The sequence below is a fragment of the Sminthopsis crassicaudata genome, chromosome 2 (genome assembly GCF_048593235.1).
Source record: "Sminthopsis crassicaudata isolate SCR6 chromosome 2, ASM4859323v1, whole genome shotgun sequence".
Classification (NCBI taxonomy): domain Eukaryota; kingdom Metazoa; phylum Chordata; class Mammalia; order Dasyuromorphia; family Dasyuridae; genus Sminthopsis; species Sminthopsis crassicaudata.
Window position 1 is genome coordinate 70471378 of NC_133618.1, and position 144179 is coordinate 70615556.

The window sequence follows — 144179 nt, forward strand, 5'->3', positions numbered from 1 at the left end:
TTAATAGGCTAATTCAAAAGTCAACCAATTGCCAGGTCCAGGAAGTAGAGGTAAATGATAATTTTTATGAAAGAAATTTAATCCTCTATGAGATCACCTGGAGATAATTTGATGGAAAAAGTTCTACAATGGAAAAACTTAGGTTTTTAATCAAGAGATTCCAACACTCTCTGTTCCTCAGTTTTCTAATTATAAAATGGGGATAATAATGAAATATCTACCTCATAGGGTTGGTGGTCAGGTAAGGTTTATAATGCTCTCGAATTTTCTGTTAATTACAAATATTTACTAAAATTATTGCTATAATGATTTTACTTTACTCTTACAAGCAAAGCCTCCTCCTCTTTCTATCCCCAGTTGTTTTCACTAATGTTATTTGTGCTTTGTGTAGGGGTCTCCCTCTCATGATCTAAGTTTTTTGCAAAAAAAGAACAAAGTCTGCCTGTTGTGGAGAGGGAGAAGAAATGCTCAGAAATTTCAAAGAGTGAAAGGTGGGATAAGCTAGTGCATAATAAGTAAGTAAATAAATCTGGAAATGATTTTCAAATCTTAACTCAGATTAATACTAAGTGGGTGACCGTAGGAAAACTCAATCAGTTACCATATCAACTTTCAAATATTTCTTGAATCCAATTGCATGGAATAAACTGAGTGAAGAACTCTTATAAGAATGTGGCCTTGACCTATGTCCTATTTGTGACTTGAGACTCTCCCTACTGCCTCTCCACCTTTTCATTAGCATTTAATTATCTAACAGGTAATATGTGTTTTGGGGTCAATATTTAGTTTCTGAGTAAATTAGGACTAACTAACCAAGGAAAGAAAAGATCAGAAGGGGACAGTGGGACATCTGGTTAGGGTCAAGATGATTTTGTGTTTTGCACTTTGCACTCTTCTGCTGACACTTTGCATGTTGGAAGTTACCCTTTCTCCTGAGATCATAATAAATCCCCTTTGGTTTTTTACCTTGAGAGTCCCTGACTTTATTTTTCCCACAGAGCATTTTGTCCCACATTATTTGTCCCACAGAGCATTTTGGGGTCTTATCCAGGATATTACCTGTTTGTGAGGTGTCTCTCCCATATCTAATTCTTGGACAGACGCACTCCTGGGAATTCTCTGATAGTCCTTGGACTTGTCTCAGGAACTCCCATTCCACTAGGATAAATACCTGAAGAGAAACATTCAGGGAAAGCAAAATCAGAAGTAGGCTAGCAAAGATATAGGGTTTATTCAGCTCAGGAGATAAGCCAGCTGAGAAAAGTTTGAAATCAGCCAGGTAAGTTGTGTACCACCCAGGTAGGGAAAGAAACTAGAGGATCAGTGATGAGAACTAGATAAGGGGTGCCTAAATGAAATTAGGGTTAATTGAGGTCTAGTGCCAGGTTCGGGGTACAGGGAGTCAAACAGAGCTCCCTTGCAACCCCTTTGGATTCAGCACAAGGATACAGAATTAAATCAGGTCTAGTAGTGGTGCAAGAGTCCTCTGTAAAGGAATTTATAGGCCTGAAAACCTAGATTGATAAAAGAGGTTTATTATGGGTTTGGAAGTAAGGTTAAAAGGTGTTAGGTAAAGAGAAGAATACACCAGAGCCAGGGTGGTTCTGGTGGGCAGGAATCCTTGACATGGCCAGCGTAAGGATGCCATATTTGGGACCTCTGCAAAGAATGGACTCCAGTTTGGCTCTTTTTATAATAGGGGCTTTGGACAATCTGAAGGGGCTCATGGATGGAGTCCCAGGTTGGCTTCCTGCTTGAGTTTCAGCCAGGGTTAGAATTTGAATAGAATTCAATGGGTTTTTAGATAAAGATGAAACTGTTTGTGCTTGGAGTGGGGTCCCTTCCTTGAGGCAGAGTCCAAGGAGGTTTTAAGAGTTTTGGGGTTTCCTCATCAAGGGGATAGACTCTAACTGTTCCAGTCTGTAAGAGAACTTTTCCTTTGCCAAGTACTAGTGAGCTTCTTGTGTGACTGGACTTGGGATTAGCAGAATTTAAAGGGTTAGATACTATAAAAGGGTCCTATTTCCCTTTGATAGTGAGAAATTCTAAGTGATTTGAGTCTAAATGGATTCTCCCATTTTCCTTTAGTAAAATCTGGTGAGTCTTTCATCAAAGAAGACAAGATACTGTGAACCTTGGGAAAAGAACAATCTAAGGTAGCTGGGTCTAAAAACCGATCCCAGAAAGTTCCCTTTAGGAAGAATTGGGATGAAGTAACAAAATTTATAGGGATTGAGCACTTTTGGGGCTTTTGTTTGGGCAGGTGTCCTGGGCTCACTCAGAGGAACTTTGGATCCTTATCTTCCCCAGCCCAACACTGGTCCCTCCAACACTGTGAGTAAATTAAAAGGACCCTAATGGCTCCTAAGACTAGCTCCAGAACTCCTCCTGTCTTCTACCCCCAAGGTGTTTTCTGTGTTTCAGTCAGCTGAATTACAATGGAAAAGATCTGGCTACTTAGGATTTAAAAGTGCTTGTTTTGTATATAATTAGGCTTTTGTAAGCAGCTTTTAGGTAGATAGAGGAAGGACTAGTTCTGATATAGGAGAAGTTTTGTCTCATCAAAAAGAAAAAACAAAAACAAAACCTGACATTTCTATGGACCTCAAACTGGCCAGTTTTGGTCTGTAGAAATAGTTAAAGATATAGAATTGCTAAAACATTTTAGCAGATTCTTTTTTTTTTTTTTCTTTAAACTAACAATTAAGTTTCTTTACACTGTATCAGCTAAATTGAGTCAATCTATTGTATTTTAAGTAGGTCTAATTCACATGACTAAAAACCTTCAGAAGGCTTGTACCTGAGGCTTACAACTGAAGCTTACAGAAGAACTGCAGAAATAAAAAACAAACAAAAAACAACATGTCCTCTTTGGGATTTTCCAAGCTTCTCTTCCTTGGAGAGGCTCGTGGAATCTATCCCGACTAGGCTGGGATCTCTAGCTGGTCTGTATTCTTTTGGGATTTGTGCTGGTGCTCCAACATCTTCAACATGCTTCTGCCCACTGGCCTTCTTCCCCTCTTCCCATTCCCCCCTCCCAGAAATATGTGTGCACCAATATTGAAATATTGCTGCTAGAAGTTTAAATGTGTATTTGATTGGATTTTAAGTTAAAAAAAAATTGAACTGTTTTAATATTTTGTCATATCTGCTGGATATGTGGTATAAATTTTGTGAAATTTGGTCCAAAATTATATTACCTATATTCTGAATCTTAAGGTTTGTCTTGCTTTCTCCCTTTAACAAGAATAAATAAATAAATAAAGACAAGAAAATTTTATGTAGAAGGATATGTGTAATTGCAAAATAAATTACATTTAAAAGATGTGTAATATATTTAAAAATAAGAATATATCGAAGAAGTGTACCTCCAGAAGAAAGAAGCCTGGCTTCAGAATATAACACCAGGCAGAAAACTGACATATTTACTGATTATAGTGGACTATTTGATAGGATGGGTGAAAGCTTTTACCTGAGCTCTGCTGCCTTAAGAGGAGTTAGTGGAATAACATAGGAAAAAATTGTACCTAAATATGGATTGGTAGAGATTTTTGATTCTGATAAAAGAACATACTTTAGAAGCAATGGGGAGGGACTGCAAATTTGAGTGGCAATTCCACACACCTGGGAATCTGCTCTCAACAGGGAAAGTAGAAAGAATAAATCAGATTCTTAAGAAACAGATTACTAACTTGATGTTAGAGACTACATTGTCTTGGAACAAATGTTTGCCTATTGCTTTATTAAAGAACTAGAACTATCCCCAAAAGTGATCTGGGTCTTTCTCCATATGAGATTGGTTTATTTTATTTGGGAGGAAAAAGGGAAAGACCCTCTATTGAAACAAAGGATGAGTTTTTAAGGAATTATATATTAATGTTAATTCTGATAGTGTTCTTTAATGTGAAATTAAGAAAGTATATTCTATGTTCTTTGTGCATTTTAATTGGTTGTATTGAGTCATTTTTAAGCTGTTCCCATTGTTTACAGAGATTATGAGAACAGTGGTCTATGTCTTTGTCTCTTTAAACATGGTTAATATCTGAACATGTTTTGATATAGATTGGTTATTGAACATCTTAAAAAGTAAAATGATTTCTGTAATGTTGAATTTAAAACCCATTTATTTAAATATGAAGATAAGCTGTGAACTTTCTAGGATGAATCTTTTACTATTTTCAATGTAAGATTGTAGCCAATAAATATTTAGGATATTTGATCCAAGAGCTAAATTCACCTAAAACTTTGATTAATGAAACTTATTATTTGAGATAAGATATTTTGGGAATGTAGCTGATTTTATTATTTGAAAATTTGAATTCAGGTATGATTGTCTGATGGAACATCAAGCTAGTAACCCATCATCTGAAAGAAATGTGCCATAAGTTATTCAGGGAAATATGATCCCAAATTGTTACAGGTAGACATTAGTGTCTGGGCAAAAATTGGGAGGAAACTCTTGGCCTCTGCTTAAGGTTGTTTCTTTCTGACTCAGTTCCCCAGTGGTGGTATTTATTTGAATAAGAACCCATCTGTTTCTTATTTCTGATTTTGACTATAAGGGGGAATTGTTACTACATTATAATCATGTCCCTGCTTTTTACTCTTCTTACAAATTTTTATAATCAGGGCAAATCATTCAGTAGAAACTATGATCACATTCAAGTATGTAAGATTTTGCAGTTTCCTGTCTGAAAATATGTGGTCATTATAGTCTAAATAAGCAGATAAAGGAGTATTTGGTCTAGTCATCTATTTGCTGCTAGATGCATATGTCTGTTTGTTTCTTTTTTGCATTTCTGTTTTTTCTAACTTTCCTGTTAATCATCTTTATTTGTGAAGAGTTATATACTCTAATTACTGGGGATACCAGTGGTTGGAGTGATAGATGGCTTCAGAAGGGAGTTGGAGGTACAGAACCCCAATTTGTATGTAGAATAGGCACATTAGACTCCAGGCCATTCTAACCAGATGACAAAGGCACTGGGGTTTGTTAGCAGACCAGGACACTCAGACTAGAGAAGCAGAACTCCAACATATATACTAGACTATAGTCTAGTATTAGACTATTTGTTCACTAAAGAAGGTAGAGTTTATGTGAAATTAAATTTTTGCTGTGTGAAAATTGATAATGATGGACCAATAATGAAGGAAATTACCAAAGGCATGAAAAAATTGGTCCATGTCCCATTCCAGACCTGGTCCTCACCATTGAATACTCCTTTGTAGTTTTGGTCTGGAGACAGCTGGTAGAAATGGATTCATTCCTGCTGATAGCTTTAAGTGGAGTTCTAATACTCCCTATCTTTCCTCCCCTAAGTGATACAGCTTATCACAAGGGTAGTAGAGACATCTCTGGTCAAGATAGTAAAGATTAACTAACCTAGAGGAGATGACCCAGTTAGACTTGGAGTATTAAAAGGATGAAAATGGACCCCAACAGAGTGGGGGAAAAGATAAATCAGATCTAGAGGGATTGGAGAATGAGAACAAGATGGTTGAGGAAATGTATAAAGAATGGTGTGCCAGGTCTTTCAAGGTTAATAATAAAGAGAAGGGATTGAATGGAAGAAATTGAGTGAAGACCTCTCATAAGAATGTGGCTTTGACTTATGCCCTAATTGTGACTTGAAATTTTGCAATAACTAGTTGAGCTACTAAAAGCTGCAGGTGTTCTATTATCTTAGAAAAGCAAATAGTACTCTTCTATCCCCCCCCAACACACACACATTTTCATTATCACTTAGGTACCTAATAAATAAAGTGTTTCTGGGGTAAATATTTAGTTTCTGAGTAAGTTAAAACTCACCAGCCAAGGGGAGAACAGGTCAGAAGCAGGTGTCTTCTAGTTATGGTCTACATAATCTTGTGCTTTGCACTTTGCACTTCTCTAAGACAATTTGTCTGTTGAAAGTTGCCCTTTCTTATGAGATCATACCAAATTCCTTTTTGCTTTTTGCCTTGAAAGTCTCTGATTTTAATTTTGGGTAAGGGTCACTGTCCCCCACATACTTTACCCAGCTATCAACCTAGTTAAGCCTCTCATTATCCCCCACTTATATTATTATTATGACTCCTAATGGATCATCTAAAGATTTTTGTTGTTGTTTTTCCAAATCAATCAATCCATCCTGCACATTGTAATAAAATGTTAATTCATAGTCAATCAATTCCACTGATTTCCAACTGGCTCTTCTATAAAACATAAGTTCTTATTTTTAGCTTTTTAATGCTTTACATAACTTGATTCTAAGGTATCTTTTTAAGGGACCACTGAAAATTACTTTCTTTCAATCTCTATATTTTCCTACAGTCTGAGATCCAATCAAAATGACCTTATTTCTTTCCCTCACACATAACACACCATCTCCCATCTCCTATATTTTCCTAGAGTTCTGCTTTTAAAATGCCGTTCAAGTACTATATTCTGCATAAAGTCTTTCCTGATCCCCTTCCAAGTATAAGTTTCCTCAATCTGAATCACTTATATTTAAATATATTATATGTATTTATTCTTTTTCTATTTATGCTGCAGATATTTATGTAAATACTTGCCTAACCTATTAGAATGTAAATTTCCTTCTAGCAGAGATTGTACTTGTATCCCTAGTACCTAGCACAGTGCCTTGACAATAGTAGGTGGTTGGTTGTTGTCCTTCATGGTTGAAGAGAACCAAAATGACATTACCATGTCTGGGGCAAGGAACAGAATATCTGACTACTGCTGATCAGATAAAAATAAGCTTTAGCATAGGTTGGGCACAAATAGTCTATAGGAACATTTGGAGTGGATAGGTCCCTAGATTTTTGCATATCATGTTACATTTGAGCTCTTACAATTCTACTTTGCTCATAGAGCATAGTGCCTTCTTTAATGCAGGCACAGTACTTGTATCTCATAATTGATTCCAAAATTCTTCAAAGTAACCTTGTTTGTCCATATGTTACTCCCTCTGACCATTATGTAAAAACCTACCTTGTAAGTTCAGTATAGAATAGTGTTTTACACAAATATAAATTTGGCATTAGAACAGCATGGCAAGATCATTGGAGCTATGTATGTTCTCTCCAGTAGAGTTTAAGTGCTTGACAGTTTAGCTTAATAATGGACTTCATTGTCTGATATTATATCTTGCCTGGTGATCATCAGAATCTTTCTAAGACAATTCAAATTAAAACAAGCATGATGTTACATATGCTTTCTAGATTTTGCAAGCATAACACTATGAAGTCAGCATAATAGCTCTGTAGACCATTTGGTAAGCACCCTAATACTTCATTCTTCTGAGACTCCCAAACACTTGACTATCTCTGGCAATACGTGTCAACTTAACCAACTATTTGTGTCTCAATGGAAAGTATACAGCCAAGATAAGTGAAATTGTCTACAGAATTCAAAATTTCTCCTTTTGTTGTAATTGTTGGTTCCATGTATGTTTGATATGGTGCTGGCTGATGGAGAATGTTTTCTTAGTAACAATTGTTGGGCTAAAATTACCACAAGCACCAGACAACTGAGTCATACTTTACTGCATTTCAGATTCAAAGACTGCATTTCATCTGTTTAGAAAAGTTCATGTATCAATTATCTCACCAACTTAGTCTTGACTAGAAGCCTTTTCAAATTAAATAATTTATTGTCAGTGCAATAGCTGAATTTGATGCTATTTTGATCTTTGTTGAAGATGTCTGACATCACTGAAAGCATTATGCTGAAAAGCACAGCACATATTCCTGCTTTATTCCATTGGTGACTAGGAAAATTTGGAAACAGTGTTCATTATCCAGAATCCTTATAAGGTCATGAAAGCCCTCACAACTGTATCAGAAGCCTTGGGCAGATTTATGAACATTGTGCATAGACCTCTGTTATCTCCTGATATTTTTCCTGAAGTTGTCAGGTAGCAAACACTATACCAACTATTCCTTGGCCCTTTTTGAAACTAGCCTTGTTGTCTTGCAGGTGGATCATATTCCAGATGAAGGACCTACCTATTAAGGAGGACTATGGCAAGAATCTTGCCAGTTATGATTAAAACATAGAGCCACCTGTTATGGTCACAAGGCAAACTATTTCTTTATCATTTAAGAAGATAGTAAATGGAAGCAATTTGAACTCCTGAGGGATAACAGCCTCTTGACATATAACACAGAAAACTGAAGTTTCCTTTTGTAGAGCAGTAAAAATCCTGTCTTGTAAATTCCAACTGAAAAAGAATCTGCACCAGCCATTTAGCCAGATGAGAAGAATCTACTGACAATCAAAACCTCTCTCAATTTGAAAGTTTGGCTATAGAAGGGAGGGATTAAAATCAATCTGAGACATGTACTCAATATCTCCAGCATTAATTAATAATGGTCTGTTGAGGACACTATGGAATTATTGAGCTTATCTAGCCAGTATCATGCCTTTATCACTAATCATGTAGCTCCATCCATTGAGACAGGACATAGATCTTTTCTTCAAAAATAGACTTCAGATCATCATAAAAGCACTTAAACTTGCTATTATAAAACCAAAACTAAATCTCATTTGCCTTTTTACTGAGTCAAGAATCCTCCCTCTCTCTAAACTTCATTTGGGCTTATGTTTGAAACAGTTAAATGAGCATGACCAATGCTCCTAGTAAATTCTGTGAAGTTCTCATTATTCTTTTAGCAGCTTCTGAATTTCTTTATAGTTTTCCTCAAACTAATTTTGATATTTGTGAGTGTTCTGGCCCAAATAAGTAAAGATGATATTATACATGAAATTTCTGAATATTTCTTATTCCTCTAATCCAGTGTTGCCAATTTCCTGTTGGCTCATCTTTTCTTCCATGTGAGCAACAACTGTTCACACCCATAAAAGTGCTCTAATCTATTAACATTAAGTCTTCTGATAGTTATCTTTGCTTTTGTTTGAATGCAAATATTTAGCTTGGAGAATATAATTCTGTGATAATCTAGGAATCTGTAACTGCATCTCACCACTCAATCCTGTCTGATTTCTCCATAAAATGACAGTCCATTAAATGCCAATATTTGCCACAAAAGTGCATCCACAGTTATATTATATTTAGGTAAATGGAAGATAATGTTCGTTTTAAGATTGAGATGCACAGGTCTTCAAAAGTAAGTTACCATTGTTGCTATTTCCAACTTCATTCCTGCCAAAGACTACCTGCCACATCTGCCTACTCTGGCATTAGTCACTCAGAATTACAAGCTTTTCTTCTTTTGACACATTATTGTTGGGGTCTTTGTAAAAGTTTTCTTTGATCTAACCAGTGTTCCTCATGTTGTGAGCTTACACATTGATAATAGTAGTATCACACTTGCTTACAAGTGTCAATCTCATTGTCATGAGCCTATCATTCATTCTTTTTGGTAAGCATACAAGCTTCTTGACTGGATTAGTTTTGATTGCAGATTTTATTTTGGCTTCACCATAGTCCCCTTCACTGTAGCCACTCAAGAAAAATGAGTATCAGCTCTGATTTTGTAAGCTAGCTTTCATTTGCTGGTTTTATTTAACTCAGGATTTCTATATAAATGTAATATATATATATATATATATATATATATATATATATATATATATATATATATATATATATATATATATATATATATATATATATATATATATATATATATATATATATATATATATATATATATATTCTGACTTCTCTTCAACATTAGCAATCTTTAAAGTTTACTGGATTGTACCAATAGTGAGCAGAAACATCTTTACAAAAGTTTATATATTTTGGGTATGTGTTTCAAACACAGAATAGGAGCCCCCTCCCTGCCTACCACAAACACAGTAAATAGGCCAGGGTAAGGTTAGATAAAGCAGAAAAAAAAAAAAAATAGGATATTCTTTCTAGTCTCTTTCTCATGCTAAGAGGTAAGCAGCACAGCCTGGCAAAAAATGACACTCAGACAGAGAGGTCTACCAAATCTCACCACTACTTCAGTCCAGTGAAAAGACGACCTTATCTATGCCAGCTGTGTGCAGGGGGGGAGTAGCTCGTAGCTCCCTGTATATCTGTTCCTGTTGTTTAGTCACTCATCAGTAACCACAGGAATTTGAGGTGGATAAAAATGATAAAATGATATGGATAATGTGTAACTCTACCTCCTAATGTTCTTTTCTTTTAAGATGCAACTTAAGTATCACATTCTACATAAAGCCTTTTCTGATTCCCTTTCAATTGCAAGTTTCCTTCCTCTTTGTATTTAAAAATGTTGTTTATATTTTCATTTATTCTCTTTCTATTTATGCTGCATATATTTATGTATATAGTAATGGGCTTGCTAGCACATTAGAACATAAATTTCCTGCTAGCAGGGATTGTTTCTATCCTTGTAGCTTTATCTCTAGTGCCTAGTATAGTGATTTGAATACCATAGATATTTAATAAATACTCATAGACTATATCTCAAGTCAAAAACAAAACAAAACAAAACAAATCAAAACAAAAACAAGCAAACAAACATCAACAACAGTAGTCCCTCTCATCAAGGAGTTTATAAGCTTATATTCTAATGAATCTTATTCTTCCTCTGATCTACTTTCACAGGAATTTTTCCAATCTATACAGGTCATTTTGATGTTATGTACAAGAAAGGCAACATATTAGCAGTGTAACCTTTGAAAAGTTGATATCTATTTAAATCTATAGACATTGTTTAAATTAATAGAATATATGTTCTTTGAGGACAGGGGTTATCATGGATATTTTATTTGTCTGTCTATCTATCTGTTTTTTTGTTTTTGTTTTACTTTGTTGTATGTCTAGAAATTAGCACAATTCCAAGCATGTGACTTCTAGATATCACAATGAATAAAACATGAGTTCTATGATCAGGAAGACCTGGGTTTAAATCACATCCCACTGTCTGACCCTGGTAAAGCATTTGACATCAGAAAGCTTCAGCCTCCTCATTTTAAAATGGAATTAATAATAACAGCTACTTTTCAGGTTTGTTGTAAAGCATATTACAAACTTCAAATTGTTATTTAAATGTTAGCCATTATAACTATAATAAATGCCAGTTGATTGATTATCTCATTTGGACTATCAATAGAGGGATGCTGGAGACAGTTTAAGGTACTTATGAAAGCTGATTGTTAAATTTTCAGTGTGGAAATTTGTAACTATGATATTAACAAATGCTATAAATCAGGGCTTTATCTATGATTTTATTATCTAGACTTAAAAAGATGGAAAATATCAATAATTCAGAATAAACTTAAACATGTGTTTATGAATATATACATAAAATACACACATGCACATACACACATACACGTGCAGTTTTTTTTTTTTTTTGTTGTTTTGTTTTTTATTAGAGTTGGATTTTTTGTTTAGAGCTGGTTACATTCCTAGAATAACTTTGCTGTTATCCTCATTTTACAAATCAGGAAACAGACCGAGTTTGAATAAGTTGTCCAAGGTCATTCAGTTAATAAGTTTCTATCTAGGGTGAGAATCAAATCTAAGGTCTTCCATTTTCCACATCCAGAATTCTATTCACAATACCAAATTATTCCTTTAATGCAAGCTCCAGCAATATAGAAAGGAAAGGATATGATGAAATCATGAATTTTCTGAAATATTTAAGTAATGTATTAGATGTAGTCACTAAAAAAGAAAAAAACAAAACAAAAAAAATATATCTTTGCACATTTCTGAAACTTGATTACCTTGTGATGGCCTTGGTAATAAAGTATACAGGCAAGCTTTAACCCACACTAGATGAAGGCTTTGTGGCATTTAATAAACAAAGCAAGCCAATCAAACTCGACATGTTTCAAGATGTTTTTGTAGGTTTGTGTTGGATTATTCATTACAACAAAGACGCTGGGAATGAAGTTTTAATTATCTTCAGAAGCAAAATTTAATCAAGATAAAAGCTGCATAGAATGTACTAATTTGACAGCTGATGACATAACCAATTAACTATTCCAAACAGCACAGAGTTGTTTTCTTTTTCTTTCTTTCTTTTTTTTTTTTTTTTTTTTTTTTTTGTTAGGTGAAATCACTTTATGATCAAACAAAAGGTGAAGTTGTGGCATATTCTGTCTTACTTTGCTGTGTATTTTCAGCACATTATATGAGAAAAAGACTAAACTAAAAAGAATAAATACTAGCCCTAATTTTATATCTGTCAAGTTTTATAATACTTAAAGATTTTTTAAAATGAGACATTGAAGAAGTTGGTCAAAAATTTAAATACTATGTATAAATCAATTAGATTAAAAATCTAAAGAAGAAAAAAATCTCATGTCATTTTAAAATTGACATAATAGAGTTGGTATCAATCGAGGCAGAACAACTCAACATTGTCACACTAGAACTCAAGTGATCTTTGTTGTAAATGGGTAAGAATACTGATACTATAAGGTTTTGTGTCTGTTTGTTCATTTGTAATTAATTATGAATGTTTCAAAATTTATTTTTATTCATATAACAGGGTGCTCTATAGGATTTAGACTATTCCTCAAAAATCAATCAGATATAAAAAAATAACATTTTAAATGTAGAAGTTAAAATTCTGATTAAATTTTATTTTTTCCAAGTATATGCCTTTTTTAAATGACCCATTTTCATCTGATGTTTATTTGTTCCTCTCTTCTTATAGAGAGGACATTGATTTCAACTGAAATATGGCTTCACAGAACCCAACAGAGTAAATGACCAGTTGAATGTCACTTCATCCTCTCAACCATGCAAGATAGCCTAATTCTGTTGCAACTACAAAAAACCCAAATGACAAGAATCTTTGCCAGGGAAGTCCATAGTGGGTCAGAGTGTGCCCAGACCAGAGAATTCACAGGAATCTGTCTGATTTAGAAGTGACCTTGATGTTGACTACCACAAAAGGGCAGATCTAAAGTATCCTAGGCAATGGGTAACATAATATAGAAATTAAGTTTCACATTTCCTCCAGAAAAAGAGAATACATTAGAACTTCAAAAGTTTGATGAGTTCATCAGAGTGTTTTGCAAAATGATGGTTTAATTTTTATAGCCAAAAGATGATTTAGGCAGCATCTAGTGCAATTCAATTTTAATTCCAAGAAACACAATTCTATGTTCTGTAATTCAAAACACACTTAGCAATTATTTGTTATGTACAGAACACTAGTTTAATCATTTCCTTTGGTACATGAGGAAAGTGTACCTCTGAGAAGTTAAAGCATTTTTCCAGGGTCAAGACTATTACTTGCTGCCACAGCCAGGATTCACAAAGGTAACTTTCTACCCAGGACTCCCTCTCTGAAGCAAATTGTTTTTTGTCTCTATTTTGTTTGGTTTTGTTTTTTTTTTTTTTTTGCTTGTTTTAATGAGGAAAATGAATTTATTGATTTCTGAGGTTCTTTCTAGTTCTAAATCCTGTGACTATATCTTCTCCTTGATATAGTAGATGATGACATTGTTAGCTAAATCAATGGCAATAATTTTCTCAATGTGTATTTAGTCTAGCATACAGAAGACTTGAATATAGATCAGAATTTTTCTGGTTTGAGAAACTCAGTTTGTCAATTAGCCTATAGTTGGAATCTTTGAACTTACAGAAACATGCCAGAGCCGGTCCTCCTCACCACACATCCTTTATAGTCTTTGGAATACATGTCACATATGCCATTATAAAGAAAAATAGAGTGTATATAATGGAGTATAGAATTTATTATGATCATTAGTAATTTTTGAGGCAGAATTTTCTCAAGCAAAGAATGCTGACCTTAAAGACCGAAGAGACCTTATTTCAAATTTCAGTTCTGGTATTTACTATCTGTGTGACTTTGATTAAATCATTGAACCTCTGGGCTACATGATGAGTGGACTCATCCACAAATGAGGCATTGGATGAAGTGATTGTCTACTAGCAATGGACTCCAAACACTTATTTTTCATAGTCAACACAAAAATTCAATCTCTTATCACCTTTGGCCTAAACTATTATAAAAACTTTCTAATTGGTCTCCGAAATTCATCTCATCCCTCTCCAATCTATATTCCTGACAGCAACAAAAATTCCCTGGCTTCACATTGTCTCTAGAATCAAATGTAATATGTTCTATTTAACAGTTAAAACCCTCTATGTCCTAGTCCCAAGCTACACTACCAAACATACTTTTTTTTGTCAAATCTTTTTTTAATTTTAAAAAGATATAAGTAATTTTTCAATATTAACCTTGTGAAATCTTATGTTCCAATTCTTGCCCGCTCCTTGCCAGCCCCTCCTCTAGATAGCAAGTAATCCAATATATGTTAAACATACTAAAAATATATGTTAAGTCTAATATATGCATAAATATATATATATATATAAATTATCTTGCTGTGCAATAAAAATCAAATCAAAACAGAAAAAAAAATGAGAAAAAATAAAATGCAAGAAAACAACAATGACAAAAAATTAAAATGCTATATTGTGATCCACTCAGTTCTCACATTCCTCTCTCCAGGTGCAGATGTCTCTCTCCATCACAAGATCATTGGAACTGGTATGAATCATCTCATTGTTTAAAAGAGGCACATCCATCGAAATGATCGTTGTATAAGTTTGTTGTTCTGCACATTTCACTTAGCATCAGATCATGTAAGTTACTCCAGGATTCTCTGAAATCATCCTGCTAATCATTTCTTATGCAACAATATTCCATAATATTAATATAATTTATTCAGCCATTCTCCAACTGATGGGCATCTACTCAGTTTCAAGTTTCTTGCCACTACAAAAAGGGCTGCCACAAATATTTTTGTACATGTGGGTCCCTTTCCCTCCTTGAAGATATCTTTGGGATATAAGCCCAGTAGAAACACTGCTAAATCAAAGGATATCCACAGTTTGATAGCCCTTTGGGCATAGTTCCAAATTGCTTGCCAAAATGGTTGGATTACTTCACAACTCCAGCAACAATGTACTAATGGCTCAGTTTTATCACATCCCCTTCAACATTTATCATGGTCTTTTCCTGTCATTTTAGCTAATCTAACACTTGTAATGGTACCTCAGGGTTATTTTAATTTGCATTTCTTTGATCAATAGTGATTTAGAGTCCCTTTTTTCATAGAAAAGGGAGTCTAAATCACTATTGATCATATGACTAGAAAGAAGAAATGACTAATTTCTTCATCTGAAAATTGTCTGTTCATATCCTTTAGCTATTTATCAATTGGAGAATGGCTTGGATTTTTATAAATTTAAGGCAATTCTTTACATATTTTAGAAATGAAGCCTTTATCTGAACTTCTGAATGTAAAAATGTTTTCTGAGCTTAATACTTCCCTTCTAATTTTGTCTGCATTAGTTTTGCTTGTACAACAACTTTTAAACAATATAATCAAAATGATCTATTTTGTGTTCAGTAATAATTTGAAGTTCTTTGCTCACAAATTCCTTCCTTATCCACATATCTGAGATGCAAACTATAATTTGTTCTTCTAATTTGCTTATAATATCACTCTTTATGTCTAAATCATGAACCCATTTCAAACTTATCTTGATTTAGGGTATTAGGTATGGGTCAATGCCTAGTTTCTGCCATACTATTTTCCAATTTTCCCAGTAGTTTTTTTTTTTTTTTTTTTTTTTTTTTTCTCAAATAGTGTTTTTATCCCCAAATCTGGCATTCGGGAGTTTGTCAAACACTAGATTAGAGTCATTGACTAATACTAGAGTCCTGTGAACCCAACCTATTCCACTAATCCTAGAATTCTATTTTTTAGCCAGTACTAAATGGTGTTCATGATCAATGCTTTGTAATATAATTTTAGATCTGACACAACTAGGCCACATTCATTTGCATTTTCTTTCATTTATTCCCTTGAAATTCTTGACCTTTTGTCTTCTAGATGAACTTTATTATTATTTTTTATAGATTTGTAAAACAATGCCTTGGGAGTTTGACTGGTACAGTACTGAATAAGTAGGTTAATTTAAATAGTATTGTCTTTTTTTTATTGTACTAGCTCAGCCTACTCATGAGCATTTGATATTTTCCCAATGGATTAGATCTGACTTTATTTGTGTGGAAAATGTTTTGTAGTTGTGGTCATATAGTTCCTAACTTTGCCTTGGCAGGTAGACTTTAAAATATTTTATAAATATTATTGACAGTTATTTTAAATGGAATTTCTCTTTGTATCTCTTGCTCCTGGACTTGGTTGGAAATATATAAAAATACTGATGATTTATGTGAATTTATTTTGTATCCTGCAACTTTGCTAAAGTTGTGAGTTATTTCTAGTAGTTTTTTAGTTAATTCTCTAGGGTTCTATAAGTGTATCATCATATCATCTGCAAAGAGAAATAATTTGGTTTCCTCATTATCTCCTCTATTTCCTTTCATCTCTTTTTCTTCTCTTATTGCCAAAGCTAACATTTCTAATACAATATTGAATAGTAATGGTCATAGTGGGCAATCTTGTTTTTACCCCTGATCTTATTGGGAATGGTTCTACTTTGTCTCCATTACATATGTTGCTTGCTGATGGTTTTAGACAGATGTTACTGATCATTTTAAGGAAAAATCCATTTATTCCTATATTCACTACATGTTTTTAATACAAATGGGATTTGGATTTTATCAAATGCTTTTTTCTTATCTATTAAGATAATCATATGATTTTTATTAGTTTGATTATTGATATTGTTAATTATGCTAATAGTTTTCCTAATATTGAACCAGCCTTGCATTCTTGGTATAAATTCTACTTGATCATGGTGTATTATTCTGGAGATGACTTTCTGTAATTTCTTTGCTGATATTTTATTTACAATTTTAGCATCAATATTCATTAGGGAAATTGTTCTATAATTTTCTTTCTCTGTTTTCGCCGTACTTAGTTTAGGTATCAGCATCATATCTGTAATAAAATATTTTTTAGTATTCTTTCTTTCCCTATTTTATCAAATACATTGCATAGAATTTTTATTCATCATTCTTTAAATATTTAGTATAATGGTAGAATCCTCATCTGGCCCTGGCGATTTTTTTCTTAGGGAGTTGTTTAATAGATTGTTCTATTTATTTTTCTAAAATGGGCCTATTTAAGTAATTTTTCTTCTTCTGTTAATCAGGGCAATCCATATTTTTATACATATTCCTTCATTTCACTTAGATTATCAAATGTGTTTACATGTAGTTGGGCAAAATAATACCTAATTTTTGCTCTAATTTCCTCTTCATTGATGGAACATTCTCCCTTTTCATTTTTGAGAGTAACAATTGATTTTCTTCTTTCCTTTTTCTAATAAAATTAACTAAACATTTATCTATTTTGTAAAGCCAACTCTAAAGTTTTATTCATTAATTCAATGGTTTTCTTATTTTCAATTTTTATTAATATCCCCTTTTATTTTCAGAATTTCAAATTTGGTATTTATTTAAGGGTTTTAAATTTGTTCTTTTTCTAGCTTTTTTGGTTTCAAGTACAATTCATTCATCTTCTCTTTCTCTATTTTATGCAAATAAGCATATAGAAATATAAAATTTCCTCTAATAACTGCCTTGGCTTCACCCCATACATTTTGGTATATGTGCTCTCATTGTTGTGATTCTCTTGCATGAAATTATTGACTGTATCTATGATTTGTTGTTTCACTCACTCATTCTTTAGGATTAGATCATTTACTTTCCAATTAGTTTTTAGTGTATTTTCCTCTGATCTTTTATTGCATGTAATTTTTATTGCATCATAATCTGAGAAAATGCATTTATTATTTCTGCCTTTCTGCATTTAATTTTGAGGGTTTTGTGCACTAATATATGATCAATTTTTGCATAGAGTCTATGTACTGCCAAGAAAAAAGGTATATTCTGTTCTTTCTCCATTCAATTTTCTCCAAAGATCTATCTTCTTTAACTTTTCTATTTACCTCCTTAATTTCTTTCTTATTTTTGGTTTGCTTTATCTAGTTCTGAGAGGGCAAAATTGAGATTCCCCCCTAGTATAGTTTTGCTATTTAATTCTTTTTGCACCTCTCTTATGAATTTGAATTTGAATCTTCTCTAAGTATTTGGATGCTACATCACTTGGTGCATATATGTATAGTTTTGATATTACTTCATTATCTATGGTACTCTATAGCAAGATATAGTTTCCTTCCTTATTTCTTTTAATTAGATATATTTTTATTTTGATTGATCTGACATCAGAATTGCTACCACTCCTTTTTTTAACCTTACATGAGATAGAATAGATTCTGCTTCTGCCTTTTATTTTTACTCAGAATGTGTCATTTTGCTTTAAATGGTTTTTGGTAAACAACAAATTGTAGGATTCTGACTTTAAATTCAGTCTGTTATCTGCTTCTGTTTTATGGGAGAGTTCATCCCATTCACATTCACAGATAAAATTACTAAATCTGTATTTCCTACCATTTTGTTTACCCCCAGTTATATTTTTCTCTTCCCTTTCCCTCTTTCCTTCCTCTCTATTATTTTATCACTGATCATCCCCTTTCTCAAACAGCTCTCTTCTTTTCAGCCTTTCCCTTTTTTATACCTTCCCTTCTACTTTAGCCTCTCCCCTTTGCTTACCCCCTTCCCCTCCTGCTTTCCTAATGGTAAAACAAGCATCTTTGTGATGCTCAATATGTCTAATATTCTCTCTTTGAGCCAAATCTGATGAGGAAGATTCACACAATACTCATCCTCCTCCCCTTTTTTCCTTCAATTGCAATAACTCCCATCTTCATGAGATGTAATTTACCCCATCTGAACTCCATTTTCCTCTTTTATTTTTCCCAATAGAATCACCATTCCTCTAATTTCTTATTTAAATCAACAAAATAAAATTAAATTATATGTGTACCCTCTAAGTATATCCATAACAGAGATATAATTCTCAAGAGTTAAACATATCATCTTTCCATATAGGGATATATGCTTTTTTACTTTTAAAAGCAAGTTATTTTTTTCTTTCCTTTTTACATGTTTATGCTTTTCTTGAGTTCTGTATTAGAAAATCAATTTTTTTATTCATCTCTGGTCTTTTCATCAGACATAAATAAAATTCACCTGTTTCATTTAATGTCTATTTTTTCCCCGAAATATGATGCTAAATTTTGCTGGATAATTGATTCTTGGCTGCAATACAAGTTTCTTTGCCTTTCAGAATATCAGATTTGATGACCTTCACTCCTTTAAAGAGGAAGTTTTTAGGTCCTGAGTCCTAATTGTGGCACCTCAATATTTGATCCATTTCCTTCTGGCTGCTTGCAATATTTTCTCCTTGATTTCATTATTCTGAAATTTAACCATGAGGTTCCTTGGAGTTTTCATTTTGTGGTCTCTTTCCAGAAGTGATTGTTGAATTTTTTTGCTGGCTACATTACCCTCTAATTCTAGGATATGCAGGGAGTTTTATTTTGATGATTTCCTGAAAGATGATGTCTAGGCTCTTTTTAAAATCATGGCTTTCAGGAAGTTCAATAATACTTAGACTGTCTCTCCTAGATCTGTTTTCAAGGTCAGTTGTTTTTCCAATGAGGTATTTTACTTTTTCTTCTATTTGTTCTTTTATTGTTTGTTTATTTTGTTTGACTGATTTTTAAAAGTCTCATTGATTTATTAACTTCCATTTGTTCTATTCTAATTTTTAGTAAATTATTTTCTTCAGTTAGCTTTTTTATCTCCTTTTGCATTTGGCCAATTGAACTTTTCTATGAAGTGTTTTGTTTGTTGCATTTTTTTCCATTTCACAGATTTTGCTTTTCAGTGGATTGGTTTCTTTGTCATATCTATTTTGTATGGAGTTATATGCTTTTTCCATTTCATCAAATCTATCTTCAGATAGTTCCTGGTTTTCCTTTTCCATACCCTCTTGAAAAAGATCTCATTTCCTTTCTCCATTTTTCTTTCAACTCTCTTTTAAGTTCTTTTTTAAAATTCTTTCAAGAGAACCTTGTGAAATAGGGATTTTGGGGGCTTCATCTAGTGTTGATTTGCCTTTAGGATCTTCAGGATTTGACATCTCTGCTTCTCTTTCTCCATAAAAGTTTCCTTTTTTCCTCACTTTTTTTAAAGGTTGAGGTCTGCTCTTAAGGTAAAGAAGCAATAGCCACTTTAGTTTGCTCTGAGGCAGTTCTGCTGACTGACTTCTGGTGCTGGGTAGGTGTGGCCAAGTCTACATTCTTTCTGGGTTTAGTGGCTCACAATTTGCCTTTTGTGTTTGCTTTTGGATGTTTTACATCAAATCTGGTTAACAACCAGCTTGCAACCAGTACTGAATAGCCTAAGAGCCTTGCAGTAGATTCCCTAGTACAGGGATGTAGCAGTGTCATGGCTCCTCACCCCAGCTCCCTGTGCTGACATCTGGGCTGTCTGCCTCTCCCCCTGCCTGATTGAAATAGACTTTTCTTCCAAAGTATCATCTTCTGGAAATTTGTTGTACTGCAAATATTGTGGGTTCTATCACTCCAACATCAGTTTGGAGGCTTAATCTGACATTAATTTGAGGGAAGCTCCTAAGAGATCACATAGGCATTTGTCTGCTTTCTATCATCTTGTCTCTGCCCCTCCAAACATACTTCTACATTCTCACTTTACCTGTCATACATTTCAGACAAAATGTTCTTTTTTTTTTTTTTTTTTTTGTTTCTTACACACTACATTTTTCATACTTTAATACAGACCATTTACCTGTCCTGAAAGGAATTCTTTCCTCAAATCTTCTTATAGAATCACTTGTTAATTTTTTTTTTTTTTTTTTTTGGCAAGGCAATTGGGGTTAAGTGACATGCTCACGGTAACACAACAAGTTAAGTATTAAGTGTCTAAAGCTAAATTTCATCTCAAGTTCTCCTGACTTCAAGGTTAGTACTGTATCCACTGTGCCATCTAGCTGCCCCTTCACTTGTTCATTTAAATGTCAACTCAAATGTTTCTTCCAAATGAACAATTTACTAATCCCTTTTTCTAATAATGCCAATAAATTCTGCTTTACATTTATTTGATATGCATTTTGCATATATTTAGTTCTATCTGGGTTTTCTCCCCTGGCAGTGCATAAGCACCTTGAAAGCAGGGCTATTTCTATTTGATCTTGATATTCACAGTACTTAGTTAAGTCCCTGGTCTATAGTTGTTGCTTGATCAATTTTGTTTATTATTGATAAATCAATTCTTCTGAATGTTTGATTGATTGAGCCCAATATGGGGGAATATAAAATTAAATACATAATTTACCCAAGGTCATTATGTCAAGCATTAAAAGTAAGATTCCTTCTAATAAAAACCTCCTGAGTCTAAATCAAGAATATTGTACATCAGATATCCTCTATCTCAAGAACTTATAGGTGAGCAAAGTTACTCTTTCTTCCATACTGAACTCATGTCTTGCACAGGAGCTTTCCCCTTCAGATTTTCTCATATTGCTTTTCTTTGAACTTCTTTTTCTCATTTATCATTTTTTCAAGATGTTTATTAGATTAGCCCTTTCATCAGATTAAATAACTTTAAAAAAAAAATGTTTTGCCTTGTTTCATAGTGCCCCAGCACTGATCTTTAACTTTTTTAACTATTTAACTATGTTTGTTGGATTGGATGCAATTTTTATTTTCCCCCTCTACATTTAGCATAATGCTGCATTCTCAGCAAATATTGCTGACCTTGGCCATCCAATTAGGATTTATATTAATTGTGAAAGTATAGCTTTACTCAATGATAAGATAACCATTAAAAATCCAAAAACCAGAAAAGTGAGCCATAAATGTATACAAGAAAAACAGATGGCAAAACATTGACATGACTTAATTAGGAAAAAAAAAGACTCATTTATAAATGTAAATTTCAATATAGACAGCTTGATATCTGTGGGGAATTAGGAAAGAATTAAGTAAGAAATTGAGACTTGAATGGGTCTAGGGCCAGTGACCCTACAAATACTTAATTGAGCTTTTGTACATAAGCTTTTTCCAGTCCAAGGACTGCATTAACTGAAGGAAATAGATTTTAAAAACTAGAATTATATTAGTTATTTTGGGGGAGATCTTCCCCAAAAAGATTCAGTAAGTATGAATTGTATGCCACCATTCCCCCACCCTTGTTAAGAGATTTCAGGATGCTTCAGATGATGACCAAGCATTTATTAAATGTCAAGTATGTTACAGGATCTTGTTAAAACAGACAAAAGATTACCAGCTTTGGATTCAAAGGATCAATGGTAAAATCCTAACCTTGTCACCTTGAGACAGCCACTCACTTTGCTCATTGGGAAATAAAGGTTTTGGATTAGATAAATCTCTGAAATCCTTTCCAGATCTAGATTTATGATTTAAACTCAAAACACACACACACACACACACACACACACACACACACACACACACACACACACACACTTTTGCATTCTTGTAGTCATAGGAAGACTAGCATTTGTAAGGATCAGGAAATGTTCCATACAGAATTTAGTGTTTGAGCTATGCTTTGAAGACAAATAGGGATTTTTGAATAAGATAGATGGTTTTCCCTTAAAATCCCTTAAAATTCGTCTGTTAGAGGTCATCTACTCTAACCCTTTATTCCACAAAGCAGGCAATTTGGCCTAGGAAGGTTACAGGGCTTAGCTCAGATCACACAGCAAGTAATCAGCAGAGTTGTCATTAGAACCCAGGATTACCAATTCCTAGGTCATCCTTCTTTCTAAGAAACAAAAATACATACACAGTGGGATTGCCACCAACCCAAAGAAGAAATTGTCACTAAACATATTTACAATCTATCATCCAAAGCTTTCTTGGAATATTCTCCATTCACACATTACACTTGTGATATTTTTTAATAAAACATGTTTGGTATGTTTTAGTGATTACATGGGTGGGGTGAGGGTAGGGGTGGGGGAGAAGTTGGCTGTCATTCTCCCTGTCATTGTGTTCTGTCTCATTCAATCCCCTTCTTGCTGAAAGCAGATTAAAAGACTGGCAGGAGGTGCCAAGATGTGTGAAATATTTTTCCCCAACAGCAGTCTCTTCCTCTTTCATTCTCCCTCTCCCTGGCAGCCTCCTCAGGCAGCTGTGTTGGCAGAAGTATTGGAGACGGGGATGGCGGGCTCAGGCTGCTGATGGGCTTTCAGAAGCACCTCATTATGCTGTATGGCATTCTCTTTGTGCTCACCTTCGTGTCTAAGGAGTTTGTGAATGAAATCTCCCACAAATCCCTCCAGAGAGTTCCAAGCTGGAAGAGATCCCCTTTTTGTCATGCAAATACACTCACAGACTTCCTCTCTGGGGCCCCACTCCCAGGGAGCCAGCTATTTAAACTCCCTGCAAGTATTAGAAAACAAAGCATGAAAAGTGTTTCCTAATGTGGGTTTTACTTTTATTCCACCCAAATAAATAAATCAAATTTGTATATGTGGATTATTTGGCTTGTTGATTTGTTTTATGGAGGATAAGGACATAATGCCTTTATTTCATTCACTTATTTGCATTGTGTTTAATTCTACTTTTGGGGTCTACTTACCTGGGATTCAACATCAGCCATTAGCCTTTTGTGATCTTAGACATTCTATTTTTCTCTACAGGCCTCTGCTTATCTGTAAAATGAAAGGGTTAGACTAAATTAGTTTTTCATGCTGTGTTCATAATCTCCCACTGTATATATTTCAGGGTATCTGTGAATTTTTTTTGTTAATATTTAAAAGCTATACTTTTATATAATTGTTTTCCTTTGTAATCCTTTGTTTTACATTTAAAAAAATATTCTGAGAAGGGTTTCATAGACTTCACCAATTTGCATAAACAGTCAATGACCTCCTCTCTTCTCCCCCATACACAATCTTAAAATCCCTGGATTGTATGAACTTTTAGTTCAGACTGAATCAGAGGCCCTTTTCAGCTCTATGATTAAAAATGGAATATAGTATAGTTTCTTTCTATGCTGGGGAGAGGCTAGAGGAAGACAGCCAATACAAAGAAACTCAAAAGCAATATCCAAGTAAAATAATGAATATACTAGAAATGTAAGAAATAGAGAAGAGAAAACTAAATGGATGAAGGCATAGGAACCATTTTCAAATATTTAAAGAGGTGCCAAGCACCAGCCCTGAATTCAGGAGGACCCAAGTTCAAATCTGGTTTCATACACTTAGCATTTCCTAGCTGTGTGACCCTGGGCAAGTCACTTAACCCCAGCCTCAAAAAAAAAAAAAAAAAAAAAAAAAAAAAAAAAAAAAAAAGAGGTGCCATATGGACATTCTGCTCTGTCCTGAATGAAAGCTATGGGTGAGTTTCATTGAAGTAGATTTCAGCTTAACATGTTAATAACTGATGATTTCCCCATCTAGAAATCAATTAAAAATTACATAAATAGAATGACTAAATTGATCTCATTATTTTATGTAGAGATTACACTGCTAGGAATATACCCCAAGGAAGTAATAAAATAAAAATTAAGGGTCTATATACACTAGAATGTTTATAACAATTGTGTGGTAACAGTTAGCTGAAAACCAAGGAAATTACCATTAATTGAGAAAGGAGAGAATGTCTGAATCATATTCTATATGAATTTTATGGAAGGAAATTTGTATATAACTGGGCAATTTTTTTTCCAATGCATTAATCAATTTTGTTGATTCCCTCATCTATTTTCCTTCTCTTTTCCTTCCTTCTTTCCTGCCTTCCTTCTTTCTTTTCTTTTCTTCTTCCTTCTGTCCTCTCTCCATCTCTCTGTTTTTCTCTCTGTCTCTATCTCTTTCCGTCTCTCTGTCTCCGTCTCTCTATCTCTGTCTCTCTAATATTTTCAGAAAGGGGAGAGAGAGGAATCTAGGCAGTGTAAAAACAAAAATTCTAAACAAAAATCTATTAAAATTATTGAAACTGCCCAAATATAAATAGACCAGCCAATTTTAGAAGAAAACTAAGTGTCAGTCACTGGAAGTCTTCAAATAGATTGGAAAGCCAAAAGAGGCCACAAAATCCAACTTTCCTTTATTCTTTCTTTCTTTTCTTTCTTTTTTCAGATGAGAAATAGGAATCACACAAAAGTTATATATATATATATATATATATATATATATATATATATATATATATATATATATATATATATATATATATATATATATGCCTGATTTTAGATTGAATTTCTGGTCTTCCTTATTCTAAATTCACCCCTCAATGAAATCATCTATATAGTATGACACAAGTATGGGCTATATTAGAACTCTTGAAATTTCAACTATGATATTCTATATTGCTGCATTATTTAGTTCTTTTAACTATTTGATGAGCTATTATCCATCTTGTTTCCATAATACTGATCACTAGATCACATAATTTTGACATATTGCTTATTCAATATAATAGAAACTCCACACACTTTAACAGTTTATCCCTGTATTAGAGTACAGCAAATTTTAAGTGTCTAAATTTATCTTCTATTTTTAAAAATCCTTTAGACTCCTGTATTTCCTAGAATAATGAAGGATAATGGAGCTCCATCTCCAAATGATGGGAGTCTATTTTTCCTATTGGAAAGTCATATAGAAGAGGATGGGGAACTTTCTTCTAGAATGGCATGTTGGTATGCAATAGGAAGACCTTGCTTTCCAATCTGGGATATATACACAATCTATTATTGATTCTGAGCTGCAGAACCAGACCAGTGATACATGCAAAAGGTACTGAGGCCAAAAAGAGCCTTTAGCCCTTCCCTGCTCTTTCCTGGATGGGTCAGATGAAAGAAATAAGCTATAAGCCTCTGTGTAAAGAGATGTCCTGATTAAGAACTATCCTGTGGCCTGTGATTACTGTTTCTTGCTCTTTGCCTCTTTGTTTTGTTTTGTTTTCTCCTCTGATTTTGGCTAGAGTATCACATAGGTATAATCTTATGGGTTTATAACCTTGTAAACCTTATAAGAAGCTTTGAAAGGTCCAAATGGAAAGTCAGCAAAGGTCTGGAGCCAAAATCTAGTAAACATGGTGAATTTTATAGCCAGTTGTGAATAATGAGATTGGACTTACCTGTTTGAACCAAAAGTGATTGAAGGCAAACAAGACCCAGCTACAGCGATTCATCCATCAGCTACATAACACATTTGGAAGTGAACTTGATCAAATGAATTCATATAGCCAAGTCTGCTTACTCCATGCACTGAGATGGCACAGGTGAGAATTTGCCCCCCAGTAATTAATGAAATAGTTGTAATATATGCATAATAAATATCCCTTTTGAACAACTATTAGATGTTATTTGGTTAAATAAATCTCAGGCACTAATTACTGGGAGTTAATACTGAAAATAAACAGGTATCAGAAATCTAGCCAATGAAATTATAAATGATATCCTCTCAGTTCTGAGAGTTACCCCTCTGGAGGGGGAGATTAAACCTTAGTCTGGGGGGCCTGATTCATCAGTATAAGTATAAATTTTGATAAACATATTCAGTTCCCAGTCATAGAATCTCAAGTTTGAAAGAGTCTTTAGATCATCAACCACAATTCTTAACACAATTGTAAGCCTTTCCATATTATCTCTCACAAGTGGTCATCTAGCCTTTGCTCAAACCAACTTGAAAAATCAGGAAAAAAAATGTTTTTATATTGATATAGATTCCGTATGTGTCAGATTGCTGCTAACTTCTTACCTTCACTCAAGTCAAACAGAACCCATCTAGGATATGTTACAAATGATAGTCTTCTGATGCTAGGATATAATGGGAAAACCTGTGAAATCTTCTCTTTTCCAGAGCAAACATTCTCAGTTCTTGAAAATTTAAAACTGTTGTGGTGAAAACATCAGCCTTTTCTTCCAAGAGAATGACCCTAAAAATAAGAATACTATTAAATAGGATACAAAGAAAGCAAGTCTCACAATAAGTATACCATATAAGGAATATTTATTCTCTGGTCAGAGGACATGAAGACATATCCAATCTGTCACTTTATAATTGTGTAGCCTTGGACAAATCAGTTAACATCTTCATGCCTCAGTTTCCTCATAAGGAAATAAATAAAGGAGTCTGGACTAGATAATTCTGACTCATTTACATCTAAACCTACAGTTTTATAAATATAGTTGCTCTTTTTTTCCTTCCTGGTTTTGGTTGGAAATTTATTGGGCTAGGAAAAACTCTTTGGCAACAGTATTGCTATGTACCAAAATCCAACCTTGGTTCCTTAGGTATGTTTCATATAAATTAGGCTCCAATCTACCCTTGTCATTTTATTCCTTATTATTCTCCTTTACACAGTCTCTATTCTAGTTGTTGGCCTTGGCAACTCCCCTTAGAAGATTTTCCACTTTCTGCCTTACCTCTGTTTCAAAAAATGCTCCTTGATGTGGTGCTCCTTGACCCAGAAATCAGTATTTTCTTGCTTTTTAACTTCCTTTTTATAAACTTTTCTTTTACTTATTTGCTGCAGGTAGGTGGCACAGAGCAGGGAGATAATATAGTAGATAGAATGCCAAGCCTGGAGTCAGAGGGACTCATCTTCCTGAGTTAAATTTGGCTTCAGACACTTACTAAGCTGCGTGACCTTGGATACCTTAGTTGTCTCACTTTTCTTATCTGTAAAATGAAATAGAGAAGGAAATGATAAAACACTTCAGTATTTTTGCCAAGAAAACTTCAATGGGGTCATGAAGAGTCAGACACAACGGAACAACCACAGCTTATTTACATGTGATAGTCCCTTAGTGTCATGGAAGCTCCTCGAGGACAGGGAATGCTGACAAACTGCTTTATACAGAGAAGACACTTTACATTTTTAATCAGAAATTTGTATGAATATAATGTCTTCTAATGCATCTGCATCCATGACTTTACGTATTTCCAAATGGCGATGATAATCCCATAGGATCATATTAACAGAAAGCTTCAGTCAGAAACATTCAGGAATGGTCCATTTTAGAGGGGGAAGAGAAATAGAATTGTAGGGCCAGGTGGGAACTCAGCTGCCTAAACAGTTTTCTAGGGAAGCTTACACCTGGAATACCATATGTCTCTATGCTACTGATAATTGATGGTGCTTAAAAACAAATGTACACATAGACCTAGAATTGCAATCATCTGAAGAGTTACAGGATGTGCAGAGACTTTTATAATAATTAGTAAGTGGATAACAAGAGCAGAGTCAACTCTTTCTAATTATGTCTCAAGTGTTATACATATTTAAAATTTGAACTAATTATTAATAATAATAACTTAGATTTCTATAGAACTTGATGTTATAGGAAATATTTTCCCTATGGTTATTCTGCAAAATAGATAGCCAAATATCATTCCCACTTTAAAACACTAAGAAAAGTGAATCTTGGAGAGTAAATGAATTGCAGAGGGGGAGAGAAATAGTACAGGACTGGGGTTAGAGATCTTTTTGAAACAACATTCTAAACATCATTTTTTAAAAGAAGTTAATATAATTAAAAAGAAAATATATCAAAAGTATATTTAATATGTATGTACACATTTACTTATATATGCAGACATTTTCTTCATCTATATAAAATGTAAATGTCGTAGTCATACATACTCAAGGAATATTGCATGCCATAGTGGCTAGAACACAAAGACTGAAATCTAAACATTTGCATTCAAGATCTGGCTTTGCCATTTAATACTGCACTTTTATTCAGTCGCTTAATCTTTCTGAAACTTCATTTGCTCATTTGTAAAATTGAAGTAACAATACCTAAACAGATTTATTTTAAAAAGGCTTATAAAGATGTTATGTTGCAATTCATGTCATCAAATTCACACTAAACTCCTACTCTTTTTAGTGATAGTAGAGATAAAAAGTTGGGATAAGCCATATTAGTATTGACAGGCTAGTAACTTGAATTTATAATTAATATTAATAAAAATAGCAGTAATAGTATTAATGACAAACATTTTTATAGTGTTTACTGTGTACCAGGCTCTGTTTTAAATACCTTAATATTATCTCAGGCTAGTAAGTAGAATTGATAATTAATAATAATAATAATTATAGTGTTTACTGTGTACCAGGCTCTGTTTTAAATACCTTAATATTATCTCATTTGATCCCCACAACAATCCATTTTACATCCCTTTAAAATCTCATTTTATAGATGATGAAACTAAGTCAAACTGAGAATGACTCACCTAGGAGGATAAAATTGTATTAGCACTCAGGTCTTCTTAATTCCAGACCCAGAGCTCTATTCTCTGTACCACCCAGATGCCTCTGATTTGAAATAAACTGATATCAAGAATGGCAGCTCACATTTTCATAGTGTTTCAAGCTTTGAACAAGGCTTTATATAATTATCTTATATGATCCTCACAATAATACTGTTAGACAGGTGCTATTAATATTCTCATTTTATATGCTAAGGAACTAAGGATCAGAAAGAGGTTAAGTGATTCACTAGGGGTCACACAGATAATAAGTATCTGAGGTATTTAGAGGTCACCTATCCCTACCCCTTTTTTTCAGAGAAGGAGAAACATGCATTGTGTATATTTTGTATATATTTTTGTATTCAGAGGATCACTAATTTTCTAAAAGAGGTCTCAAAGGACATCTAGTCCAACCCTTTCTTTTTACAGTTGGGGGGGTAAGGATGCCCATGGATGTTAAAGGACTTGCCCACAATGGCTCACAGCACAAAGAATATGAAACCTAAGTCCAAGTTCAACACTGCTCATTATACCTTGCATAGAGCTGGGAAACAAATGACTCAGTGGGGACCTGACTTGTAAGCTGAGGGAAAGGAACCAGAAAAATTTCACAAGAGAGCTTGATTTTAATTTAGACTTCAAAGACTGAGAAAAGTATAATTGGCAAAGAGAAGAGATGATAATACATACAAAATATTCGATAACTAAAGAATTATCTGTTATCACTCCCATCCTTGTAAATTCTTTTCAGAGAATCAAAATTGATGAATTATATTATAAGGAAAAAAAGTTAACATTTTCAAGGAGCTTTAAGTTTGGAAAGCAAATTGCAATTACATTTTATCCTCATAACAATCCTGGGGGAAGAGGAAGAGTTATTATTATTCCCATTTTATAGATAAGGAACCTGAGGCAAACAGAGTTTAAGGACTTGCAGGCTCATGCACCTAGGAAGTGACTGAGATAACATTTGAATTCAGGTCTTATTCACAATAGGTCCTGATAATTTTTCATTGTGTCACCTAGATGTCCCTAATATATTTTGTAGGAATATTTCTATTAGAAAACAAAAAACAAAACAAAACAAAGAAGCAAAACGCATACCATTCTGTTTTGTTAGATGGATTTTGCATAATGTTTGAACAATAATTGTTCTGCCAAGGCCCATTTCATCTTCATCAGGGCATATTTTCACCCTGTAGAGATGATGCAATTCAAGCTAAAATATTATAGACACCAAGGTCTTTCCTCAAGGCATTCTTGCTTCTTCAGAGGATACAGAAATATAAATTATAATGTGTTCATGCAACCAATTCAAAAATAATGCCTCTAAAAAACAATCAAACCCAAACTTTGTGAAAATGTAGTTCATCCTTGTGCTCTTTAATCATGAATAAGTAATGGTATTATTCATATCTCTTCACTATGCTAAATGGGGTTGATTATTGAAGTGCTCAGATTACCAGATAAATAGAATATGCATTAAATTTTAAAAAAAGCTTTATGAGCATACAGTATTAGGCTTAAGATGTTACTACATTAAAGGCAGGAAATTCAGAATAAAAATTCTCACAGGAGCCCCACTTCTGTTTATTGGTGTATGCTGTTCGGTTTACTTTTACATACTTCTATCTATCACCAAACAATAATATAATTTTATAATTAACAATCATATTCTTATCCAAAAGAAAAGATGCAACTAATACTTCCCTACTTTTTACTTTCCATACAAAAGTATAATTATTGTTAAACTCTATGAAAAAAATTTGTAAATAATTAAAAAATAATTGTCTTACTTCAGTTATAGAAGAAATTACAGCAATTTATGATCACTTTTTCTAGTGTTTTAATGTCTTCTCCAGAAGAAATATAGAATTGCATAAATAGATATGCATACACATATAAATATCCATATATACACCTAGATATATGCAAATACACATATACAATATGCATGTGTATATAAATATATATAGATATAGATATAATTATATAATTGTTTAATATCTGTCCAGATAATATGTGTCCGTTATACATTTTCCTGTAGACATTTTTATTTTCTAAAGAGAAACAGATGGAAAAATAAATGGAAAGATGGATAGGTAGGTAGATATATAGACAGACACATATATACATACATACCAACATGCATACATAGATGATATATGCAATGGACTTGGAGACCAGCATCTGAGATGAATACAGTAGTGTCATTTCCCTTCTTTAAGCCTCAACTTCTTCATCTATAAATGGGAGTAATAATACTTGTACCAATATACTTTATTGCTGTGGTAAAAACTCTGAATTCCTCTGAATATAGTAGTCCTCAGAGCTCTAGGGGTAGGCCTGAGGAATAGGAATGGTTGTTTCTCTTATGCCATCATCTCAAGTACCTATTTTGATGTCTTCTGCCTTCTTTTAACTACCTGTGCCTAATACTCCTATTCCATGTAACTAATTCCATCAATTAGCTTTTATAGTGGAATGTTTACTTTGAAATTCTATATTGACTAAGAGGATCAGGAAAATATCTATCAAGGAAGTGAGATATTAATGAGGAGACTTGTATCTCAGTAATATAGTTATTGAGAAAGTTAAATGAAGGTGAACATTGTAGGCTTCTTATAACTACAAAGATAGGACAAGAATAGTCAGATTCCAAAGACTTTGAAAAAGAAAAGGTTATGAAGAGAAGGAACATAGAAAAACAATTTCCTGAGCAATGAGTTCAAGTTAAAAACTGCTTTAGCTATTTTATTTTTGTTATGAGTTTGCCTGATACTTCTAATTCTAACTTCTTGATTTTTAGGACTCTTACAAGGTCACCATTGTCTTTATTATCCCGTTCTAGAGTGCTATGTTGGGCATCAAAATGTGATGTCCAGGCTAGCTCCTTGAAGGTCTCAGAATCAGCCAGAGTCAGGATAAGCAAAAGTCCTTGCCCCATGTTGGACACCAAAATGTAGTGTTCTGTTTCTCTAGAATACAATAGTTCTCTGGGAAGAGGTTTCTTGGGGAGCTTCAGTTCCAATTATCACCAAAATGCAGCCAGGAGTTAGTCCTTTACTGTCTCTTTCCAAATCTTCTCTCCAGCTCTCTGTGAATCCAAAGCCTCCATCCAGCACTGGTAGATGTGGGAATGAATCACTCTGCCTCCAAGAGTGTGGGATTGTGAGTTTCCCAGAATTCTTTTTTCTTTTTCTTTTCTTTTTTTTTATGCAGGTGGTAAATTTTATTCTATCAAAGCATTTCAAAGAAACAAAAACTGAAAATGGTTAATTAACAATGATGGAAAATCAGAGCTCACTCATTATTTACAAGTTTCCCTTTGGAAAGCACATATTAACTAGCATTACAAATAATCAGAAGGAGTGGAACCTGTTATAGCAATGACATTGTTTCACTTTTTAGGTACAGGATTACTGAAAACATATTATCCATAAGTATCTGCTTCTTTAGAAGCATATCTGCTAATATTTTTAAAATATACAAAAAAGGGTAACTTCTACTTAAATGAGAAATATAGCAAAAATTACTCTCATAGCATTTTTAGGCAATTTCCCCCCTTAAAAATTAAAACAAAAAAAGTAACACATAAATGTTTCCATTTAAGTTGCATACTCTCAGGCTAATAAAAATGAAATCATGATATTAAGGTTTCCAGAGCTTTAAGATCCCATCTTCACTGTAGGTAGCAATCAGTTTCTGATGGGGATGGTGAGCAATGCCAATCACATCCTTTTCGTGAACTGTCAAAGTTCGTTCTAGTTTGCCAGTTTCTGTGCTAAAACAGTATAGCACAAAATCTTCACCCACACAGTAGATCCATTCACTATGTGGTAAGAGGGCACAGCAGACGAAATCACCACCTTCTCTCTTACCAGAGCTGAAACTTCTGACAATCTGGACTTGAATGTTCATGATGACCACTGTATTTGATCTGTTACACACAACAAAGTGCTCAGGAATTTTAGGAAGGAGGACAACACTTTTGACTGTGATTCTGTACCTGCAGTGCTGCCAAGAGATTTGAAAGTATTTGAACATTTGGTGGTCTTCATATTCCAAATCTTTGCAATGCCATAAGATAATGCACTGATTATATAATGTCCATCCTGAGTAAAAGTAGCTTCATTAACAAATGAAGAGTGACCACGAAATTCCTTCAGGGTTTTCCCAGATTTTAAGCCATGTATTCTGATTATTTGATCAAAGGAGGCACTAAGGATTTGACTGCTATCCTTAGAGAAACTGAGGCAGGTGACACCTTTACTGTGTGCCCTTTCAAATCTTCGTAAACACTGTCCACTCTGTATCTTCCACACCTTTATTTTTCCATCTTGGGCCCCAGTTGCTAACATTTCTATATCTCTACTGAAACACATACATAGTACAGCATCATCCATCATCATAAAATTGTCTTGTGCTTGGTACTTGAGATCCTTCCTAATCTTTCCAGTTGTAAAGTTCCATACTTCAATGAATCCATCAACAGAGCCAGTGACCAGATATTGGCCATTTGGAGGAAATCCAGCACATTCCACATGTGATTTCTGGCCAAACTTAATGTGTCTGCTTAACTGTGTAGGAAACTTCTCTTCTTCCATATCTTTTACAGCTGCTTTGTCTCTGAACAAATCAATAGTTATACCAGGAGGAAGCAAACCTTGGTGTTGTTGCCACTTCAAAGCCTGTCCTAACAGTGCCATAAGACAAGATGGAGGTACAACACTGACTTCTCCAGCTAAAGCTTGTGCAATTTCTGCTCTTCTTTTTTCCTTGCTGCTTCCATCTGGATATGCCTCATGAGGATCAAAATAGGACCTGGCCAAGAGATTCTCAAGATGAATATATCTCTCTGGCTGAGTTTATTTTAACATTATCATAGGGTCAGTCTGTCTTAGAAGAGATCTGGCAGCACCCAATTCACGAAGTTCTATTAGTTCCAGGACAATCTGTTCATAGAGATCAATCAGTATTTTGTCTGGTAATTTCAGAGACTGTATAGCTTGCAAAATGGTATCCCAATGTCCACTGTTAATATTTGCCACAAAACTCTCTATGCTGTCCACAGTATTCAGTGACACATTTGTCTCCTCCTGCAAAATGACTAAGGCTCGATGTAAACCATTTTCCTCCAAGTACTCCATGATGAGACCTATAGCATCAGACGACTCAATTTCAATAGACATCTTGAACTCTCGGAAATCTGCCACTGAACTAGAAGAATGTGAGGGGCGGGTTTCCCAGAATTCAATCTTAGATGTGAATCTCCCAGAAGTCTATGAGCAGGCTATTCCTTTACATTTGTGAATCTGTTGGACTCACAAATCCACAGAATCCTGGCTCTCTGAATCTCCTCCAGCTTCCCTGAAGTTGTCCTAGGAAGTCTTCTTGACCCAATCCAGACTGCCTCCTTCCAGATTGCCTTCTCCTTTTATCCTCCCAAAGAATGGGCTTGTAGATACTCCAGGGGCTTGTGGGAACTACTTACAACCAATGAACTTGCTTCTTTTGAAAGTGTAAACTCCTTTAAAGGTGTAAACTCCTTTTCAGAAATCTAAAGTTGTAAACTCCTTTTAAAGGTGTGAACTAAAGGTGTGAACCCTGAGCTAGAGAATTTTTAAGTACAGATTTAACCACCTAGTAAGAGCCTAACAGATATCTAATACTTAGTAGATTTAAGGAGATGGGTTAAAATGAAATGCAGGAGGAATGGAAAAAAAAAAACTTTTAAGATAGGACAAGAAAGGAAAAGAAATTCAGAAAATAGATCTCTTACACTAAGGTATGATTTAGTAGTGAGTAAGGTTTTCATTTATCCAGACAATTGATGGAACTATTTTTAATTTAAAAAACTAAGTAGATATTAGGAGCTGGACTAAATAATATTATTCTTCAGATTTTGGGGAAAGGGATAGATAAAGTAGACTATTATTCTTAGCAAATAGTTTTGACAAGAGAAGAAGATACTGGTATTCAATGAGAAATGATGGGATTGTTGAGATGGCCTGGCTACCTATGATAGCAAAATAGACTAAGTCTGGGTATTCTCTGACATATGCTATTATTTTAGAAATTCCAAAGATTTCAGAGAAAGAACAAGTATCATTCCATGGACTAACCCTCTCTAAGGGAGTCAACCTAGAATTAATGTTAGCCTCTCAAGTGAAAATCTAATGACATGATGAGAAATTATTCATGAGGAGAAAAGGGGGGAATTGTTTAGAAACACCAAAGAAGACAAACAAGAAACTTAATGACATACTTACATTTTTAAAAAATTGCATGCACATAATCCAAGGAACAGCAGGAAAAGCTCAGAGTGAATGTAATAGAACAACACAGTAATTGCAATAGTAAGGCTAGTCTCTGAAAGTGCTGACATTGTTAAGAAATACAAAAGACAACATCAAAGAAACTTAAATAGTGAGGGTAAAATAAATTTCTTATTACTTGAGGTATATAAAGCCATAATTATTAAACTTGAGAAAGTTTTACCCAATATTTCACATGCACATATGTATAAACATATAAGCATGTTTGCACACATATATATATATGTAAAATGTATATATACACATACAAACACACATCTATACATATAAACTCTATTTAACCTTGCTTTCTTTGGCTAAGGAGAATACTCTTTGGATTAAATTATGTAAAGTTTGTATAGAAAGAGAGAACAGAGTATCCAAACAATAGAACAGTGAGATTAACTGGAATTCAGGAATAAATTATGTAGCAAATTATTAATAGGGTGAATAATGAGCATATAGAAAAGGAAGGAGAGATCATCAAGAATCAATATAAATTCACAGAAGTGATATTATGCCAAAATAAGTGTATAGATATGTATATATATAGATATATGTATTTTTATATATATATATAGATAGATAGATAGATATATAGATATATATAGATAGATAGATAGATAGATAGATAGATAGATAGATAGATAGATATATTTTACAATTGGTTAATGACTTATAGATGAGGGGAAATCTGCAGTTTACTAAGATTTTATCAAAACATTAACAAAGTCTAATATACTGTCCTTTTGAAAGAGCTAAGTAGATGTGGGTGAGACAATTGCACAATTATGCAGTTTGAGAACAGATTGTAAAAACATAGCTAAAGAATGTCATTACAGTTTCTAAGTCATCTTCTAAGTAGCTTTCCAGTATAGTGCTTCAGATATAATTGAATTAGGTAAAGTAATAGATGGCATACACATTGAACATAACAAAACATAACTGGAAATAACATAAAACTAGGAGGGATAGCTAAAACTTTAGATAACAATCAGAATACCAAAAGATGGAATGCTCAATATGAGAATAATAATACAATAATAATAATAAATAAATATTACTTATTTAAATAAATGTATATATAAATAAAATAATAATAATAATAATAATAATAATAATAATAATAATAATAATAATAATAATAATAATAGTAAAACAATCATGACATATCAGTCAAGCAAGCTAAGTATTTTTGGTTTTGGTTTTGATTTTTTTAGGCTGCTTTCAGAGATAGTATATATGATTACAGAGATGATGCCTTATTATATTCTACCCTTCTCAAGTCCTAGCTGAAATATTTTGTTCAGTTTTAGATGCCATATTTTAGGAAAGATATTGATAAATTGGCTATCATTCTGAGTAAGATAACCAGAATGACTGTGATTATAAAGACCAAACCATACGCAAAGAATACAAAGGAAATACATTATGTTTAGTGTGAAGAAGTGAGGTATTTTGGAGGAAGGAAAAGATTAAGTATATTCAAGTATTTGACAGGATATTATATGGAAAGGGAATTAGACTCTTTTTAAATTTTTTTCTCAATGGTAGAACTAGAAATAATAATGGTAATTCACTGAAAGGCAAGTAATAGCTTGTTAGGAGTGGAGGCTGGGGGATGATGAGCTTTCCTAAAATAGGAAACAGACAAAAGATTTAGAAATTATTCATACCTAGTTTATACATTTTAATGATTGATTCGTTGATTCTGAAACTCAAAGGAATTTTCAGCTAAAAGAAAATTAAAGCATAGAACATCATCTTAGCTAAATTAACTGAATACAAGAGTATAGGGATCCTTAAAATATCATTGGGAATTAAGCTATTACATTGGTAGTTATTCTCTCAGTCAACTGTTTAATTATTAATTTTGTCTTAGATTTTCCAGATATATTCTGAAATCATTGTTTTGTTTTGTTTTGTTTTGTTTTGTTTCCTGAGAGTTCTGATAGTTCAGATCAATGAAGCCTTCAAATTCTCTCAAAATTATGTTGTTTTTAGGATAGATTTTTTTCTATGTAGGCTTGGTTTAATTTTTCTTTCCTACCTTTCTTTGCTCACCTTTGTATGTTTTATCTTTATGCAATTTCAAGATACCACATACCTCTCCTAATCCCTTTTTTGGATACCAATACCCCATCTTCAACTACCTGCATGAAATTTTGAAATGAATGTTGAAACTTGAATGGAAACCTCAAACACCCAATTTTTTCCTTTCTTTGGATCTTCCCTAATACTATTAATAATAGGCAGCTAGTCAATAAACATTAAATGGCTGCTATGTGTAGAGAGTTGAAACTCTGGTGAAGTATACTTGAAACAAGGATACTTACAACAAGTGCTGACACAGTGTGATAGATGAAATGATGGTTCTCTAGTTCACATACACTTAATACTTAGCATAGTGATGTAGTGGTTCTCTAGTTCACACATATTCGGTATGCTGGAATGATGTAATTGTAATAAGGTATTTAAGGGCTAAGAGGACTGGAAATGAGACATTCTTTGACCATCCTCCTGGTGTCTCTCCTGACTCTTGAACTAAGATCAAGACCAAGTCAGATTGTGCAGACACTGACTGTGAAGGAGACAATAAATACTTTAGACTCTATTCCTGTCCATCCTTCTGGTGACTATCCTGCTGAGACCAAGGCCCTTCAGAGTCTTCCAAAAAGCTAGCCTGGACATTACAGCGATGTGCCAAGCACAATAAATAATCAAATCTGTATAAATAAGTTATATATAGCCCAGGTTCTTGAATTATGGGTTGTGAATCCATATGGTATCTTGTAACTGAATTTGGGGATCACGAAATTATGATTTATTATTAGTAAATTTTTAATTCATATACCTCTTTCATATAACTATATACCTGGGATCATGGAAATTTTTCTCAGGCCAAAAAGGATTGCAGCTGGAAAAAAAAGTTTAAGCATTCCTAATGTATAGGATAAATAGGAAACAATTAAGAAAGGTCCCTAGAATTAAAAAGGGTTGGGAATGGTTTTCTGTAGAATATTATATTTTAGCTGGGACTTAAAAGGAACTAGAATAGCTAGTACATAGCATACACACATATACATGCATGCATGCGTGTGTGTGTATATATATATATATATATATATATACACATGTATACATATACACACATTGTGTGCATGTCTGTTTATATAAATATAGGTACATGTATACATATATGTGTGTATATATATATTTATGTGTGTGTATGTGTGTGTGTGTGTGATTTTGTGTATATAAATGGAGTTCATTGAATGGGGTATTTGTGTATGTGATCAGATCTTCAAATTAAAAAAAAAAAAAACACACACACACTTTGATGGTTGAATTGGAGGATGGATTGGAGGGAAGAGAGAACTGATCCAACTGTAAGCTATTTTAATAAGTCCAAGTTTGAGGTATTGAGCATTTGTACCAATTTTGGAGTAAAGAAGGGATCATATTCAAGAGATGCTACAAAGATGAAATTGATAGGTTTTGACAACAGTTTGGAAATGGAGTTGAGAGACAATGAGTAGTTGAGTATGACATCTAGGTTGTAAGCCTGAGGGACAGGAAAATGCTGTATGTTGTATTTAAAAGTAGGTAGTAGAGGTGCGGCTAGGCGGAACAATGGATAGAGCATCAGCCCTGAACTCAGGAGAATCTGCATTCAAATACAATTTCAGTCACTTAACACTTCCTAGATGGCTGACTCTGGGCAAGTCACTTGATCCCAACTGTCTCAGTCAATTAAAAAAAAGTAGATAGGAGGAAATTAAGATATGGGGAACCTTTAAAGGAAAAGATAATTCAATTTTGAGTATGCTGTTTCTTAAATTCTTTACTGGACATTCACTATTCCCTTTATCTCCAAGATTTGTAGTTTGGTATCATCCTTAGACTTGTCACTCTCATACATGGCATACATCCAAATACATAGCTAAATCTTGTCATTTCTACCTTCATAATATTTATCTGTCTTCATTCACAGAAACACAACACTTTCTCACCTGGACTCTTGCAATAATCATTTAAGTGATTTCCCTATGCTAAATCCACCTTGCCCCAACCTTTGCATGCACACACACACACACACACACACACACACACACACACACACTCTAATTCGTCTTTACACAGTTGCTAAAGTGATTTTCTTAAAGTGTAAAATTGATCATATAGCTTCCCTATTACATATACTCAGATGCCTCCTTATTACCTCCTATCATTTCCAACTTCTCTTTCTTAATGTTACATTCTTATACTTCACCCCCTTCCTTGTAATATCTGATTTTGTTATGCTGACCAGTTACTGTCCATTTCATACAACATCCTATTTCTGATTTTCTATTCCTAGAATGCTCTCCTTCCCAACAATCATCTCTTAGCATTCCTGGATTCCTTTAGATCTCCATACAAATATTACTTCTTCCAGTTATTTACTCTTCATGCGTCTAGCTACTTCTTTCAACCTCTGTGGTTTCTCTCTGCTTCATTAAACAATATTATTTATAAACTTCTATCTTACTTCTCCTTAAGAAGGAATTACAAATGAATTTGTATTCTGAATTACTATTCATTTATAATGGTTTCTCCTTTTTTTTTGTCTCTCTTTTCTGCATATATGATGCAATATAATATCTTTTAAGCATATGTATGTTCTTGTTTTGATGATTTATACAAGATAATCTTACTTATGAAATTGATATGTTCTGCATCTATTCTTTTTATATCAATTGCCAATTTTTCTAAATTGTTGATAAATTGTTTTAGTAGGTCAGAATGGAATCATATAAATTACAAGTCATACTTCTTGCATTTTTTTCCCCCATTTTTATTCTTATATTAAATTTGTATAAGTTGTAATCTCCTCACTAACAAACTGATAGTCTGGCCGTATGTAGGTAGTTGATTCTAGAAAGATTATACTATTTGTAACAAATAATTTCCCTGTTAAAATATAATAAATTTCATTCTTATAATAATAACAAAATAGTAATAGTACTTGTATAGTAATTTAAAATTTGCAAGATGTTCAACATGTTACTTCATTAAATCTTTACAATACCTGGATAGTTGTTGTTCTTATTCACATTTTACAGATGATGAAACTTGGCTAATGAGAGATTAAAACTTGACCAGGTCACACTGTTATATATTAGAAGGATATTTCAAACTCAATCTTCCCAAATCCAGTTCTAATTACTCAATCCAACTAGCTGCCTAAGAGATGCAATTTGGTCCATGATTTATCCACTAACTTTCAATTTTTTCCTTGAAGAAAATATTAATTACATTGTTACAGAACTTATTGTTCTACAAGTCTTGAGTTTCTCTTGTTCTTTATTCCATATATGTTTTTCTAATATATTTCTATCCATCATCACCTATTGTTACTTTTCCTTTGAAAGGTATCACTATATGCATTTATTTTATTTGGAGAATCTTTACTTGTCCATAGAATTTTTCCACCTCTTCAGCCTCAGTAGAAAGTGATCTTTAGTAAGTTATAATTAGTTTCATGATGGCTCCCTTTTAGCAAATTTTCTGAGCATTGTAATATGAAACAATGAAACCTGAGAAATGCTTTCTTATTGCCTTTGATCACAGGAAAAAAAGATTCATTCATATAATTACTTTATTTAGCTCACTACAGATATCTATCAACTGTTCTTTCATTTAGCTGTACCATAAGTTTTTTTTTTTCCTATTCTGTAATACAGTGTGAAATGTTAATATTGTTATGATTCTGGTCTTCTAATCTTATATCCACTCCATGATAACTAGATAAGGATCTCCCATTTAGTAGACCAATAGTCATGCAAATATTTATAAGTGTTGTCAAAAATGTGTGATTCTTAACACTCTCTAAACTCTTTTTCTGACTCTTTACCACTATATTTGCAAAAGTGAATGAGGTCATAAAAATTTTTGACCATTTTGCATTTTCTTCTGTTTAGTAAGTTCCAAGGACAAAAAAAAATACATAAATAAACAAATAAATGATAATAACAATCACAAAATAGATAATGGTAATAAGGCCTTCCATAGTTAGCTAGATGAGTTCTCAGAAAGCAGTCTCTGCTTTTTATCTTTGCTGTCTCTATTGAGGATAACACAATATTTCAGATAAAAAGGATACATAATCCAGAAGTCATCCTTGACTTTTTTCACTTCCTCTCCACTTCAGTTTCCATGTATGGCCAATTATGTCTCTATAACCTCTCTCATATGTTTTTTTCTCTCCACTTATATCATAATAATTCTAGTTGAATTAAATCTTACTTGACTATAACAATAGAACACTAATTGGTCACCCAGCATTCAGTCTCTATCCTGTGTAGAGCTACCAAAGTGATAGTTCCAAAGCAATGATCTAACTACCTAACTCCCTTGCTTACAAAACTTCAACTTTTTATTTTTATTTCTAGAATAAAATGCAAAGTCTTTTACAAGATGATAGATTTAGAGTTGGAAGAAAACTGAGAGCCTATCAAGTCCAAGCTATTGTCTTTTCAATCTAATCTAATTTAATTCTCTCTTCTTTACACACATTTTTCCATAATCAAATAGACCCATTTGGTATTCTTCAAATAAAATATTCTATTTTCCATTTCTTGGCCTTTTCACAGGTGTTTCTTAACCCTAGGATTTTCTCCTTTCTTAACTCTCACTCTTGAAATCCCTAGGCCCCCCTCAAGGCTCAGCTCAATTACCAACTCCTAAAGCATACCTTTTCTTATTCCCTTTTGGTAAAGATGAAAATAAATAATATGTTCAAATCATTTTGCAAACCTTAAAGTGCTATATAAAATAAGAATTACTTATATATGAAAAGTGAAGATAATTTTGTGGGTAATTTATTAGAGCCAATGTCATTTATATCACTTTAAGGGATAAAGAATTTGATAAATATATTTTCTGGGGCTACAAGTACACTCAATTTGATTTACTTGTCATGTGATTAGGATCTCATTTATAGGTAGCTAGAGGGCAAGGTATTTTAAAATACAATATTTCTCTGTTTACTACATTGCTTGAATTGGGAAACCTGGACTCAGGCTTAATTTCGTTCAACATGTAGTTCAAATAAGAATACCCCAACCATTATGCACTACTTATAATAAAGTCAGGCACTTCCCAAGATGATTGATACCATGTTTTCTGGAGTGTCTATCTTCTCTGACTACAACAACTGATTTACATTTCATTCAGCTGTTAGGAATCTAATTTAGACACAAGTCAAAATAAAAACACTTTCTGAAACTTTCACAAAAACATATGTCTGCTTAGATATTTTCATCCCTCCACTGAGTTTTCCAAAATAGTAACATATGGTGAATTATCACAAAGTCCATAGAATGGAAGGAAGCCTCATATTAAAAGTGTTTCATTGGCTTCTTGTTATAACAAACAAGACAATCTGAGAATAAAATGGCAAAGACTAAAAGCATGACCAATATTCACTTAGGATTAAAATTATTTATCTATGAAAGTGAAAGTAGTCTCTACAAATGAGGACAATATTATTTAATTGTCAGTCTCAAAAAATTTTGTTCTAAGTATTAGAACAAATGATTTATACAAAATATGTAAACTGACATAAGATAACAGTTTCTATTTTTCTCCCCTTCCTCTCCTAAGCTTTATTTTTCCTTTCTTTTCTTCTATTTTATTTTCTTCTCTTTCATAATTCATAGAAACTCCTCACAGTGATGGTACAGAAACCCATTGATACAAACAAGCAATTGGTTTGCATGTCACAACCTTATAAAGTTGCTGAGGAATGAAAAGCCCATTGATTTGATGATAAATGTACAGGTAGTATATGTCAAAAACAGACCTACAATTTGTCTTCCTGATTCCAAGGCTTTCTTCTCTATCCACTATATCATGCTGCTTCCCAGCATCATCTTATTAACATCTTCATCATCATCACCATCATGACTAATATTGTTATTGCTAATATTAGCAACAATATCATTGGCAATAACACTTTTATCATCATTACTGTTTTGATGATAGATTTTAAAATATGTGTAATTACATGAATTTTATTATTCTCTTTTGAATGCACATTTCCAAATAACTTTATGCAATACAAGAACTTTTCTCATAACAACCAAGCAATATAGGTCATAGAATCATAAATAAAGGCTGAAATGAATCTCAAAGCTCACCCTCACCTAGTTCAATCTCTCATTTTCACTTTTTAGAACAAGAAAAATAAGACTCAAATATGTTGGGTGACTTGTCTTAGACCACATAGACAGCTAATTATAAATCCCAAAATCAAACAGATCTTGTGATTGGAAATGAAGATAAAATAAATGTAATTACCCTCATTTTGCAAATAATACTGTTTCCAGTCATTCAATAAATATATTTTGTCTCTGGAAAGTCAAATGATTTGTATTAGGTTTGATCTTGATCTCATGATAAAAATAAGTTCTAACTATTGCTTTGTTGAAATTTCAAAGTATCTCAATTATGGAATATTAGAAGTTACATAAAATTAATAAAATAAATACAGGAAAATCATTCCTTTCATGGCTATAAGTAGGGAGATAAAGCTTACCTATATTTTTGGCAATCAGAATGATAGAAAAATAATTCTGATTATAAGAAATAAAAGAACTTTTGAATGAACAAAGTCAAGCATTCAAAAGGAAACTATTGATTTAAGGAACTTAAGGGAAAAATATACTCAAGCATTAAGACAAATTTGTAAGACTCAAAGCCATTCTCGAATGATTAAGCAGTCAAAGAATATGGGCAAAGAATTCTCAAAAGATAATACATAATAATGATGCATATATCAAAGGAATTATGTATATTGAACATGTATAACCTACATCAGATTGCTTACTGCCTTGGAGGAAAAGGGATGGAAAGCAAGAAGGGTGAAAAAAAATAGAACTCGAATTCTTATAAAAAATTAACATTAAAAACTATCTTTACATGCAATTTTAAAAATACTGTTTATAAAAAGAAAAATATGATGTAATGAAGAATTGATTCAAAAATCAGTATCTGTAGCAGCCCTTTTTGTAGTTATGGTGGAGACTGAATGGGTGCCTATTAGCTGGAGAATGGTTAAATGAATAATGGTGCATGAATGTGATGAAATATTGTTTTTCTCTGTGAAATGATTGGTAGGATTATTTCAGGGAGCCTGAAGAAGCTTACATGAACTGGTTCTGAGTGGTGTAGGTGGAACCAGGAGTGCATTGTACACAACAAGAGTGCAATTGTATGATAATCAACTGGTATGGATTTAGCTCTTTTCAGCAATGATATGGTCCAGGCCAATCCCAATTGATTTGTGATAGAGAGAGCCTTCTGCTTCTAAAGAGAAGATTTTGGGGACTGACTGAATGTGGATCGTACTATTTTCACCTTTTGTTGTTGCTTGCTTGCTTTTTTTTCCCTTCCTCATTTTTTTTTCTTTTTTGATCTGATTTTTCTTGTGCAGTATGATAAATATGGAATTATGTTTTAAAAAAATCAGAATCTGACACATATTGATTATATGAACATGGACTATTAATCTCTTAATATGTCAGTTCCATATAAATGCTCTAAGACTATAGCTTGCCCAAGAGGTAGTAATATTCCTTGTTAGAGGAAAATCTCACTTCAGGTTAAATTACCTTCCTCTCCATAATAACCATATATGATGCAGTAATTATTATTACAATGCGAATTTTAGTTTGTAATGCAAATAATGAAAATAATTCCACATAATACCTAATATTTACATAGTAGAGTTTTCAAAGTACAATTATCACCATCATCATTAGATACATCCAAGATTTACATGGTACTGCTTATGTGATAGGTAATCTGCTAAATTTTATCTCATTAATCCTTATAACCACCCTGGAAGATGAGTTCTATTACTATTCCCATTTTAAGCATGAGGAAGCTAAGGCAGATAGAGGTTAAGTAATTTATCTAAAGTCATACAGTTAGTAAATATTTGAGGCTGGATTTGTACTCAGGTCTTTCTGACTCCATTATTAGTGCGCAATTCCTGTGCCACCTCTGATTAAAAACAGAAAGAGTCAGTGTTTTGTTGACAGTAAAGTTATTCCAATAATTCTAGAAAGCAATTTCAATTTATTCTAATTGATAAAAATTGCCTAACATTCTGTCCCAGTTGCCATTGTTAGAGCTATATAAAGATGTCAAAATTCAGAAAGTTCTCATAATCATGAAAATATTTAAAGGAGAAAAATTTTCAAAATGTCATCTATCATTTTTACTGTTCTTAATATGTACTGGCACTGTGCTAAATGCTAGGACTACAACAAATTGCAACAAGCACTTTCTGCTCTTGAGGAACAAAACAATTATATATAAGTAAGATATTGGAAAGAGGATTCAAGGAAGATGGTGGAATGGGTCAGAAAATTCCAAGCTCCCTAGATTTGCCCAACAAACAAGACATAATAATGACTCAGGGAGGACCTAGAGGGGCAAAAACAAATAAGTATTGCAGCAGAACAATGATCTTCCTGGGACAATCTGAGATCTGAAGAAAGGTATCAGGTTGAGCATTTGTCCTATATGAATTTTAAACACCTCCAGGCAAGTACCTTGGAACAAGAAGTGGGGACCTGTGAAGTTAGCTTGATTGGAATGTAACCCCTGTCCTAAAAACAGGGATTTTCAGCTTTCAGATAGTGTGAAAAGTCTGGTAAACAGAATTAGATTCCAACATCTGACTTGGGGAGCCCTGGGTGAAAAAGAACCAGTACACACTCAATGAGTGCTAAGGTAATGGAGCAGAAAAGTTGCTGACTGAGGGTATTTGCAGGAAGTCAGATTTAAAGGGACCAAGCCAGAGGGGAAAACTGAAGGAGAACCTTAAGGGTGTGAGCTCCCTTCTTCCCTCATTACTAATTAGTTAAATCAGCCTCAAAAATAACGCTGGACTGATAGAAACCACAAGGACTGGAAGCACGACTTACCAGCTGAAGAGAATCTGGAGTTTCAACAGAAAAGGTCGATTCCCAGGGGAGGAAGAAAAAAGAGGCCAGCACAGACAGATGGGTGCTAGCACATTGTGCTGATTGCACTGGGGAGACCTCTGGGATCAGCGAAGCCACTGAGATAGAGGAATCTGGCACAGGCTGATAGCTTTTCTCTGCTTACAAAACAGCAGATCAGAAGAGAAATCAAGCCACTTTAAAATATAAAGCCAGATACTAGAACCGCCCCAATCTGGAGATGACCTAACAGATCTCAGCACAGCAGTGAAGCCTCCATCTGCAGTACAGGACTAAACCTTGGGGTAGTTAAGAGCTTGAAAAGCAGGGACACAGCCCAAGGCAACACATAGTGCCTGGCTCAGCTGGAGGCTGAGGAACTCAGCCTCAGAAGTCCCAGAAAAGCAGAACCTTTGAAATAGGGACCACGGTTTCTGGGCAGACACTTCCAGTTTGAGCACAGGGGCTTTTCACATCAGCTGCTGACATCCACGCCCCACTGGACGCATTGGCTGGTCTTTTTGTCACCTTTACTTTTCGGTCTTAAACCTCAGGGAAGTCGCTAGGACACACAACGCCCTCAAAGCTCAGCCATACTAATCACCTCTGAGGCACTTCCAGGGAGGGTGAGGGGAGCTCTCTCCCAGAGCTCTCTCTTAGCTCAGGCTCAGGAGCTGCTGCATCCATCTGGTCTGGGAGGAAACTGATAAATAAATAAATAAATAATTTCCTACCCCAAGGACAGACCCCAAAAGATTTTTTAAATATGAGTAAAAAGCAAAAAAGAACCATTGATTCTTTCTACACAGAGAAAGAGCGGGTATCCAACCCCAAGGAAGAAGTTAATGCAGAGAGTCAGCAGATAACAGCCTAAAGGGGAACGACACCTGCCCCCCATCACATAACTCTCTCCCAGAACAGACTATTAAAAAATTAAGAGAGTTTGAAGAAAAATGGGGAAAGGAAAGAAAAGCTATGATAGAGAATAACAATGTTCTGAAATTTGAGTTGGAAAGAATAGAGAATTCAAAGGAGATGCAGGGAAACAAAATTTGTGAATTAGAAAAGGTTAAAAAATCACAGGAAAGTAGGATTTCTGAATTAGAAAAGATAAAAACATCTCAAGAAAATAGGATTTCTGAATTGGAAAAAGAAAATAATTCTTTAAAAAAATTAGGAAAAAATTCAATAGAGCAAAATAATCCATTTAAAAACTCAATTGGGCATATACAAAAAGAACTAAAAACTGTGAATGAAGAAAATAACTCCTTAAAAATCAGGATGGAATAGAAATGAATGATTCATTGAGAACCCAAGAATCAAAAAGCTAGAGAATAACGTCAAATACTTACTTGGAAAATCTATAGACCTGGAAAATAGATCTAGGAGAGATAATCTGAGGATCATTGGCTCAGATGACAGGAACAAATAATGATTAATGCTGGAGTGGATGTGGGAAAACTGGGACACTAATACATTGTTGGTGGAGTTGTGAAAGAATCCAGCCATTCTGGAGACCAATTTGGAGCTATGCCCAAAACATTATCAAACTGTGCATACCCTTTGATCCAGCATTGCTGCTATTGGGCTGATATCCCAAAGAAATACTAAAGAGCGGAAAGGGACCTGTATGTGCCAAAATGTTTGTGGCAGCTCTTTTTGTAGTGGCTAGAAACTGGAAGATGAATAGATGCCCATCAATTGGAGAATGGTTGGGTAAATTGTGGTATATGAAGGTTATGGAATATTATTGTTCTGTAAGAAATGACCAGCAGGATGAATACAGAGGGGCCTGGAGAGACTTACATCAACTGATGCTGAGTGAAATGAATAGAACCAGAAGATTGCTGTACACGTCAATGCTGTATGAAGATGTATTCTGATGGAAGTGGATATCTTCAACATAAAGAAGATCCAACTCACTTCCAGTTGATCAATGATGGACAGAAATAACTACACCCAGAGAAGGAACACTGGGAAGTGAATGTAAACTGTTAGCACTACTGTCTTTCTACCCAGGTTACTTATACCTTCCGAATCTAATGCTTAATGTGCAACAAGAAAATGGTATTTACACACATATATTGTATCTAGGTTATATTGTAACATATGTAAAATGTATGGGATTGCCTGTCATCAAGGGGAGGGAGTAGAGATAGGGAGGGGATAATTTGGAAAAATGAGTACAAGGGATAATATTATAAAAAAAAAAAATACTCATGCATATATACTGTGAGAAAAAATTATTAAAAATAAATAAATAAATAAAAAATAAAAATAAAATAAAAATAAAAAAATTAAAAACTTAAAAACTTAAAAATTGAAAAATTAAAAAATAAAATAAAGTAAATAAAAAAGAATAGACAAAAAGAAAACAAATAAATAAAAATTATCAGGCAAAGGAGAAAGAATTGAATAGAATATTTGACATGTAAGATACAGGAGAAATAATTTCAAGGGACTTAAGGATAAACTTCATGTTTTATATGTGGGAATATTAATCACATGTCTAAGATTGTCATTAGTAATTGAGTAGTTCAAAAGAAAAATTGGAATACAGTTGAGTAGGGTGTGATTTTAAAAAGCAAAATTGTTTGGGAAAAAGTAAAAAGAGGAATTTTGTTACATGAACAAGATGAAAGAGATGAACTGATGCAAGAATTATTTGAGGGAAGAAGTCTGGTAATTCTAGAATATTGGGAATTAATGAGTTAAAGAGAGAACTATACACACACACATATATGTGCTTACAAAAGTCAAATTTATAAAGAAAAAAGAAAGGGAGAGAATGGAATAAGGCGTTTATAAAAGGATGTGTAGATTGACAGGAATGGGATAAGGTATGCAGATTAATTGCAATGAGATAAAAAAGCAGGAAAGGTGGAAGAAAGAGGATAAATTAAGGATTCTTGGGGGGAGGATAGACTAAGTAATAGCAAGGTGATAAAGTGGGTAGAAATAAAGCAGAGGACTCAGCAAGCATAGGAAATAAGAGATTATACATAATAATAATAATAATAATAATAATAATAATAATAATCAGGGAAAGAAAGAAACAATTGTCATAATCACTGATCTCAGATAAAGTTAAAGCTAAAATAGATTTAATCAAAAGGGAAAAATAGGGAAACTACATTATATATCAGCCATATTAATCAATTAAATTGACAACAATTAACAATAAAAATAATTGTTTTAGACTTTAAAATCATTAGATAGTATAAGGTTGCAATATTGCTGTGGTGTAAAAAATAGTGGGAAAAAAAAGGAAAGACTTAGACTTATGAAGGATGATGTTATCCACCTTCAGAAAAACAAAGGACAAACAAGCAAAGTACAGCCTTACATAGATATATATGAATTTATATGTAACTGTGTACATATGAATATGTATGTCTAAATATATATATATATATATATATATATATATATATATATATATATATATATACATACATATATATGTGTGTGTGAAAATATTCAAATTTAATTTATAGCCTTCTTGGAAAATATGGAAGGGAACAAAAAATTATGCAAATAAAGTAAAAAGTGAATAACAATGTGCAAAAGAAAACCTACAAAGAAGCAAAGAAAAATGGAAATCTCTGAACACAATACATTAATTATATAAGCTTTCTTAAAATAGAAATCTATTGTTTTATATTTAAAATTTTCTGTTAATTCCTGCTGTGTACAAAGTAATTTTTTTTCTATTTTCTATTTAAATATAAAATTAATTGATTTTTAAAAAGCAAGATATGTGCAAAGTAAATTGAGCAGTCTTTGAGGAAATGAACTTTGAGGATTGGGAACAGAATTATTTAAAAGAATAGCTCAGTGGATTGTGATATGCACAAAAATATTTAATATGAAGACACAGAGAACCATAGGAAGAGATATGAAGTGAACCAAATTAAAATGAGCAGAAGGAAGACAACAATCTATGCAAAGAGCATAATGTAAGTGGTAAGAATTAATAAAACAAATAAAAATTAATTATGTGACTAAATTTTTAACAAAAGACAAAGTGAATAAATTCACTACTTCCTCAATGGTGATATATTTATAGTTTTGAAAGATTATATATGTGTTAAAAGTTAGTCAATATGATTTTTTGTTTTGCTGAAAAGCTTCCCTTTTTAAATTTTCACTGTTGTCTCCCCCCACTACAACCTCATGGAATAGCTCTGTGTTGGGGAGCATAGGGATATATTTTAAAAGAAAAATATATTTTAAAAACAATTAAAAGAAAAGAAGGAGATGAAAATATGTTCTAGAAAAAATAGCTGATTATTTAATCTCCGAATAATCATTCATGTCTGATAGTTAAAATATTTACGCTAATATACATATGCAGATATTTCAAAAATGCAAATATTATTTCTGAAACAGGTGGTAGGTGGTGAAGGAACATATAAATTCCCCAAGATAGGATTTTAAAATGTTCAAACATTTCCATTTTATTATACTATGAGTAATAAAATAAGCACAATGCATAGAGTTAAATATCTGACAACTTCCTTCTAAGATTAATTCAAGTTGATTCAGATATTAATGCTTTCTAAGAGACAGGGAAATTACTACAGGGTTATAAACCAAAAGTCATGATGAATGGCTGTGTTAGGAGCAGAGGGTAACTATCTAGTCGGGTACCATCGAATAGATTAGGCCTTTTTGTTTTCTTTTCTATCCTTATTAATGATCAGAATGATCTGAGTAAACAATGTATTAATCAAATTTGCAGATGGTGAGACACTGGGATCAATCTGGAAACACATAAACCAATAGTCATCTAAAACCAAATGAGAAGTTCAGTGGAAATGAGATAATTAGAAAGCAATGTTGTTAAGATAGACCTAAGGGTAATAAGTAGGGAGATTAGATAAAGGCAGAGAAAAAAATGCAATGGGGTGGGAAAACATGTGGGAGCAATATGCCATCCAGCAGAAGGCAGTAGGTTATTACTCTGTATCTTAAACTTGATGAAGTAAACTAGCAATATTTGGAACATGCACAGTTGTGTGGTCAATTTTTCTTTTTTAATATTAGGAAATTGGCATCTGCTCAAATGCAACACTATTATGGAAACAAGTGATTCCCATGAACACTAAGGGATACAGCATAGTACTGTGAAAACCATAATTACTTATGAAAGAGAGTTTCTGGGTTGGGGTGCTAGTTCTATCAGTAATTCTCAAAAATGTACTTGTGAAATAACTATTTCTGAGTTCTACATTTACTCTTCATATATAAGAGGCTAGATGGATTAATGTTCATAGTTGCTGCTTTTTCTAATAGTTTGTTTCTTAGAAGTATCTTCTCTAAATGCCTCAACTAGGAATGAAGTAACTCTCGATTTTAGAAGCTGTATTCTGATAAGTTCTACAAAACTGGAAATAATTAGGGTACGAAAGTAAGAAGATTTGCAATATGCAATGTAAAAATCTTTCAATTTTAACATTCTGTGTTCTGCTATTATGCCGTGTTCTAAGGTATCTATAAGTCCTAGAACTATGTCGTTTGCTCTAATATCCCATGGTCTTAGATCTTGGAAGAAGTTCCCATTGGATGGCAGTTTTTAAGTTATTCATCATTAACTTTGTCTAGTTTAGTATTTTTTCAATGATTTAGATAGAAACAAAATACAGATTACATGCTCATATAATTTCAAATGACACCAAGGAAGACAAGCAGTTCATATATTGGATGCCATAGACAGGATCCAAGAAAAAACAACTATAATGAAATTTAATGGGAAAATATGTGAAGTACTATAAAAGATGAAGAAAGTATAAATAAGCAATCACTTGTGTAGAGAAAGTTTGGAAAGGTGGCCAAAAGATTATTACTTTTAAAATAAATAAACAATGCAATATAGTGTTTTTTTGAGAAGCTTATATAGTTTTAAGTGGGGTATAGGATGTGTTTAGGGAAAACTAGGTACTTCTGGTATAAGGGATGCTAAACTCTTTTCAAGTCTGCTTTCCACAATCGGTGTTTACTTGATCCATCCAGATGTCACTTAAAGCTCCAAGAAGCAGTAGAACACACAATAGCCACACTGCAGTGAACTGTTTTGGCAGATGGGCTAACCCAGGTTGAGGGTAACTAAGGGATCTTATTAAAAAGTTTGAAAGTAAAACTAATTTAGCTAACATGCTTGTATGCCTATTAAAATGAGTGAATGGCATGCTCATGATTTGTAGGACAGTGCCACACAACCATTATCAAGGCCTATCCTTCTACAAAGAAGAATCCTGATGAGGTAAAAGTAAAAGTTTTATGAGACCTAGAGACCTTTATCATCAGTGTGCTAAAAGGAGATGAGTTTATAATTCTGAGTGACTTTAATGCAAGAGTAGGCACAAGCTACCAGACATGATAAGGAATTTTGTAGAATCAGAAATAGCAACAGCAATGGTCACTTATATGTAAAACATCTGCATCTTATGACCTTATTACCAACATTGCTTTTTATATACCTAACCACAATAAAATTGTGTGAATGTATGCTTACAGCAAACTAACATTTAATAGTTTATGTCCTTGAAAGGAGAAGAGACAGACAGGATAACAGAGTGATGAAAGTAATGTGTGGTGCAAAGTGCTGGACCAATCATAGACATGCTCACTGTTGAGTAAAGGGTAGATCTCAAGGGAAAAGTATAAGAGGCACCTGGAGTCTTATTCTGCCTGAGCCTGACAAACAAGGCAATGATAGTATTGAGTAAACCTCAGTAACGAGGGAAAGCCTCCTTGCTCTCACTGATCATGCACCTAGCTCTTACACTCTCAGCTGGGGACTTTAAAAAGGGGGTTGGAGAAGGCAGAGGGAGAGGAAACTCCAGAAAGGAAAAATTCTGGAGGGAACACTAGAGGGAACGTCAGGGAACACTATGTAAAGTGATAGATTAAAGACCTACTGTTGCATACTTGAGTGACTCAGCTGTTCTGTTGGGAACCTCAAGAGAGGTAGCTCTCTAATTGAGATAATTAGAGCCAAAGACATCTGAAGACCTGGAGAAGGTAAGAAACCAGTTGACCCCTACTGAGTAGGGAGTTAACGGCTCACCATTCAATAAAATTCATATTTAATAAAAGAAGAGGTCCCAATGCAAGATAATTCAGAAGACTTAATGTTAACAAATTAGAACATTTTTCTAAGCAGGGAAGAATTCACTGATAAATTGGAAGGGAAGCTGAGCCAAGACAGAGTTGAAAAGAGTGAAGCAGAAAAGGAGTAAGCTGGTTTCAAAGATGTTTTTTACAGCACTGCATTTATTAGTCTAGGTCAGTACATTCTCAAACATCAAGACTGGTTTGATGAAAATGATGAGAAATTCAGAAAGTGTTAAATGAAAAATGATACCTTGATAGAGTTTACCAGCAGGTTAGTTTGCCTGTCTCTAAGAAGGCAGCATCAAAAGTGAAGTGCAAATACAGATAGAGGAATGCAGGATTCTTGGCTCAGTAAAAGATAGATGAAGTTCATTTTTATAGTGATAATAATAATCCAAATGACTTTTATGATGCTCTGTTGACTATTTATGTACCAAAGATGTATGATGCATCTCAACTACTCAGTACTGATGGAGCCACATTGAATGGTGATAAGGACATGATCCTGCAAAGATGGGCTAACCAATTCCATAGTATTCTTAACAATCATCAATCAATGCTAAAGCCACTGATTATTTATCTTGGGTGAAGTCAATCCCACTTTAGCCAATTAATCAGAAATTCCAGAAGCAGAATAAAAATCTATACACAATATCTGTAATCTTAACAAGTACTTTCATACTATCAGTTGTGAAGGTTTATGGAAAATTATGAGCTCAACAATAATTATGTCAGTTTCATGACAGCATGCTTACCCATTTTCTGGATAAGGGATAAAGTTCTCGTCCAGTCACCAATGGAATAAAGCAAGGCTGTGTTTTTGTTCCCATACCTGTTTGCATGATATTTTAAGCAATATTGTCAGATGCCTTCAATGAGGATAAACATACCCTCACATTTAGCTAATACCCAGATGATAAATTACAAAGGCTATAAACCAAGACTAAAGTCAAAGGAGAGTTATGATTGTGTACTCAATGCTACTTCTGAAGTAGAGATGGAACAAAGAAGATCACATCTCTATTATACTAATTTTGGCCAACAATTAACATTAAGACAAAGGTGATCTATCATCCATCACCAACGGTCCATATGTAAAACCATTGGTTACAGAAAAGAAAGAAGTTTTGAATGTTATGGATAAGTTCACTGTGTCAGTAAACTTTCCAGGGATATACACAATGATAAGAAAATCAACACATGTATTGCCAGCATGAGTTAAGTGTTTGGGAGGCCCCAAAGAAAAATTGAGGAGAAAAGTGGTATTATCTACTAACCTGAAGGTCTTCAGAGCTGTTGTGCTGACATCAATGTTGCATGCCAGGAAACCAGAACAGTATACCAGTACCATGCCAGGAAATGGAATTGCTTCCATTTGAATTGTCTTAGCAAGAGTCTGAAGATCACTTAACAGTCAAAAATATGAGCTAGCAAGGTCCTTTCTCAAACTAAAATTCCCATCATTTCAACTCTACTGGAAAGAGTGCAACTCCAATGGGCTGGCTGCATTGTTCAAATGACAAATGCATACTTATTAAAGATTATTTTTAGAGAAGTCACACAAAGCAGGAATTGCTTACATGACATGGGAGATGCTGGCAAAGGACTGTCCAACACAGCATGCCCACATTAAAAAATGCACAGTATTCTATGAGCACAGTAGAATTGTAGCTGCTCAAAAGAAATGTGCAATGTGCATATTTAGAGAATCCACCCAAAATGACTACAAGAACTATTTTTGTCTGACTTGTCTTGGAGCCTTCTGACTTCATATTTCTCTGATCAGCCAGAGTCAGAGACACTATAACTTAATCCTACCAGAGTGAAGTGATGAAACCCTCTTCAAGAACAAAGAACATTAGCCACCAATCTTAGGCTCAATAAAAATATACAAATAAAAATGCATAGTGTCTATGAGGTAATGTCTATTCTACCCTACTTAGACCAAGTCTAGAAGACCTTGTCCAATTTTTATGAACATATACCACCTGAAAGTACACGAATAAGCTGGCTGGGGGAAAAGGAAAAAAGTGAGAAAATTTGAAATTATACAATGTAAATATTATCTGAATGAAGTGGGCATTTCTATTAGTTTTACATAAGAAGACATCATCATCATTAACTTAATCATTATGAACATTGTACTTCGTAACCTCACATTTGGTTCTTAGTATAGTATTTGGAGGTAGAGAAGATATGACAATGCTTTATAGTTTAAAAATTGATTCTTGTGCTTCACAATAAAATTATGAGGAATTAAGAAAGAGTGAGATCATACAACATTTTTTACAGGTTAAGGTTCCAGAAAAGTGAAGGGACTTTGTCAAGTCATTAATAATAGTCAGCAAGGCAAGGCTAGTACAAAAAAAAAAAAAATTTAAAAGTTTGAGTCTAATGTAAGTACACATATATTGTTGATAGAGCAACATGTTGATGCTGGAAATCAGTTTGGAATTATGCACATAAATAGCTAAAATATCCATAACTTCGACCAAAAGACTCCATTTTAGCCATATATTCCAAGAAAGTCATTCAAAAAATGAAAAATTCCATGTAAAACAAAATATTGGTAGAAATACTTTTTATGTTAATAAAAACCTGGATACAAAAAAAGATGACTATTCAGGAAGTGTGGGGAACTAAAGTAATTATGGTACATGGAGAAAATTAAATAGTAACAACATGATGTAGTGGTAACAAATAGTGAACATCATCAATAGAGTGAAGCATGGGAAACCTTCCATAAACTGAAAAATGTTAAGAAAATAAACACAATGACTACAATTTAAATGGAAAGACCAATGATCACAAACCAATTAAAAATATTGCTAAAATTTAAAAGAACATGCTTGATTCTAAAAAAGGAATAAAAGATACTTCCATAGATTCCTTTGTTGAAATGGTTCAACATGTATAGAAAATGGTATCAAATAAAATTACATATATATTTGATATGTTGATTGGTTTTAATCTTTTTTCTTTCCTTTTTTGAAGTTTTCTACTTTTTTATTTCTGTATGTTGTTCATTATAAATATAGCTTCAAGGAGAAAGAGAGGAAAGACTACAGATGGAACCTAGATAATGTAAAGCAAAATTATATCAAAGATATTATTAAAAATATTTCTTAAAGCAGAAATGGGAAAATTGAAGGAATTGTAAAGTTTAGTATGGGACCCTTGAGATTGGGTATATTGATATTGATGTGATGATGAAATGTGTTAGCCAGCAAGCAGTTGGAAGCATGGGAGTGGAATTAAGTCATTGAGTGGAATTTACTAGTTCAGGCATAAGAAATGTAAATGTTCTTAACCATTGTTGTTATTGTTGCTGCTGTTATTATTGGCTATTTGTTTCATGGATCTATTTTTTTGGTATTCTACAACCAAAAATAATTTCTCAAAAAAAAAACTGCCATTAAATGAGCAAAATAGAATACATAGCATTAAAAATTAATTAAAATATATTTACCAAAATAAATATATTTTTAAATTTAAATTTTAAATAACAGCCCTAGATTTAGAATCCATGATCTATAGAGAAGAAAAAAAAAAAAAAACAGTTGATTCACAGTATGTTCTCTTCTTTTATTTTCAGGCTTCTTATACATAATTTCTCTCAATATTCTCTGAAATCCAACCACATTGGGTAGTACTTGATGTTCTATTCTCAACTTAGGATGCAATCTTTTAACTGTTCCATCTTGAGGAAACAGACAGGTTCAGTGCCTTTTTCTATTTAAAGCCTTTTTGCATTCTCTTTATGGTAGCTATCTCCCTAACCAAATAATCTTGTATTCATTTTGTATATATTATGCATCATGTATTTATTTGTATATGTACATACACATATCTGTACACACATGTACTATGCATGGATAATCACATGTATCTTTGTGCACTGCATATAATGTTTATCTGTATATAATGTTTATCTGTATATACATACACATGTGTCTATCTCCTATATTTAGCAAAACATCTGGAATTTAACAGGTGCTTAATAAATCCTTGTTGAATTATTAAATGAAATCAAAGAAGGTGTAAAGAAAGAAAAGGGTTTAGGATAGAGCTTAAGGGTCAGTGACTTATATGACTTATGTAATTGGTTAACAAAATTGATTAGACTTAAATTGTATAAAGTTAGTAGAAAATACACTCAACTTTTTCCAAAGCAGGAGGATAAGTAGTCCCTTCTATCTTTGTAAATTTTATACAGAGAAAACTCCATATGGCCCATATTTTGGGAAATGAAGCATGGGATATACATTCATGTCCACGAGTCCACATTTATACCTAGTAATGATTTATGGGTATATACCCAAATCTCCAGTCCTCTCTCTGGGACAAAAGTTACTTCCTTTGATCCCCTGACTTGTGCTTATTTCCATTTCCTCAGGGTCATATTTCTAGCTCTCCTCTTATCCTTGGTATTGTACAATTGAAAGGATGTTTCTGTAGAGAACAGTAATAATAATAATAAAACATAGGCTTTGTACTCTCTAACTTTTAGATGGGGTCACTTATGGGTGCCATCTCTGATTCCCCATATTTTGTTATCCACTTTGAACTTTCTCTTTCTTTAATTTTTGAGGAGACAAGATGCTATCTTTGATCTTTGCTTCTAGTTGAAAATCTTGAAGAGTTTGGACATGAAAATTGGTTGAGGAAACAAAATAGAGAACAGAGGATTTGGTGTATGACAAAGGAGGTACAAGATCATCCAGGTCTGGTTCAGGAAGTTTATCATTCATTAAACACACATCAATTAACATTTATGAAACAATTATAATGTGCCAGAAACTATGCTAAGTGTTAAACCCTGTGCTGAGGTACACACATGGAATCTTTCCCTGCATATTCACCTAGCAGATGGTTGTTAATCTATATCAATATATTTCAATAGGAAAGGGAGCTAGCAACTTACAAAATTCAGACTTGCAAAATATATGTGTTGATATATATATCTATACACACAAACATATATTATTAAACATTTAACAGGCATAAAAATGTCACTATGAATTTATATATGTGTATATGCTATTTCTTTGTCTTTTCTTGAAATCTATACAAGTTTATACTTTTGTAAATATAAATCTATTTCTTTTTCTATCTCTACCAGTCTCTTTTTATTGGATTATAAATTATAATACTTCTATTTCTCAAATTTATTCATTTGCTACTTAAATGGCTTTATATATATGTATTTATAAGCATATATATTATATTATGTTTGTGTATAGTACAACATTACTTAGCATTTATTTTTCATATGATATATATATATATGTATGTATGTATGTATGTATGTATGTATTTCTCTCTCTGACACATTATCCACTCCTTGATGTCAGTGACTATTTTGTTCTTTTTCTTTTCTTATCCTTAATAACTAAGACATAGTAAATACTTAATTTAAGTTTATTGACTGACTTATTTCTTCATCTTTGCCTTATCTTCCCGAATGAGTATCAATTATAGCACAGATAAGTATATAGGTTAGTTGGCAATTATGTATTCATATGCAATACAGTTTTAGGGTATCATATAGTGTGAGTCAGATCTTCCTGGATGGCTTGACAATACCTTAGGCACATCTGGTTATTGGTCCTGTCTTCAGGATGTGAAAACAAAGCATACACTATAGATATAGTCATTCATTAGCACCATTTTCATCTCCTAATAGAGAGGGAATTGGAGGATAAACCAATGATAAAGAATGAGAGTGGTTAGAATTAGGAGAGTTGTTTCATAGAAACCAAGGGAGGAGAAATTATTCAGAAAAGGTTATGGTCAAATAATTTAGGATTACATAAAAATCAATGCTGATAAGGGGAGAAACAATAACACAGAACTCAGTAAAGAACTTACTGTTTACTTTTTGAAGAAGCTTTCAGGAGAATGTTGGGTGTAGAATATTGATTGAAATGGCATAAAAAGATGAAATGGAAGCAAGGTATAGTTTAAATATTTATTTTTCTGTGTGTGATCCTTAGATATGCTTTAGACATCATGTCTTAACTTAGGATCCATCATGTCCTTTAGATCTTTGAGCCACAATCCAGGTTTAGGATTATGACTTTGGGATCCTATATCCATGTCTCAGTGGAAATAGCATGGTCATAGTAAGGTGTATATAATTAGCAATAAACAATGATTATAGATTTTATAAAATAATAATAAACATAATATATATTATATATAATATGTATCATATATAATATAATAATAAATACATATTATATATAATAAAATGATGATAAAATGATTATAGAATACTCCTAGGTATTTAATAGTATAACAAAGAAAAACAATAAATTATAAAATTCTATAAAATAATTTCAAAAAGAAAGGGAAAAAAGTCTATCAAAAAAAAAAGAAAAGAAAAGATTTTTGCAGTTATGTAGGAAATTGATCAAAGACATATTTTTTAAAAGACAAATTCAGAAGATGGTCACAAGGTCAGGTAATGAAGCTTAAGTACAAAATAATTATATGGTTCCATAAGAAAAATATCAGGAGCATTAAAAGTGAAAATAAATTTAGACTGCTAATGAAAGAAAATTAAAAAAAAAAAATCATTATTCCTGTAATGAAAGCTTTGTTCTTGAATTCTTCCTCCAGTAGAGCAGGAAAGCCACAGTACAGTTGTCATTTCTGTCTTTAAAGGTTCCCTGAATCAGGATGAAGGTATGAAAAGAAATCATCTCTCTAAGTTCATACAGTCACCCTATATCTTAATCTTTTAAGTGAGTTTTTTTTTTTTTTGTGTGTGTATATATCTTCTCTTTTTTGCAGTGTGTATGTATGTGTATATGTGTGTGTATTTCTCCAGAAGTTCTATTGACTAACTATAGATTAACCAACAGTCCTTACAATACTGTTAGTGGTGCAATAAGATATTATCAATGGGAAAACAAAGGTCTCATTCATCTTAACTTTTCTAATAAGTAACACTCAATGGAATCTTACAAAAGAGCCTCTTCATTCTTAATAGCAAGTAGAAACTAAGTATGATGGGGGTGGAGGAAGAACAAAACCAAGATAAAAAGGGGAGGGAGAGAGAGAGAAAAATAAAACAAATATTTGAAAAATACTCAAAGATATGATCATTTTATTAAAAAGAATAATCATGTGGGAGATAAAAAGAAAAAGGCAACTGAGAATAAAGAGAAATCAAATTATCTTCCATAGGAAGCCTTTTCATTTCTTTACCTATGTCACCTTGGACAGGCCACTTTTCTATTATGGGTCTTATCTTCCTCTAAGAAATGTGGGAATAGGAAAATAAATTAACTATTTTTGATACATAAGGTTTCTTTGAAAGTCTACTAAAACCTGAGGCCCCTTTCTTGCAATAATGTCTTAAATAATTAAAGGGAATCTAAATTTAATTTATCTTTAAGTCAAGTCAACAAGCATTTAAGTTCTTAATGTGTGCTAAACACTATCTAAGTACTAGAGATATATAGAAAGTCAAAAACAAACAAATGTAAACAAACAAGCCACTCCAGAAATCAAATAGCTTATAGTCTATTGGGGGAGACAACATGAGCACAACTACATACACATCCCATTCTATATGCCTAACTACCTATGTATGTATGTATATATGTATCCATCTACATATCTATTGATCTATCTTATTTCTATCTATCTGTGTATATGTCTCTCTACCTTCCTATTTTTTTAGGTTATATTCAGCAGGTAGCATCAGAGGGGAGACACTAGTTTTAAGTAGACTAGAAAAGGACTTCATGTAGATGATGAAATGTTAAGTGTCTTGAAAGAATTCAGGGAAACTAATAGGTAGAAATAAAGAGGGAGAAAATTCCAGGAACGGAGACAGTCAGTGAAAATACATAGAATTAGAAGGTGACTATTATAATTGAGGAATAGTATAGAGAAAAGTCACTATATCAAAGAGTACATGGAAAGAAGTAAGGTCTAAGAATATGGATAAGGTGAAAGACAAAAAGAAAATTTTATATTTGATTGTGGAAATAATAAAAACTAATGAGACTTTTTTAAATGGAATATGTGTAGGGAAAGTAATATGAGTTAAGAGATCACTTTTATAATTCTACAGATTATAGTTTGGAGTGGGAGAAATTTGAGGCAGGGAAACCAACCAGGAGACTTTTACAACTGTCTAGATGGAGATGATAAATGCCGAGTGATAGTAGCAATGGGGAAAAGGAGACCTTAACAACAGATGTTATCAAGGTAGACTCAATGATACTTGGCAATAGTTTGCTTAAAGGGTGTGAGAGTGAAGAGGAAAAGATGATACCTAAGATGTAGCTTGTTGACTCAGAGGATGGTGGACTTTTGGCGGTAGTAGGGAAATTAGGAAGAGGGGCACTATTCTGAAGGACGGGTGATATTAGTATAAAGATATATTTTTTTTCTTTCCTGTCCACGTTCACAGACTCTCTGAAATCTATTTGTTAATCTCTTAGGAGTCCAGGAATCCCAAGTCAAGAACTCCTTGACTATAGTATTACTAAGGTATATTTTTTTTTCACTAAATTGGGTGAATCTAGAATCTATTAATTCTCACTTGTTCTCGTTTCTAAGAGAAATGGAATAATCTACTAAGTCAATTAATATCACTTCTTCAAAAATGTGAAAACAAGTGTGTTGTATGTATGTGTGTTGGTAGAAGAAAAAGAAATTGTGTGTGAAGAGGGGTCATTGGTGGGAGATGACATCCCTTCATATCTAATCTGTATATAATGAAGTCTACTGAAAATAATGGGGTAGGGGGAGTTGAGGTGGGGAGTCTGGGAGATATTCACAGAGCCCTTTAGCTCTGATCCTTTCTTTTCCATTCATCCCTTTCATGTCAGGATAGCATAGAGTTCTTCACTCCAGTCCCCACTATATGAGAGCAAGGTACCAGGAATCATTGAGAGCTATATAATAGCAGCCATCAGAAAAAAACAAAACAAAACAAAACAAACAACCCCCCCCTTCCACACACACACACACACAAAAGAATACCAAAAAAAAAAAAAAAAAAAAATCCAAGGCAGACAGCCAGAGCTCTCATAATAATGTGATTTAGGTTTAAACAATTATAAGTCCTCAGGGATCAATTTTTCTCCTGAACAATGATAATGTAAATGAGCTCTGTACTCTGTGTTTGTCTTCAGTAAGTGATATTGGGCATTTAAACCATCTACTGCCCATCACCTGTGATATATATGTACTCAGAAAAAGCCTCTGGAGTGCTGGCTGGTGCAAAATACTCCTTACTCTGCAGCTCCCAACACACACACACACACACACACACACACACACACACACACACACACACACACACACACACACCTTCCTCTTCAACAGCTTTGGAGAATATGTCTGCTACTCTATAAACTTTGATTCTCTAAAATATATATATATATATGTTATAACATTATCTCTTCAAAGGGTCACAATTCATTCAGGTCATATTCTCTTCTCTCTGTGGTAATAGATTTGAGTTTTAAAAAAAAAAAAACTTCTTTTTGATAAAAGGTAATTTGTGGGATGTCTGTATTTGTGTGTATTTTTGTTTATTCATGTGTTTTTCTTTAACACACTAATAGTTTAGGGTATTTTCAAAAACTATTAGTTTATCTGTAATTTATATATGGCAGTTTTTGTAAACAATAAAGTAAATCATATAGACCTAATGTATTATCCTTCATGGTAGAGAAAGACTAAGAAATAGAGAGAGAAAGAAAATTAAAATTACTAATAGTAGATAGGCTACTTTATATATATGTTTTTATAAATATATGTCCATATAGGCATTTTGTGAGTATAAACACGCATAAAATGTGATTGAGGCAATATGTGTGTGTATAAAATCTGTACATACAAGTATATATTCATATGTAGATATATATGCATATGTGCAATATATATATATATATGCATCTATATACATAACTCACTTTGTGTGTTACATATCCATTTATATATGCATGTATACATTTTATGCATAGATATGTAGGCATATATGTGCATTCACACACACACACACACACACACACATACACGTACACACACTTTTGTAATCTTTTAAAAGCTTACATCTTTTCATGTGCTCTGTGATCTACTATCAGTGGCATTTTTCAGTTACTCAAAAAAATAATTCTATTTTCAATTTCTAGGTATTTTTTACTTATTATCCCCCATTCCTGGAAAGTTCTTGCTCATCATATCTGCTTACACAATTCCTTGGTTTCTTTCAAGTCCCAAGTCAAATTTGATTTTTCTCAGGAAATCTTTCCCAATACCCCTTAATTCTAGCGACTTCCTTCCATTGACTATTTCCAATGAAAGCTTTATGTAGATTATTTGTATATGTATTTAGGTTGTTTATATTTTGTATCCCTCGTGATTGTGTATCCCATAGTGATTGGCATAAAAAAGGAACTCAAATGTTGGCTGACAAATTTTATACATTATCTTATATCATTATGAGTGCATGTATACATACATATATGTTCCCAATCTCAATATCTATCTCTACATTTAACAGGGCATAGTGTATTATCTCTGGGGACAAAAGATTAGGGTTCATGTCCATCAATCCCTTTCTTAGACTTACTTACTATGTGACCTGAGAAAAATACCTTTACCACCCTAAATCTAAGTTTCATTATATGTAAAATGATGCACCTGAACTACATTGTTTCTGACATTGGCTCTAGCTCTAAATTTATGATCCACACTTCTGGAGGTGGCAACAAGATGGCAGAATGAAGGTAGGAAGCTATTATAATTCTCCCAGTTTTCCTTGAAAATCATATGAAACTAAACAGAATCTGATAGAATGAAACCATTCTGCAGCTGAAGATAGATTGGAAGGACTTCACAAAAGGTCAGTTTAAATGGAGTTCCCTAAGAAAGGTCTGGGAAAGCCAGTGAAAGGATCTTAATCACAGCAATTGAGACCGTTGGTTTTGGCTCAGTATGGAAACAGACTGGGGGACAGCCGATCAAAAGGCAAATGCTGGAAATCTAGGCTGTTTCCTGGAGAGAGCAGAAAGGGCTATGACCTGCTGTGAGCAAGACACCAAACACAAGGGGCCCAGATTCAGAGCTGCATGGGAAGCTTGGGATAGGATTTGACCTTCAAAGTAAAAAAGAGGAACTATAAAAAGAGAAGGAAAGAAAATGAGCAAGAAACAGAAAAGAACCTTAACCATAGAAAGCTACTAGGGTGACAGGAAAGACAAAAATGACATCTCAGATGAGGATAAAATGTCCATAGAGAAAATCTCAAAGAGTGATAGGGATTAAACTCAAGCCCAAATAATCTTCTTGGAAGTGCTTATAAAAGATTTTAAAAGGCAAATAAGAGGTAGAAGAAAAAAAAACAATAAAGAAATCAGAGGTATGCAAGAGTCAACAGATTAGAAAAGGAAGGAAATCCTAAAAAATTATCTAAGAATCTACTGGAAACTATGCCCACCTTTAGCAAAGGTGCAAAATATATAATAAACCCACATAATTTATCAGCATTTCTATATATTACTGACAAAGCCCTGCAGCAAGAGATAGAAAGAAAAATTTAATTTAAAAATTACTGTTTACAAAATAAAGTATTTGAGGGTTTACCTGCCAAAACAAATCCAATAATTATATGAACATACTTACAAAACACTTCACACATAATTAAAGTCAAAATTAAACAATTGGAAAATATTAATTGTTTATGACCAGGCTGAGCTAACATAATAAAAATGACAAATTGGCCTACTTGTTTAATGCCATACTGGTCAATCTGCCAAAATATTATGTTATAGAACTAGAACTGGAAGAATAAAAGGTCAAGAATGTCAAGGGAATTAATGAAAAAAAAAAAAAAATACAAAGGATTGTGGCTTAGCAGTACCAAATCTAAAACTATATTATAAAGCAGCAGTCATCAAAACCAATTGATACTGGCTAAAAAATAGAGTAGTGGATCAGTGGAATAGATTAGATACACATAATATAATAATCAAAACCTATAGTAATCTAGTATTTTATAAATCTCTAAACTCCAGATTCTGGAATAAGAATTCAGTATTTTTTCAAAAATTGCTGGAAACTTGAAATTATGTCAGAAACTGGTCATGGACCTATATCTTATACCCCATTCCAAAATAAGATCAAAATGAATACATGATTTGGGCATAGAAAATGAAACCATGAATAGATTAGAAGAATAAGGGACAATTTACCTCTCAGATCTTTGGAGAAGGGAGGAATTTGTTACCAAAAAAGAACTAACATTATAAAAGGCAAAATGGACAATTTTGATGACATTAAATTAAAAAGGTTTTACATGAATAAAATGAAATAAAATCAACAGAAACAAGATTAAAAGAGAAGTATAAAGTTGAGGGGAAATTTTTCAGCTAGTGTTTCAGATAAAGCCCTGATTTCTAAACTACATAAAGATCTCTGTCAAATTTATAAGAATACAAGTCATTTCCCATTTGATAAATGACCAAAGGATAATTCACTATTGATTAGAGGAATGCAAATTTCAACAACTCTGAAGTATCACCTCACATCTCTCAAATTTGCTAAAATGACAGAGAAAGATATTGATAAATATTTAAAGGGATATAGAAAAACTGGGACACTAATGCATTGTTGATGGAGCTGTGAAATGATTCAAAACACTTTGGAGAACAATTTGGAACTGTGCCCAATGGGGTACAAAATTGTGCCTACTTTTTGACTCAACAATGCCACTACTGGGTCTGTATCTCAAGGAAATCATAAAACAGGGAAAAGGACCCACATGTGTAAAATTTTTTGCAATAGCTCTTTTTGTGGTGGCAAAGTTTTGGAAAATGAATCGATGCCCATTAATTGGGGAATGGCTGAATAAGTTGTGAAATGTAAACATATTGGAATATTATTATTCCATAAAAAATGATGAATAGGCAGATTTTAGAAAGATCTGGCAAGAACTTTTGCTTAGTGAAACAAGCAGAACCAGGAATATATCATATACAATAACAGCAAGACTGTTCAATGATAAACTATGAAAGCTTTGGTTCTTCTCAGTTGATCAGTGACTCATGGTAATCTCCATGGATAGAAAACTCCACCTGCAACTGAAGAAGAATTATAGAGATTGAATGCAAATCAACACATGTTTTCTTGATTTATTTTTTTTTCTTCCATCATAGTTTTTCTTTTCTTTTTCTTTTTTTTGTTCTGATTTTTCCCTTCCAATGTGATTGATAAAAAAAAAAAAAATGTGCATTTTTAAAGTTAACATACATGGGGGCAGCTAAATGGCACAGTGAATAGAGCACCAGCCCTGAAGTTAGGTGGACCTGAGTTCAAATCCATTCTCAGACACTTAACACTTCTTAGCTGTATGACCCTGGGTAAGTCACTTAATCTCAATTATCTCAGATAAAGAAAAATAATATACAGGTATAACCAGGAAAAAACAAAACAAAACAAAACAAAACAGTGAAACAAAAAGGAAAAACATAAATTTATGATCCATATTTAAGGAACTATGACTTTTAAGAAGGAAAAAATATATTCTAGTAACAAGAAACAAATAATACACATTTCATAAGTAAACATGTCGCTGGCTGAAAGGCAGAAAAGAGCTTTAATGTAATCAATACTGAATGGGATGAACTGAGAGAAGACCTCTCACAATAATGTGGTCTGATTCTATGCTCTAATTATAACTTGGTACTTTTCCTATAACAAGTTGTACTATAGACCACATCCTCAAAGTGTTTGATTATCTTAGATAAATATACATTTCCCTTCTGTACCCCTTGACCTTTTCATTAGCATTAAATTCTTAAAGTGGTAAAGAATGTGTCATTAGCTAATATTCATTGCCTCTGAGTAGATTAGAATATAAATCTGAACTCTCAGCCAATGAGAAGAAGGTCAGCCTGAGGAAGGTGGCTGGGAGGGGTTCCTTGTTAGGGCCTATATATAGGGCCTTGCATTTTACATGCATGTATGAGATTAGGATCCCCTCGATTCTCAGGCCAAAATGATGAAGTTAGTGGCAATATGAAAGTGGTTAAAATCCCCTTATGGTTGGCACATGGGTTCTTCATGAAAGAATCCATGGAAACTAATATTAATTGGCAAAAATAAAGTTTATTGTTGGATAGAAAGCTAAGAGACTGACTTCTATAGTGGTAAAGTCCTATTAGGGAAATAGAGCCTGGCACCAAGACGAGAATGTCTTCTCAGCAGGCAGGATCCTAGAAAGCTGCTTTGGACCTTCTGCAAGGAGTGAGTTTAAGGAAACATGTTATATGGATAGCTCTTGGTGGGAGCATGAGCTGATCAGACAGCATTTCTCAATTGAATGAGAATTTAGAATTTCAAAAATAATCAATGGGAGCTGATTTGCCCTTGAATAATGTTGCTTCTCTCTCATCCTGGGAGGATGTGCCCTCTCTATAGACTCTTTGGAGCCTGGGAGATCCTGATCTCTCAGATCAAAAAAGAAACAAAATTTCAGAGTGGTAATTTTAATGGAAACACAGTTTCCCTCCTCCTTCACTTCTACTGAGGACACCTTGTCTGTTGGGATTTGCTCTTTCTAGGAAGATCCTAATACATCCTTCTTTGCTTTTTATCTGGAGAGACTGATTTTAATTTGGGTAAGGGTTACTATACAATATAAAATCAATAAATATGAGGTGAACTAAAATAATTGTTAGATGGGAACCTAGCAGTTTGGTTTAAAAAAGGGCAAAAAAAAAATGGAATTTTGCATATGTACAAAGGCTTAAATTACCTTGTAAAAAATGTAAAATAATGTTCCTTCTCTAGGTGAACAGTTTAGTAGCTAAAAGGAAAAGAAAAATGTTGAATTTATTAAAAACATAAAATATGAGCATATAAAAACAGTATTCACACACTCAATGTCAAGGAAGTTTGATGCCTGGGGAATGACTGAGACTGTAATGCCTTGCATTCCCTCAGTTCATTTGCATATGACAGCTTTTTACCCTTAGGTTAAAAGTCACACTGTAGTAAGTCAAATAACTATTTGAAGACTAAAATGATTAACCAAGGACTATTGTTTTATAACTAACAAATGGGTGGAAGTGAAAGAAACTATTTTTGTTTTGGTTTTCAAAAATCCAGGTAGGAATCTGAATCTCTTTTCCTGGGTGGTTACTTTAAGGAATTGAAAGTAAAGGTGTAGAACTTTGTTAAGTAGGTCAGGAACTAATAGGAGAATGAAGACAGAGTAAAAAGTAGAAGATCTGGCACTGAGAGAGGTGTATACAGAAACCAGCAGTCAGGCATTCAGGTAACAAAAAGGCTCATTGCTTTTTTGCTGCTTGGGGCTAATTTGTTTAGGAAAGATGATTCTGATTGGAAGAAAGCTATTTCTCTTTAGTAACATGTTCAGCAGGAGAAAGCTGAAATCCTTCAGAGGTGCTTATGATTTTCTTCTCTTTCTGTATGAGATGAAATAGCAAAAAAAGAAAATCGAAACTTTGCAGCTGATTTCCTTTTGCATTAGTGGATGGAATACCTAATTGAAAAAAATAGTCTCCTTGTGAATAAAGAGCTATTTATGCTGACAATTTACATTATAACTGAACCTGAGTTCAATCTCAGCTGTTATACTTACTACCTGTATAACTTGGGGTTTTCATGTCACTTGTTTGTTTCTTAGTTCTTCAATTCTGAAGCAAAAATGTTACATTTAATGAATGACATTTTAGGCTGTTTGCATCTCTAACTCTAATGCCCATTGCTGAATTCCTCTAAAATATTTTGTCTTTTTTTGCCTAAACTATTTATTGGTGGTGAGATCCTGAGAAACTAGATTTGGCTGATAGGAACTTGAATGGGACTGATTAGATGAAGTATTTCTCAGTATTATCGCATGATTCCTGTTCCCAGAACTCTGGGACCTTGAGAGGTAATTTGTTCTCTGGAGGAATGGACCTTCAACCTGGAGATGCAGGAAATTACAGGAAGTGACATGACCTGTGGGAGGCAGCCAGCATTAGTGATCTTTGGTCAAGGATGATTACATCCTGTTTGTCTATCCAATGAGAAGTCTCGAATCTTTTGCTTTTAAACCCTGGACAAGCCAGAAGCAGGTCAGGTCTCCGTGGGGGGAGCAGAAGGACAGGTCAGTCCCCAGGAGGCTGATGAAGATGGAAATGAATGTCCAAGGGTTTGAGCTCCCACCTCCAGTTTGCTTGTCTTCTATGGCTCTGTCTCTGAGCCTCTCAGTCCCCCAGGAGAGCCATCAAGAGTCTGGCAGAAGATGGAATGGAATTCCTTGTTAACTGTTTTATATCCATTATCATAGGTGTGAATTTTGTGGAACTATATTAAGTACTAAGTACATGTACTGAACTAGAGAACTATTAATCACCATGCTAAATTAGATAACCATTGTCTTTATCAATTCCACTGACTTAACACCTTGTAAGAATCCTTGTTTCAGAGTTCTGGCCCATAAAAGAGAAACAATCTACATTCCCCTTTTCTATTTCTTCAATGATTTTTTAAAATTACAACCATACCCTGGTCAATTCTCCACTTTTCCCTGGAAAGAAAATTATGTCAGTAGTCTCTGATATTACTTAGACCACATACCATTTAAGAATTAAAGAAGTAGCATGGTAGCAGTGTTCCTGTTTTCCTTTTAGAAGCTATTAGGATCTCTTGGCTACTATACTGATAGAAACATTTTAAAAGAAGTAGGATGGTGCCATAGAAAAAACACAGACCTTGAAATCAGGAGGCATGGATTTGAGTCCTGACTGTAACATTTTTTAGAAATGTCATCTATCTTTCAAGAATTTCCATTTAATCATTTATATAATGGATATAATGATAACTAGGCCACAAAGATGTTATGGGTATACATTTTTACAAAGAAATTTATATGTAACTATTAGGATTTCCTAGCATTAATATTAACTTGTCAAGGATAAAAGTGGTAAGAAAGAGAAACTTTAATAGTTTGGGAAAATGCTAGGAAGATGAAACCTAAAGTATTTTCAGAAAATTACAACAAAACAAGAACAATAACAAACATTCAGTTACTAATGAGAAAAGGGAAAAAAATAACAGAAGCAAAATCAAATAAAACAAAAGAAAGAAAGGAAGGAAGGAAGGAAGGAAGGAAGGAAGGAAGGAAGGAAGGAAGGAAGGAAGGAAGGAAGGAAGGAAGGAAGGAAGGAAGGAAGGAAGGAAGGAAGGGAGAGAAGAGAGAAAAGAGGAAAAAAGAAAACAACCTTGCAGAATTCAGATAAATTCTAAAATGCCTCATGCCAGGGCACTTATACTTTTAACAGATTCCCTTTTCATGCTGTCTTTTCAACTATTTATTTTGTCTGTCCTCAACATTGTTTAACTTTTGTAACTTCAAACATTGTGTAATTTTATTAGCAAACTCATTGTCATTTTTCCATTGGCAATTGCACATCCATAGTTATTTCCAATAGAGAAAAAAATGAGAGGTGCTATGTGCAAGCTTTTGGAACAGTTGGTACCTTACTTGGAACTTCACTGGTTTTATTCACTCTTCCATATTGTAAAGAACTCCCTGTGCATCATTGCATATTTGCAATTTGCTTTTAAAATTCATTTTATGCCAACAAAGTATAGACTAGATTATTTTGGGCTCCAAGTTTTTGTGTGCAAAGTCAGTGATGCAATTTAGTGAGAAAATAAAGGTCTTAGATTAAAGTTCCTTGTAAAATGTCTGTAGCTGCTGTCGGCCAGGAGAGCCTTAAGGGTGTCAAGTGGTGCAAGAACAGATGTCTTTGATAGATTATTTCAAGATCATACATCTTTCATGATCTTTAACACCAACCACTAGCCATGAAGGATGGTGAGTCAGAGGTAATGTTTAACCCTCTCCAATTTCAGTGTCTTTTTACAATAGGGAATGAAGTCCCAACAATCTCTCCTTTGGTTTTCATAGGGTAGCTAATGTAAAGAGTTTACAGTAGTATGGTAGACAGTACAATGTCTATCATCCAACACAGTAGAAGATATGGCTCAGGTTAAAAATGTTTTAGTTTTAAGAATTTTTCTATCATATATTATTTATGATACTATAAATTTCATATATTATGAGAAGTGAATATTGTGTGAAATCAGTTTTTTTTTTTTTTTTGAGATAGTTCAAAGGATCAAAGAATTCTAAGGAATTATTAGTGAGAAATTTTTTTGGCATGTTATCAATTTCATTTTGTGTAATGCATTTTACAGATTATTTCAGACTTGCTGTATTAGGAAAAAAGTGCATATTAACACAGTTAATGTTTTGTTATAAAGTTATAAAGAAAAGAATGCAGAAAAGTAGATTTTCAACAACATCTATTGAAATATTATAGTTTTCAGTGATCATGGGAACCTAATTTCCAATTTCCTCTAGATTAAATTCTTAATAGTTGCTTTATTTTACTTTTGTCTTATTTTCTATAAATGGAACCCCTATGGAAGTTAAGATTTGTGTATAATATATAATAATAATATGTGTATAATATATATGTGTGTACATATATGTATTATGTCTCTATATCTATACACACACACATATATAGATAGATAGATATATTTATATCTATCTATTTATCTATCTATCTATCTATATATATATATATATATATATATATATATATATATATCTTCCCTCTATGTGTGTGTTTATATATTTTTCCCTCTTTAAAATTAAAATTAAAAAGGAAAGAGAGTGAACTCATAGAAGGTAAGGGTTATCGTGCATGCTTATATTAATATTCCTAGCATTTTATACATAATATTCCTAGCAATTTATACACAAATTCTAAATAAATGCACTTTGTCTTCTCTTTCCCAAGGAAATCTCTACTTTCTCACTGATGGAATTTATCCTTGCAGCAGCCATAAGCAGGAGACCTTGCACATAATTACCTACTTGAGGAATCTTTTTTGAGTTGACCATTGAGTTAAGTGTAAGAGAATTCATAGAGAAAAGAAAATTGAAATCTCTCAGAACAAGGACAGAGGTGTTGGAGATATCCAAAACAGAAACTTTTTTTAAAATTTTCATTGCATAACTGGCTTTCTTTAATTTAATATTCCTTATAACTTGTTTTCTCCATTTTGATAGGAATTTCTCTTTTTCACTCTTCTATTCAAAGAGGAGTTGAGTGATTCTCTTTCATTTCTCTCTCTCTCTCTCTCTCTCTCTCTCTCTCTCTCTCTCTCTCTCTCTCTCTCTCTGTCTGTCTGTCTTTCTGTCTCTCTGTCTCTCTGTCTCTGTCTCTCTCTCTCTCTCTCTCTTTTTTCTCTCTCTCTCTTTCACTTTCACTCTCTCTCCCCCCCCCTCCTCTCTCTTATAGTTTCTGATGCTAAGTAAGGTATTTGATTATTTGAAAAAATCTCAAGGTTTCTTCCCATTCTGAAATGCTGTAATTCTGAGATGCAACATATAACTATTTTTAGAATGTCTCTATTAAACTCCGGATTTCATTGAACAGGGGTAGGCCAAATTAAATGACCCTCTACAAACTTTAAAAAAAAAAGTGACTCCAGGTGATATTCTAAACATTTTTGTCTTTGAGGACTTTTTTTTAATTCACCATTCAAATATATTATTTTTAGTAATTTACAGAGAAGAAGATTTTTTGTCCAATGTGTTTTTTTTTTGTCATGTGGCTTTCCAAAGCTATACATATAATATTTTCATTATAATATGATATTTAACTTAATTTCCCTTAAAGAGTCATTCACACAGAATATTTTCATTGAAAAGAAATTTTTAGAAAAACAACAAAAAGTTGGGGAAGTAGCCAATTATTCTTTAATTATGCAATAGTTCACAACTTTCTTTCCTATGGTATGAATTTTTTGATGTGACATATTTGTGGTATAAATGTGTTAGAGAAATTGTGAACTTGATCCATGTATCTTAGACTATTAGATACTAGCCCCATAACTGTTCTTGGACCTTCTTTTTAAAGATTTTGATTTAGCTATTAAGCAGATAGATATCATGAAATGAAAATTAGAATTATAGTCCAAAGTCATCAGTTTTGTTCCTTGAACTTTATCAAGGTCATCTACCTTTCACCTCTCTGTATGTCAGTTTCTAAATATTTAATTGAAAATTATAATACTTATGCTACATACTTCATAACCTTGATTCAGAGACCTAAGGTACTATAATATGTAAATAATATATATATATGTGTGTGTGAATACAATTTATAAATTATAAACATGCTATGACATGGAATATTATATTTGATATCTTTATGTTATTTTTATAGGCTATATTACATGCTATCTGCTTATACAATATGTGATGTGCTATATCACATACTGTTCTTTTTTTTTTGTCTTATTGTTAACTTAAGTTACATTATGCTATATTATATTGTTGTTAGGTGCAGAGTGACAACAAAGAAGATGAGACAAAATCTACAGTTTGATAGGAGTTCTCTTTATAGAAACTCTCTCCAAAGTACAGGTTGGTTACTTGTCTGTAACTTTTAGTCTTAGAAAATTTCAAAAATCACTGAGAGTTATTAGTCATGTTCACAGTTGTATTATTCATCAAAATTTGGACATGAACCTATATCTCCTTGATGTCATAATTTAATATCTTCATCAAGTTGGCTATAGTGCTTCTTGAGGAAAGAAAAGCCTACTATTTTTTTTTTTTTTTATTTAGAACACATTTGATATGAAAAAGAATCATGACAGTTCTATATCAGTTCTATATAGAGATTAAGGTGTAATGCATAAACTGCGTAGCTGCTTTTCTGGTGTCTAAAGAATTAACAGCCAAAAGAAGGGTACACCCTTTGGAGAATTTCTAGAATATTCAAAGAAAAAAAAAAAACTCTCAGAGGATAGGTCATCATATTCTGTATCAATAAAAGAAGTGATTTTATTGGTGCTATCAAGTATCCATCTACTCCAAACACATGAATGTAACATAATGATTATACTTCATACATTCAATATTTCTATCATTTCTTATACACACACATACCACAAGGTCTAATTTCCTCATTGTATGTAATGTTCCCATTTGGGCCAGAAGAAAAAAAAAAAAATCAAGTGGATAATAGCCCTAAGTTAACTAACTGATGGTTTATTATAGTAGCTATTTATTAGAATTAGAATTTTCTTAACGTTTCGTTACTAATTGAAGAAGAATATGTACTTGATACCTTTTAAAATAATTAAGAAAATGATTCAATTATTTAAATCTTATGTGAAATCATAGAATAATGCTATGTTATACCTGGAAGTAGCCTGAGACATCGGAAAGCAAAAGTTTTTGTACTTCAGAGTTGAAGAAACTAATGTGACTAGAAGATAAATTATTTCCTTCAGACATAACAGTTAACAGAGGACAGCTGGCCCAGTAAGGCCCCAGTCATTTTTTTTTTTCTTTTTAAAATTAGATATTAATATTTTTATATCATTAGATAGCTTATCATCATAAAGCAAAAATATTTTGAGACTATATAATATGCTAAAAGTGTCTACTCCCCCCCCTGCTAAAAAAGAAAAAAAAAAAAAAAAAGGAATTTAATGTTTTGGTCTTGAATAAAAGGACTCCCATCTAAACCAGGTTATATCCTTCTTTCCCTAGGAAAGAATACTAATGATTAGTTTCAGAAATTGAAAGGTACATAGTTCTCCTATAATCCACTTTATGTAAGTAATTCAACTATTCAGATGAGTCTATGATTTCATCATCAAGGATATTTATTCAGCAATTCAGATAACAACTTAATTCATGTCTTTTCAACCTATATCACAGTAGTGTCAACCCTGTCACAAATTCATCACAACCAATCTGTATCCAGAGTGATGGATCCTTTACTTTTCCTTCAAATCTCTGGGACACTAGTAGGACTAGCAATCTATCATTTGTTTCTCAATTTTATCATATACTTCACTAATTGATCTTATTGTTCACTTTTGCATTACTTACTGTTACATTTTGTAATTCCTACTTTGCAATTCCTGACAGCCTAATCCCTTTCCCAAATCCCCCAACTCCACCTAAGGTCCTTTCTATTTCCTCTGGGTCTGACTAATCTACAAATCTTCAGAGACTAAAGTGTACCACCTTTTGTAGCTGTACAGCAATAATGGAATAATATTAATATTAAAAATATGGATCCTGGTTTCAGTGAGACATCTGGGGTCATTTCATTGGATTAATTGGCAATCCAATTAAGCCAAGCAATATTTATTAAGTTCCAGTCCACTGAAAGTTCTGACTTTGCTGCTAGGGAAGATTATACTAATGATAATTAAAATATACAAAGGTCAATAAGACATGGTCCCTATTCTTACAGAACTCAGAGTCTGATAAGGAACTGGAGGGAAAGAGGAGAACCAAGCACAAATAAATATAATGCCCAGCTGAATATGATCAGGAAGTAAAATGCAAATAATAATCATAAGTATAATTAATAATAATAGGAATTAGTGATATCCCAAGATGCTCAATACCAGTTACCTCTTGATATCTTGTTGATATAATTACTCTAGGTATTATCCTTATTTTATGTGGGGAAAAAAATGAGTCTTGAAGGACTCAAATGGTTTGGCCATAATGAGAGCTCATATTTTCTTTCTTTTTTACATAGGGTTGTTTTTTTTTTTTTTTTTTTTTTTTTTTTTTTTCCCAATAACATATTTTTTTTTGTTTTGTTTTGTTTTTTTGTTTTGTTTTGTTTTTTTAATGATGTCTCCAATTTGCACACTTCTACCACCAATGTCCTATGACCCAATCTTTTTTTTTTTTTTTTTTTTTTTAATTTTTTATTTTATTTTATAATTATAACATTTTTTGACAGTACATATGCATGGGTAATTTCTTACAACATTATCCCTTGCACTTACTTCTATTCAGATTTTTTCCCTTCCTCCCCCAACCCCCTCCCCCAGATGGCAAGCAGTCTTATATATGTTAAATATATTACAGTATAATTTAGATACAATATATGTGTGTAGAACCGAATTTTTTGTTGCACAGGAAGAATTGGATTCAGAAGGTAAAAATAACAGTTTACATTCATTTCCCAGTGTTCCTTTTCTGGATGTAGCTGGTTCTGTCCATCATTAATCAATTGGAATTGGATTAGTTCTTCTCTATGTTGAAGAAATCCACTTCCATCAGCATACATCCTCGTACAGTATCATTGTTGAAGTGTATAATGATCTTCTGGTTCTGCTCGTTTCACTCAGCATCAGTTGATGTAAGTCTCTCCAAGCCTCTCTGTATTTCTCCTGTTGGTCATTTCTTATAGAACAATAATATTCCATAACATTCATATACCATAGTTTACCCAACCATTCTCCAATTGATGGACATCCATTCATCTTCCAGCTTCTAGCCACTATGAAAAGGGCTGCCACAAACATTTTGGCACATACAGGACCCTTTCCCTTCTCTAGTAGTTCCTTGGGGTATAAGCCCAGTAGTAGTATGGCTGGGTCAAAGGGTATGCACATTTTGATAACTTTTTGGGCATAATTCCAGATTGCTCTCCAGAATGGTTGGATTCTTTCACAACTCCACCAACAATGCATCAGTGTCCCAGTTTTCCCACAGCCCCTCCAACATTCATCGTTATTTGTTCCTGTCATCTTAGCCAATCTGACAGGTGTGTAATGATACCTCAGAGTTGTCTTAATTTCCATTTCTCTGATCAATAGTGATTTGGAACACTCTTTCATATGAGTGGAAATAGTTTTAATTTCATCATCTGAAAATTGTCTGTTCATATCCTTTGACCATTTATCAATTGGAGAATGGCTTGATTTCTTATAAATTAAAGTCAATTCTCTGTATATTTTGGAGATGAGGCCTTTATCAGAACCTTTAACTGTAAAAATTTTTTCCCAATTTGTTACTTCCCTTCTAATCTTGTTTGCATTAGTTTTGTTTGTGCAGAAACTTTTTAATTTGGTGTAATCAAAATGTTCTATTTTGTGATCAATAATGGTCTCTAGTTCTCCCTTGGACACAAACTCCTTCCTCCTCCACAAGTCTGAGAGGTATACCATCCCATGTTCCTTCAATTTATTTATGATTTCGTTCTTTATGCCTAAATCTTGGACCCATTTTGATCTAATCTTAGTATGTGGTGTTAAATGTGGGTCCATGCCTAGTTTCTGCCATACTAATTTCCAGTTTTCCCAGCAGTTTTTGTCAAATAATGAATTCTTATCCCAAAATTTGGGATCTTTGGGTTTGTCAAAGATTAGATTGCTATTTTTATTCATTATCTTGTCCTGTGAACCTAACCTATGCCACTGATCAACTAGTCTATTTCTTAGCCAATACCAAATGGTTTTGGTGACTGTTGCTTTATAATATAGCTTTAAATCAGGTACACTTAGACCACCTTCCTCTGACTTTTTTTTCATTAGTTCCCTTGCAATTCTCGACCTTTTATTCTTCCATATGAATTTTGTTGTTATTTTTTCTAGGTGATTAAAATAGTTTCTTGGGAGTCTGATTGGTATAGCACTAAATAAATAGATTAGTTTGGGGAGTATTGTCATCATTATTATATTCGCTCGGCCTATCCAAGAACATTGAATGTCTTTCCAATGATTTAAATCTGACTTTATTTTTGTGGCAAGTGTTTTGTAATTTTGCTCATATAATTCCTGACTCTCCTTTGGTAGATATATTCCCAAATATTTGATACTATCGACTGTTATTTTGAATGGAATTTCTCTTTGTATCTCTTGCTGTTGGATTGTGTTGGTAATGTATAAAAATCCTGAGGATTTATGTGGATTTATTTTGTATCCTGCGACTTTGCTAAAATTCTGAATTATTTCTAATAGCTTTTTAGCAGAGTCTTTGGGGTTCTCTAAGTATACCATCATGTCATCTGCGAAAAGTGACAATTTGATTTCTTCATTTCCTACTCTAATTCCTTGGATCTCTTTCTCGGCTCTTATTGCCAAGGCTAGAGTTTCTAGTACTATATTGAATAGTAATGGTGATAGTGGGCAACCTTGTTTCACTCCTGATCTTACAGGGAAAGGTTCTAGTTTATCACCATTACATATGATGTTTACTGAAGGTTTTAAATATATGCTCCTTATTATTTTAAGGAATAGTCCATTTATTCCTATACTCTCAAGCGTTTTTAGTAGGAATGGATGTTGGATTTTATCAAATGCCTTTTCTGCATCTATTGAGATGATCATATGGTTTTTATTAATTTGATTATTAATATGGTCAATTATACTAATAGTTTTCCTAATATTAAACCAGCCCTGCATTCCTGGTATAAATCCCACTTGGTCATAGTGTATTATCCTGGGGATGATTTTCTGAAGTCTATTTGCTAATATCTTATTTAAGATTTTAGCATCAATATTCATTAAGGAAATTGGTCTATAATTTCTTTCTCAGTTTTCGATCTACCTGGTTTAGGTATCAGTACCATGTCTGTGTCATAGAAGGAATTTGGTAGGACTCCTTCAATCCCTATTTTTTCAAATAGTTTACATAGCATTGGAGTTAGTTGTTCTTTAAATGTTTGGTAGAATTCACCTGTAAATCCATCTGGTCCTGGGGACTTTTTCTTAGGAAGTTGGTTAATAGCTTGGTCTATTTCTTTTTCTGAGATGGGACTATTTAGACTACTTACTTCTTCCTCTGTTAATCTGGGCAAGCTATATTTTTGAAGGTATTCCTCCATTTCATTTAAGTTATCGAATTTATCGGCATAAAGTTGAGCAAAGTAGCTCCTAACTATTGTTCTAATTTCCTCTTCATTAGTGGTGAGTTCACCCTTTTCATTTTCAAGACTATCAATTTGCTTTTTCTCTTTCCTTTTTTTAATCAGGTTTACTAAGGGTTTGTCTATTTTGTTGGTTTTTTCATAAAACCAACTCTTAGTTTTATTAATTAATTCAATAGTTTTTTTACTTTCAATTTTATTAATCTCACCTTTTATTTTTTGAATTTCAAGTTTTGTGTTTGTCTGGGGGTTTTTAATTTGTTCCTTTTCTAGCAATTTTAGTTGTAAACCCAATTCGTTGGCCCTCTCTTTCTCTATTTTATGCAGGTAGGCCTGTAGAGATATAAAACTTCCCCTAATTACTGCTTTGGCTGTATCCCACACATTTTGGTATGATGTCTCATTATTGTCATTTTCTTGGGTGAAGTTATTAATTATGTCTATGATTTGCTGTTTTACCCAATCATTCTTTAGTATAAGATTATTTAGTTTCCAATTATTTTTTGGTCTATTTTCCCCTGGCTTTCTATTAAATGTTATTTTGATTGCATTATGGTCTGAAAAGGATGCATTTACTATTTCTGCCTTACTGCATTTGATTTTGAGGTTTTTATGCCCTAGTATATGATCAATTTTTGTATAGGTTCCATGAACTGCTGAGAAGAAAGTATATTCCTTTCTGTCTCCATTTAGCTTTCGCCAAAGATCTATCATATCAAACTTTTCTAGTATTCTATTTACCTCTTTGACTTCTTTCTTATTTATTTTGTGGTTTGATTTATCTAGTGCAAGGTTGAGATCTCCCGCTATTATAGTTTTGCTATCTATTTCCTCTTGCAGCTCTCTTAATTTCTCTTTTAAGAATTTAGATGCTGCACCACTTGGTGCATACATGTTTAATATTGATACTGCTTCACTATTGATGCTTCCCTTTAGCAGGATATAATGCCCTTCCTTATCTCTTTTAATTAGATCAATTTTTGTTTTTGCTTGATCTGAGATGAGGATGGCTACTCCTGCTTTTTTGGTTTTGCCTGAAGCATAATAGATTCTGCTCCACCCTTTTACTTTTAGTTTGAATGTCTCATCCTGTTTCAGGTGTGTTTCCTGTAAACAACATATAGTAGGATTCTGACTTTTAATCCAGTCTGCTAACTGCTTCCTCTTTATGAGGCAGTTTGCCCCATTCACATTTATGGTTAGAAGGACTAATTCTATATTGCTTGCCATCCTATTAACCCCTGCTTATGCTTTTCCCCTTTCCTTCCCTTTTACCCTCCTATCCAGTATTAAACTGGTAAACACCACTTGCTTTTCATAGCCCTCCCTTTTTAGGATCCCTCCCCCACCTTAAAGATCCTCCCCTTATTTTACCCCTTTTCCTCGAAATTACTGTATTCCCTTCCCCTTAGCTTACTCCTTCCCTTTCACTTTTCAATGAAGTGGAAGAAGTTTCACCATAAATCGAATATGTCTATTGATACACACTATGTTCATCTCCCTCCTTTCTTTCTCTCAGATATAATAGGTTACCTTTGCCTCTTCATGAGATGTAGTACCACCACTTTATACTTTTTTATGATATAATCTCCTTTCCACCTCTAGTTTCTAAGACAAATTGTACATATGTTCTTTACATATTTTTTTGACAGAAGTATAGTTCTCAAGATTTCTTTTTACCTTTTTTAGAAGTCTCTTGAGTTCTGTATTTGAAGATCAAACCTCTTATGTAGGTCTGGTTTTTTCATCAAAAATAGATGGAATTCATTTATTTCGTTAAATGTCCATCTTCTTCCCTGGAAAACGATGCTCATTCTTGCTGGGTAAGTTATTCTTGGCTGCATACCAAGTTCCTTAGCCTGGATCTGTTTTCCAGGTCTGTTGTCTTTCTGGTAAGGTACTTGACAGTCTTTTCAATTGTTTCATTTCTCTGGTTTTGCTTGACTCCCTCTTGGTTTCTCCTTGAGTCATTCATTTCTACTTGTTCCAGTCTAATTTTCAATGATGTATTTTCTTCACTCACTTTTTTTATATCTCTTTGTAATTGTCCAATTGAGTTTTTATCTTCTATGGAATTTTTTTTCCATTTTATCCATTTTATTTTTTAGAGAGCTGATTTCTTTTTCCAGCTCTCTAATCCTGTTTTCCTTGGAGTTGTTTACCTTTTCCAGCTCACTAATCATGTTTTCCTTGGAGTTGTTTACCTTTTCCAGCTCACTAATCTTGTTTCTTAATGATTTGATTTCTTTATCCATTCTGTCTTTGAATGCATGGGATGACTTCTCCAGGCTCTCTTGCCAAGCTTCCCTTTCCTTTTCCCATTTCTCTTCCAGCTCTCTTGTGAGAGCCTTTTTGATTTCCTCTATGATGTTCTTTTGTATTGAGGAGCAGCTTATATCCCTCCCAGGGGATACATCTGGGGACAGTCTGTTCCTAGTCTCCTCAGCATTTGAAGTCTGCTCCCTCTCCACACAGAAGCTGTCAATGGTTAGAGCCCTTTTGAATTTTTTGTTCATTTTGTCAGAGTAGGAATCAAAGAAAACAAACTGACAAGAGAAACAATTGGTCTGTTTTGCGGGGGATAGGGCTGGATGGTGTTAATGGGCTTCCTCTACAGACTGGGGGTAGGGCAGCAGAGAGCCACTAACAGAACAGCAATGACTGTACTGAGTCTGCGCTCTGAGGCTCTGAGAACGCACCGAGTCAGTCCAGGTGGGGGTTGGGGGTGGCCGGGCTCTGAGAGACGCTGGCTTTCTAGGGTTTTAATCTTCACCTCCGGTGTTTACACCCTCTCTGCTGCTCCTGGCTTGCTGCCAAGACGGAGTATCCACACTGGGGCAAAAGCCCTTTCGCAGAAACTGCAGAGATCGTACTCCTCCCCCTCCGGTCTGAGCTGTGTGAGCTGCCTGTCTTGCTCTGGCTGTCTGCCCTCAGTCTGCGCCCAGTCTGATTGACCCTCCCCCGAACAAACACAGACCTTTTCTGGTGACTTTCAAGGATGTCTTCTCTTGGTGATAATTTGTGGATTTCTTTCTGGGTCAAGCATTAAGTCAGAGGCTTGTCATGAAGTAAGTTCTGAGAGAAAACGAGGAGCTCAAGCAGCTGTCTGCCTCCACGCCGCCATCTTGGCCGGAAGTCTTCCCAATAACATATAAAGATAACTTTCAACATTAAGTTTTATAAAATTTTGAGTTCAGGTTTTTCTCCCTTTGTCCCTCCCTCTTCTTCTCTCTTTATAAAATGACAAGCAATCTGATATGGGTTTTATATGTGAAATTATGTTACGTATTTTTCCATAATAGTTATGTTATTAAAAAAAGAAACAAAAAAAAAAAAAAAAGAAAAAAATATATAAGGACAAAAACCAAAGTGAAAATAACACAACTGATTTGCATTTAGACTCCATCAATACTTTGTCTGAATTTAGATGATATTTTCTGTGATGAATCTTTTTTTTTTTCTTTTTTTTTTTTTTTGTGATGAATCTTTTGGAACTGTTTTAGTTTCTTGGTTCATTTTATTGCTAAGAAGAGTTAAGTTTATCATAGTTGATCAGTGCACAATGTTGCTTTTACTGTCAATGTTCTGGTTCTGCTCATTTCACTCAATAGGAGTTCATGTAAGTCTTTCAAGAGATTTCTAAAATCTTCCTGCTTATCATTTCTTATACTACAATATTATTCCATTACATGCACATACTGAATGGGACTGATTGGATGAAATATGTCTCAATACTGAGTCACATAATCATTGCTCCCAGAGCTGGGACCCTGGGGGTTCATATGATCTCTGGAGGGATGAACTTTGAGCCCTGAGATACAGGAAGTTTGTGAACTTACAGGAAGTGAAGTGACCTTTGGGAGGCAGCCAGCATTTGTGACCATTGGTCAAAGATGGTTACATCATTTTAGTCTATCCAATGAGAAGGTTTGGTCTTTTGATTAACAGTTCTGGACAAGGTGGAAGCTGACCAGGTTCCAGGAGTACATTGTAGTTGGGATGGCTCCCAAGTGTGTCTGGGCCTCTCCCTGCAGGGACTAAATAAATGCTTTGTCTTTGTACCTGAAGATGTTTCTGATTAGTTAATTGTGAAAGGGGGTCTTGCACCCCTCCTATATACATACAATAACTTATTCAGCCATTCCCCAACTTATAGGACCCATGATATCTTGTCAAATATATCATACTAATTCATACCATACTGTTGTGTTTAGCTGTCATGTAGAATTCATGGTTATGTTTAAGTTGTAATATGAGAAATAAAGTGTAGTTTGCCATTAGATTGTCAGGGTTGTAGCCATTAAATGGAATATAAAGATTGGATCCTCATTGTAAAATATTTCATTGTTACATAAAATCAAATATGAAATATTATTGTCTTAAATTTTCTTTAGTATTTACAAGTAATACAATAACATTTGTTTTATAATCCTATTTCTTAAGCAACTAAAGTGGATTGTGTCCACGAATTTTTTTTTTTTTAATTATGAGAAGGAAGAGCAGAAGAGGAAGAGGAGGAAGAGGAGGAAGAAGAAGAAGAAGAAGAAGAAGAAGAAGAAGAAGAAGAAGAAGAAGAAGAAGAAGAAGAAGAAGAAGAAGAAGAAGAAGAAGAAGAAGAAGAAGAAGAAGAAGAAGAAGAAGAAGAAGAAGAAGAAGAAGAAGAAGAAGAGACGACTACTACTGGGTAGATTGGGTAGAGTCATGAGGGAGACTTTTTTTTAGGGAGAGAAGACATAGATTGTATAAAAAAGACATAGATTGTATAAAAATTATGAACAGTATGTAAAATTAATTGGTAAACAGAATATTTCCACTGATGAAATCAGTATAGATTGAAGATATGTCACCTATATCATTATATCACTTGACAGAATGTCCCCCCATGCAAAAGTGGAAAAAAAAACCTGATATAACTACCACATCACCATCATTAATAACAACAAAATTAACAACAGCAGCAACAACTGCAGAAAACTATATATCAATTACGTATTTCAAAATACAGAGAAATGGTCAAAAAGATTTGGAAAACATAAATAATACATCCGTCCTGTTTTCCTTTTTTTTTCCTTCAGTTGTACTGTGAATAATTCTAGGAAGTTTAGTGGGTGAGCTAATATCCCAAGATTCTTTCCAGTTATTTTATATGCCTAAGTAATAGTTTATAAAAGACTTAATATAAAATAATACTTGTAGGATGTTGGGTTCTCCCATTGAAACAAATATTAAAAGTAGTTAACAGCAATAAAAACAACCACAAGAGCAATCAACAGTAGGAAAAAAAAATTATATATATATATATATATATATATGTGTGTGTGTAAAATTGTCCCCTAGAAGGTCAACATATCATGTCATAGTTGGCAGTATGATGCAAGGAAAGTGATGATAGGAGCAGCAGCTATTTTATGTCTGCTGAGATGATTTTCTCTTAAGGGGATATCGTTATGCCCTAGGATTATTGATTGTCTGGGTAAATATGAAGGCATAGGCCAGTAGCAATTTATTGGACTTTTACTAGGAAGTATATCATTTAAAATTTTATAAGTAAAATCATTTTCTTTTCTTTCATTTTCTCACTGTCTCTGAATCTGTCTCACTGTTTTTCTTCCTTTCTTTTTCACTTCCACCTTCTTCCTTCCCCGTTTCTCTTATATTACTATTACATTATAAGTCTCTTGTGATTGGACATTGCTGAATTCTATATATTTATAATCTAAATGCCCAGAATAGAGTAAGAACTAATAAATGTTTGATAATAAATTACTTTCCAATCTACAAATGATGAAAATTAGATTCAGAAAAGCAAAATAACTTGTCCATCATTATCTGCCTTATATTAGGAGTTGAAGTCAAATGGGAATGTCCTTGACGTTATGTCTTTAGCAACCTCTCACAAGATTACAAAATTTAATATTGTATGATTATTCTAAAAGACATAGGATACTTTCTTTTGTAAGAAGATTCACTCATTTATTTTTAACAACTGAAGGATGGGGTTTCTACTATCTTATTGCAAATTTCCATGTGTACACATCTTCCCTTTTATTACATTATTAAATTTCACATCTTCCCAACTTTTCTACATGTGTAAAGGTATTTCAACACAGTTCAATGACCATCTTCTAACATCTTTCTTTTGTTGAGAGATAGGTTTAAATAATCTTAGTAATAATCTATTTCTTTGCAAGGACAGAATTTAGATTTAACTTAATTTCAATGAGTTCTTAGAGTACATGTGGGGATATAGTTGTATAGATTTATAGTCAATTTGTCAAAGCAATGATCTAATTTAGAGGCTTTATTTATTCTATTTTTCCTTGTTTTATAAAATGATTCATAATTATTTCAATGAAATTCATGTTTACATGCATCCCTTTCAATTTTTCTCTTGCTCTTTTACTTCAAAAATTTCTAATAACTCATAACATTTTGCTGAAAATTAATATTTTTAAAGTCACTGCAAAATGTGTATTACTACTCTTGAAATAAAATTCTCTACTTAAGCCAGATCATCCTATTACTGATAGAAAATATGTCAAGCTTTTTTTTTAACCCTAGTCACTTGTTTATATGATTTGATATTGATTATATTAAATACTCATAATATTTTGATACACACTCTTTTTTAACATTTCCATAAAACTCATGTTGTTAAAGAAAATGTAAATTTTCTACATTAATTAAAATATCTTAAGAAAAATAAAGTTGAGTCGACATATATATATGTATATATATAAAGAAAGAGACAGACAGAGATAGACAAAGAGACAGAAGGACAGAGACAGAAAGAAACGGGGGGGGGAGAGGGAGGAAAAAGAGGAAGAGAGAGAGAGAAAGAGAGAGAGAGAGAGAGAGAGAGAGAGAGAGAGAGAGAGAGAGAGAGAGAATGTTTTATTCTATATTCATGAACATCTGTTTCTTCTCTGGGTATGGATAGGATTTTTCATAAGTCATAGATCATTGTACTGTTGAGAATAATAAAGTCATTTGCAGCTGGTCATCCCAGAATATTGCTATTACTTTACATTCAGTAAATTTCACTTTACTTGAGTTCATGGAGAACCTTCCAGGTTTTTTTTTTTTGTTTGTTTGGTTGGTTCTGAAAGTATCCTAATCATACCCCCAAAAAAATAATATTCTATGATAATCACATACAGCAATTTATTCAACTATTTCCCAATTTTTGGGCTTCCTTTCAACTTTCAAGTTTTTGTCCTGAGAAGAGAGCTGATTAAAATATTTTTCTACATATAGATCATTTTTATTTTTTTTTAAAATAACTTTTGGTATTCATATCTAGTGGTGGTATTGTTAAGTCAAAGTATTGCAAGAATTTATAGCCCTTTGGGCAAAGATCATATCCTTTGATCATTTATCATTTGGTAAATGGCTTTAATTTTTTATAAATTTGAGTTAGTTCTATGTTTGAGAAATAAAGCCTTATCAGAGAAACTTGTTTCAAAATACTTTTTTTTTTACAATTATTATTGCTAACTATATTCCTCCTCATGTCTTTTTATTCTCCCTTTTGATTTGCCCTGTCCCTCCTCAAAACTTTGTTGCTGCTGACTTCTCCCTCTCCCAATATGTCCACCCTTTTATCACCCTTTTCTCTTCCTGTAGCCCATTCTGCTCCTGTTTTCCTGTAGGATAAGATAGATTTTTATATTCATATTGAATATGTGAGTTATTTCCTCTTTGAGCCAATTCTGATGAGAAGAAAGTTCACTCATTTCCCTTCTCCTCATCTTCCCCTCTGTTGTAAAAGCTTTTTTTTTGCCTCTTTTTTATGGCAAATAATTTACACCATTCTACTTCTCCCTTTTTCTTTCTCCCAGCACATTCATCTCTTACTCTTTAATTTTACCATCTTTAAAAGATATTATTCCTTCATATTAAACTCACACCTGTGCCCTCTGTTTATATATATACTCCTCTGAACTCCCATATTAATGAGAAAGTTCTTATGAGTTACAAGTATCATCCTCCCATGTAGAAATATAAACAAATAATCCTTATTAACTCCCTTATGATTCATCTTTTCTGAGTACTTCCTTTTGTTTCCCCTGAGTCTTGTACTTGAAAACAAAATTGCCATTTAGCTCTTTTCTTTTCATCATGAATACTTGAAAAATCATTTGTTTCCTTAAATGAGCACCTTTTTCTATTAAGGATTTTATCCAGATTTGCTGGGTACATGATTTTTGATTGCATCCTTGCCCTTGGGAAAATCATATTCCAAGCCCTAATGTTCTTTAAAGTAAAAGTTGCTAAATCTTATGTTATCCTGCCTGTAGGTTCCACTATACTTGATTTTTTTTTCCCCTAGATGTTTGCAATATCTTCTCCCTAACTTGGGAGTTTGGGAATTTGGCTATAACATTCCTAGGAGTTTTCATTTTGAGATCTCTTTCAGGAGATGATCGGGTGAATATTTCAATTTTTATTTTATCCTCTGGTTCTAGAATACAAGGACAGTTTTCCTTGAAAATTTCTTGAAAGATGTGTTCCAGGCTCTATCTCTCTTTTTCTTTTTCTTTTTTCCCCCTGAGGCAAATGGGGTCAGGCGACTTGCCCAAGGTCACACAACTAGTAAATGTTAAGTGTCTGAGGACAGATTTGAATTCAGGTCCTCCTGAACTTCAAGGTTCAAGTATTGTATTCACTGCACCACCTACCTTGACCTAGAGCAATAATTTTAAAATTATCTCTCCTGGATCTATTTTCCTGGTCAGTTATTTTTTCAATAAAATATTTCTTTTTTTTTTTCATTTGAAGGTTTGAATTTGCTTTATTGTTTCTTGATTTTTCATAAAGTCATTAGCTTCCATTTGCTCAATTCTAATTTTTAAGAAATTATTTTCCTCAGTGAGGTTTTGTACCTCCTTTCCCATTTGGCCAAGTTTTTTTTTTTTTTTTTTTTTTTTTTTTTTTTTTTTTTTAAAGACATTTTTCTCCTTATTAACTTTTTGCATTTCCTTTCACATCATTCTCAGTTTTTTTTTTTTTTTTCTCTAACTTTTCCTCTATCTCTCTTGATTAATTTTCAAAATACCTTTTGAACTTTTTTTGGCTTGACCCAAAATTTTATTTTTCTTGGAGGTTTTGAATATAGGACCTTTGATGTTATCTTCTTCTGAGAGTGTGTTTTGATGTTCCTTGTCACCATGGTAACTTTCAGAAACATTTTTTGTTGTTATCTGTTCATTATCTTGCCCTATTACTTGGCTTTTAACTCTTTATAAAATTAAAATAGAACTTTTTTTTTCTAGGGAGGAGGGTACATTGTCTCAAACTTCAGAGGTTTGGTGCAGCTGTTTTCAAAGATCCTTCTGGGGACCTACCAGAAGCATCCTTTTCTGCCCTGGAACTTTTAGAAGTGTCCCTCCCCAACTGGAGCAGGGAGATGGAGTGTCATTAAAGCACCTGAGTCCTGATTTTCATGTGCTGGGGCCAAGGCTGGGGTTGGGATTGTCCTGGTGTGATCTATGATGGGATTGCACATTAGACTCCCACCCTGCTGCTACATTTTCTGCTAACCTTGCAATTCCTCTTTGTTGTCTCTGGTCTTAAAACTCTGGAAGCCACCAGTATTGCTGATAATTCAGAAGTCCTGCTTTACTGATGCTGGAACTGGGACTACATTACCATGCTGTGCTTTGGGACTTCTGCTAGGTTCCCACTTTGTGTCAAGGATCATTTTTGCTGACCTTCTAATTTTGCTTTGGCTGAAAAATGTTCTACTCCATTTTTGGGGGGTATTCTGTACTCTAAAAAAAATTTAGAATCATTACATGAATTGGTTGATTTGGGGGAGAGGTTGGTTAAGTTCCTGCTTTTACTCTGCCATCTTGTCTCTGTCCCCAAGCTAATTTTTAAAAACTTTTCTCAAGGCTTAATTCATGTTGTTTACTTTTGACAGAATACTTAACCCCTCAACTCTTACCTGAGCTGGCACATAAGGTCTAACTCATTATGAATCCTCTATGATGACTTCACCAAATACCTAAAACATATCTACATTTCTGTAAACCTATTGAACTTTGAGGCAATACTACTTTAGAGATCTTAGTAAGAAAAAAAAAAAAAATCAGAACAATATGACCAAAAAAAAAAAAAAAAAAAAACCTTTAGAATTTGAACTGCTAGTACAAAATGAATCTGCATTATGATATGGTCGTTCCCTCTCATCTATTTCCTCCACACACACACACACAAAAAAAATGTTATATTAGAATACAAAAATTGTAGACAGCGATTTTTCTTATTTTCCTTTGTACAGATGGCATCTCAAATATTGTGTTATTACTGTACATCTCAAGATAGAGAGAACAGTGACAACTTAGTATATATTCAGAACAAGATGACCACAATTATAAGTGCACTAGAAAATCATGTCATTAAAGGGTCAGTTAAAGGAAAAAAGGAATAAGTCAAGTTTGAAAAAAATTAATAAGTGAGATGGGAACATAGAATCATGAAGAAAGGACCTAATAATTCTTTTTTTTTTTTTTTTTTTTTCCCCCTAAACCCTAGAAACACTGGATAGATGTTACAGAGGTGCATATACCAGTTACATGCCAGTAAAATCTCACATTTTGGTTACTCAAACTTTCATGGCTCTCTCAGAAGGAAGTGAACTCCCAATCCTGTTAATATTCTTGTGGTCCTTAAAGTTGTTGAGAGTAAACTTGAAAAGGATATTAGATAGACATCCTGCCATATCAAGTCTAAGTCTGAGGTCATTTGATTCATTGAAACATGCAACTAAACCATTTATGTTTCAATTATTCATCTTTTTGTTTGCATTTTAATGCCATAAATGCCTTTAGGGTAGAATCTAGGTATGAGCAACTCCTTAGACCCTTTTCTATTACTTTGTAGAGAGTATACAAGAAAAAAAAAAATGGATACTAATGATATAATTTGGTAACAATAAGTGCATATTGTACAATATAAACTCCTTTAGAGCAAGGGATGTTTCACTGTTATATTTGTATCCCTAGTTCCTAGTCCAGTGCTACAGTATTGAATAAAAACTCAATAAAGATTTCCGCCTTGATTGATATTCAGTTGATTACCCAACAACTCTGTAAACTCATGGAGAATTAAATATTTTATTTTCACTAAAATGACTAACAAAGTTGGCACTATACTTGACAGATGGGAAACTGTTTTTGACTGGATAAAATCTACTGAAAATTAATATTTGAAAAAAGCAAAGAAAGTTCATTTTCTAAGCCAATGTTAGATGGTGCCTTGGGAGATGATGATTTTGCAAATAATCCACTTCACTTTTTCAGTGTAAAATTTTGATGCCAAGTATGAAACAAACTTTTAAAAAAGCCAATTTCCCCCCTAACTTAGTTAATGTGGCATGAAGAAATCAAAGATTGGAAAATCAGTGGGCATAGATCAATGCTTCCCATAGAAAATCTCTGCTAAAAGTGACACATCCAGAAATCAAGGATGAATTTATTTATCAATGTATATGCCCTAAATGAGGGGAAAATATCAAATTTTTCGCTCCCCCATAAGAGGAAAAAGTGATTCTCAATGATTACAAAACTACAACCTACTTTTTCCATTCCTACAGATTTTACTTTTCCTTCTGCAACAATATTCCACAGAAGAAAATAACAGATATCTATTCTGGGGACCCATGTTGTCAAAGCACTAGAGTTAGGAGAATGAGCTCAGAACCTCTGCTGACATTTAACTATTGTTTTGGCAACAAATTCTGCTTTTTGTTAGTCTAGCTAAGTTTTGAAACTTCATCAGTTTTCCCACAGATGATAAGTTTTCAGTCATAGCAGCTTTTTAAGGGTATAGTAAGTCATAGAAAGGCTAGATTCATTTTCAATGAAAGTAGTCCTTTCATTTTAATTACAAAATTTTGAGACAGATAAAAACAACAACAAAACATAAGCAATATTTAAAACAATATCAGCAACAGCAATAATCAACAAAACTTATTTTTTAACGTATATGATATTTTTTGCATGCATTATATCTTTGTTTTATTACAACAGCTCTCTGAAGTAAGCATATTATTACCACCATTTTGTTGATGAAACAGAGACTGACATAATATTTCAAAGGACTTATAGCTCATAAATATCTTTAGTAGAATTTTCATTCAATTTTTCCTATGTCCATGTCCAGTATTCTACCACTATACCATCTAGCCTAGAAAATAAATATGGGATCTTTGAGCTGAATGTTATATGAATGTTATAAATTTCATTTTTAAGCTATCGGTGTCACTTTGGAAACCTTGCTTGTTCTCTTTGGGTTACCATTTAGTCATCTGCAAAATGGCAATCATACTTGTGCCACTGTGTGCCACTTCTGCCACAAATTTATTTGGAGGATCTTTGGAGATAGTGGATGTAAATTGTTGGCATAAAGTGTTATATAAATGAGTTGTTATTTTCTTTATTACTCACATGGCCCAGGACCAAAAATAAAAAGGTTAATGAGAATTCTCTTTCATGCCTAAAAAATACAGAGCAAGAGGAGTTTCTATTAGAAAGGATTTTGTGGATTAAGATGTTTTAGATGCCTGATTTGGTGAATCAATTTCACTTATTGGACTATACAGAATTGCCTAAATGTTATAGCTATCTTTTCCCTCTGTGCTCTGTGCCTCCCCAAAATACTTTAATCATCATCGTTGTTGGCAACATAGCTTAATTTCTATTTGAAGGAACATAAAGCCGCATTTCTTCCAGCTTTTGTCAGTGGCCGCTGAAAATAGATTTCCAGAAAACAGGAGGCACTTAATCCTCCTCAACGTCCCCCAAACAAACCCGTTAGAAATACACACTGTTGTGCCGACTTCATCAGTTCCACTTTGTACTGAATTGTTTCCAAGTTGGGCTTGTGACTAATTTAGCATTTTTCAGAACATTCATTAAGTTTACAGCTGGCTGAACTTGTGAAGTTTGCTTTCCATGAGTGGGGGTGGGGGATGGGAGAAGGAGAAAATTCTTATGGCAATATTTATCAAATTCATGAAATTTTCACGAAAGTAAATCAGGCCTCTCTCTTGATTTAGGAAAATTCTCACTCCTCAGCACTACTGTTCTTCTACCTGAGATTCATGAACCAAATCATTAAGGTAAAACTTTCTCTTCATGATGATGCAAATTAATGAGTGATATAAACAATTATGAGTTGACTACATACATATGTGTATGTATATGTGTGAAGTAGATGATTATGCTCAAATATATACTTCTTTAATTATAGCAAATGCACAAAATGTAATTTTCCCCAAATGTGTTTAATAATGAACAGTTATTTAAACATCATCTAAGTAGGAATGTCAACCAACCAAGACATATTTAGAGATATGGTACAAGGATGGGGAAGGAACAGGAAACCATTCCATATTAAGCTTGATTAGAGAAACTAGGAATGTTTTAACATTGAGAATATTAGAATAAAGGGTCTAGAGGAGGAGTAGGATAAATGTCTTTAATTATTTGAAGTGTCATCAGGGCAAAGAGGAATTATGCTTTTTTTTTCCTTATAATTATTGTTATTTGTTTGAATGAGAGATTATATTTTTGTTTCAAGATCTCCACTAAGGAAATTACTTCTATCAATAGATATTAACAACTTTTATGCAAAGCTATCAGTCTTAAACTCCTACAAATGTTGTGGGTTGTAAAGTGACTTGTCCAGAATTACACAGAGAATATACATTGCAAATGGGCCTTAAACTTTTTGTGGTATTTCTGAGGTCAATATTCTATCCACTAGGCCATACAACCTTCAATCATCAGGATCATCATAATAATAAATAGCTGACATTAATATAGGGCTTTAAGGATTGGGAAGCACTTTACAAATATCTCACTTTATCTTAACAACCCTGGGGATCAAGTCCTGTTACAATCTTATTTTATAAATTAAGATAATGAGACAGGCAGCAGTTTAATGACTATTCTAGAGTCACAAATCTAGGAAGTATCCTTGGAGGTCACATTAGAAGTGAGATCTTCCAGACGTTTATCAATCAATCTCTATACTATACCCATGATCTTATGCTGAGTGATTAAAGAGTCACTTTTTTTACATTTTAAAGACAGAAAAATTAAAGCTGAAATGCTTAATTCATGCATATTACAAGGATATGAATATTGACTAAATGAGAGGAAATACTGATAATGAATTGGGCTTTGCATTTTGAGATTGAATATCTCATTCCCTGAGGTACTTCACCTAAAAGAGTTGGACAAAATTCATTTTAATGTAACTTCCAATTCAAAGATTTTATAAGACTTATTCATGTGTAATTACAGAACTGCAGAATCTTAGAGACAAGTTGGTGATGTGCCAGGTCTGGGGTGTTAGTCAATAACTTTTCTCATTCTGCCTCAGACATATAGTAATAGAGTGGTCCTTAGCAAGTCACTTAACCTCCCTCAATCATAGTACTCTCATTTGTAAAATGTGAATTATAACAGCACCTTCATCCTGGGTATGCTGTGAGGATTAAATGATATAACACACTGTAGTGCTCTGCAAAACTTAAAATGCTATCTAAAAGCCAGCTATTATTATTGATCTCAGATTTGGAAAAGACCTTAAAGGCCTTTTCATCAAGCACTTTCTTGAAGATGCGTTTTTCAGCCTACCCAATAAATAAGTGATCATATATCCTTTGTTTGAAAGACCTTCTTTGAGGGCCAACCCTTTACTTCTTTCTTTATGTCATTCTAATCAGAAATAGATCAAATTTCCTGATATTTCTTTCTTACATTAAGTACCGAGTTCCTAATTTTTTTTTTCTCTGTCTTTTAATTTTCTGGTATTTCTTTCATCTTCTAGAATTTCTTTTTCTCCTATACCTTATGAGTATACACATGGAATTTTAACCTCTGATAATGAGAGATTAAACTACATCTTTAAAATTACTGAGTGAATCAGTATTAAATCCACAGCTCAGCTTAAATGCCTAATTTACTTCTAACAAATCAGCAAGACTATCTCAGTGGCTAGGGTCAGCATATCTGAAACTCACTTAAATTATTCATTGTTTCTCAGAGATCAAATGATTCAAAAAGATGGGGGAAAGGAATAAAAAAAAAAAAATTATTCAATTTTTTTTTCCATATCAAACTCCCAAATATTGAGTCTGTGAATCTTTATTTTATTTTAATTATTTTCTAATACCCTGCCAACCTGGAACTCACCTATTTGATAACCTTACTTAAAGGGAATAGCTTCATATCAGAAAAGTGGCAAAAAATGGATGATGAGTAGGTGAAATCAACACCATAATACTGTACTATTATCATATAGTATACTATACTAATTCAATACTATAAACCTCATGTATCTGTCTCATAAAAGAGTGATTCAAGTCCTCAATTAGAACTTATTATTCATTTTTATATAGAATTTTATTTTATATTTTGTTCCCTGTATCTTGGGACTAACTCTCAATATTTGTGCTTATCTGAGCAAATTCACACTTGGGGTCTCTATCTTCCCTCTTTCTCTGTCATTCTTCCTCTGTTTCTGCTTTTCTATCTCTGTCTATGTGTCTGTTCATATTTTCATATATCCACTCTGCCCAATTCTAGACATCCAATTTTCCTTGTGGGAATGAATTAACAAACATTTATTAAGTTCCCACTATGAGTCAAGCAATGTGATATGAAAATGAAACAAGCCCTGCCCTCAAGGAGCTTATAGTTCCACCAAAGTAGGGAGGCATTCTAACCTTTCTGTTGTTATTTTGTCATGGTCAATTTTATCCTCTGTGCAAGACTATGGACCCTAATATATAGTTGTCCAAATTCACAATTAAAAGAAATAATGGATCTTATTTAGGGGTTAATTAAAATGCAAGTATTATATTTTTTTCCCTGAATTTATCCATGAACATGTTGAAACAACAGATTAAAAACTCTTGTACCAAGGTGATACAATGGGTTCATAAACTAATAATTATAGATTATATGTAAAATATGAAAAATATGAAAAGAATTCTTAAAGAAAGTAACTCTAGAGCTATAGGTCTGAAGTGAACTAGGACTTCTAAGAGACATGTAAGAAGAGAAACCTTGAAGGCAGAAGATTTAAAGTTCCATAGGAGGGAGAGCAAAAAGAGGAATTTGCCTGGGGGAACTGAAACTTTGTTGATGGAGGGATAGTAATCCTATTTAGAGACTGTAGGGTACAGTCGGATTATAAGGGGCTACATTTGCCAAATGAAAGAATTTGTATTTTATCCTAAAAAAACTGAGCAAGAGTTTAAAAAAAAAAAAAAAAAAAAAGAGCAGGAGAATAATATGAGCAGAGGTATGCTTTAATAATATCAATTCAGATATTGTTTAAGGCAGTGGTCCTCAAACTTTTTAAATAGGGGGCCAGTTCATTGTTCCTCAGACTGTTGGAGGACCAGACTATAGTAAAAACAAAAGCTTGAACTCTGTCTCTGCCCCTCAGCCCACTTGCCATAACCTGGTGGGCAGCATAAATGTCCTCAGCGGGCCTCATCTGGCCTGCAGCAGTAGTTTGAGAAAACCTGGTTTAAGGGATTTGAGAAGAGAGGAGGAAAAACACTACTTATTTGCCAATTACTAGTGTCAGGTATTTGCAACCCTTTTTACAAACATTTATCTCACAATAACCTTGAAAAATAGGTTATTATTATCCTCATTTTATAATTTAGAAAACTGAGGCAGACCAAAGTTAAGTGACTTTGTCCAGGATGACACAAATAGTGTGTATATATTAAACATTATACAAAGGCAAGCTTTGTCTAATGTATAATATATAATGGAATCATGTCACACATCTCCTTCACTACTCCTCCTTACAAAAAAAAAAAAAAAAAAAAAGCCAAAAAGCATTCATTAACAAAGGCATAGATCCTTGAGGCATAGAAGACTAAGATAAAAGTAGAGGAACAATGCATGTTGGTTTATAAATTATCTGTAATGATTAATACCCTATAGTAGTATGTTTAATGGAATACCTCATTACTTTCTGAAAGTATTGAAATGATACTGCATTCTCTAAGCCTCCATCAGTATAATATAAATTCTGCTAGGAATTTCAAGTACAGTCTCAGTTCAACCACTTAATATAATGCAATCATGGACAAGTTGCTTAGATTCTCAGTTGCACCTCAGTTTCTTTGTTGCTGATAATAGTTGCATGGTTACTATGAGCAAATTATATATATATAATATATAAATTATATATTATATATATATATTATATATATATATATGTTGCTATTAGTAACACTATTATTATTTTTTGGGGGGTAGGGAAGAAGAAGAAGAGAAGGAGGAAGAAAAGAAAGCGGAGGAGGAGGGGGAGAAAAAAGATGAGGACCAATATAGCCAAACACAGTCTCATAACCACCATGCTATCCAAAAGCTGATGGTTTTCCCTTTTATACTAACTCACAAAACTATTAAGGTGAGAGAAGATAAAAATCTGTAATAGTGGTACAAATAACCATAAAATTTAAAATCAGTCCCATCAAAGCTCCAGAATATAAATAATCAAATGGCACACCTATTTGAAAAGATGTATTGAATGCAGACATGCAGAATGTGACTTTGATCTCATCTAACCCCATGATTGGATCAGCTCCAAACTAGTTTCTCATGTTTTCACTGCTCTGACCATATGTCAACAATTCCCTTCCTGCCCCAGAATCCTCTATTACCAACCTTTTGCTATTATGCAAACCATATTATTGAACAGTTTCCCCAGGCAGTGCTTTCCCTGAGACTCACTCCCGTGGTATTTAAGATTTGTTATTTCTGCCCCCTGGGGGACTCCAGTACTTGGTGCTTCATGGCACTCAAATTGCAATTCCATTGCCTCAGTTAAAGGACCCTAGTTTTTGCAGTTTTGGCAGTTTTAATTATTTCAGGTTGATAGATGTGAATTTCATTCAATTCAATAATCATTACGTAAGTGCATATCACTGTGCTAGGCCAGTCACAAAGAGAGAAGGAAAATAAGTCAATAACTCAAAGAAATATTATATACATACATATATTGTGTGTAATTATATACCTAATAAATGTATTAGAATGAACTTTTAAAAAATGCTATTTGCATGTTTATAGAATTTAGATCTAGAAGTGACTTTAGATGTCATCTAGTACAAACTTTACTCATTTTTTTGCATTAGAATTTAGACCTAAATTAGTAAAAAATAATATGCCTAAGATCACAAGAGTAATGATTGACATATCCAGAATTCATATTAAGGTTTCTGACTCTAAAAGTAGCGTTTATTCCATGGTTCTTTGATTCTTCATTATTTATTAACCATTGTTACCCAGCTAATTTTATAGGCAATAAATAATACAGAATGTCAAATTACATAATGTTGTAGAAATAATACTGGGGCTCATTGGCTTTTTTATTATTGATTCATATGTATTTATAATGCCCACTAGTGACAGTACTACTACTAGATTAGATTGTAAATACCTTGCTAGCAAAAGCTGTTTTTAATTATTTTTGTATCCCCCAACATCAAGTATAATGCCAAGGATTTAGTATTAATAAGTGCTTGTTGACTTAAATTGAGATGAATTGAATATAAACTTTTATCTTTTTTTGGGGGGGTATATAAACTCAGTTGTCATTCCAAACTCTCTTAAAACAGAGTAAGGCATTCATTCACAAAGACACAAAAAATTCAAAAGACATAACAAAAAAACAAATCTTTGCTTTCCAATTGCTGAAAAGTTCACTTACTTTTCATTGTGATACTCAGGACAAAGGTAAAAGAAAATGGTCTAAATAAGATCACTTGGACTTAAATTTCAGCTCTAATCATTTATCAGTTTATGTGACCTTGGATAAGCAACAGTGTAAATAGACAAGGAAACAATTTTGAGTTTGGAATCAAAAGACAAGGGTTTAAACTACAGTTTCCTAATTACCCCCCCTCCAAATCTTGACTTCTTTTTGCTCAAGAAATTTTTACATAGTTCTGGGTACATAGGTATATGAAAGAGGTATATAAATCAAAAGATTACTGATAATAAACTATAATATTGCAACCTCCATATTCAGTTACAAGGCCCAATAAAAGCTTGCAAAGCATAGTTTGAGAAGCTGGGGGTTTAAGTCATACCTCTAATATTTACTATTTATGTGACCTTGAACAAATCGCTTTGCTAGAAATTTTTTTTTTTTTTTTTTTTTTTTTAACAGACCTCAGTTTCTTCATCTGCAAAGTCAAGGAGATTGCAGGGTCAGGCCAGATTATTTTTAAAGGCACTTGATCTCAATCTGTAAAATTCAGTTTCTTCATCTGACCAATGGGATAATTACCCCTGTTCCTCTGACATGAAGCCAGTGTGATCATAAAATGAAATAATAGAGAAGAAAAAAGGTTTTGAAAAGTATAAAACACTGTATATATGTGACGGTTTAATGGTAGTAGCATTAGCTAAGCTTTCCACTTTCTAGAAAAGAACCAGGTGATTCTGCACCTTACATCTATTTTGATTTGAATCTGCCCAATCTCCTAACTCCTAAGGGCTCTTTGCTTGGTTGCTAAGTCAACAGAAATCATATATAATCATACAAGTTTGTCCTTTATGTCTCCTTATTACCCAGTGTCCTTTGGCAAGAGCTAAAAGCTTTTTATCTTGGCAACTAAGGCTGCTCTTGGTCCTATACCTGATATTAAAGTCCAGGCTAATCACAATGATGCACAGAGCTAAGGTCATTCCAGCTTTTAAATGCTAATTGTTCTGCCAACAATATTCATTCACAAAGCTTTTAAAGGCCACACATCCCTTCCATTTGATACAAGTGCTAGACATATTTTGGGGATCCAATTAACAAATAGAACTAGTCATTTAAGAAAAGTCTAACAGCCAAAATGTTAAAATTGTCCTTGGATTATATATTTTTTTTCAATAGGAAACAACAAAGGCCCTGAACAAGCAAATTGAATAAGATTGTAAAGCTGTTGTAATTCCTTTACCTCTATCCCTGCCATTTTTTTTTCCTTTTCTTTCCTTCAATTAATAAGCACTGTTTTTTTTAACATAGAGCAACATGTAGGTTAAATTCTCAATGCTCATTATTTCAGAGATGACACACAATCATATCTTCTATGAGATTACTGAAAAGTATTAACTTTAATTTAGTGTTTTCGTGAAATGTTGCAGTCGATCTTTAATTATTTCTTTAAAAATTGAATTTTTCCTATTTACTTAGCAGAAAGATAAATCTTTTCCAAGAAATCAGAAGTATAATCTGCCTTCCCATATCTCTTTCAACTCTCTCAGACCATCACCACCAAAATGGCTGTTTGTTTACATTGGCTTTACCCAGCAAAGTATAATGTAATGATTTAGTTACTTCTTCAGAAGTTCATTTTCTGATTTCTCCTTATTATAAGTTCTCCAAGTGTGAGTATTTCTCTTCCGCTATATAAATTACACAAAGGACCATTCATTAAAGCCAAGGGGAATATAAGAGGCAAAAAGAGACAATTGGATCCCAGACATCCAGATCCAATATAGCAGCCTCCGGTCCAAAGAGCTCACTTAACATTCAGCAAAAGTTCCAAGTTAAGCTTAGTTAACTTAGCTTAGCTAAGTTAAAAGAACCTAAACAAAACAAAACAAACAAACAAAAAAAAAAACAAAAAAAAAAAAAAAAGGAAAAAAATCCCTGCCAGCAGTCTCATTAGATGCTTTTCTTAAATGAGCATTTATATTGTGCTTCAGCAACCTTTCTCTGCTTATGGCTCCAAGAAGCTGTGCATAGAGACAACAGCAGGATAAAACTGCCTTAGCAGATAGGCTAAACTAGGTTAAGAATAACTAAAAGCCTGTTGGTGAGCTAGGGGGATTTTTCTCCCAAACATATGAAGACTTCCCTTCAGAGGAATAGACAGATGAAAACAATTTATTCTAAAGACATAAAGGTGGATGAAGCAGCTGCTGTGGAGCCCTCAGAGTGTTTTCAGACAACAGACATTAACTTCATCCATTGTGTTCTAATCCATTGCCAGTTTTCTTGGTTTGTGTCTTGCCATTGGACTTAGATGTATTTGGAAGCAAAGCTGAGGCTGACATCTTTGTACAACTATACCTCATTTCAATCCAGATCAATCACTAGTCAAGCTATCACCTCACAATGGCACTGGTCCTCTTTGAAAATGAAAGATGAACAACAGAGGGTTATCCTTAAACAAGAAGATCTAGGTTCAAGCTTTAACCTCAACTCATGGCTGAATGACTCTGGTTTAGTAATTTAACCATTCTGTGCTTCAGAGAACTCAGAGGGCTTATAATTTGCAAATATAGTGCTAATGTACTGGCATATTGGGAATTTCTTAATCTGGGAGATTTCATACCAATAAGAACATTAGTTAAGGTCCTATCCCATCATGTGTATGTGCATATAATTTAGATGCATATGTATATATAATGCAACTATTCATACATACATGTATGTTTGGGATGTTTGGGATATGTTTCCATTCATATATGCATGGTACATGAATATTATTTTTCTCATATCCTTTATTATTCCTTTGATGTTTATATTTCAGAATGGAAAATTCTTTCTTCCTCTAGTTTCCCTAACTCTACGTTATGTGACTATTTGCAAATAGAATGAGGCCAAGTGAAAGCTAGAAATGCATGTATTAAAGGAAGAATTATGGATTTGTCTTTCTATTCATCAATTTGGTCATTGCTCTGCTATTCAAACAAGATGTTGTGACTTAAAAACATGATTAAAGCTAAATGGATATTGAAGAGAGCATACAGACACTTGAGATGATGAGTGCACAGTTTCACACTGTCCCTGGGGTAGAGAAGAAGTGGGTCCTTGAGACAGAGGACCTTTCCTCGACAGATATAATCATACTTAAGGCAAATGCAGGACACAATGTGAGTTCTGATCAATATGTCAGGACTACATAGTTGAAATATTTAAATCCCAATTCAGTGAAAACCAGAATATTAACTGAAAGAGGTTGATTGTATAAATGGCTATATATAGATGTGCATATATATGTGTGTGTGAGTGTGTGTGTGTGTGTGTGTGTATAATATGGAAATTTAATTGGTTGAAATTATTCATTCATTTAACAATCATTTGATAAGTACCTATAGTTTTTAAGCTTACCAGTTTCTCTATTAAGAAATCTGTAATTCCAAAGGAATGAACATGGTATGCATATACACCTATTGAACTTAGGAAACCACTAGACTCAGGGTACTGAGCAGACACAATCTGATTATAATGATAATCACAGCATCATAAATATGTGGCTAGAAAGACCTTTGAGACCACTCAACCTAATTTCCTTATTTTAGAAATGAGGGATTAAGGTCCAGTTAGGTTAAATAGTAACTCACAGTAAGACAAACTCTAAATGGGGAAATATAATTTGGGACCAAGTGGATTGACTTTGGATCATCAGCTCCTTCTTTTGTCTCCTGTTGATGATTTTTGGAGAAATGAGTGTAAGCGAAGGAAGATGAGGAAGAAGAGAGAGGAAGAAAAAGAGGAAAATAGAAGCTTATAATTACACTGCACTTAACAATTTACAGATTGTTTTACATAAATTATCTCATTTGAGTGTCATAACAATGTATTATCATTATCCCTATTTTAAAGAAGAGGAAGCTGGGCCCATAAAAGAATTAAATGACTTGCCTGGGCCTAATATAATCTGAACTGAATTCTTTCTGATCCAAGCCTAGTATCATATTCAATGAATCCCATTCATCATTAAATAGGGGAATTATGCACACACACACATATGGATATAACCTTCAACACTAAATGCAAAACCAATAGAGATTAGAGATTGACAAAACAAAGTATTCCATGAGATCTAAAGACAGAGAGAACTTCTTGAAAATTAAGCAATTATGGAAGGTAGAAGTTTCTGTCTGTCATTTGAATTGTTCTTTAAAGGTTTGGTAAAAATTCAAGAAGCAAAGAGTTATGGAGAGAATTCCCTTTGGGAAATGCTGGAGCAAAAGCACAGATTTGCTGGAAACTTGTGTTTGAAGGATAAAAAAATTACCTAACTTTGCTACAGCAGAGTGCATATGAAGGAGAATGAAGTGATATAAATGAAGATCATTTTCTAATTTTTACTTATAAAGCTAGATACATATCCACACAAATGTGCATATGCATACTTCTACTTTATAATATGTATATTTTAGTTGAGAATGTTCTCCAAACCTATAGACAATAGAACATCATAACTACTGAACTGTTCAACCTTTGGTGGCCAAAATATTGGTAAGTAATTTCATATTTGGCTAAATTAGAAAATAATTCAGACATTCTAGATTAGTGGATTGTTGTGTGTGTGTGTGTTTATAGATGTGTTTCTGTAATATAGCCCTCTGAGGTTCCTTTGATTATTGTATTTAAAATCTTAGGAGGAAAAGTGAGAACAAAAACAAGAATGAAAGAAAGAGAGAAAAAGAGATAAAAAGAGACAGAAAGAGAGAGGGAGGGAGGAAGGGAAAGAAGTATGTGGGGAGGATTTGACATAGTACTACACGGAACTTTATTGTATGAATGGGGGATTTCAGAACTATGGTCACAAACCTAGAAAGCGTCAAATGGAAAAATTTGAGTTTTTATGGGATTTCAACTGTACCATGTTATTGATTTGAAACAGTCTTATGTTTCCATGGGTAACTGTTACCAGGGGTAAACAATGACCAAGAGAGAATTTGAGAATATAGTCCCCCTCTAAATCTACAATTTGTTTCCACTTCACCAAATTGCTTCTCTATACAGAGATATGGGTGGAGATCTAGTTGTGAATACTCATTTTGCTGTTTCCTTAAAAAAAAAAAAAATGCAAAGTTTTGCTTGTTTTTCCTCAAACTTCATTAAGAAACATAATGATCTGCTACTTCACCAATTTTAGTACACCATGTAGATTTTTGGAGAACCTATAATTTCAAAGTAGCACCACTAATTAGCAAGGCCTGGTGTTTGTATACAAATCATGCTTATTGAAGCTCTGTTCATCCTTATCTAAGAGATACTGCAAATGCCAGTGACCTGCTCTATTTTATTTTGATAAACAGGGTTTCTAAGTTTCCTTAGTTAGAATATATTAAATAAGATACTTAGAACTACCTTTAAAAAATAAACATTTGAGAATCAACTAGGAAATTAAGATTAGGATATTGAATAATGAGAGTGCTTGACTCAGTTGTAAAGATATAAATTGTTCATTTTTTCTTTTCTTATTTTTGTTCTTAGAGGTTGGGAGGGCATTGTTAATGCTATAGTTGAACACTAGGCACTTTTAGATATTATCAATATGCACCTTGTGTTAATTGGCACTACTTTCATTTGCATAGATTCCATGCATATCTTCTGCACAAGAAAAGAGGCTTTAAAAATACTAACTTCAACTCATGACTTCGAATTTAATGAAACCATTCAAGTTCAGCACTTTAATCTCACAAATTGGTTTATCACATTCTGGTTGGCCATTTCTTGTTTTATAATAAGCATAACAAAAAATATCTATGAACACTTACAAAATTAAACCAAGGAAAGTATGTGCAATTTTGAGCTCATTAGTAGCAATTCATATTTTCATCTGTCTCATTAGGGATGTTTTTATGAACTGAAAAAGTACTTTTGTATCTGTGATTTTTAATTTTCCTGACAACTAGTAGAAACATACTTTTTCCATTATTTCAAAATGATTTTTTAAAGGAGACTTATAAAATGAATATGAAGAAAAGCAAGCACACAATGCCTGAACTGCAAGGGGATGATAAGCTGTGCTATTGCTTTTCAAGACTGACAAACTGAAGAAAGAAAGATGTACCGGAAATTAACCAAAGAAGATGCAATGTGGAGTTTAAACACAACTCCCCAGTGTCTGAAGAGGAATTGGCATTCCAGACAAAAATATCAAATAATGTCTCTAAGGTGAAAAAAATTGAAAAACTGACATAGATATCAGTTAATCCTCGCATAACTTCAGTCAAACATGACATTTTTGCCACATGGAATGTGGCTATTTGACCTTCGGTAGTTGATATAGAAAACTTTTTTTCCTATATTCTTGTCAAAACTAAATCAGAAAGGTGACATTTGAGTATTAGTTCAAGCAGATTGAAAATAAGGACTCAAAGATTTCTTTCTCTGACCTTGGAAAATTTATATGATGTAAAAGTGATTGTATTTGCTTATATTTTGAATAGACCATATTATACACCCCTAAAGCAGTCTTAGACTTAGAAAATTTTAAATATATTGACAAAATCCACAACCTAGAGGTCAGAGATTATCTATGGCTCTATAGTAGTATGTTCTGCCTCACTAAAACTGGGTTAAGAATCACCTCATGAGTATATTGTAAATGGAATTCTTTTTCATATATAAATTGTACTAAGATGACAGCTGAGATCTTTTCTAACTCTAAGATTATGTCCTATGGGACTAATAGCAACACCAACAACCACAATTGATATCTTTGGAGGTTTTGCACATTGTCAGAACAAGGAACATAAATTATATCACTTGTTTCTTATGTCAATACCATGAGATACATTTTGCAGGCATCATTACCCCCATTTTATACATGGGGAAAGTGAGATGATGATGAAGTGGCATCCATAATTGGGCAACTGGTAAATCTTTGAGCTGGGATTTGACATTCAGGTCTTTATTCACTTTAATGGCAGCATAATCATTATTATGTCAACATAGATAAAATTAAACCCATAGCTAAACTGAAAAAAAAAAATGCCAAAGGGAATACATGTTTACAAGTATGTATGTGATTTTATAGATATTCTGTGTTGTTCCCCTGATGAATCTGAGCATCCCTCCCTCAGCCTATCCTCCATAAAGTATGGCTATGCATACATTTTGATCTCTTTTTAGAGAGAAAAAAATATATTCTCTAATTAATTATCAATGACTAGGACTGTCCTTAAGATGACTGCTTATTGGGACCTAAGAGGATAGATGCATGTCTTGATGTAAATAAAGTTTCACATCAGTGGAAAAGGAACCCAAAGATATATGTCTAATTTCCAGAGGTATTCAAAATTACAGGGTAGAACTATGTCCTGATTCATGATTTATAAAAGCAAGGTTATTAGTGACAGACTGATTAGATTCTGTCCTTTTTTTTTGCCTTTTTCTTGTTATAGAGGCAAAGCAAAATATAGCAGATTGAGCTTAGTCCTGGGAGGCTGGTAATGTACAATTGGATGTATCATCTTTCAGCTAGGGACTAGTAAGAACTGCTATGTGGAAGTTAGATCTGTCCTTCCATGGTTTCTGAGCACAGATTAGTGGACCTGAGACTAAGCCTTTTTACTTCAAAAGATGGAAAGAACAAGATCACTGATAGAGTTCTTGAAAAAGCACCCATGGTCTGAGAAGGTCAGCCAGTGTTCTTGAATCATGACCTCATGCATAAAGGAGAAAATAATTTTAATTCTCTAGGAAATATGATTCTGGAATATATTCTAGGATGAGAAGGGAAGTCTACTGGGCAACACTAGCTTAGAGCATTGTCTCAAAGGCAAAACTACATTTCAATTACTCATTTTGGCCATCAGGCATTCTGAAGAGAAAAGAGAACTTTCTGAATAGTTTCAGTTCAGTTTCCAGGAGAATCTAAAACTCTAAGTGGGATCTTTATGTAACTTCTGCTTAAATCTGATAGTTTCAGTATCTTATTTTATGTAATCTACAATAGTGAATTGTTTAGATAGTATAGGTCCAATGGAAAGAGAATTGCTGGTTTAGTTTCTCTCAATGTACTTTGATATTTTAAGGCAATTGCAAACCAAAGAGTTGTTTTATAAGTTTTGGAATGGGGAGGGAACTACATTAGAAATCTGTGGAAGGATGCCATAAATTAACATCATTATCCTCTCTTTTTCTATCCCCCAGAACTCTATTTTTATTGACAAACAACAGAGTTCCATGGAACATACTATTGAAACACTGATCTGGAATACTATAAATTGCTCTATTATATTGCCTATATTTTTTCATAAAACTTTCACTTTGAATAAGAGTCTAATAGTTTCATCTGGTTGATTCTAATCACATCTCTGCCACAAGACAACATTAATAACCTTGGACAAATCACTTAAACTTTCTTAACCTCAGTTTCTTCATATATAAAATGGAGATGTATTGCTCATTTAAGAAAATCTCCTCTCTCCTTGTTATTCTCTGAAATTCTACCTTCAACATGGTCTGAACTCAGAAAAATGAGTCTTCCTCACTTCAGGACCAAAACTTTATCTACTGTGCCACAGAGTTGCCCTGGAATAGAGATTAGAAATTATTCACAAATATGGATTATGAAGCACATATTTGTTAAACAACTGGTATAAAATCACATACACACACATTCTTCCATACACAGTTGTAATTAGTAATCATATTCCTAGTCTTCTACTTGGGCATCATTTCCTTAAAATTTTGGCTGATCATAAACTTCTTTTATTTTTAATTAATTATTATTGATTGAATTAAAAAAAAAAATGGCCAGGCAATTGGGATCACACATTTAATAATTTTTAAATGTTTCAGGCCAAATTTGAACTCAGGTCCTCCTGAATAAAGGGACAGTTCTCTTTTTACTGTTCCATCTAGCTGTCTCTTTTAAATTTCTTAAAGAAAAAGATTAGGTCAGAGTTTCCTTTATATTTCTCAGAATACTTTATTGGATCTGTGATCTTTTTCTGCCAGTATATAGTGCTTTTTAGGATTTTTTTCTGCCAATATAGAGTAATACCCATTCATCCTATCTCATTCTGTACCTTGTCTGCTCATACCTTTGCCTAAATTTTCACCTTTAAAAATTATTTTAATACTGTTATTATTTTATATTTCAAAAATGTTTATGGATATTTCAGTCCTTCTGATTCCTCACTCTTGCTTCATGACTTGCTGACCTCTTCTTCTAGCTCTTCATGCCCTTTGTGTCTTTTATGCCAGTTCTTGGGTATAAATCATGATTAGTGATTTGTTGCAGCTTCATTACACCCACTCTGTATCTTTCCACTGCCCTTGGGGTCACCTGCAATTGTAATTCTTGTGAGATAATCTTGTGCCATGATTTTAAGTAAGGACAATTTAAAATTTTGTCTCCAAGATAAAATGTAAAATCCTCAGGATGGCATTTAAAACCCTTCAAATTATGACTACCACCTACCATTCTTGTCTTATTTCATATTTATCCTTTAAAAAAAAAAAACTGTGTTTTTGAGTTAAACCATTCAGCTCACAAGTCTCTAGACACATCATTTCATTTCCCACTTATAAAATTTTATATGAAGATTTCCCCATACTTTTAATGTTTTCTCTCCTCTGGCTACCGAAATTCTTTCTTCAAATCAGAGCTCCATTGCCTCTTCCTCTGTAAGGTTTTTCTGCCTTTCCTATTCACACACACTCCTCCCAGCTATCAATGTTCTTATAATCTTGAGAGTGTTCTCATATATATTTACATATTTAAGTTCATATTAAGCCACTCTTGCCCCTCAAAAATATAATGTAAGCTCATCAAGGACAACAACTGTATAATTTTTATCTCTGTATCCCTAGTATATGACACCATGATTTCTATATAGGTTTCAATAAATGCATGTAGTTTTTTGCATGTTGTATTCTTTACATTTAAATGACATTGTCATAAAAAAAAATTACAAATTACTTTAGTAGGTCCCATGGTATCAGGAAGTCTTTATTATCTGGCTTCAATCTACCCTTTGGGACTTTTTACACATCATTCCCCTTCATAGATTCTATATTTCACCCAAACAAACCTTGTAATATATTCTATACTTGTCAATTTGTCTCTCCTTTCCATACCTTTGAAAAAGTTACTTCCCTTTACTTTGTCCATTCCCTTCTTATGACCATCTCTTGAAATTCTAACTCGATCCACACCATATATGATGATTTTTAAAATTTATTATCTCTTATGTTCTCATTTCTTTGTGTTTTGCTTTAATAAAATATAATAAATAAATTAAAAATTAAAAATTAAATAAATGAATGAATAAACAAACAAACAAATGAATAAATATATAATGTATTATTTCCTCTGCAAGGAATTTAAGTTCATGGAGAACAGGTACTATTTTGTTTTGTCTTTGGCTTATATTATATTATCTAGTGCATAGTAAGACATAAAAAGATTTTAATCTTTACTTTCTCTAGTTACATGTAAAAGTCTCATGTAAAACATTTTTTTACGTTTGTTTTTAAAATTTTGGCTTCCAGATTTTTTTCTCTTCCTTCCCATTCCTTTCCCCCATTTCAAAAGGAACATGCAAAATTATGGAAAAAAAAAAAAAAAACTTTCCATAAAAATTATGTTAAAAAGAAAAACATGGAACACCCCCCATCAAAAAAAAGAAATCCTCAAGAAAAATGAAGCTTCAATCTCTCTTCAGACACACTCCGTTCTTTCTCTGGATATGGATAGAATTTTTCATTTTAAATTCTTCAGAGTAGTCATGGATCATTGTATTATTGTAGAATCATTATGAAAACATCTCACAACATTGCTATTACTTTGTACATAGTACATTACTTTTTGCTTGACCTTATAGAGCACTTTTCAGGGTTTTTTGAGAGCATACTACTCATAATTTCTTATAGAACAATAATATTCCATAATAATGATATAACACAACTTATTTAGCCTTTGCCCAATTGATGGGCATCACCTCAATTCTCAATACATTGCCCTGAGATAAAGGCCACTATAAATATTTTTGTATATACAGAATCTTTTTTCTTTTCTTTCTCTCTTTCTCTCTTTTTCTTTCTTTCTTTCTTTCTTTCTCTCTTTCTCTTTTTCTCTGTTTCTTTCTTTCTTTCTTTCTTCTTTCTTTCTTTCTTTCTTTCTTTCTTTCTTTCTTTCTTTCTTTCTTTCTTTCTTTCTCTCTTTCTTTCTTTCTTTCCTTCCTTCCTTCTTTCCTTCCTTCCTTCCTTCCTTCCTTCCTTCCTTCCTTCCTTCCTTCCTTCCTTCCTTCCTTTCTTTCTTTCTTTCTTTCTTTCTTTCTTTCTTTCTTTCTTTCTTTCTTTCTTTCTTTCTTTCTTTCTTTCTTTCTTTCTTTCTTTCTTTCTTTCTTTCTTTCTTTCTTTCTTTCTTTCTTTCTATTGTTAGGATTCTTACAAGGTGCTAAGTCACTGGAATGGATAGAAACAATAATTATCTAATTTAGCATGGTCCAGTATGACTGATCTGATCCTACAAGGAGATGTTATGGGCCAGAACTTGAAACAAGATACTAAGTGGGATTGAAGAGACAATGGTTACATCTAATTTAGCATTGATTTAATCCTACAACAATTAATGGTTTCCTAGTGATGAAATGATCGGTGTGTACTCAGTGGGCAGCATATAAGCAAGAAGCTCTCAGGGCCAAGGAAGACTTCGATAGAACTTTGGGAGATTTAGAGTCAAAATTCATTCCAACTTCCACCTTTGTGCTGGCTGGAGACATTGGGAGAATGAGAGGTTGAAGCTGGCTGGAAAGATTCGGAGGGAGCTCTTGGAACCAAGGGGACAGATAGGCCTCTATTAAAGCCAATTGGGCCCAGGAAAAGATTCAGGACTTTGAAAGACACAATAAAGAATTTGGACTTTTACTCCTTGCTGCATTTGGGATTATTGAACTGAACTGAAACTAAGGCTGCCTCCAGAAGTTGCCCTTAGAAATCTGTTCCCAGAGAACAATTACAATTTAGAGAAAAGAACATTACAGTTAATCTCTTTTGGTATTCATGCCTGGTAGTGGTGTTATTAGGTCAAAGGATATGCATGATTTTATAGCCCTTGGGGCATGCTTTATAGCTTTTGATCATTTGTTAATTGGAAATAGCTGTTTTTGGTTTTTTTGTTTGTTTGTTTTGTTTTGTTTTGTTTTTTAAATTTGTCTCAGTCCCCTATATATTAGAGACATGAGGCTTTCTATAGAGAAGTGCTTCAATTTTTTTTTTCATAATTACTATTATTTCATAATTACTATTTATTCATAATTACTAATTTATTCTACTCTCTCTGTGATTTCACCCTGTACCTCCTCAAAAGTGTTTTGCCCTTCCCTTAATATGCCCTCCTTTCTATCTCTCCTCATATTCCCTTCCTATTTTCCTACATGGTAAGGTAGATTTCTAAACCCATATCAAGTGTGTATGTTATTTTCCCTTTGAGCCAATTCTCATGGGAATAAGATTCACTCACTGTACCTCCTCTCCCCCTTTCCCTACATTGTAAAAGCTTTTTTCTTGTCTTTATTATGGCAGATGATTTATGCCATATAATCTCTCCCTTTTCCTTTCTCCCTATACTTTTCTCTCACCCCTTAACTTTTTAAAATTCTCTTAGATATTATGTCTTCATGTTCAACTCACACCTGTGCCTTCCCTCTCTCTCTCTCTCTCTCTCTCTCTCTCTCTCTCTCTAATGTATATATGCCACATTAATGAGAAATATCTTCTAAGTTTTAAGTATTATTCTCCCACATAAGAATCTAAATATCTAAGCTTTATTAAGTCCCTTATGATTTCCCTTTCCAAATCACTTTCTTATGCTTCTCCTGAGTCCTGTATTTAAAAGTCAAATTTCCTATAAAGGTCTTGTCTTTTCATCATGAATGCTTGGAAGTCCTCACTTTCATTGAATATCGACCTTTTCCCCTGAAAGATTGTACTTAATTTTGTTGGCTAGGGGATTCTTGGTCTCAATTGTAGCTCTATTAATCTCTGAAATATCATTAATCCTCTAATTTTTTTAATGTAGAAGATGCTAAATCTAGTGTTATTTTGACTGTGTCCACTATACTCGAGTTGTTTCCTTCTGGATTCTTGAAACATTTTCTCCTTGATAACTCCTTGGGAGTTTTACAATTTTGCTATAATGTTTCTGGAGCTTTCATCATGAGATTTCTTTCAAGTGTTGATTGGCAGATTTTTTTTTTTTTTTTTTTAATTCCCTATTTTACCCTCTAGTTCTAGAACATCAAGGCAGTTTTCCTTGATAATTTATTCAAACATGCTATTGAGGCTTTAAAGGTGGACCATACTTTTTAAGTTATCTCTCCTGTTTCTATTTTCCATATCAGTAGTTTTTATATTTTTATATTTTTTCCAATAATATGTTTCACAATTTTTATTTTTTTTCATTCTTTTGCTTTTCTTTTATTGTTCAATTTTAATTTGTAAGGAATTATTTTCTTCATTGAGCTTCTGTACTTTCTTTTCCATTTGGGCAATTTTGTTTTTTAAGGCATTCTTCTCATTAGCTTCTTGTTTTCCCTTTTACAAAACTCTATTTTTCTTCACAGCTTTTCCTATCTCTCTCGCAGTTATTTTCAAAATCCTTCTTGTGCTCTTCCATGGCCTGAGAATTTTTTTTTTTTTTCACTTTCTTGGAGACAAGGCTTTGTTATCTTATTCTGAATGTGTATTCCTTGTCACAATACTAACTTTTGTGATCAATCTATTTCTTTTGTTGACTTTTAGCTCTTAATAAATGGTTATGTTTCCAGGATAGAGGATATAAGTCCCAAGCTTCAAGGATTTTGTGCACCTATTTTCTGAGATTCTTCTAGAGACCTATACATTTAGTTCTTCCAAGGTAGAACAATCTAAGAAATGTATTTGAATGACCACAAATACTCTTTTCTTTCCTGGAATTGTGAGGAGTGTTCCTATTCCACTATGGCTACAAATTCTAGTATGCTAAAACAACATACTCTTTTCTGAGTGTTAGTACAGATTCTTCCTTCTGAACAACTGTTCCACTGCCTTATTCCTTAGTCTGTGGGCTGAGACCTCCAGATTTACTACTACCACGACAGCTGCCCCTATTTTTGCAACCAATACCATTATAGCCTTTGCTGATTCAGTGGCCCCAAAGCCTGTTTGTGATTTGCTAGTTTCCCAAAGCCCTCTCACCATAGTGAGGCAAACCTTTCCTGCTGAACATCTAAGTCATCTTTGATGGCTGGAACTGTGGCTGATTTCCCACATTGGTGCAATAGACCTTTCTTGCTGACCTTCTTAAGTTGTCTTCAGCTAGAAAAAATATTCCACTGCATGTTTTTGTAGGTTCAGACACTCTAAAAATTTTTAGAGTTATTATTTAAAGGAAATTTGGAGAGATCTGAGGAAGAGCCCCAGTAAGTCCCTGCCTTTACTCCACAATCTTGACTCTGTTCCCTTTTTAGCATTTAAAAAAAAATTAATATTTGAGAGAGACTTCAAAACACACACACATACACACACATACACACATACATATATATGCATACATGTACTATTTCAACAAATATATGTATGTGTAATATTTCAATATATATCAGTGCTCAAAGGGATCTAACAATTCCATCAGTTTAATCTCTTAAATTTACACATGAAGAAATTAATGTCATAGATAACTCTATCCCATACAAATTATGTGATTTTGAGAATGATTGATGCTTCTTCTCTCTACTTGGAGAGCAAATGAGACCCTGAAATATGGACTTGCCTCAGTAAAACATATGATGTGACAGATGCAAAACATAAAGTTCAGTCTTAGATAGAAGATTGTCTGTTCCAAGGGAGTCAGAGGTAGAGAAGAGAGGTTGTATGTAATTTCAGGAAATGCTGGCAATTGCTTTTGTGAAAGTATCTTTTGTTGCCTAAAATTTACAGTGATCAGCAACTTTCTAACCTGGGCCTCCAATTAGGAAATGATCTCTTCTGGTCACTACAAAAAAGTGAAAGCATTTCCATTTCATTAATGTTGTACTGAGCCATCCCACTGTCATGAGATGTAAATGTTGCACCCAATTTAATACTTAGCAAGAATTTTCAAAGACTAGAGTTTATATCATCTGAATTTAAATATCATTCCATGGTAAGAGCTTTCTAAGTGCAATACAGAGCAGCTTTCTTTCTGCCTGGATTGAAACCACTTTACCAAATGAGTTTTCTTTCCTTTTCACTTTAAAAACTTTAGTGAGTTTTACAAGCATTAAAGAGAAAAAAAATCAATCAGTAAAAACATTTTATTTGGTTTAGTAATTAAATATGACCAACAGGATGTTCATTTATTTGTTAAATCTATATTTATTAAAAGTGTGTTATGTATTAATCAACATACTTTTATTAAACACATAATAATCCTAGAAATTGTTCTAGGAAAGGGTTTTAAAAACCATAAAACATAGTTCAAAGAGCTTACATACTAAATTTGTGTGGGGGCAAGAAGAGAGCACTAGCAGCTTGGAGTAGCAGGAAACATTTTAAGAACAAGATGTTGCTTAAATTTTGAAAGAAAAGAAGAGATTTGTCAGGGTAGAGAGATAGGAATAGCTTCTACTCATGGGATACAGACAGTAAAAATGGATAGAATCAGAAAATAGAGAATCCAGTATGAAATAGAGCAAGAAGGCCAGTTTGGCCAGACTATAGTCAGACACACTGTAACTGGACTCTAACATTGAGATATTTTGATACTCTTTGAGAATAAAGGACAATGACCAGTCCTTATGACTCCCAAGCTTAACATTCTAACTAAATCTAGAACTTTCAGGTACCCTTGCAATATATCTTCTGGCCATGTTTCACCCCAGGCTTCAGAATGATCTATTTAACTATTAAACTTTTCCCTCAGGTTACACTATAGTAGCATATGGCATCTGTTTGTGTGTGTGTGTGTGTGTGTGTGTGTGTTTGAAAGGGTGGGTTGGAATAAAAGGAAAGCTTGGTACATTGGGAATATAAAATAAAATAAAATTCAGTTTCTGCACCAATAATTTTGTGGAGATAAGCCATGTCATAAAAGATAATTAACAATTAATTAATAAACATTTACTGAGCACTTACTATGTACAAGATAGATAAAATGTCAGGCACAAGAATTTTTACGAAATTGTGAGCTATTTATGGTTTCTTACAAAATTTCCCTTTCTTAAAAAAAAAACAACAACAACAAATATTTATAATATATTGACAAGTTTATGTTTACTGATGATTGAAGAATTCAAAATAAAAAAGTGAGATGAGGCTAAAAAAGTAAATCATCAAATTGATCTATAGAGATTTTACAAAAGAGGAAACTGAAAACTTAAGATGCCAGGATTTGCCTAAAGCTACAGAGTCTGTTAGGGATAGATGAAAGGAACTGATTCCAGGTCCTCTGACTAAACATTTAGGGTTATTCCACTTAATATCAAATTAACAATGAAATATCACAAGTTCCTATGCTCACAACAAAACTATGAGATACCCATTGCAAATATAATTACTCTTGAGGGATAATTGGTGAGACTCAGAGAGTTTTTTTTTTTTTTTTCACTTTCTATGGGATAACAAAGCTAGTAATTGTCAAAAAAAAAAAAAAAAAAAAAAGGTCTTCTCATCCATCCTCAGCCCAGCATTAAGAAAGACCAAAAAAAAAATAAAAAAAAAAACCACTATAGGCTAGGGTTTTACAGAAAGGCTTTTCTATGAAAGTAATGGGAATTCAGATGAGCATTAGTCTATCTAAATAGGAGGGGAGGAGGGCAGAGAGGAGAGACTAAAGGAAGTAGCAAATAATATGAGCAAAAGAACAAAAATAATTGATCATTGAGGAACCATGTTAAAACCAGTTTGATTGGAATGGATGGCTGACATCCAGGAGAACTAGAAGAGGATATTAAAAATTCAGGGTGGATTTAGATTATTGAAAAACTTCAATGAAAAGATGCAGAATTTGTATTTTAAAAAGATAAATTTCCAGGTCATCATTCACTATGAGCTTTTTTATAAATTGCATTTCACTTTGTTCTCCTTAAATTCTGCTTCTGTAAGTGTTCTGACAATGAGACAAGCTTCCAATAAATTTCATACCAGAGTAGTTGATCAATCATCAATTATTTCCTGAATGCCTACTATGTGACTGCTACTGATATGTATAAGAATTGGTAGGATTCGGAGTAATCCTCTACTCTTGATAACAAATTGGGTGTCAAATGGAATTCTGCTATTGATTGAAAGTCAGTTTTAGCTTGAAAGTTTAGCCCAGGATGGGGCCATTAATCTGCCTACCTATCTCAGAATATCTGTGATGTCTATCACTCTAGTTCCTCTAAGTATTAAAGTAATGGTCGCTTGGCTCCATTTCAGCTTTGTCGAAATCACTCTGCCTCTCTATTGCTTTCCTATGAGGATTTAATCAACTCCAAGTTCACTGACACATCATAAGAAGGAGATTCTTTTGCTCTGTCTTGTTACTCTACGAAGTCTGGGTCTGCAAGAAGAAATATTAAGGTACATTAGTCAGTTAAGTTTTATAGCAAGGTTGCACAGAAATCATCCCTGGCAGAATTGTCTAATAGAATCTTAAAGCCATCAGGGCAAGATGGGAGTACATATTATGTACCTTTGCAAGCAAAATTTTCCTAGAACACAAAGTAGAACTAGGACTATGGGTAGACAAAATAGGTACTCAGGACAATACAGGGAGGGCAATAAAAGTCAACATTTTTTTGTGTGTCTTGACCCATTTGCCATGCTATCTGAGTTATGCTATCTAACAACAAAAGAATGGAATCTTCAAGCACCAAATTTGACTAAAAGATCTTGTTCTATCACTGTATTGGGAGATGGCCCCCACTCCCTACTCCCTCCTTCTCATTTTTTTTTTTTTTTTTTTTTATGTAAAACTAACATAGGGATTGGCAAGAGGTGAGATTCACTGATCTAATCTTAGAGAGTTAACAGGAGACAAAAAGTTTAATCAGACTATGGCTATGGAAAACACTGTTGATGATCTGTTTCCCTGATATTGCAATGCATACTATTTTAATTGGATTGTTCCTGTTCTTTCCTACTGATATGAAGTCACTGTGATTTATTAACATATGCAGAGAAGTAGAAAATTTCTGATAGTTTTAGTAAGACTGGGTCAAATGAGCTAATGAGAAAAGAACTTGGGAGTTATAGGGAAAGCTAGTCCTCTGTAAGGGATTGCAACCCTCCCCTTTACTATGCCATAATATGCTGTGAGGGCTGGAAGATAAAATAAAGGTTTTCAGTTCAATTTCTCCATTCTAAATATAAACAAAGGATTGTAGAAAGTAATTTACCCCAAAGCTACCAAGGTTTCCTGATTTCTACTTGTGTCCTTTCTATTATATGAGCTCATTTGAAGTTTTCAAAAATTTTATTTGTCTTCTTTTATATTGTCTCTTAAGCTGACCCTTCTTTCATAAATTGGACATCTAGGATGACTGAATCATTTCTCAAATGGATATATTACTCTGGGATTTCTTAGTCTTCACCAAGTCCCAGAAAGCTCTTTATTAGAAAAAATCCCTTTATCCTGAAAGATCCCATCAACCTTGGTACTCTACTTCAAGCCCATCCATTGTCTGATTGGATTGGATTGGAGTGTGGAACTCCAAAACTTCAATCAATCAGTAAAGAGGTATTAAGTACATACTACTTGCCTGACACTATGGAATACACAAAGAATTTTATAATCTGATAGGAGGAAAAATGCAGATAATTATAGGTATCTTTCTGCACTACTTTGACACTTTCCTGACATTTCCACTGTTCCCAAAAGTCTGATAGCTTCTTTTCCTAAACATTCCTCCTTTTAGTTTATGTGTGTGTACATGTGTGTACTATTCCTCCCATCCCCAACTCGTTTAAATTTATGTGTGTTTGTGTGTGTGTGTGTGTGTGTGTGTGTGTGTGTGTGTGGTGTGTTATTCTCTTTAGATTAAAAGATCCTTGAGGGCACAGTCTGTTGTTTGCTTATTTTTGGGGAGAGGGGAGGGATAGGGGGATTAAATGACTTGCCCAGGTCACACAGCTAGTAAGTGTTCACACAACTAATAAGTGTTAAGTGTTTGAGGTCCAATTTGAACTTGGGTTGTCTTGACTTCAGGGTCTATGTTCCATCCACTATACCATGTAGCTGCCCCTTGAAATATATATATATATATATATATATATATATATATATATATATTGTATCCCCAACACTCAGCGCAGAGCTTGGCACATAATAGGCACTTAATAAATGTTTATTGACTGACGGAAAAAAATTAACTCTAATGAACAAGAGCTTTAGAATGAAAATGATAATAATGACTGATAACAATAGCTCACATTTATATAGTATTTTAAGATTTATAAAATGCTTTACATATGTTATCCTATTGGCTTCATAATTCTGTCAGATAGGTCTTGTTATTAACCCCATTTTATAGATGAGGATCATGATGATGAGAGGAGCTAAGTGCCTTATCCAGGATCACAAAGTTAGCAAATATCTTCATTAGGCTACAAACTAATATTTTTTTCTGGCTCCAAGTTAAACAACATATCAATTTTTCAGACCTAATACAAATCTCTTTCATAAGATATCTCCGTACATCTTGGATTATAACACATGGTTATTTTTATTAGACCAGATATGTTATTTCATTGTCAGCCAACATTTATTAAGCATGCATTGTGTGCCAAACACTGTGCTAAATTCTGGATCTTCTGAGAAAGGGGAAAAGTCTTCAAGGAACTCACAATTGAATGAGGGAAGACAACACATAAAAAGAAAGGGATGAAGAAGATAGCTTGTTTGGGACAGAGAGAGATGTTGAAATCCTCTACTCTGAAGTGAAATAATGAGATTATTAAACTAGACATTCTCCTTAAGGAGAGATTCTTAAAAGAACTCCCAGATGTCTACCCCCCTACTTTCTCCCATCAGAGAGAGGGAAAGGTGCTATGGGCATGGACTCCTGAGAAGTCCTAAGTTTCAGAGTTGATGTGATTTTATAAGATAACAAATTTGTTGAGATCCAGGAAAACCACCAGGTGGGAAATGATGGCATCTCACTACACTACAGATAATCTAACATTTGATTATTTCATTGATAGAATAAATTTACTTTATTTATTTGAAATTTTGTCATTGATAGAAAAAAAATTCTAATGAGTAATTTCCCTGCACCTATTCTGAGCATCGTACTATAGGTTTAGAGAATTATCCAAATCAGTGGAAATTTCATTAACTTGCCTAGGTATAACACAGCCAATATCTGTCAGAGAAAGAACTTAAACCAAGATCTCTCCATCTTCCACATCAGGCAAATCTTCAGAGTGTATTATACTTCGGGTTACAACATGCCCTTAAGATAAGTATTAGAGATAGATATAGCTTCCTTCATTAAGTGATGGAGGGTTTACATGTATTGCCCTTGTTCAGTCAATAGAAGAATTAATTAATCTTCGGTATCTATTTCATCTGGGAATGCCAATCTTGAACTTTCTTGTTGCACTGCCATCCTTTTCTCCCCATCCTATCACTTTGCACTCTGGTCTAGTTAGAAACAGTTTGTTGTCTGATAATAGGTACATAGTTTACCCTCTACTTCCAACTGCACATCTGTTAAGTAAAGAAAATCCTTGTTGATGGTGATCTATTGGGGAGACATAGGAAACAATATTGGACATGTTCCATGTGGCTGTTAATCTAAAGCACTAAGGTAGATTAAAGGGTTGCTTTGTTGTCATTGTTGTTTTTCCTCTCTATAAGCAATCTAAGGAACTGTACTTAATAATCCGATTAGAGGGCATTTTTGTGTTACTATTGATTGTAACCAGAGCGCATTTTGAGTGTTAGCCTGCAGGATTTTAAAGTGAAATATATCCCCACTGTTTCAGAGAACAACTCTATTTCTCTCTGCTATTGGCCTTAGATTCTGTGCAATTAAGTGTGGAAAGATATTATCCTGATTAAAAAGAAAAAAAGAGTTGAAGAAGGTAATTGATCTTCATTTTGGTTCAATCTGGGGACTTTTGATAGGGTTGGCAATTTAAGTCAGTTCCAAAGTTTTTTTTTGTTTGTTTGTTTTTTTGTTTTTTTTCTTATGCAGATTTCATATTTATCTTATTTTGATTGATATTTTCTCTTTTCACAATACCTTAATTTTCTAATATATACCTATCCCATCTTTTGAAAGCCATCCTTGTAACAAAAGTCAAAAAAGAAAGAAAAGAAAAACTTTACATAAGTCCAATAGCTACATTAACTGTTAAATAGTATTGCATAATATTCCAGTAGTTTCTCAACTCTGCAAAGAGGGAGGATAGAAGTGACATATTTTCAACTCTTGCTCAGTCACATTTGATTCCCCCCCCAATAAACATCTTAAATATTCTCAGCTCCTTAATAACAAAGACTATATTTTATATGAACTCTTTATATTTTCTTGGACTAAGCAGAGTGCCCTGCATAGAGCAGATGCATAAATAATGTTTATTCAGTTTTCTGGAAAACAACAAAATTCTCTGAATCTGCAATTATTGGCTATGTGGAAATGGATCAAATCACTTCACTTGAGACTCAAGTTTTTTTAGAGGGGTAAAAAAATAGTTGAACTAGGTAAATTCCCCCACCTTGATATTTTTAAAATAATGACTCTGATTGAGAAGTGTTCATTCTATATTTTCATTCAGTATCCATACATATTTCCCCCCACTCCAGAGAATTGAGATTTGATAAAGAATAAGTATATAGATCGAAATGTTCACTTTTTTAAAGCCTAGCAATAGCTGGGAATACAAACAAAGTGAATTTTCTCAAAAGTACACTTTAAGAATGTCAGCAAATCCTAAACTAGGGAACTGTACTTAAAACCCAAGAGGAGTTCTGGACTCAGCTTCTAACTGGTCTCTATTTTCCTCCTTTGACTGCCAAGGCAGTGATCAATTTCTTCTAATTATACTCTCTACCTTAGCGACATCTCTTTGGATGAGTCTCTCCACAGAATGCTAAATTCCTTCTCATCTGAAAGCAGTCATTTGATGAATCAGCATCCCAGGACTTTTCAGTGACAGCTGTCAACCAGACTCAAATTACAACCTCCATATCAAGAGATAAGTTTCCACACTTCCAAGCTGGTCACTGTTGTCTGTATGTTCTCTCAATCATCTTTTCCTAACATTGAAGCATTGCTAAATGGATATGCAATCTGCCTCTTCTCTTTCTCTCCTTTCCTCCCTTCCTCCTTCCTCCTCCTCCTTCTTTTCCTTCTTCTTCTCTCTCTCTCTCTCTCTCTCTCTCTCTCTCTCTCTCTCTCTCTCTCTCTCTCTCTCTCTCTCTTTCTCTCTCTCTCTCTCTCTCTCTCTCTCTCTCTCTCTCTCTCTCTCTCTCTCTCTCTCTCTCTCTTTCTCTCTCTCTCATCAAAATATCTCTATTTTTGTCTGTATACCTGTGTCTGCCTCTGGCTCTGTCTCTCTCTCTCTGACTTTTCCTTTCTGTTTCTATGTGTGTGTGTGTGTGTGTGTGTGTGTGTCTTTTTCAGCCATCTAATTATATGACCCATGAAGAATGAAGGATCCTTAAGTTCCTAGAATCTTTTAATGTAGAAATGTAGGTATGTATAAAAATGTAGGAAGAATTTTAAATTGAGTCAATGGACCAAAATGAATTTCATGAAAAGAAAAATTCACATTGTTTTTCTATAACTATTTGATCTTTCATCCCAGAATTTTTCAGTCTCAGGGTGCTGATTAATTATCAATAATAAAGATAATGTGTTTAAATGCTCAAAGATGGGAAATGAATTGCTTCTCAAGGCAGTCTGTTCCATATTTGGACAACTCTAACTGTTTGAAAATAGGCTGATATTCTGTATTTGATATGCCTTTTTACTACTTTTCCTCATTGTCAGATCTCTGGAGCTTTAAATTCTTATCATGAACTGTATACCTCATCCTTTTCTGAGTTGGGAATTTTACTAAATCTGGAGCATACTCCAGCACCAGCAGCATGAAAATACCTAAAGGTCATGTTGGTCCAGATAGGAGCTCTTTGGGAGTTCTACTGAAGGTCTACTTAGAGCCATCACTGTCAGCTTGAAAGGGGTCTTAAAGGTCATTCTGTATAACTCTTTCACTTTGCAGAAGATCAAACAGTTATAGAATAAGAATATGAATATTTTCCTGAAAGCCATCTTTGTCCAAATTCTTCTCACATTTTATAGTTATTTTACAAGAAGACTTTAATGGGTACTACTCAAATGAAGTTTTCTTTCCACAGTAGTTTTGGAGAGCCACATTTGGATAATAAGGGTATAAATAACTATGGAGAATGAGGAAAGGATTTGAAGCAGTACTGCTGTGTTGTGGTAAAAAAGATATTAAGAGTCAGGGACACGGGTTCAAATCTCTCATCAGATACTAACTAGTAGTTTGATCCTTAAGAAGTCATGTATCCTCTCTGTGCCTTAGTTTTCTTCATCTAAAAAATAAGGTAATTAAGCTTGATGGCCTCCCAGGTTTTTTACAATTATTAATCTATTATCCTAAAAAGTTGGAGGTTCTAATAGAAAAGAGCATATTTATGCTTTTGATAATGTTGAAGCTTTTTAATACTGAAGTAAGAATAGAATTGAAAATTCTAAGTCAGGAGAGCTACATCTGAGGGCAAAGAGCAGAATTTGGTTTATTAAATCAACTTTGTTAAATAATCTCCTCTTGCTTATATTTGCCTCCTAAACACTGAGCTAGCTGTGGTACTATGGGTATCAGTTGCATTATCAATGTGAACATCCCTGGAAATTGTACTACCAAGATAAGAGAATTCATCCACAGCATTCAATTCTTCACCATTTACTATAAGTGATAGTTCCACCCATGGATGATGTGGTGCTGGCTCACAGAGGACCAGTATTTTTTTGGTGTTAATTATTAGGTCAAAATTAGCATAAGTAGCAGAGAAGGGATCCACACTTTGTTGCATTTCAGCTTCAGAGGGTTCATTGAGTACACAATTATATGCAAAAAAAAAAAAAAAAGAAAAGAAAAAAAAAAGAAGAAAAAAAAGTTTTGAATTGTAGCTTTTTCAAGCTGAAGGATTACTATAACTGTGGGAGCTGACTTTAATTCCATTTGTCATCATTAAAGGAATTTGACAACATGGCTAAAAACATCATACTAAAAAGTGTGGGAGCAAACACATAGCCTTGGTTCACTCCATTGGTGACTGGGAAAGCTCGATTGCATTGTCTGCTGTCCAGAACTCAAGAAATCAAGCCATCATGCAATGGACATGTAATACAGATGAACTATTCCAGGCAACTAAATTTTGACATAATTTTCCATAAGCTCTCAAGATGAACAGTATCAAAGTTCTTGGTAGGATTACAAATTGTATACAGAGTCTGTCTGCTCCTGGCATTTTTTCCCTGGAGTTGTCAGGCAGTAAACACCACATCCACTGTTCCTTGTCACTTTTGAAGCCCCATTGGCTCTTAGGTAGATAACATTTTTTTTCTAGGTGCAGGATCAGCCTACTCCAGGAATCTTATTAGTAACGACTATGATTATCACAGCACAATCTATTCCCCTTATCTTTACAATGGGCAATGGAGGTATCCTTGAACTCCTTTTGCCATACAATCTGGAGAATTTCAGTTGGCTTTTGGATGAGCAATGGACCACCTATCTTGTAAATCTTAGCTGTAATAAAATTGGCTCCCAGTGCTTTACCACATGACAATAGCCTAATCACATTCAAAATCTCTTCTTCACTTACAATTTCATCTAAGGAGTGATTGATTTCATCTTGATGTAAACACTCAGTTGCTTCAGCATTGATTGATGCTGGTTTGTTGAGAACATTATGGAACTATTCAGTCCATCTTTCTAGGAGTATGTCCTTATCAGTAATCATCGTGGCACCATCAGAACTAAATAACTGAGATGCACTATAGATCTTTGGCCCATAAATAGCCTTCAGTGCATCATAAAAATGCTTTGGATTGTTACTATCAGCATAAAACTGAATGTCATTTATTTTGTTACTAAGCCAAGAATTTTCATTTTTCTAAGTTTCAACTGTGGGAAAATATAAGAGAGGAGAGCCATTGTGTTGACATGATTGTTGTATTCCTGTGAAACCTGGATGGTATACTAGCACCATACCAGGACACTGAATTGCTTCCATTTATATTTTCTTAGGAAGACTCTGAAGATGATCTGGCAGGATAACATCCCATATAGCCAGGTTCTTTTTCAAACTAAATTGCCAAGCATTCCAATTCTACTGTAAAGCACACAATTCTATTGTGTTGGCTACCTTGAATGCCAAGTGTACACTTGCCAAAAAAATTATTTTATGGAAAACTCACACAGGGTAAGTGCTCACTAAGTGGGCAGAAAAAGTGATACAAGGACACCCTCAAAGTTTCTCTTATAAACTTTAGAATTTATATGACATGGGAGACACTGACACATCATAATGTGCCCTCATCAGAGAAAGTGCTATATTCTATGAGCAAAGCAAAATTCAGTTATCTCAGAAGAAACATGAGATTCACAAAATTAGAGAATCTACTCCAAATGATCATAGGAATTATTTGTGTCCAATGGCTGAGTATTCTAAGTTCTAAGTAGAATGTTTAGAGAGCATCATCAAGGTTATGAAAAGCCAAGGCTTGATTATAATTTTAGAGGAGATTACTGAACTTTTAAGAACTGTGAAGGTCATATGTCCTTCTTTTTCTCTGGAAGAAGAATTGGATCCAGATGAATGGGAATTAGTAGGAAAGCAATTAGGTGAACACTACAATTCCAGACCAAACTCAGTTTCCAAAGATACAATTCATATATACAATGTAATCCAATTGGCTTTAAACAATGTTATTCTAAAGGAAGAGATGAAGGAGCAAAATGGGGAAGTGTCAACTAAACTAGGTGAAAAGGATGAATCAGATAACAATGAAGTTAAGTACAATTCTGAGCCACAGCAACAGGAGCACCTCCCATCTCCTCCCTCAATTAACCCTTCAGGGGTGGAGCAAGAGGGAGGAGAGGAAGAGGCAGAAACACAAACAGAATTGTCTGTGAAGCAGTCTAAGCCTATGACAAGATTAGAAAAAGCATTGGTTAAAGCTAAGAGAGAAGGACAGGATATAAGTGATTTTATACATGCATATCCTGTGATTGAAAATACTGACTCTGTAGGTAAAAAAAGGAGAAGATATGCACCTTTAGATTTGAATAAAATTAAGGATTTGAAAAAAGGTTGTACCCTTTATGGGGCTACATCAGCTTATGTCAAAATGTTACTAGATGGTTTGTCTTATGAAGTCCTAACTCCGAATGATTGGAAATCCATAGCAAGGATATGCCTGGAACCTGGAGAAAATTTATTATGGCTTGCGGAATTTCATGAATTATGTAAAATTCAAGTCAGATGCAATTTGGAAATAGGAGTTAACACACAATTCACTTTTGAGCACTTAGCTGGTGAAGGTCAATATGGAGAGAATTCGGAACAGATTAATTATACCATGACAATATATGAACAAATTGCTAAGGCTGCAATAAAAGCTTGGGGTGTCCTCCCTGGACAGAAAGATCGGGGAGAGGCTTTCACTAAAATACAGCAAGGTCCCAATGAACCTTTTGCAGATTTTGTGGGACGTTTGCAAACTGCTGTCAAAAGAACTATTGGAGAAAATTCAGCTACAGAAATAATGACCAGACATCTGGCTAAGGAAAATGCCAACGAGATTTGCAAAAGAATTATATGGGGATTAGACAAAGATGCTCCTTTAGAGGAGATCATAAGACGCTGTGCTACAGTGGGAACAAATGCTTTTTACACCCGGACAATGATGAATGTGGAAAGACAGGGTCCCTCCTGGCAAGGGCCTTCTAGAGAAACTCGGAGATGTTTTCAATGTGGAAAAATTGGACATCTAAGAGCTCAGTGTAGGTATGGAGATACAGTGAGAAGACAGGGTGAGAGAAGACCTAAAACCCCATGTCCAAAATGCAACAGAGGACTCCATTGGGCATCAGAGTGTAGAATAATTCAGGGAAATGGGATGAGGGGCCCAGGTCCAGGGCCCCAGGCAAAAAAGACTTGGGGCATGATGGCAGCTGATGTTACACCCAAAGAACCTTTAGAAGGCCAGGACTCTGATTTAATCAACCAGCAGAAAAGCAATCACATGGCAGAAAGGGATTACCTGATAAGTCAGTCAAAAGGCAATCAGATTGCAAAAATGGATTACACTTGGGGAGAATACAGGCCTTTTAAACCAACAGGGCTGTGTCCAGTGCAAACAACTCCAATGTAATTGTCAGATGATGAGAAGAGATTTAGAAAGTGGTAAATAGAAGGAAATTAGATAGGTTAACTGCCTGGGAGAGAGGGTTTGCTTGTATTTCTTCAGCAGGAGAAGGAATCAGATGGGTGCCAATGAGTCGTATTCGCCTTGTCCATCAGAGAGAGACAGAAAAAGAGAAAGACCTCAAAATAAAGGAGAAGATCTAAGAAACATCTTACACCGAAAGAGCATGGCTAATAAAAAGACTGTTAAAGAACTTTAAAACCAGCAGGAATCATTGGACTTCCTCACACAAGATGAGACTAATGGACAATGGACTTATGGACATTTATAAATTTTCAATTTATGATTATTTGATTATGTTATATACTTCTAGCATGTGTTATGTTACTATGTGCTTATGTAATTTATGTAATTATCTGTAATACTTCCCATATTGATGGATTTATGTTTCAAGGTCATGACTGTCCTATGTTCTAAATCAAAAGAAAGGGGGAGATGTTAGGATTACTAAGTGAGAACTGAGGTTGTCTGGACAGTGACAAGGTGAGAACTCAGGTTTTCTGGACAATTACAAGGTGAGAACTCAGGTTGACTTGATAGAGGGGGCAAGCTCATTGGCTGGGGTGGTTCTTCCCAGAAGCCCTTGCATTATCCCACGCCCATTCTCTGGGAGAATAAAAGAGAGGACTCTCAGAGATAGAAGAAGACTCTCTGCATTACATCAGGCCTGACGGGGCTCTCTGCAGGAAGGGAAGTCACTTCTAAGGACAAGAGTTAACAGCAACTGCCTGGAGACAACGGTTCACTACAGGAAGAAGAATCTGTCGGAGAGATTTGAGTAGACACAGCAGATCTCTTCCCAGAGAGCGATCCAGCAGCTTCTAGAGACGACAGCACGTTACATTAGACTATGAAATAATTATCATTAAAATTTCCTGAAAAACTCAAGGATTTTTCACAACAAGAAGACCAAAAATGTCAAGGAATTGTGATAGCAACAAACATTTGAATATTTGCCAAGGAGAGAATGTAAGGTTAAGGGCAAAACTGGCTTAGAATGCAAACCCATTTATAACACTATAGATCAATATTGTAAAAGATTAAGAATATTGAAAAATAAGTGGAAAATAATCACTAAACATTTGTTAAGCAACTAATATATTCCAGGAAAAGTGCTGGGGATGCCAAAAGAGCTGAAGGATAATCCTTGCTTCCAAAGAACTCATGATTGAATGGGAAAGATAACATGCAAACAAGTATATACAAAAAAAGGCATAAACAGGATAAACAAAAAATAATTTACAAAGGGGAAGCACTAACATTAAGAGAGTTCGAGGAAGGCTTCCAGCAAAAGATGGGATTTTACTTGGGACTCAAGGTAAGGTAGGAAATAAGGACCAGTGGAGGCAAAAGAGCATTCTGGGCATAAAATAAAGCTAGAGTACACTTCAATGTTGTATGAAGATGTATTCTGATGGAAGTGGATATCTTCAACATAAAGAATATCCAACTCACGAAGTGAATGTAAATTGTTAGCACTACTGTCTATCTATCCAGGTTACTTATACCTTCGGAATCAAATACTTAACGTGCAACAAGAAAATGGGATTTACACACATATATTGTATCTAGTTTATACTGTAACACATGTAAAACGTATAGGATTGACTGTCATCTAGGGGAGGGAGTAAAGGGAGGGAGGGGAAAATTTGGAAAAATGAATACAAGGGATAATGTTATAAAAAATTACTCATGCATATATAATGTCAAAAATTATGAATAAAATTTAAAAAAATAAAAATAAAATAAAATAAAATAAAATACAGCTAGAAAATGTCAGGAGAAAAGAAATGAATTATCTTTTAATAGCCAGAGATCAACTGAAACTGGATTAAATAGCATTCATTAGGGACTATAACTGGAACATGGTAAGAATACTGGAAAGGTAGAAAGGGGATAGGTTATAAAGGGCTGTAAGTGTCAATCAGAACACTTTGTATTGGATCCTGGAGGCAAGATGAATATATAATAAATATATAGAGTAAGCTTGGTAGAAAAGTTGTCTGAGTCAAAGCATACCAAAAACATTCAGATTTAAACATGGCAAAGGAACAAACAAAAGAAAATGAAGTCAATGTATGTGTTCCTTGAGGTATCTATTTTCATTATCAGTAACAAGAACTTGTATATTAACATAACTTAAGGGATTTATTTAGCTAGCATAGAACATATATTAAGAATAAAGTAATATTTAGCTTCAGTTTTGGGATGGGGTAAGGTGTAATATCCCTTAGTTCTTTGTAGAAACATGTATATGGTCAACATGATATAGTGACTTGGGTGATCTTGGGCACCCATGAAGTCTAAAATGTCTTGAATGCCCTATAGATGGAAATTGTATGTCTTTAAGGACATTAGCAGGAAATTACATTAATTGAAATACCTTATCTTCAAAGAATTGTGAATAAGCTTCAAGACAATAGAGAGATGTGTGATGTGCACATGCAAGTTTCAGCATGTATTCAGTAATGACCTTTCTACATAAAGTGACCCAATAGATAATATTGAGATGTTCCAGTCACTTAACAAGCAGAAAGCGTCCTAGATGAATAGCCTGAATCCTGTGCTGTTTTCCAAGACATGGTTTAGAAAAAAAATCAAGAAGAAGTTTGGATTGATCCTTTGTGGAGGTTCTGTCGATATAAGTAAAACTTACAAAAAAAAAGTAAGAAAAAATGGATTTTGATCTATACCATAGTGGAAATACTGATATCAACAATATTGATTCTCTGAAATAGTAGAACAAAAAAAAAAAATAATGAATCATTGAATTGGAGAATAACTGAATCTTTAAGCTAGAAGGAATTTTAAATGTTGATTAATTGAATTAGCCTAGTGATTCGTCATTATTAGTGAATATTTGGAGCCATCAAGAATGCCTCTAAAGGTCTCTTCTAATATCATTGAGATATCCAAGGGCCCTTAAAGACTTTCCCCAAAATATAGAAATCTAAAAAGTTTTTACCAACCTGGAAAAAAATTTGAAAATATATTCAGCAATGCATTATGTGACCAATTCACCTCTCCATGACTACATTTGGAGTTTTCTCGGCAAAGATCCAGAAGTGTGACTTTCCTTCTCCATTATGATCAATCTAACCTAATATAAAATAGAGTAGTGCATGACAAGAAGTTTGTCCACTAGAAGAGAAATTCTGTGGGAGAAAACATTTCATAAGAAGCTTTTTTAATTAAAAAGAGCTTGATCTGTGTTAGTGAAGAGAGTGCTGATATTAATAAAAATCATGGACCAAACAAATAATTGGAGGAGCTAAAATAGTAGAGTTTCTTGGGTTAGAAGTATGGAGAATTGGCTTCCAGTCCTGCATCTGACATAGAGTCACTTTACCATATGGATGTCAAGTTTCTTTATATCTGTAACATGAAAGGATTATATTGGATAGCTATTACAGCCCCATTTCTACTCTAACATTATATGAACCAGTGATGCCTTGAAATTAACCACTCACCCACCTGTCTGGGGGTGATTAACAATTTCTGTCAGTAAAATAGAAAAGAATATAGATTTCTTTGGATTTGTGACCAAGACACCTCCAGGAGGATGGGTGAACTACTTAACACATTGTGGGGGCTGGTAAATCCTTTATGCTCATCTACAAGGTTGCTGTAATTTCTCACTAGCTATCAATTGTTTGACAATGGGGTGTCATCAATCAGGCTGAAATGTTCATTGCCAAGTGCATTCTATTTTTATATACCCATGAACTCACACATTTAGCAGTGACAGGGAGAAGTCTTTCTCCATAGGATAAGCAATGAATTGTGCACTTCATCAGAAATACATTATTTTAAAACATATTATTCAGAAATATCCTTTGCCACAGACTAAAAAAGCCTTTGAAAAAAATGTAATATATTACTTTTTAAAAACTGTTTTCGCTATGAAGGTTTGCCATAGAGAACAGATTAAAATGCCTGCTATTCTGCCATTTTATAAAATATGTCTTAGCAAATAGTCATAAATCTGTCAAATATTGCAACCCACTTTTGTATTATATACTAGGAAAATGAACTCAATGGCAATATAATCTTACTTTCCAATATAACTGAACTCAGAAAAAGCATCTTAGGAAGAATGCAAGCATAGAGAACAAATAAAATCTAAGTACTTAGATGTAAGACTTTATGGTGGCATATACAACTTTTGATATTGATATTTTTTTTTTTATTAATTCTTACACAAACCCTCAATCACATCTTTCTTTTTAATTTGGCTTATCATTTTGGCCTTTTTTTCTGAACAGTGATATTACATTCTATAACCTTTTATCAATTGCTAGCTCAGGGTCATCCTTTTCTCTGAAAAGTATCTAGAGGTTCTGTTCAGTTATTAGTCTTTTTATGTAAACACTGAATGAAGTTCTCTATATCTCTGTGGTTTGCTAATTTATTTCTTACACAGAAGAATGTGTTTTGATTTTCCCAGATTCAAATTTTAAAATGAAGGTTTGCAGAATTAGTTAATTCCTTGAAATCTTTTTGCTGGGTACTTTTTTTTTTTTTTTTTTTTTTTTTCCCGACTGCTTCCCTGTGAAGCCAGAAAGATCAGATAGTTAGTATAACAAAACAATCACAAAACAGACTTGTGAAGAGATAGATTTGAATCCCAGATTGGTTAGGATTTCAATTCAATGGGATTCAAGATTTTGGCAGATCATTATATATCATCCAGTTAAGCACATATTTGAAAATTAAACCCCTCTCAAAAAACCCTGCAAAACCCTGTTTTTCTTTAAATGTGACAGAGGACTGAGCACAAGAGTCCATATGATCTCACTCATTTGGGATACTGAATATGTCATATTATTTTTCTGAGCATCAATTTGCTCATCTGCAAATTGGGCACAAGTATACCTGTCCTGTTCATCTTCCTGGCTGTTGGGAGGATGCAGAGTAGTTATACCTTAATAATCATGCCTAATGTCAGCATATTGTTACAGATATATCTTGAATAATGAAAGTGCCCAGAAAGTAACCATATTATTTTAAGCTATTTTCATTGGTCTAGATTTAATAATCATATTTTATATAATTACAAAGTCAAATAGTCTAAATTTGAATATAGATGATTTTATGGGATTTATTAATCAAGCTCCTAGTTTAACTTCCAGCAAACAGAAAAGTCTTAGCAATGAACACAATAACACTTAACATTTATGTCATGCTCTGAAAAGTATAAAGCATGTTCTCTATAGTAAACTCTTGAAATAGACAATATAGATAACATTCTGATTTTACAGATGAGGATACTAAAGCTAAGGGAGAAATAGCATTGCCCAACATAACTTTTTTCCTTCACAGGGACATGATACAAACCTGAATCTCTAGACTCTGAAATCAGTATTCTTTCCAATTCATCATGACCCAGTTTGTACATGATACACAACAATGATAACTTAAGTGTGTTTCTGTGTTTGTGTGTGTGTGTGTTCCTAAAGCCCATTTGACAAAAAAAAAGATAAGGACAGAAATACAAAGAGTTTTAAAATAAGCAAACTTATTGATATTTTTCTTTTTGTTGGTAATTAAAGATGCTGTGTTTATGTGATAGTTTTTGTGGTTGTTGATATTGGGAGAGTCTTGGGGGTGGGAGGAGTAAATGCAAGTAAAGAGAGTTTCTGTTCTAGGTGAGAATATAAAACAGAATATAAACCATAAGACACAACCTTATAAATTACTCAATACTTTATTATTTTTTCATCTTTTGCTCCTATCAAACATAGACAACTCACATGCCCTTTCCTGAACTGTCCTTTTAATCCCTTTCCAATACATTTTTCAAGTCTATTCTTTACCCAAGAATCTTTTCTTTAAGCTTTGCCTCAATTTGCTTACTATTTCACTTTTAAAGTTTGGGAAGTCAATGTGTGCTATGTAATCTAAAACTCTAGAGATATTTTACTGTGTCATTTCCATGTAAATATATGCATCTCTGTTTGATTTCTTTCCTCAAGGACAGGGACACCCCATACTCAATGTGAATTTAATTAATATAGCAGTAACCCAAAAATGGTGATATAAAAAAATGCCAGGGGGCAGATTCATTCTAATCTTTTTTTTTTTTTTTTTTTTTTTTTTTTTTTCCCCCCTGGAAGTATGCCTTCAGAACCTTCTTCATTACAAAACTGGATCTGAGAAAATTATGTACTCTCAATTTCTGCAAAATTAATAGCCCTGGTTTGAATAAATAACAAAAATCACAGAATCTCAATTGTGGAAGGAAGCTTTAAGGTCATCTGATCCTATATGTGTCCCAAATGAAATCTTTTTGCAATATCTCTGAAAAATGGTCACATCTTCATATATTCAGCTTCAGAAATATGGGTCAAACTACTTTCTCATGACAGTTATAGGACATTAAAGAAAAATACAAAGGAGGAATCAGGGAAGATGGCAGAGTAGAGCAGAAAATTCCAACCTCTCCAGATTTCCCTGACAAACAAAGCAAAATTATGCCTCAGGGTGAACATAGACCAGCAAAAACCAAACAAGACTTGGGGAAGAACACGTTCCTCCTGAAACAAACTGAAAAGACCCTAAGAAACATCTCAGAATGGGATCCCAGGATGGAATCCCAGGATGGGTTTAACTGGCATCAAGTGTAAAAACCTTCAGGCTAGCTCCACAGAAATATCATGCAGGGATCCCTAGGCTTATCTGGGTTTGGCTTCAGCCTCAGCCTGAACCACAGGAACTTTCATCTCCTGAATAGCATAGGAAGGTGGGGGTTCGGAATCAATGAAACTGAGAAAACCTCTGCTAATTAGAAATTCCAGATCCAGTGGTGATAAGATGTTGCCCTAAGTGAGAAGAAATCAGAACACATCTAGTGAGTGCACAAGCAGTGTGGCAGAGATCCTATTGGCTATGGGCACTTGCAAGAGGGGAAAAATTTTGGTTTGGCATTTCAGCTCAGAGGGGAAAGCTGAAGTGAAGTCAGAGGCACTATCTCCCACGCCAGGATTAGAGGTATTTGTACTAATAGTTCTCATTAAAAAAAAAAAAAAAAAAAAAAAGAGGAACAGGCAAAGAAAAAAGAACTTGACCATCAAAACTTACCGTGGTAAAATGGAAAATCAGGTTCATCTTTGGAAGAGGACAATGAAGTAAAAAAAAAAAAAAAAAAAAAAAAAAAAGCCTCTTCCACCCTAGTGAGAACTATTAAATGATTACAGGTCCATTATAGAAGAATTCAAAAAAGACTTTTCTATGATTATGAAAAATCATTATAAAATTAATGACAATGAAATTATTAATGCTTATGATGAATGATTGTGGAAAAAAATAAAGCCATTAGAAAAGATATCCCAATTTTCTTAAGATTGGGAAAAGGTAAGCCGGTGAAGATAAAGACCAAGAAACAACAAAATAAAATATTTTTTAAAATGAGAAAATATAGGAGCAAATATGAAATATTTTATAAGGAAACCAAAAATAATTGTAGATCAAGAAGAGAAAATATAAGAATAATTGGACTACCTGAAAGTTGTGACTAAAAAAAAAAAAAAAAAAAAAAAAGAGAACCTTGACATAATAATATGAGAGATAATCCAAGAAAATTGCTTTAGAGTGACAGAACATGACAGGAAAGTAGAAATTGAAAAAAAAAAAAAAATCCACTGACCACTAAATTAAAGAGATCCTACAAGGAAAACACATAGGAACATAGGATTGTTATTGCTAAATTTTGAAACCCTTAGATCAAAGTGAAAATTTTACAAGATAAAAGCAAACAGGGGGCATCTAGGTGGCGCAGTGGATAGAGCACCAGCCTTGAATTTAGGAGGACCCGAGTTCAAATCTGGTCTCAGACTCTTAACACTTCTTTGCTGTGTGATCCTGGGCAAGTAACTTAATCCCAGCCTCAGAAAAAAAAAAAAAAAAAAAAAAAAAAAAAGATAAAAGCAAACAAAAAATTTCAAATACACTAGAGCTACAATTAGAATTCTACAGGATTTATCAGCAGCTGCATTAAAAGATCACAGATCCTGAAATAATATTTATCCACAATGTAAAGAACTAGGCCTGAATTTAAAAATATCATATCCAGCAAAACTAATCACAACATTGAACAAAATATTGGACATTCAACTTTCAGGATTTTGTCTCATCCAAACCTGAACTCAATAGAAAATTTACCATATAAGTGTCAGCATCAAAGTCAAAGAACTCAACAAGGTTACATTGTTTATGTTTGTTTTTTAATTTGGAAATGTAAATCATATGTTTAATATTGGCATCAGTAATTGAGTGCCTCAAAAGATAGATTGAGGCAGAGTTGAGTATGATATAACTCTAAAAAAAAACTGTGCAGGAAAAGGTAAAAATAGTAATTTTGTTATATAAATGATATGCATAGGGAGAACTGATGCAGAGGCATTAGAGAGGAGATCAGGATTTGTAGTTCTGAAAAACCTACTCACATCAGGAATGGATTAAACAGGGAATAATACATATATATATACATGCATACATATGAGAGGGAATAGGAGAAGGTGAGTATAGAAAGTATGTAGGTTAATGGGAAAGGGACATAATTTCAATTTTTGTACAGCATATTTTGCTACAAAATTTTACTCTAGCCTATTTCAATATTCCAAAGATTTGTGACATCAGTGAAGCATTTCATTTGTTGGCAGAGAATATAGCCCTTCTAAAATTTAGAAGATGGTCTTAGTGAAATCCATCATCCTCTTGGCAAACTGGTGATAATCATTTCAGACTTACCTGGGATAGCTCTTAGATAATGAATGCATCACTATTCTAGCAAATGAAATCTTTCCAGCTTGGAAGGACCTGTCACCTCCCGTGACATAGTCCTAGAAAACTCTGGTTTACCTATACACCATATTAAAGCATCAGAGAAGTAATTTATTGGACATTGATTTTTCCTAACAATGACTGTAGGCTATTTCTGTGAAAATTATACCCCCTTTTCCTAGATTTGCTCTTATGTCAAGTTGATTTTTAAAAATTAATCCTTCCATATGAAGATCTTCCATGCCTCCTCCCACCCTTTTATTTGCTCTGATTTTACAGCATCCTTGGTTCCATTAAACATTCTGCCTATCTTCTCACCATCTTCAAGTTACCTTAAGAAAGCTCTATTATTTGTCAACATCTTTCCTACAATATTGAGCGCTAAATATGGAAACGGATGTGTTCTCATAAATGATAAGATTGTCAGAACTAGACATGCCTTATTTATGGTTTCCATAAATGTACCCTTTAATCTTAGCAAACTTTTTTAACTAATATTAAATTTACAATGCATAAATCTCAGGTTTTTCACATTAAATTACATCCCACCCATTCTATGTCTGTGTACCTCCTTTTTTAAAAGAAATAAAACTATACAATCCTAATTTTTTTTTGTTTTGTTTTGTTTTACTTCTGGAAGTAGGTAAGTGAATTAAGAGTAGAAAAACAAATAATGAAGAAAGTAGAGTTGAATAAGTCTACTCATAATATTTAGAAAATAACCCTTAAGATCATTAAGTAGTTCCTTAATCTACCAATCTACCACCATCAATCTACCATAATTTCAATAGAGAAATAGATACACAAATATTAAGATACATTTATATATATATATATATATATGTATAATTAGATTTCAAATCATAGATAGTATATAATACCTTATATATATATATATGTGTATATACATAAAAAAAAAAAATATATATATATATATATATATATATATACACATTTATTCTTCACATATGCTTGTCACACACACACACACACACACACACACACACACACACACAGAAATGTTTGAAGTACCAAACAATAGAAGGGAAAAATAGTTGTTTTGTTTGTTTGTTTTTGTTTTTTTAGAAGCTCACTATTATCACAGAAATATCAAAACAATAGATAAAATAGCTGAATTCAGCCATGTAATTTTCCCCTTTTTGATCAGTTTTCCTTATCTAAATGTGATTTTATTCTTCCCTCTATACATATTATACAATTCATTTCCTTATGTAAATATGTAGATAGCTACCATTCAAACTATTTTCTCAAGATGTTTATTGGATTTTAAAGTGCAAAACATTTTCTTTAAGTTAGAGGAACTTGCTAAGTGGTTTAAAATAACACTTTTAAAAATAAGTGCCTCATGTTAACAAGCTCTAGCTATTTGCTTAAGGAACATATTTTTCAGTGTATGTTTGGACAATGGATGTGGGTTTCACTAGAATAAGTTTTCTTTAATGTAAGGGGGGAGGAAGAACTGAGATTTCTATCTTTTGAGAGTTTATCAAAACTTCAGTGACTGTCATATTTTTATATTCCATTTTTATTCTAATTTGCTATGTAAATTCTCAATTATGCTATGTTCTTTCTAAACCTTTTCATCTTGTTTCAATATTATTTTTTGTTGTTTTTAACATAGATCTGCTTCTTTCTTCATAATTCTATCCATTGTGCAAATCTTGATAACACTGGATTACCCAGTAAACACATTGCATGTGAAACAGCAAAATAGTACTGAAGACTTCATTGTACAAATTCTCAAATATTTGTTATAAGTTTGGATATCCCTAGAATAGATAAATAGATAGAAATATTTATAAAGAATTAGATTGAAAGGTGGTTTGTGTGTATGTGTCTGTGTGTGTATGTGTGTGTACACTTCCATTCAAGCTGATAATTTATGAATTCCCTCTTACAACTTCTATTCTTTAAACTGACTTCCTGGGGGCAGAGCCAAGATGATGAAGACACACGCTTCATTCTAAGCTCCTCCACTACCCTCAAACTATTTACGAAATTCATCCTCTGAATTAGTGCCAGACTGTCAGAATCCACAAATATTGGGAGTACAACACATTACCAGTAAAGGTAGTCTTGAAGATCACCAGAATCAATCATTTATTTTGGTCAGGTTCAGTCACAGGAGTAGACTGGACTAGGTGCAGGCACAGGCAGGCACAGCATGGAGGATAGCTCATCCCAGACCTGGGGCAGGGTGTGGTCTCAGTGGGTGGAAAATCTACGGGGAGGACTCTACCACAGGGTGAGCTACTCTGTCCTGGCAGCAATCCAGTAGATCAGCAAAGAAGTTATAAAACTTCCAACATAAACACAGAGAGAGTGTACCTCAAAGCTTTGAATCTCAAAGGATCTGGTCACACCCACTCAATACCTGGAGTGACTCAGCACAATCCCAGCACAGACACTGCTTTTCCACTACCACTTCCTGCTGTCTTTTGAGTAAGTTGGTAACTCCTCATTGCCCCAAAAGCAGACTGCAGCATTTTTTTTTTTTAATGAGTAAAAAGGCAAAGCAGGTCTCTAACTATAGAAAACTTCTATAGAGAAAGATAGCAGATTTCAAACCCTGAGGAGACTAAAAATAGATTCTCTCTAGATGAAACCCCAAAGAGGGATATGATCTGAACCCTCACACACAAGGCTCTCATAGAAGAAATTTAAAAGGATCTTTAAAAAGAGCTAGAAGAAGAATGGGGAAACAAAAGGAAAACTTTGCAAGAGAGTCTGGATAAGTCATATAACCCATTAAAAGATAGAATGGAAAAAAATAAATGATTCCCTGAAAAACAGAATATGTGAACTGGAAAAAGAAAATAACACCTTAAAAAAATTAGCAAAATGGAAAAAAAAAATTCCATAGAACAAAACAACTCATTTAAAAACTCATTTAGACAAATGCAAAAAGAAATTTAAAAAGATAAATGAAGAAAATAAGTCATTAAAAATCAGAATTGAACAAATTGAAATGAATGACTGAAAGAGATATCAAAAATCAGTAAAGCAAAAACAAAAAAATGAAAAAAAATAGAAAAAGAGAATTTTAAATACTTGCTTGGGAAAACAATGGACCTGAAAAAATAGATCTAGGAGAGATAATCTAAGGATCATTGAATTCCATGAAAATCATGATGAAAAATAGAGGTTAGACACTGTTTTTCAGGAAATCATCAAAGAGAACTACCCAGATGTCATAGAATCAGAAGGTAAAATAGACATTGAACGAATTCATTTCAATTTGTTCAATTCTGATTTTTAATGACTTATTTTCTTCATTTACCTTTTTAAATTTCTTTTTGCATTTGTCTAAATGAGTTTTTAAATGAGTTGTTTTGTTCTATGGAATTTTTTGGATTCTCTCCAAAAGAGAAACAAAAATTAAAACTCCAAGGAATATTATGGCTAAAGTCCAATACTATTTGACCAAGGAAAAAATACTACAAGCAACAAGAAAAACTAGCAACTCAAATACTGGAGAACCACAATAAGGATCTAGCAGCATCCATATTAAAGGATCAAGGAATCTGATATTCTGAAAGGCAAAGAAACTTGGGATGCAGCCAAGAATAAATTACCCAGTTAAACTCAATATTTTCTTACAGGGAAGAAGATACACATTCAATGAAAAAGATACACATTCAATGAAATAGATGAATTCAATTTATTTCTGATGAAAAAAAAAAAAGAGCTAAACAACAACAACAACAACAATAACAAATTGACCTCCAAATATAGGACTAAAGAGAAGCATAAAAAGATAAAGATAACTTTTGAGAATTATATTTCTGATATGGCTATACATAAACAGTACATGTATAAATTGATTTTACTGTTATAATATAAAAATGGAACTAGAGATAGAAAGAATATTATACCAGAAAAAAGGGAAAAGTGGAGGTAAAAAGAGGGAAACTGCATCTCATGAAGAGGCAAAGGAAACCTATTATAATTGAGGGAGACAAGGGAGAGGGATAAACATTGTGTAAATCTTACTCTCATCATATTTGGCTCAAAGGGAAAATATTAGATGTTATTTGGTTTACAGAGAAACTTCTCAAACCTCATTAAAAAGTGGGAGGGGAAAAAGTGAAAAGGGAAGGGGTAGGCTAAACAGAAGGGAATACATAAATAGTAAGGGAAAGGTTTAAGAAAGGGGGAAGGACTCTAAGGGGGAGGGAGGGATTCTAAAGAGGGAGGGCAACTTGAGGCACCTGGTGCTCATAACCTTAATACTGGAGAAGGGGGTAAGAGGGAAAGGAAAGAGAAAAGCATAATCTTGGGATACTAAAATGGCAGAAAATACAGAATTAGCAGTTTTAACCCTAAATGTGAATAGGATGAATTTATCCATAAAAGAGAGGCAGATAGCAGACTGGATTAAAAGCCAGAATCCTGCAATATGTTGTTTATAAGAAACACATATTAAGCAAGGTGATACATACAGAGTTGTTAGGATTACCAGGTGAGAACTCAGGTTGTCTGGACAGTGACAAGGTGAGAACTCAGATTGTCTGGACAGTGACAAGGTGAGAATTCAGGTTGACTTGACAGTTCTCTGGCTCAGACCTTTGGTTCAATTTTAGTGTCAACTAAACTAGGTGAAAAGAATGAATCAGATAACAATGAAGTTAAGTACAATTCTGAGCAACAGGAGCACCTCCCATCTCCTCCCTCAATCAACCCTTCAGGGGTGGAGGAAGAAGGAGGAGGGGAAGAGGGAGAAACACAAACAGAATTGCCTGTGAAGCAGCCTAAGCCTATGACAAGATTAGAAAAAGCATTGTTTAAAGCTAAGAGAGAAGGACAGGATATAAGTGATTTTATACATGCATATCCTGTGATTGAAGAGATTGATTCTGTAGGCCATAAAAGGAGAAGATATGCATCTTTAGATTTGAATAAAATTAAAGATTTGAAAAAAGGTTGTACCCTTTATGGGGCTACATCAGCTTAAGTTAAAATGTTACTAGATGGTTTGTCTTATGAAGTCCTAACCCTGAATGATTGGAAATCCATAGCAAGGACATGCCTGGAACCTGGAGAAAATTTGTTATGGCTTGTGGAATTTCATGAATTATGTAAAATCCAAGTCAGATGCAATTTGGAAATAGGAGTTAACACACAATTCACTTTTGAGCACTTAGCTGGTGAAGGTCAGTATGGAGAGAATTCAGAACAGATTAATTATACCATGACAATATATGAACAAATTGCTAAGGCTGCAATAAAAACTTGGGGTGTCCTCCTTGGACAGAAAGATCGGGGAGAGACTTTCACTAAAATAGAGCAAGGTCCCAATGAACCTTTTGCAGATTTTGTGGGACGTTTGCAAACTGCTGTCAAAAGAACTATTGGAGAAAATGCAGCTACAGAAAATGGTGAATGGAAGGGACCAAATAGGTTAACTGTCATCCAGAGAGGTGACGTCCCTTCCTGCAGAGAGCCTCATCAAGCCTGGTCTAAAGCAGAGAGTAACTTTTTCTTCCAGAGCTGCCCTTTTTATCCTCCCAGAGAACATGGGATAATGCAAGCACTTCTGGGAAGAAGTACTTCAACCAATGAGCTTGCTCCTCCTTGAATTCCTAAGGTGTAAACTCCCTTTAAAGGCCAGAACCAAAGGTCTGAGCCAGAGAACTGTCAAGTAAACCTGAATTCTCACCTTGTCACTGTACAGGTAATCTGAGTTCTCACCTTGTCACTGTCCAGACAACCTGAGTTCTCACCTGGTAATCCTAACACAGAGTAAAGATAAAAGTTTGGAACAGAGTCTACTATACTTCAGGTGAAGTCAAAAAAGCAGGGGAAGCCATCCTCATCTCAGATTAAGCAAAAGCAAAGATTGATCTAATTAAAAGTGATAAGGAAGGCAACTATATCCTGATAAAGGGTAGCATAGATAATGAAGAAATATCAATACTAAACATATATGCATCAAGTAGTGTAGTATCTAAATTCTTAAAGAAGAAGTTAAGAGAGCTGAAAGAAGAAATAGACAGAAAAACTATATCAGTAGGAGATCTCAACCTTGTACTCTCAGAACAGGATAAATCAAACCACAAAATAAATAAGAAAAAAGTTAAAGACATAAATAGAACACTAGAAAAGTTAGGTATGATAGATCTTTGGAGAAAACTAAATGGAAACAGAAAGGAGTACACTTTCTTCTCGGCAGTTCATACAAAAATTGAAAATATATTAGGGCATAAAGATGTCAAATACAAATGCAGAAAGGCAGAAATAGTAAATGCATCCTTTACAGATCATGATCAATAAAAATTACATTCAATAAAAATTCAATAGACCAAAAAGTGATTGGAAACTAAATAATCTCATCCTATAGAATGAATGGGTAAAACAGCAAATCATAGACACAACTAATAATTTCACCCAAGAGAATGACAATAATGACACAGTATATCAAAATGTGTGGGATGCAGCCAAAGCAGTAATAAGGGGAAACTTTATATCTCTAGAGGCTTACTTGCATAAAATAGAGAAAGGGAAGATGAGTGAATTAGGCTTGCATCTAAAAAAGCTAAAAAAAGAGCAAATTGAAACCACCCAAACAAACACCAAACTTGAAATTCTAAAAATAAAAGGAGAGATTAATAAAATTGAAAGTTAAAAAAAAAATTGAAATAATAAATAAAACTAAAATTTTGTTTTATGAAAAACAAAACAAAAAAAAAAAAAAAAAAAGATAAACCTTTGGTAAATTTCATTAGAAAAAGGAAAGAGGAAAATCAAATTGTTAGTCTTAAAAATGAAAAGGAAGAACTTTCCACCAATGGAGAGAAAATTAGAGCAATAATTAGGAGTTACTTTGTCCAACTTTATGCCAATAGAATTGATAACCTAAATGAAATGGATGAATACCTTCAAAAATATAGATTGTCCAGATTAAGAGGAAGAAGTAAATTGCTTAAACAGTCCCATTTTAGAAAAAGAAATAGAACAAGCTATTTAAGCAACTCCCTAAGAAAAAATCCCCAGTACCAAATGGATTTGCATGTGAATTTTACCAAATATTTGAAGAATGATTAACTCCAATGCTATATAAACTATTTAAAAATATTAGGGAATGGAAGAGTCCTACCAAATTCCTTTTATGACACAGACATGGTACTGATACCTAAACCAGGTAGGACAAAAACAGAGAAAGAAAATTATAGACCAATCTCCCTAATGAATATTGATGCAAAAATCTTAAATAAAATACTAGCAAAAAGATTACAGAAAATCATCCCCAGGATAATACACCATGACCAAGTAGGATTTATACCAGGAATGCAGGGCTGGTACAATATTAGGAAAATTATTAACATAATTGACTATATCAATAACCAACTTAACAAAAAAACATTATCATCTCAATAGATGCAGAAAAAGCATTTGATAAAAAAACAACATCCATTCCTACTAAAAACACTTGAGAGTATAGGAATAAATGGACTTTTCCTTAAAGTAGTCAGTAGCATCTATTTAAAACCATCAGTAAGCATCATATGTAATGGGGACAAACTGAAACCCTTCCCAATAAGATCAGGAATGAAATAAGTTTGCCCACTATCACCATTACTATTCAGTATCGTATTAGTTGAGCAATAAGAGTTGCTAGCTTGGGCAATGAGAGTTGAGAAAGAGATTAAAGGAATTAGAGTACGTAATGAGGAAACTAAATCATCACTCTTTGCAGATGATATGATGGCATACTTAGAGAAGCCCAGATATTCTACTAAAAAGCTACTAGAAATAATGCACAACTTTAACAAAGTTGCAGGATACAAAATAAATCCACATAAATCATCAGCAATCTTATATATCACTAACAAAATCCAACAGCAAGAGATACAAGGAGAAATTTTATTTAAAATAACTGTTGATAATATAAAATATTTTGGAATCTATCTGCCAATGAAAAGTCAGGAATTATATGAGTAAAACTAGAAAACACTTTCCACAAAATAAAGTCAGATCTAAACAATTGGAAAGACATTAATTGCTCTTAGATAGGCCGAGCGAATATAATAAAGATGACAATACTACCTAAACTAATCTATTTATTTAGTGATATATCAATCAGACTCCCAAGAAACTTTTATTTAACCTGGAAAAAATAACAACAAAATTCATCTGTAAGAACAAAAGGTCATGAATTCCAAGGGAACTAATGAAAAGAAAAAAAAAAATAAGTAAATAAATAAATAAATAAATAAATAAATAAACAAATAAATAAATAAATAAATGAAGGTGAACTAGCTGTACCAGATCTAAAACTATATTATAAAGGAGCAGTCACCAAAACCATTTGGTATTGGCTAAGAAATAGACTAATTGATCAGTGGAATACGTTATAGTCACAGGACAAAATAGTCAATAATTATAACAATCTAGTGTTTTACAAACCCAAAGAGCTCAACTTTTGGGATAAGTATTCACTGTTTGACAAAAACTGCTGGGAAAATTGGAAATTAGTATGGCAGAAACTAGACTTTGACTCACACTTAACACTGTACATCAAGATAAGGTCAAAATGGGTTCATGATCTAGGCATAAAAAATGAGATTATAAATAAATTAGAAGAACATAGGACAAGTTACCTCTCAGACCTGTGGAGGAGGAAGGAATTTGTGAGCAAAGAAGAACTAGAGGTAATTATTGATCACAAAATAGAAAATTTTGATTATGTCAAGTTAAAAAAAAGTTTTTGCATAAACAAAACTAATGCAAACAAAATGAGAAGGGAAGCAATAAACTGTGAAAACATTTTTACAGTCAAGGGTTCTGATAAAGGCCTCATTTCCCAAATATATAGAGAAATTTATTCTAAATTATAAGAAAGTAGATATTCCCCAACTGATAAATGCTCAAAGGATATGAACAGATAATTTTCAGATGAAGAAATTGAAACTATTCCTAGTCATATGAAAAGATGCTCCAAGTCATTGTTGATCAGAGGAATGCAAATTAACACAGCTCTAAGCCTCTGAGATTGATTAAGATGACAGGAAAAAATAATGAAAAATATTGGAGGGGTTGTGGGAAAACTGGGACACTGATACATTGTTGGTGGAATTGCTAATGCTTCCAACCATTCTGGAGAGAAATTTGGAACTATGATCAAAAAGTCATCAAGCTTCATACCCTTTGATCTATCAGTTTTACTACTGGGCTTATATCCCAAAGAGATCTTAAAGGGAAAGGGAAGCAAATGTGCAAAAATGTTTGTGGCAGCCCTTATGAGAACTACGGGAAATGAGTGTGGACCATAACATAACATTTCTAGTTCTATTATTGTATGCTTGCATTTTTGTTTTCCTTCTCAGGTCATTTTTACCTTCTTTCTAAATCTGATTTTTATTGTACATCAAGATAACTGTATAAATATGTATACATATATCCTATTTAACATATACTTTAACATATTTAACATGTATTGGACTACCTGCCATCTAGGGGAGGGGGTGGAGAGAGGGAGGGAAAAAAAATTGGAACAAAAGGTTTTGCAAGGGTCAGTGTTGAAAAATTTCCCGTGCATATGAAGAAAAAAACAAAAACTGACTTCCCTTTCCTCATGACCCAGATCTATTCCTAGATAAAGAGCTCTATTCTGTCTCTTCTCTTTTTGCAAATTTTTATCCTTAATGGAGTATCAAATAGAATCTTAGTTGATAAGTTAGGTCATTAGCTCATGATGAGGATGCAAAAGATATATAAAGAGAGGAGTAGAGTATTTGTCAAATGAGTCAAATTAATGATTCAGCTACCCAATTTAAAGTAATTGTGGCAGTTATATTCTTGAAAGTAATTAATCAAGGGTACTAGGCAGAAAACACCCAAGATGAATTCAGAAGCATTGACAGTCATTG

The 144179-nt window shown here is 33.5% G+C and overlaps 1 pseudogene; it reads right to left on the bottom strand.

The window, feature by feature from the left end:
- Window positions 1–32718: 32718 nt before the first annotated feature.
- Window positions 32719–34287, bottom strand: LOC141553219 (WD40 repeat-containing protein SMU1 pseudogene; annotated as a pseudogene).
- Between the last annotated feature and the right edge of the window lie 109892 nt (window positions 34288–144179).